The sequence below is a fragment of the Leuresthes tenuis genome, unplaced genomic scaffold, assembly GCF_036924035.1.
Source record: "Leuresthes tenuis unplaced genomic scaffold, fLeuTen1.0.hap1 SCAF_5, whole genome shotgun sequence".
In the NCBI taxonomy this organism is placed as follows: domain Eukaryota; kingdom Metazoa; phylum Chordata; class Actinopteri; order Atheriniformes; family Atherinopsidae; genus Leuresthes; species Leuresthes tenuis.
The window spans coordinates 23447158-23557128 of NW_027325359.1; the positions used below are offsets into that span (position 1 = coordinate 23447158).

Below are 109971 nucleotides of genomic sequence, written 5' to 3' on the forward strand. Positions count from 1 at the left end.
AATCCAACTTCTCTGACATCATCACCAAAAACAGTCATAATGCTCGGGCCTTATTTGCTACAGTTGACAGGCTAACAAACCCTCCTGTGTCAGTGGCAAATGAACTCCATTCCACCATGGCCTGCAATGACTTTGCCAAATTCTTCATAGACAAAGTCCAAAATATTAGACAAGCAGTTGGTACATCAGCAGCAGGTTCAGCATATGTACTGTGTCCACCGAAAACCGGTTTAAACACCATGACACTATTTCAACCCATTAATAGTAAAGACCTGGAGGACATCTTACGTCACCTGAAGTCCTCCTCTTGCTGTTTAGACATCCTACCAACAGGTTTTTTCAAAGGGGTCTCAAAGACTTTGGAGTCAGACCTGTTACTGATTGTGAACCTGTCCTTAACGTCAGGTGTGTTTCCAGAGCCACTAAAAACAGCTGTAATTAAACCTCTGCTGAAAAAGGACAATCTTGATAAGACGCAAATGAACAACTACAGGCCCATCTCAAATCTCCCATTTTTAAGTAAGATCATTGAAAAAGCGGTTTTTCAACAGCTTAATTACTTTTTAACACAAAATAACTGCTATGATACCTTCCAGTCAGGCTTTAGACAGCACCACAGCACTGAGACTGCTCTGACCAAAGTGTTTAATGACATATGTCTGAATACAGACAGTGGAAAAATGTCAGTCTTAGTTTTACTGGATCTCAGTGCTGTCTTTGATACAGTTGACCACAATGTATTACTCAAACAACTGGAGAACTGGGCTGGTCTTTCCGGAACTGTACTAAACTGGTTCAAAACATACTTAGAGAACAGGAAGTACTTTGTGTCAATAGGTAACTTTACATCTGAGCAGACAAGAATCACAAGTTCCCCAAGGTTCCATCCTGGGACCTCTTCTGTTTAACATCTACATGCTCCCACTGGCACAGATTATAAAAAACAACCAAATAAACTACCATAGCTATGCAGATGACACACAGATGTATATAACAATGTCACCAGGAGACAGAGGGCCTGTACAGGCCCTTGGAAAATGCATTGAGGAGATTAATGACTGGATGTGCCACAACTTCCTCCAGCTAAACAAAAACAAAACTGAGGTAATTGTCTTTGGAGCCAAAGATAAACGATTGAAAGTCACCACAGAGCTTCAATCTATAAATCTAAAAACGACCAACCAGGCCAGAAATCTGGGTGTAGTGATGGACTCAGACCTAAATTTGGACAAACACATTAAGGCAATAACAAAGTCAGCCTACTATCACCTTAAGAATATATCAAGGCTAAAAGATCTGATGTCTCAGCAGGACCTGGAAAAACTAGTCCATGCATTCATCTTTAGTAGGCTTGATTATTGTAATAGCATCTTTACAGGTCTGCCTAAAAAGTCAGTTAGACAACTGCAGCTCATCCAGAACTCAGCTGCTCGAGTCCTCACTAAGACCAAAAAAGTGGAGCACATCAGTCCAGCTCTCAAGTCTTTACACTGGCTGCCTGTCCATCAGAAGAAAGACTTTAAAGTTCTGATGCTGGTCTATAAAGCTCTGAATGGTCAAGGACCAAAATACATCAGTGACCTTCTGACCCACTATGAACCTTCCAGACCCCTCAGGTCATCTGGATCCGGTTTTTTATCAGTTCCCAGAGTCAAAACCAGACATGGAGAAGCTGCATTCAGCTTCTATGCTCCACATGTCTGGAACAAACTCCCAGAAAGCCTCAGATCAGCTGAAACACGCAGTGTATTTAAGTCCAGGTTGAAGACACATCTACTTTCAGCTGCATTTGAATAAGCTTGAGTTTCAAAACGGAATCATGTTTTAACTATTGATTTTATCTTTCATATATATAATTTTTTCTGATTTTATCTATTGTTCTTATTTCCTTCTTTTGTTTAAATTTTAAATCATGCTTTTTATTTCTTCTGTTTTAATGTCTCTGTGAAGCACTTTGAATCACCTTGTTGTTGAATTGTGCTATGCAAATAAACTTGCCTTGCCTTGCCTTGCCTTACATTGTCGGGCATTCGCACCTTGTCTTACCCGCTTTTTACAAACTATAGTCAGACATCCACACCTTCTTGCAGCTGAACCACCTCCGCTCCCGCTATTGATTGTGTACAGTCGGGTAGTTTAACCTTTTCTTACCCGCTTTTTACCAACTATGGTCGGACATTCACACCGTCTTACAGCGGAACACCTCCGCTTCCGCTTTTGATGGTGTATAGTCGGGCATTCGAACCTTTTCTTACCCGCTTTTTACAAACTATGGTCGGACATTCAAACCTTCTTGTAGCCGAAAAGCTCCACTCCCTCTTTTGATCATACATTGTCGGGCATTTGCACCTTTTCTTACCCGCTTTTTACAAACCATGGTCAGACTGTCATACCTTCTTGTAGCCGAACACATCTGCTCCCGCTATTGATTGTGTACAGTCGTTTTTTTTAACCTTTTCTTACCCGCTTTTTACCAACTCTGGTCGGACATTCACACCTTCTTACAGCGGAACACCTCCGCTCCCTCTTTTGATGGTGTATGTTCGGGCATTCGAACCTTTTCTTACCCGCTTTTTACAAACTATGCTCGGACATTCAAACCTTCTTATAGCCGAACACATCCACTCCTGCTTTTGATGATGTGTGGTTGGGCATTCGAACCTACTTCTTGCCCGCTTTTCATTAATTATGGGTGGACATTCACACCTTGTCGCAGCCAAACACCTCCGCTCCCTGTTTTGATCACGTATGGTTGGACATTCGCACCTTTTCTCACCCGCTTTTTGCAAACTATGGTCAGCAATTCACAGCTTCCTCTCCACCATACTTGTATGGTGGGATATTCACACCCACTTGCATCCGAAGACCTCCGCCCCCACTTTTGTTGATATTTAGTCGGTCATTCGCACCTTACCCGCTTTTGGCAAACTATGGCCTTCTTGCAGCCAAACACCTCTGATCTCGCTTTTGATGATGTAAGGTTGGGCATTCAGACCTTGCTTCACCTGCTTTTCACCAAATATAGTCGGACATTCACACCTTCTTGCAGCCGAACACTTCCGCTCCACCTTTTAGTGTTCTATCACACCTTTTTTTCACCGCATTTTATAGATTATGGTTGGAAATTCTCAACCACTCTCATCCGAAGACCTCTCCTCCCGCTTTTGTTAATATATTTGAACTTTAGTCAGACATTCACACCTTCTTGCAGCTGAACCACCTCCGCTCCCTGTTTTGATCATGTATGGTCTGGCAATACTACTTTTTCTTACCCGTTTGTGAGTAATTATGGCTGGACATTCACACCTACTTTCAGCAGAACACCACCTCTCTCGCTTTTGATGATGTATGGACCGGCATTCTTACCTTTTCTAACACATTTTTCAGCAATTATGGTCGGAGATTCACACCTACTCACAGACAAACAACTCCGCTCCCGCATTTGATGGTTTATAGTCGGGCATTCTCACCCTTTCTCATCAGCTTTTTGCAAATTATGATCTGACATTAACACCTGCTTTTGATGATGTATGGTTGGGTATTCGCACCTTTTTTTTATCCATTTTTCAGGAATTATGGGTGGACATTCACACCTTCTTGCAGCTGAACACCTCCTCTCCCACTTATGATCATGTGCGGTTTGATTTTCGAAATTTTTACTTTAATTTTTTCTAGCAATTATTGATGGACATTCAGACCTTCTTGCAGCTGAACACCTCCGCTCCCGCTTTTGATCATACATTGTCGGGCATTCGCACCTTGTCTTACCAGCTTTTTACAAACTTTAATCGAACATTCACACTTTCTTGCAGCTGAACACCTCCGCTCCCGCTTTTGATGGTGCATAGTCGGGCTTTCGAGCCTTTTCTTACCTGGTTTTTAGAAATTATGGTTGGACATTCAGACCTTGCAGCCGAACACCTCCGCTCCCTCTTTTGATCATACATTGTCGGGCATTCGCACCTTTTCGCTTTTGATGATGTATGGTCCGGCATTCTTACCTTTTCTAACACATTTTTCAGCAGTTATGGTCGGATAGTCACACCTACGCACAGCCGAACATTTCCGCTCCCGCATTTGATGGTGTATAGTCGGGCATTCTCACCTTTCTTCATCAGCTTTTTGCAAATTATGATCTGACATTCACACCTACTTTCAGCAGAACACCACCTCTCTCGCTTTTGATGATGTATGGACCGGCATTCTTACCTTTTCTAACACATTTTTCAGCAATTATGGTCGGATATTCACACCTAATCACAGCCGAACACTTCCGCTCCCGCATTTGATGGTGTATAGTCGGGCATTCTCACCTTTTCTCATCAGCTTTTTGCAAATTATGATGTGACATTCACACCTACTTGCAGTCGAACAGCTCTGCTCCCGCTTTTGATTATGTTTGGTTGGATATTCGAAACTTTTCTTAACTGCTTTTTACAAACTTTGGTTGGACGTTCACGTCTTCTTGAAGCCGAACACCTCCGCTTCCGCTTTTGATGGTGTATATTTGGGCATACGAACCTTTTCTTACCCGCTTTTTACAAACCATGGTCGGACTTTCACACCTCCTTGTAGCTGAACAACTCCGCTCCCTCTTTTGATTGTGTACAGTTGGGTATTTTAACCTTTTCTTATCCGCTTTTTACCAACCATGGTCGGACATTCAAACCTTCTTGTAGCCGAACACCTCCTCTCCCTCTTTTGATGATGTATAGTTGGGCATTCGCACCTTTTCTTACCCATTTTTCAGTAATTATGGGTGGACATTCACACCTTCTTGCAGCTGAACACCACCTCTCTCGCTTATGATCATGTGCGGTTTGATATTCGAAAATTTTCTTTCATGTTTTCCAGCAATTATTGATGGACATTCAGACCTTCTTGCAGCTGAACACCTCCGCTGCCGCTTTTGATGGTGTATAGTCGGGCTTTCGAGCCTTTTCTTCCCCGGTTTTTACAAATTATGGTTGGACATTCAGACCTTGCAGCCGAAAACCTCCGCTCCCTCTTTTGATCATACATTGTCGGGCATTCGCACCTTTTCTTACCCGCTTTTTACAAACCATGGTCGGACTTTCACACCTTTCAGTAGCCGAACAACTCCGCTCCCGCTATTGATTGTGTACATTCGGGTATTTTAACCTTTTCTTACCCGCTTTTTACCAACTATGGTCGGACATTCATAACTTCTTACAGCGGAACACCTCCGATGATGTATGATTGGGCATTGGAACCTACTTGTTGCCCGCTTTTCATTAATTATGGGTGGACATTCACACCTTGTCGCAGCCAAACACCTCCGCTCCCTGTTTTGATCATGTATGGTTTGACATTCGCACCTTTTCTCACACGCTTTTTACTATGATGGGCCATTCACAGCTTCCTCTCCACCATACTTGTATGGTGGCATATTCATACCCACTTGCATCTGAAGACCTCCGCCCCCACTTTTGTTGATATTTAGTCGGCCATTCGCACCTTACCCGCTTTTAAAAAAATTATGGTCGGACATTCACACCTACTTGCAGCCGAATACTTCCGCTCTACCTTTTAGTGATGTATGGTTGGCATTTGCACCTTTTCTTACCCTCTTTTTATACTGATTGCTGAAGATTAAGTTGTTCTTTCTCAAACTATAAAAATTTTGTAATTGTTGAAACTTGATTTGAAGTGGATAAATAAGGAGGACAAACAGTTTTAAGTCAGGCTGATAGAAGGAATTAATTTTATAGCAAAATCTGTAATTCGTCATATGTCGAGAGATGCTTATTGCCTAAGAAGTTCTTTCTCATTCTACAAAGTACAACGTTGTTTATCGTTGAAACTTGATTAGACATGAATAAATATGAAGGACAAAGCAGTCTTAACTTGGTTTGAGTTAAGGAATTCGTTTTATAGGAGAATCCGAATTCGTGCATAACTCGTAAAATAGAGCTTATTTTCGGATTCCTGAAGAATGAGTCTGGTTCTTTCTCATTATACAAAGTTTGTTGTTTATTGTTGAAACTTCATCAGAAGTGAAGAAATAAATGAATGCCTATCAACAAATGTGGGATCTAAACTCTAGTGCTTCCTCTAAAATAATTTCCTTTCTCAATTCCCGCTTATGATCATAAGCGGGAGAGGAGGTGTTCAGCTGAAGAAGGTATGAATGTCCACCCATAATTACTGAAAAATGGGTAAGAAAAGGTGCGAATGCCCAACCTTACATCATCAAAAGCAGGAGTGGATGTGTTCGGGTACAAGAAGGTTTGAATGTCCGACTATAGTTTGTAAAAAGTGGGTAAGGAAGAGTTCGAATGCCCGAATATACACCATCAAAAGAGGGAGCGGAGGAGCTCCGCTGTAAGACGGTCTGAATGTCCATCAATAATTGCTAGAAAACATGAAAGAAAATTTTTGAATATCAAACTGCACATGAACATGAGAGGTGTTCGACTGCAAGTAGGTGTGAATGTCAGATCATAATTTGTAAAAAGCGGGTAAGAAAAGGTAAGAATGCCCAACCATAAATTATCAAAAGCGGCAGCAGAGATGTTCGGCTGGTATTTATAAATGTCTAGATAGATTTGAACAAAAAACAACGTAGTATTTTGCAGTAAAAGAAAGAAAGGTTCAGAAATCCGAGAAAAAGCTTTTCATGAGTTCTGCATGATTTGGGATTTTGCTTATAAAATGCATTCCTTCAATCAAACTATGGTAAAACGGCTTTTACCTTCATATTTATCAATGTCTAGATCGACTTCAACAAAGAACAACATTAGATTTTGCAGTAGAAGAAAGAGAGACACTGAAGGATCAGGAATCCGAGAATAAGCTTATTTTCATACGTTCTGCATGATTTGGGATTTTGCTATAAAATGAATTCCTTCACTCAAACTATGTTAAAACTGCTTTTACCTTCATATTTATCAATGTCTAGATCGACTTCAACAAAGAACAACATTGTATATTGCAGTAGAAGAAAGAGCAACACTGAAGGAACAGGAATCCGAGAATAAGCTTATTTTTATACGTTCTGCATGATTTGGGATGTTGCTATAAAATGAATTCCTTCACTCAAACCAAGTGAAAACTTCTTTGTCCTTCATATTTATCAATGTCTAGATCGACTTCAACAAAGAACAACATTGTATATTGCAGTAGAAGAAAGAGAGACACAAGGATCAGGAATCCGAGAATAAGCTTCTTTTCATGAGTTCTGCATGATTTGGGATTTTGCTATAAAATGAATTCCTACACTCAAACTATGTTAGAACTGCTTTTAACTTCATATTTATCAATATCTAGATCGACTTCAACAAAGAACAACATTGGATTTTGCAGTAGAAGAAAGAGCAACACTGAAGGATCAAGAATCCGAGAATAAGCTTACTTTCATACGTTCTGCATGATTTGGGATTTTATGTATAAAATGAATTCCTTCACTCAAACCAAGTGAAATCTTCTTTGTCCTTCATATTTATCAATATCTAGATCGACTTAAACAAAGAACAACATTGTATATTGCAGTAGAAGAAAGAGAGACACTGAAGGATCAGGAATCCGAGAATAAGCTTCTTTTCATACGTTCTGCATGATTTGGGATTTTGCTATAAAATGAATTCCTTCACTCAAACTATGTTAAAACTGCTTTTAACTTCATATTTATCAATGTCTAGATCGACTTTAACAAAGAACAACATTGTATATTGCAGTAGAAGAAAGAGCAACACTGAAGGAACAGGAATCCGAGAATAAGCTTTTATCAATGTCAAAGCAGTTTTAACATAGTTTGAGTGAAGGAATTCATTTTAAAACAAAATCTCAAACATGCACAACACATGAAAAGCTTATTCTCGGATTCCTGATCCTTCAGTGTTGCTATTTGTTATATTGCAAAGTACAACGTGTTTTTTTTGTTTTGTTTAAATCTATCTCGACATTGATAAATATGGAAGGACAAAGCAGGTTTAACTTGGTTTGAGCAAAGCAATTCATTTTGTAGCAAAATCCGAAATCGTGAAGAACTCATGAAAGCAAGCTTATACTCGGATTCCTGAAACTTTTAGATCTTAGATTTGCTCTTTCTTTTACTGCAAAGTACGTTGGGGTTTTTTTTGTTTAAATCTTTCTAGACAAGGTAAATATGAAGGACAAATCAGTTTTAACATAGTTTGAGTGAAGGAATGCATTTTATAAGCAAAATCCCAAATCATGCAAAACTAACGAAAAGCTTTTTCTCGCTTTTCACTGCTTTTTACAAACTGGTCGGACGTTCACACCTTCTTGCAGCCGAACAATTCCACTTCCACTTTTGATGGTGTATATTCGGGCATTCAAACCTTTTCTTACACGCTTTTTACAAACCATGGTCGGACTTTCACACCTTCTTGCAGCCGAACACCACCTCTCCCGCTTTTGATGATGTATGGTCCAGCATTCTTACCTTTTCTAACACATTTTTCAGCAATTATGGTCGGACATTCACACCTACTCACAGCCAAACAATTCCGCTCCCGCATTTGATGGTGTTTAGTCAGGCATTCTCACCCTTTCTCATCAACTTTTTGCATATGATCTGATATTCACACCTACTTGCAGTCGAACACCTCCGCTTCCGCTTTTGATGGTATATATTTGGGCATTCGAACCTTTTGTTACCCGCTTTTTACATACCCTGGGTGGACTTTCACACCTTCTTGTAGCCGAACAACTCTGCTCCCGCTATTGATTGTGTACAGTCGGGTATTTTAACCTTTTCTTACCCGCTTTTTACCAACTATGGTCGGAAATTCACACCTTCTTACAGCGGAACACGTCCGCTCCCTCTTTTGATGGTGTATGTTCGGGCATTCGAACCTTTTCTTACCCGCTTTTTACAAACCATGGTCGGACTTTCACACCTTCTTGTAGCCGAACACCTCCGCTCCCTCTTTTGATCATATATTGTTGGGCATTCGCACCTTGTCTTACCCGCTTTTTAAAAAACCATGGTCGGACTGTCACAACTTCTTGTAGCCGAACACATCCGCTCCCGCTATTGATTGTGTACAGTTGGGTTTCTTAACCTTTTCTTACCCGCTTTTTACCAACTCTAGTTGGACATTCACACCTTCTTACAGCGGAACACGTTCGCTCCCTCTTTTGATGGTGTATTTTCGGGCATTCAAACCTTTTCTTACCCGCTTTTTACAAACTATGCTCGGACATTCAGACCTTCTTGCAGCTGAATCACCTCCGCTCCCTGTTTTGATTATGTATATTCTGGCAATACTACCTTTTCTTACCCGTTTGTGAGTAATTTTGGCTGGACATTTACACCTACTCACAGCCGAACAACTCCGCTACCGCATTTGATGGTGTATAGTCGGGCATTCTCACCCTTTCTCATCAGCTTTTTGCAAATTATGATCTGACATTGACACCTACTTGCAGTCGAACAGCTCTGCTCCCGCTTTTGATTATGTTTGGTTGGATATTCGAACCTTTTCTTAACTGCTTTTTACAAACTTTGTTCCGAGGTTCACGTCTTCTTACAGCGGAACACCTCCGCTCCCTCTTTTGATGGTGTATGTTCGGGTATTCGAACCTTTTCTTACCCGCCTTTTAAAAACTATGGTCGGACATTCAAACCTTCTTGTAGCCGAACACATCCACTCCTGCTTTTGATGGTGTATGGTTGGGCATTCGTGCCTTTTCTTAACCATTTTTCAGTAATTATTGGTGGACATTCAGACCTTCTTGCAGCTGAACACCTCCGCTCCCGCTTTTGATGGTGTATAGTCGGGCTTTCGAGCCTTTTCTTCCCCCGTTTTTACTAATTATGGTTGGACATTCAGACCTTGCAGCCGAAAACCTCCGCTCCCTCTTTTTATCATACATTGTCGGGCATTCATACCTTTTCGCTTTTGATGATGTATGGTCCGGCATTCTTACCTTTTCTAACACATTTTCAGCAATTATGGTCGGATATTCACACCTACTCACAGCCGAATACTTCCGCTCCCGCATTTGATGGTGTATAGTCGGGCATTCTCCCCTTTTCTCATCAGCTTTTTGCAAATTATGATCTGACATTCACACCTACTTGCAGTCGAAAAGCTCTGCTCCCGCTTTTTATCATGTTTGGTTGGATATTCGAAACTTTTCTTAACTGCTTTTTACAAACTTTGGTCGGACGTTCACGTCTTCTTGAAGCCGAACACCTCCGCTTCCGCTTTTGATGGTGTATATTCGGGCATACGAACCTTTTCTTACCCGCTTTTTACCAACCATGGTTGGACATTCAAACCTACTTGTAGCCGAACACCTCCGCTCCCTCTTTTGATGATGTATATTTGGGCATTCGCACCTTTTCTTACCCATTTTTCAGTAATTATGGGTGGACATTCACACCTTCTTGCAGCTAAACACCACCTCTCCCGCTTATGATCATGTGCGGTTTGATATTCGAAAATTTTCTTTCATGTTTTCCAGCAATTATTGACGGACATTCAGACCTTCTTGCAGCTGAACACCTCCGCTCCCGCTTTTGATGGTGTATAGTCGGGCTTTCGAGCCTTTTCTTCCCCGGTTTTTACAAATTGTAGTTGAACATTCAGACATTCTTGCAGCCGAAAACCTCCGCTCCCTCTTTTGATCATACATTGTCGGGCATTCGCACCTTGTCTTACCCGCTTTTGACAAACTATAGTCAGACATTCACACGTTGCAGCTGTACCACCTCCGCTCCCTGTTTAGATCATGTATGGTCTTGCAATACTACCTTTTCTTACCCCTTTTTGAGTAATTATGGCTGGACATTCACACCTACTTGCAGTCGAACAGCTCTGCTACCGCATTTGATGGTGTATAGTCGGGCATTCACACCCTTTCTCATCAGCTTTTTGCAAATTATGATCTGACATTCACACCTACTTGCAGTCGAACAGCTCTGCTCCCGCTTTTGATTATGTTTGATTGGATATTCGAACCTTTTCTTAACTGCTTTTTACAAACTTTGTTCGGAGGTTCACGTCATCTTGAAGGCGAACACCTCCGCATCCGCTTTTGATGGTGTACAGTCGGGCATTTTAACCTTTTCTTACCCGCTTTTTACCAACTATGGTCGGACATTCACACCTCCTTGTACCCGAACAACCCTGCTCCCGCTATTGGTGGTGTACAGTCGGGTATTTTAACCTTTTCTTACCCGCTTTTTACAAACTATGGTCGGACATTCACACCTTCTTACAGCGGAACACGTCTGCTCCACCTTTTAGTGTTCTATCACACCTTTTTTTCACCGCATTTTATGGATTATGGTTGGAAATTCTCAACCACTCTCATCCGAAGACCTCTCCTCCCGCTTTTGTGAATATATTTGAACTTTAGTCGGACATTCACACCTTCTTGCAGCTGAACCACCTCCGCTCCCTGTTTTGATCATGTATGGTCTGGCAATACTACATTTTCTTACCCGTTTGTGAGTAATTATGGCTGGACATTCACACCTACTTTCAGCAGAACACCACCTCTCTCGCTTTTGATGATGTATGGACCGGCATTCTTACCTTTTCTAACACATTTTTCAGCAATTATGGTCGGAGACTCACACCTACTAACAGACGAACAACTCCGCTCCCGCATTTGATGGTGTATAGTCGGGCATTCTCACCCTTTCTCATCAGCTTTTTGTAAATTATGATCTGCAATTCACACTTACTTGCAGTCGAACAGTTCTGCTCCCGCTTTTGATTATGTTTGGTTGGATATTCGAAACTTTTCTTAACTGCTTTTTACAAACTTTGGTTGGACGTTCAAACCTTCTTGTAGCCGAACACATCCACAGCTGCTTTTGATGATGTATGGTTGGGTATTCGCACCTTTTTTTTACACATTTTTCAGTAATTATGGGTGGACATTCACACCTTCTTGCAGCTGAACACCTCCTCTCCCACTTATGATCATGTGCGGTTTGATTTTCAAAATTTTTACTTTAATTTTTTCTAGCAATTATTGATGGACATTGCAGCTGAACAACTGTGCTCCCTCTTTTGATCATAAATTGTCGGGCATTCGCACCTTTTCTTACCCGCTTTTTACAAAACTTGGTCGGACTTTCACACCTTTTAGTAGCCGAACAACTCCGCTCCCGCTATTGATTGTGTACAGTCGGGTATTTTAACCTTTTCTTACCCGCTTTTTACCAACTATGGTCGGACATTCATAACTTCTTACAACGGAACACCTCCGCTCCTTATTTTGATGATGTATGGTTGGGCATTCAAACCTACTTGTTGCCCGCTTTTCATTAATTATGGGTGGACATTCACACCTTGTCGCAGCCAAACACCTCCGCTCCCTGTTTTGATGGTGTATAATGGTGGACATTCGCACCTTTTCTCACCCGCTTTTTACTATGGTCGGCCATTCACAGCTTCCTCTCCACCATACTTGTATGGTGGGATATTCACACCCACTTGCATCCGAAGACCTCCGCCCCCACTTTTGTTGATATTTAGTCGGTCATTCGCACCTTTTGGCAAACTATGGCCTTCTTGCAGCCAAACACCTGATCTCGCTTTTGATGATGTAAGGTTGGGCATTCAGACCTTGCTTCACCTACTTTTCACCAAATATAGTCGGACATTCACACCTTCTTGCAGCCGAACACTTCTGCTCCACCTTTTAGTGTTCTATGTAGCATTCACACCTTTTTCTTCACCGCATTTTATAGATTATGGTTGGAAATTCTCACCCACTCTCATCCGAAGACCTCTCCTCCCACTTTTGTTAATGTATAGTCGGGCATGAGAACCTTTTCTTACCCGCTTTTTACAAATTATGGTTGGACATTCACACCTACTTGCAGCCGAATACTGATACTGATCCTCCCGTAATAAAATGGTCGGATCTTATCAAACACACTTTGTTTCTTGTGACAATCAAGTCAGCGAAACAGCGTATACACGTCAAGACACTGAATCAAGTTTGCCACAAGAACTCATAAGTTTGGCAGTATTGCTCTGCCGTCAGCAATCATACACCCATTTTATTTTCGTGAGACATGTGCAGGCACCTGTTCATCTACTTTTCTATCACTATGAATTAGTTTATCTATTATCAATAAGGATACTTCTACAACTACTATCAAAGTATGTCCGGACTTCTTATGTTGTCAGTTGCTATATATGAATAAGTGGGTAGCTACTGACAAGCATTAAGCATGTCACACAGCCCAAACATATAACATTTCAGGACACACCACACAGTTAACAACCACAGTGAAGCGTGTCAAAGCCCAAACATGTAACATTCAACAGGACACTTACACAACACATTCAAATCAAACAGTCAGACAACATACAAGAACATATACCCCAGCCGGCATTGCTCCCTGCCTATTTTCCTACAGCTCACTATGTGTGCGCACACCTTTATTCACAAACTCTTCAACTTATACTCTTTTACCGAAGCTGCTACAGCTCGATTGGCTGAATACCCTTAGATCCTATTTCGGTGAATTTGACATCTGCCTTACATGTAACAGATTAGCGGTTTAGCAGTTTTAATTTAGTTTGAGTGAAGGAATTAATTTTATAGCAAAATCCCAAATCGTGAAGAACTCATGAAAGTAAGCTTATTCTCGGATTCATGAAACTTTAGATTTGCTCTGTCTTTTACTGCAAAGTACAACGTTGTTTTTTTTGTTTAAATCTTTCTAGACATGGTAAATATGAAGGACAAAGCAGTTTTAACATAGTTTGAGTGAAGGAATTCATTTTATAGATAAAATCCCAAGAGTCTGCTGAGAAACAAGAATGAATGCGAAGTAGACTTTAACACGGCTCTAGGAGCGAGCCGAGTGTGGGCTAACCGGGAGAATTGCTTGAAAGAAACGCGACACCGAATGAGCGGTCAGAACAAAGCCTCAATACGGTTTTCCTGTGGTGTTTTTGTTGCTGCCTTGTCTTTTGCACAGAGTAAAAGACAAGGCAGCCATCGAATAGGGCCCGATTGTTCCTACTTGGTCAGCCGAGGAGCAAGGGGGGGAGCAAGCGTCTCAACCAAGCAAAGCTCACCATGGGGAAGGTGGCTATGCCAACTAGCCTGATGCCCTGCTCCCGCAGTGACGGATAATCGTACTCTGGTTTCTCTTCATAACGTACAAGTCTTTCGCCTTTTACTAAAGACTTCCGTGGAAAGCAGCACTAATGAGTTGTTTCTATTTTTGGCAGGCTTTACCTTTGCGGGTGAAGCCCTTTCCGTCTGTGCAAAAGAAATCTTGTTACTGTGCAGAGTGACTTCTCTGAGTAGAGTCGTCTTACTTGTTGCGACTGTGCCGATGTTTGAAGCTGGAGTGCAACGTTGTTGCTTGGATGGTGCTTGCTGGAGCGTGCGGGAGTGCAAAGTTATACCATTTAAAAGGGCTGAAGAGTGCTCAGTGCAGCGGGTGGGCGGAGGTGCAAAGTGACACTCTGGCCACCTATGGCCATAAAAAGAACACCGCTACAAGTGCGCATTGTGCCAGGAAGGGCCCTCGGACGTGAACCAGTGGACAGTTATCGCTTCTCGGCCTTTTGGCTAAGATCAAGTGTAGTACCTGTTCTTATCAGTTTAATATCTGATATGGCCTTTGTACGAGGACTACATATTAAATGGATTTTTTAGCAATAGGAGTTGAAAAAGGACCTTGCTCCGTTCACTCCAAGCATCGACCCGGTACTGCATTGCCGCTGGGAAAGGTGCGCTCTTCTCTGCTCTTGTGAAAAAGCAAACAGTGGTGCAGGATGGAAGTTTCAGGGAGCCCAAGATGAAACTTTCTTTTAGTCTGCTGAGAAAAGAGAGTGAATGCGAAGTAGACTTTAACACAGCTCTGGGGGCGAGCCGAGTGCGGGCTAACCGGGAGAATTGCTTGAAAGAAACGCGACACTGAATGAGCAGTCAGAACAAAGCCTCAATACGGTGTTCCCGTGGTGTTTGTGGCTGCCTTGTCTTTTGCACAGAGTAAAAGACAAGGCAGCCATCGAATAGGGCCCGATTTTTCCTACTTGGTCAGCCGAGGAGCAAGGAGGGGGAGCAAGCGTCTCAACCAAGCAAAGCTCACCATGGGGAAGGTGGCTATGCCAACTAGCCTGATGCCCTGCTCCCGCAGTGACAGATAATCGTACTCTGGTTTCTCTTCATAATGTACAAGTCTTTCGCCTTTTACTAAAGACTTCCGTGGAGAGCAGCACTAATGAGTTGTTGCTATTTTTGGCAGGCTTTACCTTTGCGGGTGAAGCCCTTTCTGTCTGTGCAAAAGAAATCTTGTTACTGTGCAGAGTGACTTCTCTGAGTAGAGTTGCCTTACTTGTTGCGACTGTGCCGATGTTTGAAGCTGGAGTGCAAAGTTGTTGCTTGAATGGTGCTCGCTGGAGCGTGCGGGAGTGCAAAGTTATACCATTTAAAAGGGCTGAAGAGTGCTCAATGCAGCGGGTGGGCGGAGATGCAAAGTGACACTCTGGCCACCTCGAAAACCGAGGTTACATCCAGTACCAGGGGCAGCCCAAGCTCTGCCGCAAGTGTGGTGAGCATGGGCACCTGGTTGAGGCTTGTACCAAGGTGATATGTGGGAAGTGCAGAGAAATTGGGGACACTTTTGGAGAGTGTCCAAATGGCAGGAAATGTAATCTCTGTGGAGAATTAAATCACCTCTTCTGAGATTGCCCTAAATCTTTTGCCAACAAATTAAAGACGGTAAAGCCACAGTCAAGCCAACAAAGAGAAGGACCAGAGGTGGCAGTTGGTGAACAAAGTGAAGAGGTTGACCCAATAAATTCAAACTTCCCGCTAAAAGCTTGGATTGGAAGTGAGGAGCAAAAAGGAGAGGGGCCTGTAGAGGCCTCACCACTCAGTGCTGAAGTCTGTGAGAATTCACAGGCAGAGGGTGGAGCTACGCTAAATGAGGAGGAAGAGCAGACAGGTGAGTCTAGTGAAGGTACTCACCTCCCCGAAGGTCAACAGCCGAGGAGGACGGCATCTGAGTTGTCCTCTGATTCCCTTTAGCTCTGCAATCAACCCCCAGGGACTCAAAGTTAAATGCAACATTGCATCAGAGGCCAACACGAGAGTCCGAAAAGGAGAGCTAGTTTCCCAAGAAATAACCTGAGTGTGTAATTTGTTTTGATAACTTAGAAAAACGAAAATGACATACCTTCTTTCCTTTATCCTTTTAATGGTTCTCACCTTCTCAACACTAAATGTGAGAAGTGTGAAATCAAAGACAAGAGCCCAGAGTATTATATCCTTCTTAGACTCCATAAAATCAGATGTGTTTTTAATACAAGAATGTGGACTACCTTTTTTGAAAAACCATAGACAATGGGAGGAAATGTGGCCCCATTTATCGATATGGAGTGGCTCAAATCAAATTAAAAATGATGGTGTGGCCATTCTAATTAAAAATCCGCATGTTCTGGTGCGAGACGGACGGGCACTTTTAGCACACTTGAATTTTATGGGGCAAGACTTTAACCTCTTAAATATTTATGGTTTCAATGGAAAAAATGACAGGTATGACCTTTTAGAAGATTACTCACAAACGGGTAAGAAATGGTAGTATTGCCAGACAATACATGATCAAAACAGGGAGCGGAGGTGGTTCAGCTGCAAGGTGTGAATTTCTGACTAAAGTTTGTAAAAAGCGCGTAAGACAAGGTGCGAATGCCCAACAATGTATGATCAAAAGAGGGAGCGGAGGTTTTCGGCTGCAAGGTCTGAATGTCCAACCATAATTTGTAAAAACCGGGGAAGAAAAGGCTCGAAAGCACGACTATACACCATCAAAAGCGGGAGCGGAGGTGTTCAGCTGCAAGAAGGTCTGAATGTCCACCAATAATTACTGAAAAATGGTTAAGAAAAGGTGCGAATGCCCAACCATACATCATCAAAAGCAGGAGTGGATGTGTTCGGCTACAAGAAGGTTTGAATGTCCGACCATAGTTTTTAAAAGGCGGGTAAGAAAAGGTTCGAATGCCCGAACATACACCATCAAAAGAGGGAGCGGAGGTGTTCCGCTGTAAGAAGGTGTGAATGTCCGACCATAGTTGGTAAAAAGCGGGTAAGAAAAGGTTAAAATACCCGACTGTACACCATCAAAAGCGGAAGCGGAGGTGTTCGGCTTCAAGAAGACGTGAACCTCCGAACAAAGTTTGTAAAAAGCAGTTAAGAAAAGGTTCGAATATCCAACCAAACATAATCCAAAGCGGGAGCAGAGCTTTTCGACTGCAAGTAGGTGTGAATGTCGGATCATAATTTGCAAAAAGCTGATGAGAAAGGGTGAGAATGCCCGACTATACACCATCAAATGCGGTAGCGGAGTTGTTCGGCTGTGAGTAGGTGTGAATGTCCAGCCAAAATTACTCACAAACGGGTAAGAAAAGGTAGTATTGCCAGACCATACATGATCAAAACAGGGAGCGGAGGTGGTTCAGCTGCAAGAAGGTCTGAATGTCCGACTAAAGTTTGTAAAAAGCGGGTAAGACAAGGTGCGAATGCCCGACTATACACCATCAAAAGCGCGAGCAGAGGGGTTCAGCTGCAAGAAGGTCTGAATGTCCATCAATAATTTCTTTAAAACATGAAAGAAAATTTTCGAATATCAAACCGCACATGATCATAAGAGGAGGTGTTCAGCTGCAAGACGGTGTGAATATCCACCCATAATTCCTGAAAAATGGGTAAAAAAAGGTGCCAATGCCCAACCATACATTATCAAAAGCAGGTCTGAATGTCAGATCATAATTTGCAAAAAGCTGATGAGAAAGGGTGAGAATGCCCTACTATACACCATCAAATGCGGGAGCGGAGGTGTTTGTCTGTGAGTAGGTGTTAATGTCCGACCATAATTGCTGAAAAATGTGTTAGAAAAGGTAAGAATGCCGGACCATACATCATCAAAAGCGGGAGAGGTGGTGTTCGGCTGCAAGAAGGTGTAAATATCCAGCCATAATTACTCACAAACGGGTAAGAAAAGGTAGTATTGCCAGACCATACATGATCAAAACAGGGAGCGGAGGTGGTTCGGCTTTAAGAAGGTCTGAATGTCCACCCATAAATACTGAAAAATGGGTAAGAAAAGGTGCGAATGCCCAACCATACATCATCAAAAGCAGGAGTGGATGTGTTCGGCTACAAGAAGGTTTGAATGTCCGACTATAGTTTGTAAAAAGCGGGTAAGGAAAGGTTCGAATGCCCGGACATACACCATCAAAAGAGGGAGCGGAGGAGCTCCGCTATAAGACGGTCTGAATGTCCATCAATAATTGCTAGAAAACATGAAAGAAATTTTTCGAATATCAAACTGCACATGATCATAAGCGGTTGAGGTGTTCGACTGCAAGTAGGTGTGAATGTCTCCCTGGTGATTAGTGATGTTTTACCAAATGAAGTGAAGTATTTCCAGATGCACAGGCAGATGTACCCTCAACACTGGTGAATTAAATATTACCTAGATTTGGAATTCCTGAAAAAATCTACAGTGAAATGTTTGTAAAATATTATCTTCCTGATGGCGAAGAACTTAAAAACAAAAAAGGATCTCAGAAACCACTGTGCAAGACTGAAGAAACTGGGAAGAATTGGGTTACTGTTTACCACTAGTAGTCCTAAACATGCATATTACTCTACCTAGCACAGAATTAACTCTATTTAAGATGATGTATAATGTAAACCATTTTTACTACCACAGAACTATTCACCAGACATGATGAAGAAAGAGAAGAAACCTTAGCAGGATACATGGTTAAAATGTTAACAAGTAGAGAGATCTATTCTGTCTAGTGTCTGTTCCAGGTGACCCTGTGGAGGAATCTCTAAAACCTGGAGACTGGATCCTCATCAAAGTGATAAAGAAAGATAACTGCTCCAGCCCAAGGTGGGAAGGTCCATATCAGGTACTGCTTTCAGAAACCACAGCAGCTAAACTAATATATCCTGGATCCTCATCACACTGTAAACCAGTAAGGCCACGACCTGCAGAAGTAGGGAAAGATTAGTTACCCACCACCGTTCTCTGAGGCATAAGTCTGACTACAAAGGGGAATTCTCTCAACAGGAGGGGGTTCGTCTCAACCTCAGTGAAGAAAACAACGGCTAAAACGAGAACATAGGGTGTGGCTAAAATAAGACAGGGATAGACAGACAGCAGCCGTGGCATCCATTTAAATTACCAGGATTTGTAGGTTAAAAGGAACCAGTTGTGTATTGTTAATCATTATTCTTATTATCGTATTCCTAATTCTATGGGATTAAGCACAGATTAATAAAAAACTAAAAGATAATGCACTACAATGAATCACACAGACCCAGACTGACCACAGAGATAGGAGGTCCCTCAGGTCCAACAGATAACTTGTCAACCTATTTTTTTGTTGCAGGAATAGATGGGGTGGCTGACATTGACTTATGCTCAATTATTTTATGTAAAGACAACCAAAAAGCCCATGTGTATTCTGAAAAGTACATATGTGAAATGTATGTTAATACAAGATTTCTGAAGAATCGCCAGTGTATCAGTTGGAATTTTGTTAGAATGTATACAGCATGACAAAATATCCAATCTAATTGTATTGAATGTGCTAAAGCCAGAACATAAATTTAGAAATGAAGCATTACAATTGCATTACAATTGCATAATGAATTTTTTGTACCTAACACAGAGCAATGTAAAACTCTCTCTTTGTTGTTCCCAGCAGTTAAGAAAAGAGACAACTGCCCTCAGCGTTGGCTTATACGGGTAATTTATATATGTTTCATCCACAGGGGTACAGGTAAGAATGTGGGTACACTCATGTCAGATAATTGTCAAGAATCCATCTATTGTCACTCGGGACGCAGGTAACTACTCAGCATCTTGGTTTCGGAACCAGACTTCCATGAGAGCAGACCTCTGGTGGCTGTGTGGGGAGATGAAACTGAGGTCCGTCCTTCTGCCTAACTGGCAGCTGCACAATAGCCCAACCACTGATGCCTTTCCGTCTGTTCCCTGTGGGGGACTTTAAGGCCTTGGCTGAGAAGCTGCAACGTCTCAAGCGTTCAACTGTGTCTGGAGGTTCATTTGACAACAGAGTGTACCTGGATAGCATTGGAATTCTGAGTCCCAGATGAATTTAAAGCTAGAAATTAAGTAACTACAGACTTTGAATCTTTTCTTTTCTGGTGGGCAACAATAAATAAAAATGTTTATTGGATAAATTACATCTACAAGGCATTGCTGAACAATTAAAATGTTTGGAACTTTATCCTGTTCCTTTATTCCTAACAATACTTCCGCAGATGGCAGAATCACAAAGAGGGACTCGCATCACTCTCTGCAGAGCTGATAGAAAACTCAGGGAGCAACGACCCCTTCACTGACATGATGGAGAAGTGGTTTGGTCTTTGTCTGTTGTCACAGCCATAGTAGCCACCTGTGCTTGATGTTGTATCACATGCTTGAGAGGACTGTCCCAAAGACTGATTGAAACCATCCGTACCCGCATAATGTATCAACAGGTAGAGGGAGATGATGACAACGAGCGACACATGGATGATGGAGACGATGATACAGATAACATTTAAAGTACTTTGAATGACCCCGAGTGAATTCTCAATGATTTGTTTAATGATTATTTTTGCGTTCATATGAAAGACCAATGAACATGGGAATTGGACCTAGTAAAAGGCAATTCCTGAATGTAGAGCATTGTAAAGATGATATGTTGCTTCTTCCTGCTAACATTTGTCCACAGTTTGATGAACTGCATCAGCAGCAGAACCACTACAGGACTCAAAGTCAGGGTGGACGGCAAAGCTAAGCGCTCCACCCCAACTGAATGAAAAGCTGATTTGAAGAATTCATTCCACCAAGTAACGTCTAACAATCTACAGCCTCCAACCACTGTATGGCTGAATCCTAAAAGAGGATTAGTTAGGGAATAAGAGGTGGTAAAGACCTCTTCCGGGAAGTGAAGTGCTAGTAACCTCTCCTTCCAAGATAGCTTAGCAGTTCCAGACCCAGCCGGACTGATGTTCGGCCAGAAGCAGACGATTGCAGAGTGGACTGAATAAACTGCATTGTATTATTATTATTATTGTTTGACTATTCTTGATTTTCATTTATCAATTTTTTCATTTTATTAATTTTTCCATTTAATATCAATTTCATATGATTTATTAATTGCATATAATCATATTTTCATTTAATTAATTTTTTGTTTATTCCATTGTATTAATTTTGTTCATTAATCATTTAGTCATAGTTTTATTGATTTTTGTCCATTTTCTAATCATTTAGTCATAGTTTTATTGATTTCCATTTTATTGATTTATGTCCTTATTTCCATGTATTTTGGTTGTATCCGTTTTGTGTTTGCTGGTCACACCTAGGTCCATCACCATTCATTGAAATTAACGGTTCGGAGTGCGACCTTTGATACTGAGTAACTGACTAAGCGGTCGGTCGCCAAGGAGAGAATGGGGCCATAGGAAAATTTTCCCGTAAATAAAGCAAATGGGTTTTTCGCTCCTATGCACTGCGAACGATAGAAATACATTCAATGTTAATTGTACAGTTTTAATACTTCATAGCATAAACAGGAGGGAATGTTGGAAAAATTATATAGTTATACTATGACAGAAGAGTCACTCCATCTGTTCACCTTCTATGATTCAAGCAAAAGTGTTTTGACTCTGGTACTAGACTTTCCCATAATATTAACTGGTGAGAAGCACCTCTTATGTTCCTTCCCATAACAAGGAATGGGGAGAGAAGCACCTTTCCCCATAACATTGAATATTCCTACCCATAATAATGAATGGTGAGAAAAGCGCCTTTTCTCATAACATTGTGTGATCAGCAAGCATAAGCAACATAAATAGCTGGAGCACCATTTTGTCAGGAGACAACTCTGAGCGGTCTTCCCGACAGGTTGTGTGGATTTGTGCAGACTTGTCTCTTTCTTGCAAGAAATAAATGTTTTGTGTTAATTAATCGTATCCAGCGACTCTGAGCCTAATTTTGCAGAGAATTTTTCTGACATTTTCTAGCCTTTTATTCTCGGTTTTTACAAATTATGGTTGGACATTCAGACCTTCTTGCAACCTAACACCTCCGCTCCCTCTTTTGATCATACATTGTCGGGCATTCGCAGCTTGTCTTACCCGCTTTTTACAAACTTAAGTCTGACATTCAGACCTTCTTGCAGCTGAACCACCTCCGCTCCCTGTTTTGATCATGTATGGTCTGGCAATACTACCTTTTCTTACCCGTTTGTGAGTAATTTTGGCTGGACATTCACACCTACTCACAGCCAAACAACTCCGCTACCGCATTTGATGGTGTATAGTCGGGCATTCTCACCCTTTCTCATCAGCTTTTTGCAAATTATGATCTGACATTCACACCTACTTGCAGTCGAACAGCTCTGCTCCCGCTTTTGATTATGTTTGGTTGGATATTCGAACCTTTTCTTAACTGCTTTTTACAAACTTTGGTTGGACGTTCACACCTTCTTGTACCCGAACACATCCACTCCTGCTTTTGATGATGTATGGTTGGGCATTCAAACCTTTTTTTTACCCATTTTTCAGGAATTATGGGTGGACATTCACACCTTCTTGCAGCTGAACACCTCCTCTCCCACTTATGATCATGTACGGTTTGATTTTCGAAAGTTTTCTTTCATGTTTTGTAGAAATTATTGATGGATATTTAGACTTTCTTGCAGCTGAACACCTCCGCTCCTGCTTTTGATCATACATTGTCGGGCATTCGCACCTTCTCTTACCCGCTTTTTACAAACTTTAGTCGAACATTCACACCTTGTTGCAGCCGAACACCACCTCTCCCGCTTTTGATGATGTATGGTCCGGCATTCTTACCTTTTCTAACAAATTTTTCAGCAATTATGGTCGTATATTCACACCTACTCAGAGCCGAACACCTCCGCTCCCGCATTAGATGGTGTATAGTCTGGCATTCTCACCCTTTCTCATCAGCTTTTTGCAAATTATGATCTGACATTCACACCTACTTGCAGTCGAACAGCTCTGCTCCCGCTTTTGATTATGTTTGGTTGGATATTCGAACCTTTTCTTAACTGCTTTTTACAAACTTTGGTGGGACATTCACACCTTCTTGCAGCTGAACACCTCCTCTCCCGCTTATGATAATGTGCGGTTTGATATTCGAAAATTTTCTTTCATGTTTTAAAGCAATTATTGATGGACATTCAAACCTTCTTGTAGCCGAACTCATCCACTCCTGCTTTTGATGATGTATGGTTGGGCATTTGCACCCTTTTTTTACCCATTTTTCAGGAATTGTGGGTGGACATTCAGACCTTCTTGCAGCCGAAAACCTCCGCTCCCTCTTTTGATCATACATTGTCGGGCATTCGCACCTTGTCTTACCCGCTTTTTACAAACTTTAGTCGGACATTCACACCTTCTTGCAGCTGAACAACCTCCGCTCCCAGTTTTGATCATGTATGGTCTGGCAATACTACCTTTTCTTACCCAATTGTGAGTAATTATGGCTGGACATTCACACCTACTTGTAGCCGAACACCACCTCTCCCACTTTTGATGATGTATGGATTCTTACCTTTTCTAACACATTTTTCAGCAATTATCGTTGGAGATTCACACCTACTCGAAGCTGAACAACTCCACTCCCGCATTTGATGGTGTATAGTCGGGCATTCTCACCCTTTCTCATAAGCTTTTTGCAAATTATGATCTGACATTCACATCTACTTGCAGTCGAACAGCTCTGCTCCCGCTTTTGATTATCTTTGGTTGGATAATCTAACCTTTTCATAACTGCTTTTTACAAACTTTGGTCGGACGTTCACACCTTCTTGCAGCCGAACACCTCCGCTTCCGCTTTTGATGGTATATATTCGGATATTCAAACATTTTTTTACCCGCTTTTTACAAACCATGGTCGGACTTTCACACCTTCTTGTAGCCGAACAACTCCGTTCCCGCTATTGATTGTGTACAGTCGGGTATTTTAACCTTTTCTTACCCGCTTTTTACCAACTATGGTCGGACATTCATAACTTCTTACAACGGAACACCTCCGCTCCTGCTTTTGATGATGTATGGTTGGGCATCTGAACCTACTTGTTGCCCGCTTTTCATTAATTATGGGTGGACATTCACACCTTGTCGCAGCCAAACACCTCCGCTCCCTGTTTTGATGGTGTATGGTTGGACATTCGCACCTTTTCTCACCCGCTTTTTACTATGGTCGGCCATTCACAGCTTCCTCTCCACCATATTTGTATGGTGGGATATTCACACCCACTTGCATCCGAAGACCTCCGCCCCCACTTTTGTTGATATTTAGTCGGTCATTCGCACCTCAACCGCTTTTGGCAAACTATGGCCTTCTTGCAGCCAAACACCTCTGATCTCGCTTTTGATGATGTAAGGTTGGGCATTCAGACCTTGCTTCACCTGCTTTTCACCAAATATAGTCGGACATTCACACCTTCTTGCAGCCGAACACTTCCGCTCCACCTTTGAGTGTTCTACGTAGCATTCACACCTTTTTCTTCACCGCATTTTATAGATTATGGTTGGAAATTCTCACCCACTCTCATCCGAAGACCTCTCCTCCCGCTTTTGTTAATGTATAGTCGGGCCTTCGAACCTTTTCTTACCCGCTTTTTACAAATTATGGTCGGACATTCACACCTACTTGCAGCCGAATACTTCTGCTCCACCTTTTAGTGATGTATGGTTGGCATTTGCACCTTTTCTTACCCTCTTTTTATACTGATTGCTGAAGATGAAGTGGTTATTTCTCAAACTATAACATTTTTTTAATTATTGAAACTTGATTTGAAGTGGATAAATAAGGAGGACAAACAGTTTTAAGTCAGGCTGATAGAAGGAATTAATTTTATAGCAAAATCTGTACTTCGTCATATGTCGAGAAGTTCTTTCTCATTCTACAAAGTACAACGTTGTTTATTGTTGAAACTTGATTAGACATGAATAAATATGAAGGACAAAGCAGTCTTAACCTGGTTTGAGTTAAGGAATTCGTTTTATAGGAGAATCCGAATTCGTGCATAACTCGTAAAATAGAGCTTATTTTTGGATTCCTGAAGAATGAGTCTGGTTCTTTCTCATAATACAAAGTTTGTTGTTTATTGTTGAAACTTCATCAGAAGTGAAGAAATAAATGAATGCCTATCAACAAATGTGGGATCTAAACTCTAGTGCTTCCTCTAAAATAATTTCCTTTCTCAATTCAGAAATGTGTGTGTGTAAGTCACAACACCCGTGACACCAAAACGGCTTTCTTTTCTCTCTTTTCTCTACACTCTGCACTGTGAGCACACACACCAAATCAGAAAGGCTTTTTTCTCTCTTTTCTACATTATGGACTGTGGGGACACAAAACTGCTCTCTCTTTTTTTTTTTTTGATTCTGTGCCAGGGCGTTGTCTCACGTATTAGATTATGCTTAAGATACGAATGGGTTTATCAGTCACATCAGAATCCATACATATTGATCCTCCCGTAATAAAATGGTCGGATCTTATCAAACACACTTTGTTTCTTGTGACAATCAAGTCAGCGAAACAGCGTATACACGTCAAGACACTGAATCAAGTTTGCCACAAGAACTCATAAGTTTGGCAGTATTGCTCTGCCGTCAGCAATCATCCACCCATTTTATTTTCTTGAGACATGTGCAGGCACCTGTTCATCTACTGTTCTATCACTATGAATTAGTTTATCTATTATCAATAAGGATACTTCTACAACTACTATCAAAGTATGTCCGGACTTCTTATGTTGTCAGTTGCTATATATGAATAAGTGGGTAGCTACTGACAAGCATTAAGCATGTCACACAGCCCAAACATATAACATTTCAGGACACACCACACAGTTAACAACCACAGTGAAGCGTGTCAAAGCCCAAACATGTAACATTCAACAGGACACTTACACAACACATTCAAATCAAACAGTCAGACAACATACACGAACATATACCCCAGCCGGCATTGCTCCCTGCCTATTTTCCTACAGCTCACTAAGTGTGCGCACACCTTTATTCACAAACTCTTCAACTTATACTCTTTTACCGAAGCTGCTAAAGCTCGATTGGCCGAATACCCTTAGATCCTATTTCGGTGAATTTGACATCTGCCTTACATGTAACAGATTAGCGGTTTAGCAGTTTTAATTTAGTTTGAGTGAAGGAATTCATTTTATAGCAAAATCCCAAATCGTGAAGAACTCATGAAAGTAAGCTTATTCTCGGATTCCTGAGACTTTAGATTTGCTCTGTCTTTTACTGCAAAGTACAACGTTGTTTTTTTTGTTTAAATCTTTCAAGACATGGTAAATATGAAGGACAAAGCAGTTTTAACATAGTTTGAGTGAAGGAATTCATTTTATAGATCCCAAGAGTCTGCTGAGAAACAAGAATGAATGCGAAGTAGACTTTAACACGGCTCTGGGAGCGAGCCGAGTGTGGGCTAACTGGGAGAATTGCTTGAAAGAAACGCGACACCGAATGAGCGGTCAGAACAAAGCCTCAATATGGTTTTCCCGTGGTGTTTTTGTTGCTGCCTTGTCTTTTGCACAGAGTAAAAGACAAGGCAGCCATCGAATAGGGCCCGATTGTTCCTACTTGGTCAGCCGAGGAGCAAGGGGGGGAGCAAGCGTCTCAACCAAGCAAAGCTCACCATGGGGAAGGTGGCTATGCCAACTAGCCTGATGCCCTGCTCCCGCAGTGACGGATAATCGTACTCTGGTTTCTCTTCATAACGTACAAGTCTTTCGCCTTTTACTAAAGACTTCCGTGGAAAGCAGCACTAATGAGTTGTTTCTATTTTTGGCAGGCTTTACCTTTGCGGGTGAAGCCCTTTCAGTCTGTGCAAAAGAAATCTTGCTACTGTGCAGAGTGACTTCTCTGAGTAGAGTCGCCTTACTTGTTGCGACTGTGCCGATGTTGCTTGGATGGTGCTAGCTGGAGCGTGCGGGAGTGCAAAGTTATACCATTTAAAAGGGCTGAAGAGTGCTCAGTGCAGCTGGTGGGCGGAGGTGCAAAGTGACACTCTGGCCACCTATGGCCATAAAAAGAACACCGCTACAAGTGCGCATTGTGCCAGGAAGGGCCCTCGGACGTGAACCAGTGGACAGTTATCGCTTCTCGGCCTTTTGGCTAAGATCAAGTGTAGTACCTGTTCTTATCAGTCTAATATCTGATATGGCCTTTGTACGAGGACTACATATTAAATGGATTTTTAGCAATAGGAGTTGAAAAAGGAGCTTGCTCCGTTCACTCCAAGCATCGACCCGGTACTGCAGTGCCGCTGGGAACGGTGCGCTCTTCTCTGCTCTTGTGAAAAAGCAAACAGTGGTGCAGGATGGAAGTTTCAGGGAGCCCAAGATGAAACTTTCTTTTTGTCTGCTGAGAAAAGAGAGTGAATGCGAAGTAGACTTTAACACAGCTCTGGGAGCAAGCCGAGTGCGGGCTAACCGGGAGAATTACTTGAAAGAAACGCAACACTGAATGAGCGGTCAGAACAAAGCCTCAATACGGTGTTCCCGTGGTGTTTGTGGCTGCCTTGTCTTTTGCACAGAGTAAAAGACAAGGCAGCCATCGAATAGGGCCCGATTTTTCCTACTTGGTCAGCCGAGGAGCAAGGAGGGGGAGCAAGCGTCTCAACCAAGCAAAGCTCACCATGGGGAAGGTGGCTATACCAACTAGCCTGATGCCCTGCTCCCGCAGTGGCAGATAATCGTACTCTGGTTTCTCTTCATAATGAACAAGTCTTTCGCCTTTTACTAAAGACTTCCGTGGAGAGCAGCACTAATGAGTTGTTTCTATTTTTGGCAGGCTTTACCTTTGCGGGTGAAGCCCTTTCCGTCTGTGCAAAAGAAATCTTGTTACTGTGCAGAGTGACTTCTCTGAGTAGAGTTGCCTTACTTGTTGCGACTGTGCCGATGTTTGAAGCTGGAGTGCAAAGTTGTTGCTTGAATGGTGCTCGCTGGAGCGTGCGGGAGTGCAAAGTTATACCATTTAAAAGGGCTGAAGAGTGCTCAGTGCAGCGGGTGGGCGGAGATGCAAAGTGACACTCTGGCCACCTCGAAAACCGAGGTTGCATCCAGTACCAGGGGCAGCCCAAGCTCTGCCGCAAGTGCGGTGAGCATGGGCACCTGGTTGAGGCTTGTACCAAGGTGATATGTGAGAAGTGCAGAGAAATTGGGCACACTTTTGGAGAGTGTCCAAATGGCAGGAAATGTAATCTCTGTGGAGAATTAACACCTCTTCTGAGATTGCCCTAAATCTTTTGCCAACAAATTAAAGACGGCAAAGCCACAGTCAAGCCAACAAAGAGAAGGACCAGAGGTGGCAGTTGGTGAACAAAGTGAAGAGGTTGACCCAATAAATTCAAACTTCTCGCCAAAAGCTTGGATTGGAAGTGAGGAGCAAAAAGGAGAGGGGCCTGTAGAGGCCTCACCACTCAGTGCTGAAGTCTGTGAGAATTCACAGGCAGAGGGTGGAGCTACGCTAAATGAGGAGGAAGAGCAGACAGGTGAGTCTAGTGAAGGTACTCACCTCCCCGAAGGTCAACAGCCGAAGAGGACGGCATCTGAGTTGTCCTCTGATTCCCTTTAGCTCTGCAATCAACCCCCAGGGACTCAAAGTTAAATGCAACATTGCATCAGAGGCCAACACCGAGAATCCGAAAAGGAGAGCTAGTTTCCCAAGAAATAACCTGAGTGTGTAATTTGTTTTGATAACTTAGAAAAACGAAAATGACATACCTACTTTCCTTTATCCTTTTAATGGTTCTCACCTTCTCAACACTAAATGTGAGAAGTGTGAAATCAAAGACAAGAGCCAAGAGTATTATATCCTTCTTAGACTCCATAAAATCAGATGTGTTTTTAATACAAGAATGTGGACTACCTTTTTTTAAAAACCATAGACAATGGGAGGAAATGTGGCCCCATTTATCGATATGGAGTGGCTCAAATCAAATTAAAAATGATGGTGTGGCCATTCTAATTAAAAATCTGCATGTTCTGGTGAAAGGTAGCACAGTGGTGAGAGATGGACGGGCACTTTTAGCACACTTGAATTTTATGGGGCAAGACTTTAACCTCTTAAATATTTATGGTTTCAATGGAAAAAATGACAGGTATGACCTTTTAGAAGATTACTCACAAACGGGTAAGAAATGGTAGTATTGCCAGACAATGCATGATCAAAACAGGGAGCGGAGGTGGTTCAGCTGCAAGGTCTGAATGTCCAACCATAATTTCTAAAAACCGGGTAAGAAAAGGTTCGAAATCCCGACTATACACCATCAAAAAGCGGAAGCGGAGGTGTTCGGCTTCACGAAGACGTGTAACTCCGAACAAAGTTTGTAAAAAGCAGTTAAGAAAAGGTTCGAATATCCAACCAAACATAATCAAAAGCGGGAGCAGAGCTGTTCGACTGCAAGTAGGTGTCAATGTCAGATCATAATTTGCAAAAAGCTGATGAGAAAGGGTGAGAATGCCCGACTATACACCATCAAATGCGGTAGCGGAGTTGTTCGGCTGTGAGTACGTGTGAATGTCCAGCCAAAATTACTCACAAACGGGTAAGAAAAGCTAGTATTGCCAGACCATACATGATCAAAACAGGGAGCGGAGGTGGTTCAGCTGCAAGAAGGTCTGAATGTCCGACTAAAGTTTGTAAAAAGCGGGTAAGACAAGGTGCGAATGCCCGACGATGTATGATCAAAAGAGGGAGCGGAGGTGTTCCGCTGTAAGACGGTGTGAATGTCCGAACATAGTTGGTAAAAAGCGGGTAAGAAAAGGTTAAACTACCCAACTGTACACAATCAATAGCGGGAGTGGAGTTGTTCGGCTACAAGACGCTGTGAAAGTCCGACCATGGTTTGTAAAAAGCGGGTAAGAAAAGGTTCGAATTCCCGAATTTATACAACCAAAAGCGGAAGCGGAGGTGTTCGGTTGCAAGAAGGTGTGAACGTCTGACCAAAGTTTGTAAAAAGCAGTTAAGAAAAGGTTCGAATATCCAACCAAAAAAAATCAAAAGCGGGAGCAGAGCTATTCGACTGCAAATAGGTGTGAATGTCCAGCCATAATTACTCACAAACGGGTAAGAAAAGGTAGTAAAAAAAAGGTGCGAATGCCCAACCATACATCATCAAAAGCAGGAGTGGATGTGTTCGGCTACAAGAAGGTGTGAACGTCCAACCAAAGTTTGTAAAAAGCAGTTAAGAAAAGGTTCGAATATCCAACCAAACATAATCAAAAGCGGGAGCAGAGCTGTTCGACTGCAAGTAGGTGTGAATGTCAGATCATAATTTGCAAAAAGCTCATGAGAAAGGGTGAGAATGCCCGACTATACACCATCAAATGCGGGAGCGGAGTTGTTCGTCTGTGAGTAGGTGTGAATTTCCGACCATAATTGCTGAAAAATGTGTTAGAAAAGGTAAGAATGCCGGTCCATACATCATCAAAAGCGAGAGAAGTGGTTTTCGGCTGCAAGTAGGTGTGAATATCCAGCCATAATTACTCACAAACGGGTAAGAAAAGGTAGTATTACCAGACCATACATGATCAAAACAGGGAGCGGAGGTGGTTCAGCTTCAAGAAGGTGTGAATGTCCGACTAAAGTTCAAATATATTAACAAAAGCGGGAGGAGAGGTCTTCGGATGAGAGTGGTTGAGAATTCCCAAACATAATCTATGAAATGCGGTGAAAAAAAGGTGTGATAGAACACTAAAAGGGGGAGCGGAAGTGTTCGGCTGCAAGAAGGTGTGAATGTCCGACTATATTTGGTGAAAAGCAGGTGAAGCAAGGTCTGAATGCCCAACCACACATCATCAAAAGCGAGATCAGAGGTGTTTGGCTGCAAGAAGGCCATAGTTTGCCAAAAGCGGGTAAGGTGCGAATGTGTTCCACTGTAAGAAGGTGTGAATGTCCAACCATAGTTGGTAAAAGGCGGGTAAGAAAAGGTTAAACTACCCGATTGTACAAAATCAATAGCGGGAGTGGAGTTGTTCGGCTACAAGAAGGTGTGAAAGTCCGACCATGGTTTGTAAAAAGCGGGTAAGAAAAGGTTCGAATGCCTGAACATACACCATCAAAAGAGGGAGCGGAGATGTTCCGCTGTAAGAAGGTGTGAATGTCCGACCAGAGTTGGTGAAAAGCGGGTAAGAAAAGGTTAAAATACCCGACTGTACACAATCAATAGTGGTAGCGGAGTTGTTCGCCTACAAGAAGGTGTGAAAGTCCGACCATGGTTTGTAAAAAGCGGGTAAGAAAAGGTTCGAATGCCCGAACATACACCATCAAAAGAGGGAGCGGACGTGTTCCGCTGTAAGAAGGTGTGAATGTCCGACCATAGTTGGTAAAAAGCGGGTAAGAAAAGGTTAAAATACCCGACTGTACACAATCAATAGCGGTAGCGGAGTTGTTCGGCTACAAGAAGGTGTGAAAGTCCGACCATGGTTTGTAAAAAGCGGGTAACAAAAGGTTCGAATGCCCGAATATATATACCATCAAAAGCGGAAGCGGAGGTGTTCGACTGCAAGTAGGTGTGGATGTCAGATCATAATTTGCAAAAAGCTGATGAGAAATGGTGAGAATGCCAGACTATACACCATCAAATGCGGGAGCGGAGTTGTTCGTCTGTGAGTAGGTGTGAATCTCCGACCATAATTGCTGAAAAATGTGTTAGAAAAGGTAAGAATGCCAGTCCATACATCATCAAAAGCGAGAGAGGTGGTGTTCTGCTGAAAGTAGGTGTGAATGTCCAGCCATAATTACTCACAAACGGGTAAGAAAAGGTAGTATTGCCAGACCATACAAGATCAAAACAGGGAGCGGAGGTGGTTCAGCTGCAAGAAGGTGTGAATGTCCGACTAAAGTTCAATTATATTAACAAAAGCGAGAGGAGAAGTCTTCGGATGAGAGTGTTTGAGAATTTCCAACCATAATCTATAAAATGCGGTGAAAAAAAGGTGTTATAGAACACTAAAAGGAGGAGCGGAAGTGTTCGGCTGCAAGAAGCTGTGAATGTCCGACTATATTTGGTGAAAAGCAGGTGAAGCAAGGTCTGAATGCCCAACCTTACATCATCAAAAGCGAGATCAGAGGTGTTTGGCTGCAAGAAGGCCATAGTTTGCCAAAAGCGGGTAAGGTACGAATGACCGACTAAATATCAACAAAAGTGGGGGCGGAGGTATTCGGATGCAAGTGGCAGTGAATATCCCACCATACAAGTATGGTGGAGAGGAAGCTGTGAATTATTGACCATAGTTTGCAAAAAGCGGGTGAGAAAAGGTGCGAATGTCCAACCATACATGATCAAAACAGGGAGCGGAGGTGTTTGGCTGCGACAAGGTGTGAATGTCCACCCATAATTAATGAAAAGCGGGCAAGAAGAAGGTTCGAATCCCCAACTACACATCATCAAAAGCAAGAGTGGATGTGTTCGGCTACAAGAAGGTTTGAATGTCCGAGCATAGTTTGTAAAAAGCGGGTAAGAAAAGGTTAGAATGCCCGACCATACACCATCAAAGGAGGGAGCGGAGGTGTTCCGCTGTAAGAAGGTGTGAATGTCCGACCAGAGTTGGTAAAAAGCGGGTAAGAAAAGGTTAAAAAACCCGACTGTACACAATCAATAGCGGGAGCGGATGTGTTCGGCTACAAGAAGGTGTGACAGTCCGACCATGGTTTGTAAAAAGCGGGTAAGAAAAGCTGCGAATGCCCGACAATGTATGATCAAAAGAGGGAGCGGAGGTGTTCAGCTGCAAGAAGGTCTGAATGTCCATCAATAATTGCTAGAAAACATGAAGGTAAAAATTTCGAAAATCACACCGCACATGATAATAAGTGGGAGAGGAGGTGTTCAGCTGCAAGAAGGTGTGAATGTCCACCCATAATTACTGAAAAATGGGTAAAAAAAAATGTGCGAATGCCCAACCATACATCATCAAAAGCAGATGTGGATGAGCAAACCAAAGTTTGTAAAAAGCAGTTAAAAAAGGTTCGAATATCCAACCAAACATAATCAAAAGCGGGAGCAGAACTGTTTGACTGCAAATAGGTGTGAATGTCAGATCATAATTTGCAAAAAGCTGATGAGAAAGGGTGAGAATGCCCGACTATACACCATCAAATGCGGTAGCGGAGTTGTTCGGCTGTGAGTAGGTGTGAATGTCCAGCCATAATTACTCACAAACGGGTAAGAAAAGGTAGTATTGCCAGACCATACATGATCAAAACAGGGAGCGGAGGTGGTTCAGCTGCAAGAAGGTGTGAATGTCCGACTAAAGTTCAAATATATTAACAAAAGCGGGAGGAGAGGTCTTCGGATGAGAGTGGTTGAAAATTTCCAACCATAATCTATAAAATGCGGTGAAAAAAAGGTGTTATAGAACACTAAAAGGTGGAGCGGAAGTGTGAAGAAGGTGTGAATGTCCGACTATATTTGGTGAAAAGCAGGTGAAGCAAGGTCTGAATGCTCAACCTTACATCATCAAAAGCGAGATCAGAGGTGTTTGGCTGCAAGAAGGCCATAGTTTGCCAAAAGCGGGTAAGGTGCAAATGACCAACTCAATATCAACAAAAGTGGGGGCGGAGGTCGTCGGATGCAAGTGGGTGTGAATATCCCACCATACAAGTATGGTGGAGAGGAAGCTATGAATTGCTGACCATTGTTTGCAAAAAGCGGGTGAGAAAAGGTGCGAATGTCCAACCATACATGATCAAAACAGGGAGCGGACGTGTTTGGCTGCGACAAGGTTTTAATGTCCACCCATAATTAATGAATAGCGGGCAACAAGTAGGTTCCAATGCCCAACCATACATCATCAAAAGCAGGAGTGGATGTGTTCGGCTATAAGAAGGTTTGAATGTCCGAGCATAGTTTGTAAAAAGCGGGTAAGAAAAGCTTCGAATGCCCGAACATACACCATCAAAAGACAGAGCGGACGTGTTCCGCTGTAAGTAGGTGTGAATGCCCGACCATAGTTGGTAAAAAGAAGGTAAGAAAAGGTTCAAATATCCGACTGTACACAATCAATAGCGGGAGCGGATGTGTTCGGCTACAAGAAGGTGTGAAAGTCTCACCATGGTTTGTAAAAAGCGGGTAAGAAAAGGTGCGAATGCCCGACAATGTATGATCAAAAGAGGGAGCGGAGGTTTTCGGCTACAAGAAGGTCTGAATGTCCGACCAAAGTTTGTAAAAAGCGGGTAAGAAAGGTTTGAATGCCCGACTATACACCATCAAAAGCGGGAGCGGAGGTGTTGCACTGTAAGACGGTGTGAATGTCCGACCATAGTTTGTAAAAAGCAGTAGGTGTGAATGTCAGATCATAATTTGCAAAAAGCTGATGAGAAAGGGTGAGAATGCCCTACTATACACCATCAAATGCGAGAGCGGAGGTGTTTGTCTGTGAGTAGGTGTGAATGTCCCACCCTAATTGCTGAAAAATGTGTTAGAAAAGGTAAAGAATGCCGGCCCATACATCATCAAAAGTGGGAGAGGTGGTGTTCGGCTGCAAGAAGGTGTGAATATCCAGCCATAATTACTCACAAACGGGTAAGAAAAGGTAAGAATGCCAAACCATAAATTATCAAAAGCGGCAGCAGAGATGTTCGGCTGGTATTTATAAATGTCTAGATAGATTTGAACAAAAAACAACGTAGTATTTTGCAGTAAAAGAAAGAAAGGTTCAGAAATTCGAGAAAAAGCTTTTCATGAGTTCTGCATGATTTGGGATTTTGCTTATAAAATGCATTCCTTCAATCAAACTATGGTAAAACGGCTTTTACCTTCATATTTATCAATGTCTAGATCGACTTCAACAAAGAACAACATTAGATTTTGCAGTAGAAGAAAGAGAGACACTGAAGGATCAGGAATCCGAGAATAAGCTTCTTTTCATACGTTCTGCATGATTTGGGATTTTGCTATAAAATGAATTCCTTCACTCAAACTATGTTAAAACTGCTTTTAACTTCATATTTATCAATGTCTAGATCGACTTCAACAAAGAACAACATTGTATATTGCAGTAGAAGAAAGAGCAACACTGAAGGAACAGGAATCCGAGAATAAGCTTATTTTCATACGTTCTGCATGATTTCGGATTTTCCTATAAAATGAATTGCTTTGCTCAAACCAAGTTAAAATGGCTTTGTCTTCATATTTATCAATGTCAAAGCAGTTTTAACATAGTTTGAGTGAAGGAATTAATTTTAAAACAAAATCTCAAAACATGCACAACACATGAAAAGCTTATTCTCGGATTCCTGATCCTTCAGTGTTGCTATTTGTTATATTGCAAAGTACAACGTGTTTTTTTTGTTTTGTTTAAATCTATCTCGACATTGATAAATATGGAAGGACAAAGCAGGTTTAACTTGGTTTGAGCAAAGCAATTCATTTTGTAGCAAAATCCGAAATCGTGAAGAACTCATGAAAGCAAGCTTATACTCGGATTCCTGAAACTTTTAGATCTTAGATTTGCTCTTTCTTTTACTGCAAAGTACGTTGGTTTTTTTTTGTTTAAATCTTTCTAGACAAGGTAAATATGAAGGACAAATCAGTTTTAACATAGTTTGAGTGAAGGAATGCATTTTATAAGCAAAATCCCAAATCATGCAAAACTAACGAAAAGCTTTTTCTCGCTTTTCACTGCTTTTTACAAACTGGTCGGACGTTCACACCTTCTTGCAGCCGAACAATTCCGCGTCCACTTTTGATGGTGTATATTCGGGCATTCAAACCTTTTCTTACCCGCTTTTTACAAACCATGGTCGGACTTTCACACCTTCTTGCAGCCGAACAACTCCACTCACGCTATTGATTGTGTACAGTCGGGTAGTTTAACCTTTTCTTACCCGCTTTTTACCAACTATGGTTGGACATTCACACCGTCTTACAGCGGAACACCTCCGCTTCCGCTTTTGATGGTGTATAGTCGGGCATTCGAACCTTTTCTTACCCGCTTTTTACAAACTATGGTCGGACATTCAAACCTTCTTGTAGCCGAAAAGCTCCGCTCCCTCTTTTGATCATACATTGTCGGGCATTTGCACCTTTTCTTACCCGCTTTTTAAAAAACCATGGTCGGACTGTCACAACTTCTTGTAGCCGAACACATCCACTCCCGCTATTGATTGTGTACAGTTGGGTTTTTTAACCTTTTCTTACCCGCTTTTTACCAACTCTGGTCGGACATTCACACCTTCTTACAGCGGAACACGTCCGCTCCCTCTTTTGATGGTGTATTTTTAGGCATTCAAACCTTTTCTTACCCGCTTTTTACAAACCATGGTCGGACTTTCACACCTTCTTGCAGCTAAACACCACCTCTCCCGCTTATGATCATGTGCGGTTTGATATTCGAAAATTTTCTTTCATGTTTTCCAGCAATTATTGACGGACATTCAGACCTTCTTGCAGCTGAACACCTCCGCTCCCGCTTTTGATGGTGTATAGTCAGGCTTTCGAGCCTTTTCTTCCCCGGTTTTTACAAATTGTAGTTGAACATTCAGACATTCTTGCAGCCGAAAACCTCCGCTCCCTCTTTTGATCATACATTGTCGGGCATTCGCACCTTGTCTTACCCGCTTTTTACAAACTATAGTCAGACATTCACACGTTGCAGCTGAACCACCTCCGCTCCCTGTTTAGATCATGTATGGTCTTGCAATACTACCTTTTCTTACCCCTTTTTGAGTAATTATGGCTGGACATTCACACCTACGTGCAGTCGAACAGCTCTGCTACCGCATTTGATGGTGTATAGTCGGGCATTCTCACCCTTTCTCATCAGCTTTTTGCAAATTATGATCTGACATTCACACCTACTTGCAGTCGAACAGCTCTGCTCCCGCTTTTGATTATGTTTGATTGGATATTCGAAACTTTTCTTAACTGCTTTTTACAAACTTTGTTCGGAGGTTCACGTCATCTTGAAGCCGAACACGTCCGCATCCGCTTTTGATGGTGTACAGTCGGGCATTTTAACCTTTTCTTACCCGCTTTTTACCAACTATGGTCGGACATTCACATCTTCTTACAGCGGAACACCTCCGCTCCCTCTTTTGATGTTGTATGATCGGGCATTCGAACCTTTTCTTACCCGCCTTTTAAAAACTATGGTCGGACATTCAAACCTTCTTGTAGCCGAACACATCCACTCCTGCTTTTGATGATGTATGGTTGGGCATTCGCGCCTTTTCTTAACCATTATTCAGTAATTATTGGTGGACATTCAGACCTTCTTGCAGCTGAACACCTCCGCTCCCGCTTTTGATGGTGTATAGTCGGGCTTTCGAGCCTTTTCTTCCCGGTTTTTACAAATTATGGTTGGACATTCAGACCTTCTTGCAACCTAACACCTCCGCTCCCTCTTTTGATCATACATTGTCGGGCATTCGCACCTTGTCTCACCCGCTTTTTACAAACTTTAGTCGGACATTCAGACCTTCTTGCAGCTGAACCACCTCCGCTCCCTGTTTTGATCATGTATGGTCTGGTAATACTACCTTTTCTTACCCGTTTGTGAGTAATTTTGGCTGGACATTCACACCTACTCACAGCCGAACAACTCCGCTACCGCATTTGATGGTGTATAGTCGGGCATTCTCACCCTTCCTCATCAGCTTTTTGCAAATTATGATCTGACATTCACACCTACTTGCAGTCGAACAGCTCTGCTCCCGCTTTTGATTATGTTTGGTTGGATATTCGAACCTTTTCTTAACTGCTTTTTACATACTTTGTTCGGAGGTTCACGTCTTCTTGAAGCCGAACACCTCCGCTTTTGATGGTGTACAGTCGGGCATTTTAACCTTTTCTTACCCGCTTTTTACCAACTATCGTCGGACATTCACACCTTCTTACAGCGGAACACCTCTGCTCCCTCTTTTGATGGTGTATGTTCGGGCATTCGAACCTTTTCTTACCCGCCTTTTAAAAACTATGGTCGGACATTCAAACCTTCTTGTAGCCGAACACATCCACTCCTGCTTTTGATGATGTATGGTTGGGCATTCGCACCTTTTCTTAACCATTTTTCAGTAATTATTGGTAGACATTCAGACCTTCTTGCAGCTGAACACCTCCGCTCCCGCTTTTGATGGTGTATAGTCGGGCTTTCGAGCCTTTTCTTCCCCGGTTTTTACAAATTATGGTTGGACATTCAGACCTTGCAGCCGAAAACCTCCGCTCCCTCTTTTGATCATACATTGTTGGGCATTCGCACCTTGTCTTACGCGCTTTTTACAAACTTTAGTCAGAAATTCACACCTTGCAGCTGAACCACCTCCGCTCCCTGTTTTGATCATGTATTGTCTGGCAATACTACCATTTCTTACCCGTTTGTGAGTAATCTTCTAAAAGGTCATACCTGTCATTTTTTCCATTGAAACCATAAATATTTAAGAGGTTAAAGTCTTGCCCCATAAAATTCAAGTGTGCTAAAAGTGCCCGTCCGTCTCTCACCACTGTGCTACCTTTCACCAGAACATGCAGATTTTTAATTAGAATGGCCACACCATCATTTTTATTTTTATTTGAGCCACTCCATATCGATAAATGGGGCCACATTTCTTCCCATTGTCTATGGTTTTTCAAAAAAGGTAGTCCACATTCTTGTATTAAAAACACATCTGATTTTATGGAGTTCTAAGAAGGATATAATACTCTGGGCTATTGTCTTTGATTTCACACTTCTCACATTTAGTGTTGAGAAGGTGAGAACCATTAAAAGGATAAAGTCGGGTGGTTTGGAATTGGTTTGAGCAAAGCAAGTCATTTTATAGCAAAATCCGAAATCGTGCAGAACTCATGAAAGCAAGCTTATACTCGGATTCCTAAAACTTTAGATTTGCTCTTTCTTTTACTGCAAAGTAAACATTGTTTTTTTTGTTTAAATCTTTCTAGACATGGTAAATATGAAGGACAAATCGGTTTTAACATAGTTTGAGTGAAGGAATGCATTTTATAAGCAAAATCCCAAATCATGCAAAACTCACGAAAAGCTTTTTCTACCTTTTCACTACTTTTTACAAACTTTGGTTTCTTTTGGTTTCTTACCCGCTTTTTACAAACCATGGTCGGACTTTCACACCTTCTTGCAGCCGAACACCACCTCTCCCGCTTTTGATGATGTATGGTCCAGCATTCTTACCTTTTCTAACACATGTTTCAGCAATTATGGTCGGACATTCACACCTACTCACAGCCAAACACTTCCGCTCCCGCATTTGATGGTGTATAGTCTGGTATTCTCACCCTTTCTCATCAGCTTTTCGCATATTATGATCTGACATTCACACCTACTTGCAGTCGAACAGCTCTGCTCCCGCTTTTGATTATGTTTGGTTGGATATTCGAACCTTTTCTTAACTGCTTTTTACGAACTTTGGTCGGACGTTCACACCTTCTTGCAGCCGAACACCTCCGCTTCCGCTTTTGATAGTATATATTCGGGCATTCGAACCTTTTTTTACCCGCTTTTTACAAACCATGGGTGGACTTTCACACCTTCTTGTACCCGAACAACCCTGCTCCCGCTATTGGTGGTGTACAGTCGGGTATTTTAACCTTTTCTTACCCGCTTTTTACAAACTATGGTCGGACATTCACACCTTCTTACAGCGGAACACGTCTGCTCCACCTTTTAGTGTTCTATCACACCTTTTTTTCACCGCATTTTATGGATTATGGTTGGAAATTCTCAACCACTCTCATCCGAAGACCTCTCCTCCCGCTTTTGTGAATATATTTGAACTTTAGTCGGACATTCACACCTTCTTGCAGCTGAACCACCTCCGCTCCCTGTTTTGATCATGTATGGTCTGGCAATACTACCTTTTCTTACCCGTTTGTGAGTAATTATGGCTGGACATTCACACCTACTTTCAGCAGAACACCACCTCTCTCGCTTTTGATGATGTATGGACCGGCATTCTTACCTTTTCTAACACATTTTTCAGCAATTATGGTCGGAGATTCACACCTACTAACAGACGAACAACTCCGCTCCCGCATTTGATGGTGTATAGTCGGGCATTCTCACCCTTTCTCATCAGCTTTTTGCAAATTATGATCTGACATTCACACTTACTTGCAGTCGAACAGTTCTGCTCCCGCTTTTGATTATGTTTGGTTGGATATTCTAAACTTTTCTTAACTGCTTTTTACAAACTTTGGTTGGACGTTCAAACCTTCTTGTAGCCGAACACATCCACAGCTGCTTTTGATGATGTATGGTTGGGTATTCGCACCTTTTTTTTACCCATTTTTCAGTAATTATGGGTGGACATTCACACCTTCTTGCAGCTGAACACCTCCTCTCCCACTTATGATCATGTGCGGTTTGATTTTCAAAATTTTTACTTTAATTTTTTCTATTAATTATTGATGGACATTCAGACCTTCTTGCAGCTGAACAACTCCGCTCCCTCTTTTGATCATAAATTGTCGGGCATTCGCACCTTTTCTTACCCGCTTTTTACAAAACTTGGTCGGACTTTCACACCTTTTAGTAGCCGAACAACTCCGCTCCCGCTATTGATTGTGTACAGTCGGGTATTTTAACCTTTTCTTACCCGCTTTTTACCAACTATGGTCGGACATTCATAACTTCTTACAACGGAACACCTCCGCTCCTTATTTTGATGATGTATGGTTGGGCATTCAAACCTACTTGTTGCCTGCTTTTCATTAATTATGGGTGGACATTCACACCTTGTCGCAGCCAAACACCTCCGCTCCCTGTTTTGATGGTGTATAATGGTGGACATTCGCACCTTTTCTCACCCGCTTTTTACTATGGTCGGCCATTCACAGCTTCCTCTCCACCATACTTGTATGGTGGGATATTCACACCCACTTGCATCCGAAGACCTCCACCCCCACTTTTGTTGATATTTAGTCGGTCATTCGCACCTTTTGGCAAACTATGGCCTTCTTGCAGCCAAACACCTGATCTCGCTTTTGATGATGTAAGGTTGGGCATTCAGACCTTGCTTCACCTACTTTTCACCAAATATAGTCGGACATTCACACCTTCTTGCAGCCGAACACTTCCGCTCCACCTTTTAGTGTTCTATGTAGCATTCACACCTTTTTCTTCACCGCATTTTATAGATTATGGTTGGAAATTCTCACCCACTCTCATCCGAAGACCTCTCCTCCCGCTTTTGTTAATGTATAGTCGGGCATGAGAACCTTTTCTTACCCGCTTTTTACAAATTATGGTTGGACATTCACACCTACTTGCAGCCGAATACTGATACTGATCCTCCCGTAATAAAATGGTCGGATCTTATCAAACACACTTTGTTTCTTGTGACAATCAAGTCAGCGAAACAGCGTATACACGTCAAGACACTGAATCAAGTTTGCCACAAGAACTCATAAGTTTGGCAGTATTGCTCTGCCGTCAGCAATCATACACCCATTTTATTTTCGTGAGACATGTGCAGGCACCTGTTCATCTACTGTTCTATCACTATGAATTAGTTTATCTATTATCAATAAGGATACTTCTACAACTACTATCAAAGTATGTCCGGACTTCTTATGTTGTCAGTTGCTATATATGAATAAGTGGGTAGCTACTGACAAGCATTAAGCATGTCACACAGCCCAAACATATAACATTTCAGGACACACCACACAGTTAACAACCACAGTGAAGCGTGTCAAAGCCCAAACATGTAACATTCAACAGGACACTTACACAACACATTCAAATCAAACAGTCAGACAACATACAAGAACATATACCCCAGCCGGCATTGCTCCCTGCCTATTTTCCTACAGCTCACTATGTGTGCGCACACCTTTATTCACAAACTCTTCAACTTATACTCTTTTACCGAAGCTGCTACAGCTCGATTGGCCGAATACCCTTAGATCCTATTTCGGTGAATTTGACATCTGCCTTACATGTAACAGATTAGCGGTTTAGCAGTTTTAATTTAGTTTGAGTGAAGGAATTCATTTTATAGCAAAATCCCAAATCGTGAAGAACTCATGAAAGTAAGCTTATTCTCGGATTCATGAAACTTTAGATTTGCTCTGTCTTTTACTGCAAAGTACAACGTTGTTTTTTTTGTTTAAATCTTTCTAGACATGGTAAATATGAAGGACAAAGCAGTTTTAACATAGTTTGAGTGAAGGAATTCATTTTATAGATAAAATCCCAAGAGTCTGCTGAGAAACAAGAATGAATGCGAAGTAGACTTTAACACGGCTCTAGGAGCGAGCCGAGTGTGGGCTAACCGGGAGAATTGCTTGAAAGAAACGCGACACCGAATGAGCGGTCAGAACAAAGCCTCAATACGGTTTTCCCGTGGTGTTTTTGTTGCTGCCTTGTCTTTTGCACAGAGTAAAAGACAAGGCAGCCATCGAATAGGGCCCGATTGTTCCTACTTGGTCAGCTGAGGAGCAAGGGGGGGAGCAAGCGTCTCAACCAAGCAAAGCTCACCATGGGGAAGGTGGCTATGCCAACTAGCCTGATGCCCTGCTCCCGCAGTGACGGATAATCGTACTCTGGTTTCTCTTCATAACGTACAAGTCTTTCGCCTTTTACTAAAGATTTCCGTGGAAAGCAGCACTAATGAGTTGTTTCTATTTTTGGCAGGCATTACCTTTGCGGGTGAAGCCCTTTCCGTCTGTGCAAAAGAAATCTTGTTACTGTGCAGAGTGACTTCTCTGAGTAGAGTCGCCTTACTTGTTGCAACTGGTGCTGATGTTTGAAGCTGGAGTGCAACGTTGTTGCTTGGATGGTGCTTGCTGGAGCGTGCGGGAGTGCAAAGTTATACCATTTAAAAGGGCTGAAGAGTGCTCAGTGCAGCGGGTGGGCGGAGGTGCAAAGTGAGACTCTGGCCACCTATGGCCATAAAAAGAACACCGCTACAAGTGCGCATTGTGCCAGGAAGGGCCCTCGGACGTGAACCAGTGGACAGTTATCGCTTCTCGGCCTTTTGGCTAAGATCAAGTGTAGTACCTGTTCTTATCAGTTTAATATCTGATATGGCCTTTGTACGAGGACTACATATTAAATGGATTTTTAGCAATAGGAGTTGAAAAAGGAGCTTGCTCCGTTCACTCCAAGCATCGACCCGGTACTGCAGTGCCGCTGGGAACGGTGCGCTCTTCTCTGCTCTTGTGAAAAAGCAAACAGTGGTGCAGGATGGAAGTTTCAGGGAGCCCAAGATGAAACTTTCTTTTAGTCTGCTGAGAAAAGAGAGTGAATGCGAAGTAGACTTTAACACAGCTCTGGGGGCGAGCCAAGTGCAGGCTAACCGGGAGAATTACTTGAAAGAAACGCGACACTGAATGAGCGGTCAGAACAAAGCCTCAATACGGTGTTCCCGTGGTGTTTGTGGCTGCCTTGTCTTTTGCACAGAGTAAAAGACAAGGCAGCCATCGAATAGGGCCCGATTTTTCCTACTTGGTCAGCCGAGGAGCAAGGAGGGGGAGCAAGCGTCTCAACCAAGCAAAGCTCACCATGGGGAAGGTGGCTATGCCAACTAGCCTGATGCCCTGCTCCCGCAGTGACGGATAATCGTACTCTGGTTTCTCTTCATAACGTACAAGTCTTTCGCCTTTTACTAATGACTTCCGTGGAAAGCAGCACTAATGAGTTGTTTCTATTTTTGGCAGGCTTTACCTTTGCTGGTGAAGCCCTTTGCGTCTGTGCAAAAGAAATCTTGTTACTGTGCAGAGTAACTTCTCTGAGTAGAGTCGCCTTACTTGTTGCGACTGTGCCGATGTTTGAAGCTGGAGTGCAACGTTGTTGCTTGGATGGTGCTTGCTGGAGCGTGCGGGAGTGCAAAGTTATACCATTTAAAAGGGCTGAAGAGTGCTCAGTGCAGCGGGTGGGCGGAGGTGCAAAGTGACACTCTGGCCACCTATGGCCATAAAAAGAACACCGCTACAAGTGCGCATTGTGCCAGGAAGGGCCCTCGGACGTGAACCAGTGGACAGTTATCACTTCTCGGCCTTTTGGCTAAGATCAAGTGTAGTACCTGTTCTTATTAGTTTAATATCTGATATGGCCTTTGTACGAGGACTACATATTAAATGGATTTTTAGCAATAGGAGTTGAAAAAGGAGCTTGCTCCGTTCACTCCAAGCATCGACCCGGTACTGCAGTGCCGCTGGGAACGGTGCGCTCTTCTCTGCTCTTGTGAAAAAGCAAACAGTGGTGCAGGATGGAAGTTTCAGGGAGCCCAAGATGAAACTTTCTTTTAGTCTGCTGAGAAAAGAGAGTGAATGCGAAGTAGACTTTAACACAGCTCTGGGGGCGAGCCGAGTGTGGGCTAACCGGGAGAATTGCTTGAAAGAAACGCGACACTGAATGAGCGGTCAGAACAAAGCCTCAATACGGTGTTCCCGTGGTGTTTGTGGCTGCCTTGTCTTTTGCACAGAGTAAAAGACAAGGCAGCCATCGAATAGGGCCCGATTTTTCCTACTTGGTCAGCCGAGGAGCAAGGAGGGGGAGCAAGCGTCTCAACCAAGCAAAGCTCACCATGGGGAAGGTGGCTATGCCAACTAGCCTGATGCCCTGCTCCCGCAGTGACAGATAATCGTACTCTGGTTTCTCTTCATAATGTACAAGTCTTTCGCCTTTTACTAAAGACTTCCGTGGAGAGCAGCACTAATGAGTTGTTGCTATTTTTGGCAGGCTTTACCTTTGCGGGTGAAGCCCTTTCCGTCTGTGCAAAAGAAATCTTGTTACTGTGCAGAGTGACTTCTCTGAGTAGAGTTGCCTTACTTGTTGCGACTGTGCCGATGTTTGAAGCTGGAGTGCAAAGTTGTTGCTTGAATGGTGCTCGCTGGAGCGTGCGGGAGTGCAAAGTTATACCATTTAAAAGGGCTGAAGAGTGCTCAGTGCAGCGGGTGGGCGGAGATGCAAAGTGACACTCTGGCCACCTCGAAAACCGAGGTTACATCCAGTACCAGGGGCAGCCCAAGCTCTGCCGCAAGTGTGGTGAGCATGGGCACCTGGTTGAGGCTTGTACCAAGGTGATATGTGGGAAGTGCAGAGAAATTGGGGACACTTTTGGAGAGTGTCCAAATGGCAGGAAATGTAATCTCTGTGGAGAATTAAATCACCTCTTCTGAGATTGCCCTAAATCTTTTGCCAACAAATTAAAGACGGTAAAGCCACAGTCAAGCCAACAAAGAGAAGGACCAGAGGTGGCAGTTGGTGAACAAAGTGAAGAGGTTGACCCAATAAATTCAAACTTCCCGCTAAAAGCTTGGATTGGAAGTGAGGAGCAAAAAGGAGAGGGGCCTGTAGAGGCCTCACCACTCAGTGCTGAAGTCTGTGAGAATTCACAGGCAGAGGGTGGAGCTACGCTAAATGAGGAGGAAGAGCAGACAGGTGAGTCTAGTGAAGGTACTCACCTCCCCGAAGGTCAACAGCCGAGGAGGACGGCATCTGAGTTGTCCTCTGATTCCCTTTAGCTCTGCAATCAACCCCCAGGGACTCAAAGTTAAATGCAACATTGCATCAGAGGCCAACACGAGAGTCCGAAAAGGAGAGCTAGTTTCCCAAGAAATAACCTGAGTGTGTAATTTGTTTTGATAACTTAGAAAAACGAAAATGACATACCTTCTTTCCTTTATCCTTTTAATGGTTCTCACCTTCTCAACACTAAATGTGAGAAGTGTGAAATCAAAGACAAGAGCCCAGAGTATTATATCCTTCTTAGACTCCATAAAATCAGATGTGTTTTTAATACAAGAATGTGGACTACCTTTTTTGAAAAACCATAGACAATGGGAGGAAATGTGGCCCCATTTATCGATATGGAGTGGCTCAAATCAAATTAAAAATGATGGTGTGGCCATTCTAATTAAAAATCCGCATGTTCTGGTGCGAGACGGACGGGCACTTTTAGCACACTTGAATTTTATGGGGCAAGACTTTAACCTCTTAAATATTTATGGTTTCAATGGAAAAAATGACAGGTATGACCTTTTAGAAGATTACTCACAAACGGGTAAGAAATGGTAGTATTGCCAGACAATACATGATCAAAACAGGGAGCGGAGGTGGTTCAGCTGCAAGGTGTGAATTTCTGACTAAAGTTTGTAAAAAGCGCGTAAGACAAGGTGCGAATGCCCAACAATGTATGATCAAAAGAGGGAGCGGAGGTTTTCGGCTGCAAGGTCTGAATGTCCAACCATAATTTGTAAAAACCGGGGAAGAAAAGGCTCGAAAGCACGACTATACACCATCAAAAGCGGGAGCGGAGGTGTTCAGCTGCAAGAAGGTCTGAATGTCCACCAATAATTACTGAAAAATGGTTAAGAAAAGGTGCGAATGCCCAACCATACATCATCAAAAGCAGGAGTGGATGTGTTCGGCTACAAGAAGGTGTGAATGTCCGACCATAGTTGGTAAAAAGCGGGTAAGAAAAGGTTAAAATGCCCGACTGTACACCATCAAAAGCGGAAGCGGAGGTGTTCGGCTTCAAGAAGACGTGAACCTCCGAACAAAGTTTGTAAAAAGCAGTTAAGAAAAGGTTCGAATATCCAACCAAACATAATCAAAAGCGGGAGCAGAGCTTTTCGACTGCAAGTAGGTGTGAATGTCAGATCATAATTTGCAAAAAGCTGATGAGAAAGGGTGAGAATGCCCGACTATACACCATCAAATGCGGTAGCGGAGTTGTTCGGCTGTGAGTAGGTGTGAATGTCCAGCCAAAATTACTCACAAACGGGTAAGAAAAGGTAGTATTGCCAGACCATACATGATCAAAACAGGGAGCGGAGGTGGTTCAGCTGCAAGAAGGTCTGAATGTCCGACTAAAGTTTGTAAAAAGCGGGTAAGACAAGGTGCGAATGCCCGACTATACACCATCAAAAGCGCGAGCAGAGGGGTTCAGCTGCAAGAAGGTCTGAATGTCCATCAATAATTTCTTTAAAACATGAAAGAAAATTTTCGAATATCAAACCGCACATGATCATAAGCGGGAGAGGAGGTGTTCAGCTGCAAGACGGTGTGAATGTCCACCCATAATTCCTGAAAAATGGGTAAAAAAAGGTGCCAATGCCCAACCATACATTATCAAAAGCAGGTCTGAATGTCAGATCATAATTTGCAAAAAGCTGATGAGAAAGGGTGAAAATGCCCGACTATACACCATCAAATGCGGGAGCGGAGGTGTTCGGCTCTGAGTAGGTGTGAATGTCCGACCATAAGTGCTGAAAAATGTATTAGAAAAGGTAAGAATGCCGGACCATACATCATCAAAAGCGAAAAGGTAAGAATGGCCGACAATGTATGATCAAAAGAGGGAGCGGAGGTGTTCGGCTGCAAGGTCTGAATGTCCAACCATAATTTCTAAAAACCAGGTAAGAAAAGGCTCGACAGCCCGACTATACACCATCAAAAGCGGGAGCGGAGGTGTTCAGCTGCAAGAAGGTGTGAATGTTCGACTAAAGTTTGTAAAAAGCTGGTAAGACAAGGTGCGAATGCCCGACAATGTATGATCAAAAGCGGGAGCGGAGGTGTTCAGCTGCAAGAAGGTCTGAATGTCCATCAATAATTGCTAGAAAAAATTAAAGTAAAAATTTCGAAAATCATTCCGCACATGATCATAAGTGGGAGAGGAGGTGTTCAGCTGCAAGAAGGTGTGAATGTCCACCCATAATTCCTGAAAAATGGATAAAAAAAAGATGCGAATGCCCAACCATACATCATCAAAAGCAGCTCTGGATGTGTTCGGCTACAAGAAGGTGTGAACGTCCAACCAAAGTTTGTAAAAAGCAGTTAAGAAAAGGTTCGAATATCCAACCAAACATAATCAAAAGCGGGAGCAGAACTTTTCGACTGCAAGTAGGTGTGGATGTCAGATCATAATTTGCAAAAAGCTGATGAGAAAGGGTGAGAATGCCCGACTATACACCATCAAATGCGGGAGCGGAGTTGTTTGTCTGTGAGTAGGTGTGAATCTCCGACCATAATTGCTGAAAAATGTGTTAGAAAAGGTAAGAATGCCGGTCCATACATCATCAAAAGCGAGACAGGTGGTGTTCTGCTGAAAGTAGGTGTGAATGTCCAGCCATAATTACTCACAAACGGGTAAGAAAAGGTAGTATTGCCAGACCATACATGATCAAAACAGGGAGCGGAGGTGGTTCAGCTGCAACGTGTGAATGTCTGACTATAGTTTGTAAAAAGCGGGTAAGACAAGGTGCGAATGCCCGACAATGTATAATCAAAAGAGGGAGCGGAGGTGTTCAGCTGCAAGGTCTGAATGTCCAACCATAATTTCTAAAAACCGGGTAAGAAAAGGCTCGAAAGCCCGACTTTACACCATCAAAAGCGGGAGCGGAGGTGTTCAGCTGCAAGAAGGTGTGAATGTTCGACTAAAGTTTGTAAAAATCTGGTAAGACAAGGTGCGAATGCCCGACAATGTATGATCAAAAGCGGGAGCGGAGATGTTCAGCTGCAAGAAGGTGTGAATGTCCACCCATAATTGCTGAAAAATGGGTAAAAAAAAGGTGCGAATACCCAACCATACATCATCAAAAGCAGGTGTTAATGTCAGATCATAATTTGCAAAAAGCTGATGAGAAAGGGTGAGAATGCCCGACTATACACCATCAAATGCGGGAGCGGAGTTGTTTGTCTGTGAGTAGGTGTGAATCTCCGACCATAATTTCTGAAAAATGTGTTAGAAAAGGTAAGAATGCCGGTCCATACATCATCAAAAGCGAGAGAGGTGGTGTTCTGCTGAAAGTAGGTGTGAATGTCCAGCCATAATTACTCACAAACGGGTAAGAAAAAGTAGTATTGCCAGATCATACATGATCAAAACAGGGAGCGGAGGTGGTTCAGCTGCAAGAAGGTGTGAATGTCTGACTAAAGTTCAAATATATTAACAAAAGCGGGAGGAGAGGTCTTCGGATGAGAGTGGTTGAGAATTTCCAACCATAATCTATAAAATGCGGTGAAAAAAAGGTGTGATAGAACACTAAAAGGTGGAGCGGAAGTGTTCGGCTGCAAGAAGGTGTGAATGTCCGACTATATTTGGTGAAAAGCAGGTGAAGCAAGGTCTGAATGCCCAACCTTACATCATCAAAAGCGAGATCAGTGGTGTTTGGCTGCAAGAAGGCCATAGTTTGCCAAAAGCGGGTAAGGTGCAAATGACCGACTAAATATCAACAAAAGTGGGGGCGGAGGTCTTCGGATGCAAGTGGGTGTGAATATCCCACCATACAAGTATGGTGGAGAGGAAGCTGTGAATTGCTGACCATAGTTTGCAAAAAGCGGGTGAGAAAAGGTGCGAATGTCCAACCATACACCATCAAAACAGGGAGCGGAGGTGTTTGGCTGCGACAAGGTGTGAATGTCCACCCATAATGAATGAAAAGCGGGCAAGAAGTACGTTCGAATGCCCAACCACACATCATCAAAAGCAGGAGTGGATGTGTTCGGCTATAAGAAGGTTTGAATGTCCGAGCATAATTTGTAAAAAGCGGGTAAGAAAAGGTTCGAATGCCCGAACATACACCATCAAAAGAGGGAGCGGAGGTGTTCCGCTGTAAGAAGGTGTGAATGTCCGACCAGAGTTGGTAAAAAGCGGGTAAGAAAAGGTTAAAAAACCCGACTGTACACAATCAATAGCGGGAGCAGATGTGTTCGGCTACAAGAAGGTGTGACAGTCCGACCATGGTTTGTAAAAAGCGGGTAAGAAAAGGTGCAAATGCCCGACAATGTATGATCAAAAGAGGGAGCTGAGCTTTTCGGCTACAAGAAGGTTTGAATGTCCGACCATAGTTTGTAAAAAGCGGGTAAGAAAAGGTTCGAATGCCCGACTATACACCATCAAAAGCGGAAGCGGAGGTGTTCCGCTGTAGACGGTGTGAATGTCCGACCATAGTTGGTAAAAAGCGGGTAAGAAAAGGTTAAACTACCCTACTGTACACAATGAATAGCGGGAGTGGAGTTGTTCGGCTACAAGAAGGTGTGAAAGTCCGACCATGGTTTGTAAAAAACGGGTAAGAAAAGGTTCGAATTCCCGAATATATACCATCAAAAGCGGAAGCGGAGGTGTTCGGTTGCAAGAAGGTGTGAACGTCCGACCAAAGTTTGTAAAAAGCAGTTAAGAAAAGGTTCGAATATCCAACCAAACAAAATCAAAAGCAGGAGCAGAGCTGTTCGGCTGCAAGAAGGTGTGAATATCCAGCCATAATTACTCACAAACGGGTAAGAAAAGGTAAGAATGCCAAACCATAAATTATCAAAAGCGGCAGCAGAGATGTTCGGCTGGTATTTATAAATGTCTAGATAGATTTGAACAAAAAACAACGTAGTATTTTGCAGTAAAAGAAAGAAAGGTTCAGAAATCCGAGAAAAAGCTTTTCATGAGTTCTGCATGATTTGGGATTTTGCTTATAAAATGCATTCCTTCAATCAAACTATGGTAAAACGGCTTTTACCTTCATATTTATCAATGTCTAGATCGACTTCAACAAAGAACAACATTAGATTTTGCAGTAGAAGAAAGAGAGACACTGAAGGATCAGGAATCCGAGAATAAGCTTATTTTCATACGTTCTGCATGATTTGGGATTTTGCTATAAAATGAATTCCTTCACTCAAACTATGTTAAAACTGCTTTTACCTTCATATTTATCAATGTCTAGATCGACTTCAACAAAGAACAACATTGTATATTGCAGTAGAAGAAAGAGCAACACTGAAGGAACAGGAATCCGAGAATAAGCTTACTTTCATACGTTCTGCATGATTTGGGATTTTATATATAAAATGAATTCCTTCACTCAAACCAAGTGAAAAATTCTTTGTCCTTCATATTTATCAATGTCTAGATCGACTTCAACAAAGAACAACATTGTATATTGCAGTAGAAGAAAGAGAGACACTGAAGGATCAGGAATCCGAGAATAAGCTTCTTTTCATACGTTCTGCATGATTTGGGATTTTGCTATAAAATGAATTCCTTCACTCAAACTATGTTAAAACTGCTTTTAACTTCATATTTATCAATGTCTAGATCGACTTTAACAAAGAACAACATTGTATATTGCAGTAGAAGAAAGAGCAACACTGAAGGAACAGGAATCCGAGAATAAGCTTATTTTCATACGTTCTGCATGATTTCGGATTTTCCTATAAAATGAATTGCTTTGCTCAAACCAAGTTAAAATTGCTTTGTCTTCATATTTATCAATGTCAAAGCAGTTTTAACATAGTTTGAGTGAAGGAATTCATTTTAAAACAAAATCTCAAAACATGCACAACACATGAAAAGCTTATTCTCGGATTCCTGATCCTTCAGTGTTGCTATTTGTTATATTGCAAAGTACAACGTGTTTTTTTTGTTTTGTTTAAATCTATCTCGACATTGATAAATATGGAAGGACAAAGCAGGTTTAACTTGGTTTGAGCAAAGCAATTCATTTTGTAGCATAATCCGAAATCGTGAAGAACTCATGAAAGCAAGCTTATACTCGGATTCCTGAAACTTTTAGATCTTAGATTTGCTCTTTCTTTTACTGCAAAGTACATTGGGTTTTTTTTTTGTTTAAATCTTTCTAGACAAGGTAAATATGAAGGACAAATCAGTTTTAACATAGTTTGAGTGAAGGAATGCATTTTATAAGCAAAATCCCAAATCATGCAAAACTAACGAAAAGCTTTTTCTCGCTTTTCACTGCTTTTTACAAACTGGTCGGACGTTCACACCTTCTTGCAGCCGAACAATTCCGCTTCCACTTTTGATGGTGTATATTCGGGCATTCAAACCTTTTCTTACCCGCTTTTTACAAACCATGGTCGGACTTTCACACCTTCTTGCAGCCGAACACCACCTCTCCCGCTTTTGATGATGTATGGTCCAGCATTCTTACCTTTTCTAACACATTTTTCAGCAATTATGGTCGGACATTCACACCTACTCACAGCCAAACACTTCCGCTCCCGCATTTGATGGTGTTTAGTCAGGCATTCTCACCCTTTCTCATCAACTTTTTGCATATGATCTGATATTCACACCTACTTGCAGTCGAACACCTCCGCTTCCACTTTTGATGGTACATATTTGGGCATTCGAACCTTTTGTTACCCGCTTTTTACATACCATGGGTGGACTTTCACACCTTCTTGTAGCCGAACAACTCTGCTCCCGCTATTGATTGTGTACAGTCGGGTATTTTAACCTTTTCTTACCCGCTTTTTACCAACTATGGTCGGACATTCACACCTTCTTACAGCGGAACACGTCCAATCCCTCTTTTGATGGTGTATGTTCGGGCATTCGAACCTTTTCTTACCTGCTTTTTACAAACCATGGTCGGACTTTCACACCTTCTTGTAGCCGAACACCTCCGCTCCCTCTTTTGATCATACATTGTTGGGCATTCGCACCTTGTCTTACCCGCTTTTTACAAACTATAGTCAGACATTCACACGTTGCAGCTGAACCACCTCCGCTCCCTGTTTTGATCATGTATGGTCTGGCAATACTAGCTTTTCTTACCCGTTTGTGAGTAATTATGGCTGGACATTCACACCTACTTGCAGTCGAACAGCTCTGCTCCCGCTTTTGATGATGTATGGACCGGCATTCTTACCTTTTCTAACACATTTTTCAGCAATTATGGTCGGACATTCCCACCTACTCAGAGCCGAACACCTCCGCTCCCGCATTTGATGGTGTATAGTCGGGCATTCTCACTCTTTCTCATCAGCTTTTTGCAAATTATGATCTGATATTCACAGCTGCTTTTGATAATGTATGGTTGGGCATTCGCACCTTTTTTTACCCATTTTTCAGGAATTATGGGTGGACATTCACACCGTCTTACAATGAAAACATCCTCTCCCGCTTATGATCATGTGCGGTTTGATATTCGAAAATTTTCTTTCATGTTTTAAAGAAATTATTGATGGACATTCAGACCTTCTTGCAGCTGAACCACCTCCGCTCCCTGTTTTGATCATGTATGGTCTGGCAATACTACCTTTTCTTACCCGTTTGTGAGTAATTTTGGCTGGACATTCACACCTACTCAAAGCCGAACAACTCCGCTACCGCATTTGATGGTGTATAGTCGGGCATTCTCACCCTTTCTCATCAGCTTTTTGCAAATTATGATCTGACATTCACACCTACTTGCAGTCGAACAGCTCTGCTCCCGCTTTTGATTATGTTTGGTTGGATATTCGAACCTTTTCTTAACTGCTTTTTACAAACTTTGGTTGGACGTTCACACCTTCTTGTAGCCGAACACATCTACAGCTGCTTTTGATGATGTATGGTTGGGCATTCGCACCATTTTTTTCCCCTTTTTTCAGGAATTATGGGTGGATATTCACACCTTCTTGCAAGCTGAACACCTCCTCTCCCACTTATGATCATGTGCGGTTTGATTTTCGAAATTTTTACTTTCATGTTTTCTAGCAATTATTGATGGACATTCAGACCTTCTTGCAGCTGAACACCTCCGCTCCCGCTTTTGATCATACATTGTCGGGCATTCGCACCTTGTCTTACCAGATTTTTACAAACTTTAGTCGAACATTCACACCTTCTTGCAGCTGAACACCTCCGCTCCCGCTTTTGATGGTGTAAAGTCGGGCTTTCGAGCCTTTTCTTACCCGGTTTTTAGAAATTATGGTTGGACATTCAGACCTTGCAGCCGAACACCTCCGCTCCCTCTTTTGATCATACATGGCAAATGGATTTAATTTTAACAAGTCAGGGGTGAAACTGTTCACCTCCAACATATTTTATTTCCTACGTCATCCATCTGTGCTCGGGGCCAAGGCTGAGATAAACAAGGAGTTATCTCATAGAGAGGAACAAACAAATCCCAGCAGAAACCTTGAGGAGGAACTCCATCTGCCCCCACCCAAGAGGAACTTTGGAAAGGAGAGACATCAGAGGCAAGAAGAGAGGTCTTTATTTGCCCCAAACCCTCTCAACAGCACTAATGACCAGGACCAGGGACCAGGACCAGGACCTTCCCCAGCCCCCCAAACCCCTGACAGGTCATTGTGCTCCTCACCCTCCCTTTCTCCCTCCTCCTCCCCTCACCTGAAATTCACTGAGGAGATGATGGAACGGGTCAATGCTGGGCTTTGATCTACCCCCCAGCCCAATCCCTTTTTATCCCCCATAAACCCCTCACCAAAGCGGCCAAAGGTTCCCCGCCGAGCCCCGCCCCTACTAGAGCAGCCGAAGCGACGGAGCCCAGCCCCACCCCCTTCTGTCCCTTCACGCTGCCACCATGTACTGTCTCCGCAGTCTGATGTGTGATGTGTGAGGGGTCCAGGCTGTGTGAATTCTGACAGTCGTGACTTTTCCCAGGACAAGCTGGGACCCTGTTTATTAGAAGATCTTAAAATTTCTGTACTTTTAGGTGACAGAAGGAGAAATGTGACCCAGTCAAAACACAGAGAGTTGCACTCAAAAAGATCTTTAAATAAAGTAAACATACCTTGTGTGCCACAGACTGCACCCAAACACGAGGGGGCAAATAATACCTCTAAAACACTTAAGTTGGCTTTATTAAATGTTAGGTCTTTAGCTGGGAAAACATTCTTAATTGATGATTTTATCACTGAGCACCCCCTGGATTTTATGTTTTTAACTGAAACTTGGTTGGAACAAAATAACAGTGCTGCTGTTCTTATTGAGTCAACCCCTCCTGGTTATAGTTTTATCAACGAGGCCAGAGTGAGCAGGACAGGAGGAGGGGTCGCAGTCTTATTCAATGAATCCTTTCAATGTAAGCAGTTATCTCTTGGAAGTTTTCAGTACTTTGAATATATGGCTATACAGGTGAAGGCCTCACCCAGTGTCCTGTTTCTGAATATTTACAGGCCCCCTAAATACTGTTCAGATTTTTCTGAAGACCTCAGTGAACTGCTGTCTATGATCTGTGTTGATTTTGACTGTATAATTATTGTTGGTGATTTTAACATCCATATGGACAATCCTCAGGACAGAGGGACTAAAGACCTGAGTAACACTCTGGACAACTTTGGGCTGACTCAGCATATAACAGAGCCCACGCACAATAGGGGGCACACTCTAGACTTAGTGATCTCCAAGGGTCTAAGCATTTCAAAGATTACTGTGTCTGATGTGGGCCTGTCTGACCATTCCTGTGTTTTCTTTGAGAGTACGATTTCAGTGCACACAAATGTCTCAACAGCAGTGATCTCAAAACTGAAAACAGTAGTAAGATCTTTAACCAGGTTTTCTCCTTAACACCTGCCCTGTCCGGGGGTTCAGTCAGTGAGCTCGTCAGTAGCTTTAATACTAAAATGTTAAATGTTATGGATACTATTGCTCCCATTAAGGTGAAGGTTATCTCTGGAAGGAAGAAGTCTCCATGGCGAAATTCCACACTGGTGAAAAATGGGAAAAGAGAGTGTCGGAAAGCTGAGCGCAGATGGAGAAAAACAAATCTCCAGGTTCATTATGACATCTATAAAGAGAAACTTCACTCTTATAATTTACAACTGAGGAATGCAAGGAGATCCTACTTCCCTGACATCATCACCAAAAACAGTCATAATGCTCGGGCCTTATTTGCTACAGTTGACAGGCTAACAAACCCTCCTGTGTCAGTGGCAAATGAACTCCATTCCACCATGGCCTGCAATGACTTTGCCAAATTCTTCATAGACAAAGTCCAAAATATTAGACAAGCAGTTGGTACATCAGCAGCAGGTTCAGCATATGTACTGTGTCCACCGAAAACCGGTTTAAACACCATGACACTATTTCAACCCATTAACAGTAAAGACCTGGAGGACATCTTACGTCACCTGAAGTCCTCCTCTTGCTGTTTAGACATCCTACCAACAGGTTTTTTCAAAGGGGTCTCAAAGACTTTGGAGTCAGACCTGTTACTGATTGTGAACCTGTCCTTAACGCCAGGTGTGTTTCCAGAGCCACTAAAAACAGCTGTAATTAAACCTCTGCTGAAAAAGGACAATCTTGATAAGACGCAAATGAACAACTACAGGCCCATCTCAAATCTCCCATTTTTAAGTAAGATCATTGAAAAAGCGGTTTTTCAACAGCTTAATTACTTTTTAACACAAAATAACTGCTATGATACCTTCCAGTCAGGCTTTAGACAGCACCACAGCACTGAGACTGCTCTGACCAAAGTGTTTAATGACATATGTCTGAATACAGACAGTGGAAAAATGTCAGTCTTAGTTTTACTGGATCTCAGTGCTGCCTTTGATACAGTTGACCACAATATATTACTCAAACAACTGGAGAACTGGGCTGGTCTTTCCGGAACTGTACTAAACTGGTTCAAAACATACTTAGAGAACAGGAAGTACTTTGTGTCAATAGGTAACTTTACATCTGAGCAGACAAGAATCCCAAGTTCCCCAAGGTTCCATCCTGGGACCTCTTCTGTTTAACATCTACATGCTCCCACTGGCACAGATTATAAAAAACAACCAAATAAACTACCATAGCTATGCAGATGACACACAGATGTATATAACAATGTCACCAGGAGACAGAGGGCCTGTACAGGCCCTTGGAAAATGCATTGAGGAGATTAATGACTGGATGTGCCACAACTTCCTCCAGCTAAACAAAAACAAAACTGAGGTAATTGTCTTTGGAGCCAAAGATAAACGATTGAAAGTCACCACAGAGCTTCAATCTATAAATCTAAAAACGACCAATCAGGCCAGAAATCTGGGTGTAGTGATGGACTCAGACCTAAATTTGGACAAACACATTAAGGCATTAACAAAGTCAGCCTACTATCACCTTAAGAATATATCAAGGCTAAAAGATCTGATGTCTCAGCAGGACCTGGAAAAACTAGTCCATGCATTCATCTTTAGTAGGCTTGATTATTGTAATAGCATCTTTACAGGTCTGCCTAAAAAGTCAGTTAGACAACTGCAGCTCATCCAGAACTCAGCTGCTCGAGTCCTCACTAAGACCAAACAAGTGGAGCACATCACAGTCCAGCTCTCAAGTCTTTACACTGGCTGCCTGTCCATCAGAGGATAGACTTTAAAGTTCTGATGCTGGTCTATAAAGCTCTGAATGGTCAAGGACCAAAATACATCAGTGACCTCCTGACCCACTATGAACCTTCCAGACCCCTCAGGTCATCTGGATCCGGTATTTTATCAGTTCCCAGAGTCAAAACCAGACATGGAGAAGCTGCATTCAGCTTCTATGCTCCACATGTCTGGAACAAAGTCCCAGAAAGCCTCAGATCAGCTGAAACACTCAGTGTATTTAAGTCCAGGTTGAAGACACATCTATTTTCAGCTGCATTTGAATAAGCTTGAGTTTCAAAACGGAATCATGTTTTAACTATTGATTTTATCTTTCATATATATAATTTTTTCTGATTTTATCTATTGTTCTTATTTCCTTCTTTTGTTTAAATTTTAAATCATGCTTTTTATTTCTTCTGTTTTAATGTCTCTGTGAAGCACTTTGAATCACCTTGTTGTTGAATTGTGCTATACAAATATACTTGCCTTGTCTTGCCTTGCCTTACATTGTCGGGCATTCGCACCTTGTCTTACCCGCTTTTTACAAACTATAGTCAGACATCCACACCTTCTTGCAGCTGAACCACCTCCGCTTACTGTTTTGATCATGTATGGTCTGGCAATACTACCTTTTCTTACCCGTTTGTGAGTAATTATGGCTGGACATTCACACCTACTTTCAGCAGAACACCACCTCTCTCGCTTTTGATGATGTATGGACCGGCATTCTTACCTTTTCTAACACATTTTTCAGCAATTATGTTCGGAGATTCACACCTACTCACAGACGAACAACTCCGCTCCCGCATTTGATGGTGTATAGTTGGGCATTCTCACCCTTTCTCATCAGCTTTTTGCAAATTATGATCTGACATCCACACCTACTTGCAGTCGAACAGTTCTGCTCCCGCTTTTGATTATGTTTGGTTGGATATTCGAACCTTTTCTTAACTGCTTTTTACAAACTTTGGTTGGACGTTCACACCTTCTTGTAGCCGAACACATCCACAGCTGCTTTTGATGATGTATGGTTGGGCATTCGCACCTTTTTTTTACCCATTTTTCAGGAATTATGGGTGGATATTCACACCTTCTTGCAGCTGAACACCTCCTCTCCCACTTATGATCATGTGCGGTTTGATTTTAGAAATTTTTACTTTCATGTTTTCTAGCAATTATTGATGGACATTCACACCTTCTTGCAGCTGAACACCTCCTCTCCCACTTATGATCATGCGCGGTTTGATTTTAGAAATTTTTACTTTCATGTTTTCTAGCAATTATTGATGGACATTCAGACCTGCTTGCAGATGAACACCTCCGCTCCCGCTTTTGATCATACATTGTCGGACATTCATACCTTGTCTTATCAGATTTTTACAAACTTTAGTCGAACATTCACACCTTCTTGCAGCTGAACACCTCCGCTCCCGCTTTTGATGGTGTAAAGTCGGGCTTTCGAGCCTTTTCTTACCCGGTTTTTAGAAATTATGGTTGGATATTCAGACCTTGCAGCCGAACACCTCCGCTCCCACTTTTGATCATACATTGTCGGGCATTCGCACCTTGTCTTACCCGCTTTTTACAAACTATAGTCAGACATTCACACGTTGCAGCTGAACCACCTCCGCTCCCTGTTTTGATCATGTATGGAGTGGCAATACTACCTTTTCTTACCCGTTTGTGAGTAATTATGGCTGGACATTCACACCTACTTGCAGTCGAACAGCTCTGCTCCTGCTTTTGATTTTGTTTGGTTGGATATTCGAAACTTTTCTTAACTGCTTTTTACAAACTTTGGTCGGACGTTCACACCTTCTTGCAACCGAACACCTCCGCTTCCGCTTTTGATGGTATATATTCGGGAATTCGAACCTTTTCTTACCCGTTTTTTACAAACCATGGTCGGACTTTCACACCTTCTTGTAGCCGAACAACTCCACTCCCGCTATTGATTGTGTACAGTCGTGTAGTTTAACCTTTTCTTACCCGCTTTTTAACAACTATGGTCGGACATTCACACCGTCTACAGCGGAACACCTCCGCTTCCGCTTTTGATGGTGTATAGTCGGGCATTCGAACCTTTTCTTACCCGCTTTTTACAAACTATGGTCGGACATTCAAACCTTCTTGTAGCCGAAAAGCTCCGCTCCCTCTTTTGATCATACATTGTCGGGCATTTGCACCTTTTCTTACCCGCTTTTTACAAACCATGGTCGGACTGTCACACCTTCTTGTAGCCGAACACATCTGCTCCCGCTATTGATTGTGTACAGTCGGGTTTTTTAACCTTTTCTTACCCGCTTTTTACCAACTCTGGTCGGACATTCACACCTTCTTACAGCGGAACACCTCCGCTCCCTCTTTTGATGGTGTATGTTCGGGCATTCGAACCTTTTCTTACCCGCTTTTTACAAATTATGCTCGGACATTCAAACCTTTTTATAGCCGAACACATCCACTCCTGCTTTTGATGATGAGTGGTTGGGCATTCGAACCTACTTCTTGCCCGCTTTTCATTAATTATGGGTGGACATTCACACCTTGTCGCAGCCAAACACCTCCGCTCCCTGTTTTGATGGTGTATGGTTGGACATTCGCACCTTTTCTCACCCGCTTTTTGCAAACTATGGTCAGCAATTCACAGCTTCCTCTCCACCATACTTGTATGGTGGGATATTCACACCCACTTGCATCCGAAGACCTCCGCCCCCACTTTTGTTGATATTTAGTCGGTCATTCGCACCTTACCCGCTTTTGGCAAACTATGGCCTTCTTGCAGCCAAACACCTCTGATCTCACTTTTGATGATGTAAGGTTGGGCATTCAGACCTTGCTTCACCTGCTTTTCACCAAATATAGTCGGACATTCACACCTTCTTGCAGCCGAACACTTCCGCTCCACCTTTTAGTGTTCTATCACACCTTTTTTTCACCGCATTTTATAGATTATGGTTGGAAATTCTCAACCAATCTATCCGAAGACCTCTCCTCCCGCTTTTGTTAATATATTTGAACTTTAGTCAGACATTCACACCTTCTTGCAGCTGAACCACCTCCGCTCCCTGTTTTGATCATGTATGGTCTGGCAATACTACTTTTTTTTACCCGTTTGTGAGTAATTATGGCTGGACATTCACACCTACTTTCAGCAGAACACCACCTCTCTCGCTTTTGATGATGTATGGACCGGCATTCTTACCTTTTCTAACACATTTTTCAGCAATTATGGTCGGAGATTCACACCTACTCACAGACAAACAACTCCGCTCCCGCATTTGATGGTGTATAGTCGGGCATTCTCACCCTTTCTCATCAGCTTTTTGCAAATTATGATCTGACATTAACACCTGCTTTTGATGATGTATGGTTGGGTATTCGCACCTTTTTTTTACCCATTTTTAAGGAATTATGGGTGGACATTCACACCTTCTTGCAGCTGAACACCTCCTCTCCCACTTATGATCATGTGCGGTTTGATTTTCGAAATTTTTACTTTAATTTTTTCTAGCAATTATTGATGGACATTCAGACCTTCTTGCAGCTGAACATCTCCGCTCCCGCTTTTGATCATACATTGTCGGACATTCATACCTTGTCTTACCAGATTTTTACAAACTTTAGTCGAACATTCACACCTTCTTGCAGCTGAACACCTCCGCTCCCGCTTTTGATGGTGTAAAGTCGGGCTTTTGAGCCTTTTCTTACCCGGTTTTTAGAAATTATGGTTGGACATTCAGACCTTGCAGCCGAACACCTCCGCTCCCTCTTTTGATTATACATTGTCGGGCATTCGCACCTTGTCTTACCCGCTTTTTACAAACTATAGTCAGACATTCACACGTTGCAGCTGAACACCTCCGCTCCCGCTTTTGATGGTGTAAAGTCGGGCTTTTGAGCCTTTTCTTACCCGGTTTTTAGAAATTATGGTTGGACATTCAGACCTTGCAGCCGAACACCTCCGCTCCCTCTTTTGATTATACATTGTCGGGCATTCGCACCTTGTCTTACCCGCTTTTTACAAACTATAGTCAGACATTCACACGTTGCAGCTGAACCACCTCCGCTCCCTGTTTTGATCATGTATGGTCTGGCAATACTACCTTTTCTTACCCGTTTGTGAGTAATTATGGCTGGACATTCACACCTACTTTCAGCAGAACACCACCTCTCTCGCTTTTGATGATGTATGGACCGGCATTCTTACCTTTTCTAACACATTTTTCAGCAATTATGGTCGCAGATTCACACCTACTCACAGACAAACAACTCCGCTACCGCATTTGATGGTGTATAGTCGGGCATTCTCACCCTTTCTCATCAGCTTTTTGCAAATCATGATCTGACATTCACACCTACTAGCAGTCGAAAAGCTCTGCTCCCGCTTTTGATTATGTTTGGTTGGATATTCGAACCTTTTCTTAACTGCTTTTTACAAACTTTGTTCGGAGGTTCACGTCTTCTTGAAGCCGAACACCTCCGCTTCCGCTTTTGATGGTGTACAGTCGGGCATTTTAACCTTTTCTTACCCGCTTTTTACCAACTATGGTCGGACATTCACACCTTCTTGCAGCTGAACACCTCCGCTCCCGCTTTTGATGGTGTATAGTCGGGCTTTCGAGCCTTTTCTTCCCCGGTTTTTACAAATTATGGTTGGACATTCAGACCTTGCAGCCGAAAACCTCCGCTCCCTCTTTTGATCATACATTGTTGGGCATTCGCACCTTGTCTTACGCGCTTTTTACAAACTTTAGTCAGAAATTCACACCTTGCAGCTGAACCACCTCCGCTCCCTGTTTTGATCATGTATTGTCTGGCAATACTACCATTTCTTACCCGTTTGTGAGTAATCTTCTAAAAGGTCATACCTGTCATTTTTTCCATTGAAACCATAAATATTTAAGAGGTTAAAGTCTTGCCCCATAAAATTCAAGTGTGCTAAAAGTGCCCGTCCGTCTCGCACCAGAACATGCGGATTTTTAATTAGAATGGCCACACCATCATTTTTAATTTGATTTGAGCCACTCCATATCGATAAATTGGGCCACATTTCCTCCCATTGTCTATGGTTTTTCAAAAAAGGTAGTCCACATTCTTGTATTAAAAACACATCTGATTTTATGGAGTCTAAGAAGGATATAATACTCTGGGCTCTTGTCTTTGATTTCACACTTCTCACATTTAGTGTTGAGAAGGTGAGAACCATTAAAAGGATAAAGGAAAGTAGGTATGTCATTTTCGTTTTTCTAAGTTATCAAAACAAATTACACACTCAGGTTATTTCTTGGGAAACTAGCTCTCCTTTTCGGACTCTCGTGTTGGCCTCTGATGCAATGTTGCATTTAACTTTGAGTCCCTGGGGGTTGATTGCAGAGCTAAAGGGAATCAGAGGACAACTCAGATGCCGTCCTCCTCGGCTGTTGACCTTCGGGGAGGTGAGTACCTTCACTAGACTCACCTGTCTGCTCTTCCTCCTCATTTAGCTTAGCTCCACCCTCTGCCTGTGAATTCTCACAGACTTCAGCACTGAGTGGTGAGGCCTCTACAGGCCCCTCTCCTTTTTGCTCCTCACTTCCAATCCAAGCTTTTAGCGGGAAGTTTGAATTCATTGGGTCAACCTCTTCACCTTGTTCACCAACTGCCACCTCTGGTCCTTCTCTTTGTTGGCTTGACTGTGGCTTTACCGTCTTTAATTTGTTGGCAAAAGATTTAGGGCAATCTCAGAAGAGGTGATTTAATTCTCCACAGAGATTACATTTCCTGCCATTTGGACACTCTCCAAAAGTGTCCCCAATTTCTCTGCACTTCCCACATATCACCTTGGTACAAGCCTCAACCAGGTGCCCATGCTCACCACACTTGCGGCAGAGCTTGGGCTGCCCCTGGTACTGGATGTAACCTCGGTTTTCGAGGTGGCCAGAGTGTCACTTTGCATCTCCGCCCACCCGCTGCACTGAGCACTCTTCAGCCCTTTTAAATGGTATAACTTTGCACTCCCGCACGCTCCAGCGAGCACCATTCAAGCAACAACTTTGCACTCCAGCTTCAAACATCGGCACAGTCGCAACAAGTAAGGCAACTCTACTCAGAGAAGTCACTCTGCACAGTAACAAGATTTCTTTTGCACAGACAGAAAGGGCTTCACCCGCAAAGGTAAAGCCTGCCAAAAATAGCAACAACTCATTAGTGCTGCTCTCCACGGAAGTCTTTAGTAAAAGGCGAAAGACTTGTACATTATGAAGAGAAACCAGAGTACGATTATCTGTCACTGCGGGAGCAGGGCATCAGGCTAGTTGGCATAGCCACCTTCCCCATGGTGAGCTTTGCTTGGTTGAGACGCTTGCTCCCCCTCCTTGCTCCTCGGCTGACCAAGTAGGAAAAATCGGGCCCTATTCGATGGCTGCCTTGTCTTTTACTCTGTGCAAAAGACAAGGCAGCCACAAATACCACGGGAACACCGTATTGAGGCTTTGTTCTGACCGCTCATTCAGTGTCGCGTTTCTTTCAAGCAATTCTCCCGGTTAGCCCGCACTCGGCTCGCCCCCAGAGCTGTGTTAAAGTCTACTTCGCATTCACTCTCTTTTCTCAGCAGACTAAAAGAAAGTTTCATCTTGGGCTCCCTGAAACTTCCATCCTGCACCACTGTTTGCTTTTTCACAAGAGCAGAGAAGAGCGCACCGTTCCCAGCGGCACTGCAGTACCGGGTCGATGCTTGGAGTGAACGGAGCAAGCTCCTTTTTCAACTCCTATTGCTAAAAATCCATTTAATATGTAGTCCTCGTACAAAGGCCATATCAGATATTAAACTGATAAGAACAGGTACTACACTTGATCTTAGCCAAAAGGCCGAGAAGCGATAACTGTCCACTGGTTCACGTCCGAGGGCCCTTCCTGGCACAATGCACACTTGTAGCGGTGTTCTTTTTATGGCCATAGGTGGCCAGAGTGTCACTTTGCACCTCCGCCCACCCGCTGCACTGAGCACTCTTCAGCCCTTTTAAATGGTATAACTTTGCACTCCCGCACGCTCCAGCAAGCACCATCCAAGCAACAACGTTGCACTCCAGCTTCAAACATCGGCACAGTCGCAACAAGTAAGGCGACTCTACTCAGAGAAGTCACTCTGCACAGTAACAAGATTTCTTTTGCACAGACGGAAAGGGCTTCACCCGCAAAGGCAAAGCCTGCCAAAAATAGAAACAACTCATTAGTGCTGCTTTCCACGGAAGTCTTTAGTAAAAGGCGAAAGACTTGTACGTTATGAAGAGAAACCAGAGTACGATTATCCGTCACTGCGGGAGCAGGGCATCAGGCTAGTTGGCATAGCCACCTTCCCCATGGTGAGCTTTGCTTGGTTGAGACGCTTGCTCCCCCTCCATGATCCTCGACTGACCAAGTAGGAAAAATCGGGCCCTATTCGATGGCTGCCTTGTCTTTTACTCTGTGCAAAAGACAAGGCAGCCACAAACACCACGGGAACACTGTATTGAGGCTTTGTTCTGACCGCTCATTCAGTGTCGCGTTTCTTTCAAGTAATTCTCCCGGTTAGCCCGCACTCGGCTTGCCCCCAGAGCTGTGTTAAAGTATACTTCGCATTCACTCTCTTTTCTCAGCAGACTAAAAGAAAGTTTCATCTTGGGCTCCCTGAAACTTCCATCCTGCACCACTGTTTGCTTTTTCACAAGAGCAGAGAAGAGCGCACCGTTCCCAGCGGCACTGCAGTACCGGGTCGATGCTTGGAGTGAACGGAGCAAGCTCCTTTTTCAACTCCTATTGCTAAAAATCAATTTAATATGTAGTCCTCGTACAAAGGCCATATCAGATATTAAACTGATAAGAACAGGTACTACACTTGATCTTAGCCAAAAGGCCGAGAAGTGATATCTGTCCACTGGTTCACGTCCAAGGGCCCTTCCTGGCACAATGCGCACTTGTAGCGGTGTTCTTTTTATGGCCATAGGTGGCCAGAGTGTCACTTTGCACCTCCGCCCACCCGCTGCACTGAGCACTCTTCAGCCCTTTTAAATGGTATAACTTTGCACTCCCGCACGCTCCAGCAAGCACCATCCAAGCAACATCGGCACAGTTGCAACAAGTAAGGCGACTCTACTCAGAGAAATCACTCTGCACAGTAACAAGATTTCTTTTGCACAGACGGAAAGGGCTTCACCCGCAAAGGTAAAGCCTGCCAAAAATAGAAACAACTCATTAGTGCTGCTTTCCACGGAAGTCTTTAGTAAAAGGCGAAAGACTTGTACGTTATGAAGAGAAACCAGAGTACGATTATCCATCACTGCGGGAGCAGGGCATCAGGCTAGTTGGCATAGCCACCTTCCCCATGGTGAGCTTTGCTTGGTTGAGACGCTTGCTCCCCCCCTTGCTCCTCGGCTGACCAAGTAGGAACAATTGGGCCCTATTCGATGGCTGCCTTGTCTTTTACTCTGTGCAAAAGACAAGGCAGCAACAAAAACACCACGGGAAAACCGTATTGAGGCTTTGTTCTGACCGCTCATTCGGTGTCGCGTTTCTTTCAAGCAATTCTCCCGGTTAGCCCACACTCGGCTCGCTCCTAGAGCCGTGTTAAAGTCTACTTCTCATTCATTCTTGTTTCTCAGCAGACTCTTGGGATTTTATCTATAAAATGAATTCCTTCACTCAAACTATGTTAAAACTGCTTTGTCCTTCATATTTACCATGTCTAGAAAGATTTAAACAAAAAAAACAACGTTGTACTTTGCAGTAAAAGACAGAGCAAATCTAAAGTTTCATGAATCCGAGAATAAGCTTACTTTCATGAGTTCTTCACGATTTGGGATTTTGCTATAAAATGAATTCCTTCACTCAAACTAAATCGCTAATCTGTTACATGTAAGGCAGATGTCAAATTCACCGAAATAGGATCTAAGGGTATTCGGCCAATCGAGCTGTAGCAGCTTCGGTAAAAGAGTATAAGTTGAAGAGTTTGTGAATAAAGGTGTGCGCACACATAGTGAGCTGTAGGAAAATAGGCAGGGAGCAATGCCGGCTGGGGTATATGTTCTTGTATGTTGTCTGACTGTTTGATTTGAATGTGTTGTGTAAGTGTCCCGTTGAATGTTACATGTTTGGGCTTTGACACGCTTCACTGTGGTTGTTAACTGTGTGGTGTGTCCTGAAATGTTATATGTTTGGGCTGTGTGACATGCTTAATGCTTGTCAGTAGCTACCCACTTATTCATATATAGCAACTGACAACATAAGAAGTCCGGACATACTTTGATAGTAGTTGTAGAAGTATCCTTATTGATAATAGATAAACTAATTCATAGTGATAGAACAGTAGATGAACAGGTGCCTGCACATGTCTCACGAAAATAAAATGGGTGTATGATTGCTGACGGCAGAGCAATACTGCCAAACTTATGAGTTCTTGTGGCAAACTTGATTCAGTGTCTTGACGTGTATACGCTGTTTCGCTGACTTGATTGTCACAAGAAACAAAGTGTGTTTGATAAGATCCGACCATTTTATTACGGGAGGATCAGTATCAGTATTCGGCTGCAAGTAGGTGTGAATGTCCAACCATAATTTGTAAAAAGCGGGTAAGAAAAGGTTCTCATGCCCGACTATACATTAACAAAAGCGGGAGGAGAGGTCTTCGGATGAGAGTGGGTGAGAATTTCCAACCATAATCTATAAAGTGCGGTGAAGAAAAAGGTGTGAATTTTACATAGAACACTCAAAAGTGGAGCGGAAGTGTTCGGCTGCAAGAAGGTGTGAATGTCCGACTATATTTGGTGAAAAGTAGGTGAAGCAAGGTCTGAATGCCCAACCTTACATCATCAAAAGCGAGATCAGGTGTTTGGCTGCAAGAAGGCCATAGTTTGCCAAAAGCGGGTAAGGTGCGAATGACCGACTAAATATCAACAAAAGTGGGGGCGGAGGTCTTCGGATGCAAGTGGGTGTGAATATCCCACCATACAAGTATGGTGGAGAGGAAGCTGTGAATGGCCGACCATAGTAAAAAGCGGGTGAGAAAAGGTGCGAATGTCCACCATTATACACCATCAAAACAGGGAGCGGAGGTGTTTGGCTGCGACAAGGTGTGAATGTCCACCCATAATTAATGAAAAGCGGGCAACAAGTAGGTTTGAATGCCCAACCATACATCATCAAAATAAGGAGCGGAGGTGTTCCGTTGTAAGAAGTTATGAATGTCCGACCATAGTTGGTAAAAAGCGGGTAAGAAAAGGTTAAAATACCCGACTGTACACAATCAATAGCGGGAGCGGAGTTGTTCGGCTACTAAAAGGTGTGAAAGTCCGACCAAGTTTTGTAAAAAGCGGGTAAGAAAAGGTTCGAATGCCCGACAATTTATGATCAAAAGAGGGAGCGGAGTTGTTCAGCTGCAAGAAGGTCTGAATGTCCATCAATAATTGCTAGAAAAAATTAAAGTAAAAATTTTGAAAATCAAACCGCACATGATCATAAGTGGGAGAGGAGGTGTTCAGCTGCAAGAAGGTGTGAATGTCCACCCATAATTACTGAAAAATGGGTAAAAAAAAGGTGCGAATACCCAACCATACATCATCAAAAGCAGCTGTGGATGTGTTCGGCTACAAGAGGGTTTGAACGTCCAACCAAAGTTTGTAAAAAGCAGTTAAGAAAAGTTTCGAATATCCAACCAAACATAATCAAAAGCGGGAGCAGAACTGTTCGACTGCAAGTAAGTGTGAATGTCAGATCATAATTTGCAAAACAACAACTATACACCATCAAATGCGGGAGCGGAGTTGTTTGTCTGTTAGTAGGTGTGAATCTCCGACCATAATTGCTGAAAAATGTGTTAGAAAAGGTAAGAATGCCGGTCCATACATCATCAAAAGCGAGAGAGGTGGTGTTCTGCTGAAAGTAGGTGTGAATGTCCAGCCATAATTACTCACAAACAGGTAAGAAAATGTAGTATTGCCAGATCATACATGATCAAAACAGGGAGCGGAGGTGGTTCAGCTGCAAGAAGGTGTGAATGTCCGACTAAAGTTCAAATATATTAACAAAAGCGGGAGGAGAGGTCTTCGGATGAGAGTGGTTGAGAATTTCCAACCATAATCCATAAAATGCGGTGAAAAAAAGGTGTGATAGAACACTAAAAGGTGGAGCAGACGTGTTCCGCTGTAAGAAGGTGTGAATGTCCGACCATAGTTTGTAAAAAGCGGGTAAGAAAAGGTTAAAATACCCGACTGTACACCACCAATAGCGGGAGCAGGGTTGTTCGGGTACAAGAAGGTGTGAAAGTCCACCCATGGTTTGTAAAAAGCGGGTAACAAAAGGTTCGAATGCCCGAATATATACTATCAAAAGCGGAAGCGGAGGTGTTCGGCTGCAAGAAGGTGTGAACGTCCGACCAAAGTTTGTAAAAAGCAGTTAAGAAAAGGTTCGAATATCCAACCAAACAAAATCAAAAGCGGGAGCAGAGCTGTTCGACTGCAAGTAGGTGTGAATGTCCAGCCATAATTACTCACAACCGGGTAAGAAAAGGTAGTATTGCCAGACCATACATAATCAAAACAGGGAGCAGAGGTGGTTCAGCTGCAACGTGTGAATGTCTGACTATAGTTTGCAAAAAGCGGGTAAGACAAGGTGCGAATAACCGACAATGTATGATCAAAAGAGGGAGCGGAGGTGTTCGGCTGCAAGGTCTGAATGTCCAACCATAATTTCTAAAAACCAGGTAAGAAAAGGCTCGAAAGCCCGACTATACACCATCAAAAGCGGAAGCGGAGGTGTTCGGCTTCAAGAAGACGTGTACCTCCGAACAAAGTTTGTAAAAAGCAGTTAAGAAAAGGTTCGAATATCCAACCAAACATAATCAAAAGCGGGAGCAGAGCTGTTCGACTGCAAATAGGTGTGAATGTCAGATCATAATTTGCAAAAAGCTGATGAGAAAGGGTGAGAATGCCCGACTATACACCATCAAATGCGGTAGCGGAGTTGTTCGGCTTTGAGTAGGTGTGAATGTCCAGCCAAAATTACTCACAAACGGGTAAGAAAAGGTAGTATTGCCAGACCATACATGATCAAAACAGGGAGCGGAGGTGGTTCAGCTGCAAGAAGGTCTGAATGTCCGACTAAAGTTTGTAAAAAGCGCGTAAGACAAGGTGCGAATGCCAGACAATGTATGATCAAAAGAGGGAGCGGAGGTGTTAGGTTGCAAGAAGGTCTGAATGTCCAACCATAATTTGTAAAAACCGGGAAGAAAAGGCTCGAAAGCCCTACTATACACCATCAAAAGCGCGAGCAGAGGGGTTCAGCTGCAAGAAGGTCTGAATGTCCATCAATAATTTCTTTAAAACATGAAAGAAAATTTTCGAATATCAAACCGCACATGATCATAAGCGGGAGAGGATGTTTTCAGCTGCAAGACGGTGTGAATGTCCACCCATAATTCCTGAAAAATGGGTAAAAAAAGGTGCGAATGCCCAACCATACATTATCAAAAGCAGCTGTGAATATCAGATCATAATTTGCAAAAAGCTGATGAGAATGAGTGAGAATGCCCGACTATACACCATCAAATGCGGGAACGGAGGTGTTCGGCTCTGAGTAGGTGGGAATGTCCGACCATAATTGCTGAAAAATGTGTTAGAAAAGGTAAGAATGCCGGTCCATACATCATCAAAAGCGAGAGAGGTGGTGTTCTGCTGAAAGTAGGTGTGAATGTCCAGCCATAATTACTCACAAACGGGTAAGAAAAGGTAGTATTGCCAGACCATACATAATCAAAACAGGGAGCGGAGGTGATTCAGCTGCAAGAAGGTCTGAATGTCCGAGCATAGTTTGTAAAAAGCGGGTAAGAAAAGGTTTGAATGCCCGAAAATAAACCATCAAAAGAGGGAGCGGACGTGTTCCGCTGTAAGAAGGTGTGAATGTCCGACCAGAGCTGGTAAAAAGCGGGTAAGAAAAGGTTAAAAAACCCAACTGTACACAATCGATAGCGGGAGCAGATGTGTTCGGCTACAAGAAGTTGTGACAGTCCGACCATGGTTTTATAAAAAGCGGGTAAGAAAGGGTGCGAATGCCCGACAATGTATGATCAAAAGAGGCAGCGGAGGCTTTCGGCTACAAGAAGGTTTGAATGTCCGACCATAGTTTGTAAAAAGCGGGTAAGAAAAGGTTCGCATGCCCGACTATACACCATCAAAAGCGGAAGCGGAGGTGTTCCGCTGTAAGACGGTGTGAATGTCCGACCATAGTTGGTAAAAAGCGGGTAAGAAAAGGTTAAACTACCCGACTGTACACAATAAATAGCGGGAGTGGAGTTGTTCGGCTGCAAGAAGGTGTGAACGTCCGACCAAAGTTTGTAAAAAGCAGTTAAGAAAAGGTTCGAATATCCAACCAAACAAAATCAAAAGCGGGAGCAGAGCTGTTCGACTGCAAGTAGGTGTGAATGTCCAGCCATAATTACTCACAACCGGGTAAGAAAAGGTAGTATTGCCAGACCATACATAATCAAAACAGGGAGCAGAGGTGGTTCAGCTGCAACGTGTGAATGTCTGACTATAGTTTGTAAAAAGCGGGTAAGACAAGGTGCGAATAACCGACAATGTATGATCAAAAGAGGGAGCGGAGGTGTTCGGCTGCGAGGTCTGAATGTCCAACCATAATTTCTAAAAACCAGGTAAGAAAAGGCTCGAAAGCCCGACTATACACCATCAAAAGCGGAAGCGGAGGTGTTCGGCTTCAAGAAGACGTGTACCTCCGAACAAAGTTTGTAAAAAGCAGTGAAGAAAAGGTTCGAATATCCAACCAAACATAATCAAAAGCGGGAGCAGAGCTGTTCGACTGCAAGTAGGTGTGAATGTCAGATCATAATTTGCAAAAAGCTGATGAGAAAGGGTGAGAATGCCCGACTATACACCATCAAATGCGGTAGCGGAGTTGTTCGGCTTTGAGTAGGTGTGAATGTCCAGCCAAAATTACTCACAAACGGGTAAGAAAAGGTAGTATTGCCAGACCATACATGATCAAAACAGGGAGCGGAGGTGGTTCAGCTGCAAGAAGGTCTGAATGTCCGACTAAAGTTTGTAAAAAGCGCGTAAGACAAGGTGCGAATGCCAGACAATGTATGATCAAAAGAGGGAGCGGAGGTGTTAGGTTGCAAGAAGGTCTGAATGTCCAACCATAATTTGTAAAAACCGGGAAGAAAAGGCTCGAAAGCCCTACTATACACCATCAAAAGCGCGAGCAGAGGGGTTCAGCTGCAAGAAGGTCTGAATGTCCATCAATAATTTCTTTAAAACATGAAAGAAAATTTTCGAATATCAAACCGCACATGATCATAAGCGGGAGAGGATGTTTTCAGCTGCAAGACGGTGTGAATGTCCACCCATAATTCCTGAAAAATGGGTAAAAAAAGGTGCGAATGCCCAACCATACATTATCAAAAGCAGCTGTGAATATCAGATCATAATTTGCAAAAAGCTGATGAGAAAGAGTGAGAATGCCCGACTATACACCATCAAATGCGGGAGCGGAGGTGTTCGGCTCTGAGTAGGTGGGAATGTCCGACCATAATTGCTGAAAAATGTGTTAGAAAAGGTAAGAATGCCGGTCCATACATCATCAAAAGCGAGAGAGGTGGTGTTCTGCTGAAAGTAGGTGTGAATGTCCAGCCATAATTACTCACAAACGGGTAAGAAAAGGTAGTATTGCCAGACCATACATGATCAAAACAGGGAGCGGAGGTGGTTCAGCTGCAAGAAGGTGTGAATGTCCGACTAAAGTTCAAATATATTAACAAAAGCGGGAGGAGAGGTCTTCGGATGACAATGGTTGAGAATTTCCAACCATAATCTATAAAATGCGGTGAAAAAAAGGTGTGATAGAACACTAAAAGGTGGAGCGGAAGTGTTCGGCTGCAAGAAGGTGTGAATGTCCGACTATATTTGGTGAAAAGCAGGTGAAGCAAGGTCTGATTGTCCAACCTTACATCATCAAAAACGAGATCAGTGGTGTTTGGCTGCAAGAAGGCCATAGTTTGCCAAAAGCGGGTAAGGTGCGAATGACCGACTAAATATCAACAAAAGTGGGGGCGGAGGTCTTCGGATGCAAGTGGGTGTGAATCTTCCACCATACAAGTATGGTGGAGAGGAAGCTGTGAATCGCTGACCATAGTTTGCAAAAAGCGGTTGAGAAAAGGTGCGAATGTCCAACCATACATGATCAAAACAGGGAGCGGAGGTGTTTGGCTGCGACAAGGTGTGAATGTCCACCCATAATTAATGAAAAGCGGGCAAGAAGTAGGTTCGAATGCCCAACCACACATCATCAAAAGCAGGAGTGGATGTGTTCGGCTACAAGAAGGTTTGAATGTCCCAGCATAGTTTGTAAAAAGCGGGTAAGAAAAGGTTCGAATGCCCAAACATACACCATCAAAAGAGGGAGCGGACGTGTTCCGCTTTAAGAAGGTGTGAATGTCCGACCAGAGTTGGTAAGAAGCGGGTAAGAAAACGTTAAAAAACCTGACTGTACACAATCAATAGTGGGAGCGGATGTGTTCAGCTACAAGAAGGTGTGACAGTCCGACCATGGTTTGTAAAAAGCGGGTAAGAAAAGTTGCAAATGCCCGACAATGTATGATCAAAAGAGGGAGCGGAGCTTTTCGGCTACAAGAAGGATTGAATGTCCGACCATAGTTTGTAAAAAGCGGGTAAGAAAATGTTCGAATGCCCGACTATACACCATCAAAAGCGGAAGCGGAGGTGTTCCGCTGTAAGACGGTGTGAATGTCCAACCATAGTTGGTAAAAAGCGGGTAAGAAAAGGTTAAACTACCCGACTGTACACAATCAATAGCGTGAGTGGAGTTGTTCGGCTACAAGAAGGTGTGAAAGTTCGACCATGGTTTGTAAAAAGCGGGTAAGAAAAGGTTCGAATTCCCGAATATATACCATCAAAAGCGGAAGCGGAGGTGTTCGGTTGCAAGAAGGTTTGAACGTCCGACCAAAGTTTGTAAAAAGCAGTTAAGAAAAGCGTCGAATATCCAACCAAACAAAATCAAAAGCGGGAGCAGAGCTGTTCGACTGCAAGTAGGTGTGAATGTCCAGCCATAATTACTCACAAACGGGTAAGAAAAGCTAGTATTGCCAGACCATACATGATCAAAACAGGGAGCGGAGGTGGTTCAGCTGCAACGTGTGAATGTCTGACTATAGTTTGTAACAAGCGGGTAAGACAAGGTGCGAATGCCCAACAATGTATGATCAAAAGAGGGAGCGGAGGTGTTCGGCTACAAGAAGGTGTGAAAGTCCGACCATGGTTTGTAAAAAGCAGGTAAGAAAAGGTTCGAATGCCCGAACATACACCATCAAAAGAGGGAGCGGACGTGTTCCGCTGTAAGAAGGTGTGAATGTCCGACCATAGTTGGTAAAAAGCGGGTAAGAAAAGGTTAAAATACCCGACTGTACACAATCAATAGCGGGAGCAGAGTTGTTCGGCTACAAGAAGGTGTGAATATCCACCCATGGTATGTAAAAAGCGGGTAAGAAAAGGTTCGAATGCCCAAATATGTACCATCAAAAGCGGAAGCAGAGGTGTTCGACTGCAAGTAGGTGTGAATATCAGATCATATGCAAAAAGTTGATGAGAAAGGGTGAGAATGCCTGACTAAACACCATCAAATGCGGGAGCGGAAGTGTTTGGCTGTGAGTAGGTGTGAATGTCCGACCATAATTGCTGAAAAATGTGTTAGAAAAGGTAAGAATGCTGGACCATACATCATCAAAAGCGGGAGAGGTGGTGTTCGGCTGCAAGAAGGTGTGAAAGTCCGACCATGGTTTGTAAAAAGCGGGTAAGAAAATGTTTGAATGCCCGAATATACACCATCAAAAGTGGAAGCGGAATTGTTCGGCTGCAAGAAGGTGTGAACGTCCGACCAGTTTGTAAAAAGCAGTGAAAAGCGAGAAAAAGCTTTTCGTTAGTTTTGCATGATTTGGGATTTTGCTTATAAAATGCATTCCTTCACTCAAACTATGTTAAAACTGATTTGTCCTTCATATTTACCTTGTCTAGAAAGATTTAAACAAAAAAAAAACCCCAACGTACTTTGCAGTAAAAGAAAGAGCAAATCTAAGATCTAAAAGTTTCAGGAATCCGAGTATAAGCTTGCTTTCATGAGTTCTTCACGATTTCGGATTTTGCTACAAAATGAATTGCTTTGCTCAAACCAAGTTAAACCTGCTTTGTCCTTCCATATTTATCAATGTCGAGATAGATTTAAACAAAACAAAGAAAACACGTTGTACTTTGCAATATAACAAATAGCAACACTGAAGGATCAGGAATCCGAGAATAAGCTTTTCATGTGTTGTGCATGTTTTGAGATTTTGTTTTAAAATGAATTCCTTCACTCAAACTATGTTAAAACTGCTTTGACATTGATAAATATGAAGACAAAGCAATTTTAACTTGGTTTGAGCAAAGCAATTCATTTTATAGGAAAATCCGAAATCATGCAGAACGTATGAAAATAAGCTTATTCTCGGATTCCTGTTCCTTCAGTGTTGCTCTTTCTTCTACTGCAATATACAATGTTGTTCTTTGTTGAAGTCGATCTAGACATTGATAAATATGAAGTTAAAAGCAGTTTTAACATAGTTTGAGTGAAGGAATTCATTTTATAGCAAAATCCCAAATCATGCAGAACGTATGAAAAGAAGCTTATTCTCGGATTCCTGTTCCTTCAGTGTCTCTCTTTCTTCTACTGCAATATACAATGTTGTTCTTTGTTGAAGTCGATCTAGACATTGATAAATATGAAGGTAAAAGCAGTTTTAACATAGTTTGAGTGAAGGAATTCATTTTATAGCAAAATCCCAAATCATGCAGAACGTATGAAAATAAGCTTATTCTCGGATTCCTGATCCTTCAGTGTCTCTCTTTCTTCTACTGCAAAATCTAATGTTGTTCTTTGTTGAAGTCGATCTAGACATTGATAAATATGAAGGTAAAAGCCGTTTTACCATAGTTTGATTGAAGGAATGCATTTTATAAGCAAAATCCCAAATCATGCAGAACTCATGAAAAGCTTTTTCTCGGATTTCTGAACCTGTCTTTCTTTTACTGCAAAATACTACGTTGTTTTTTGTTCAAATCTATCTAGACATTTATAAATACCAGCCGAACATTTCTGCTGCCGCTTTTGATAATTTATGGTTTGGTATTCTTACCTCTTCTTACCCGTTTGTGAGTAATTATGGCTGGATATTCACACCTTCTTGCAGCCGAACACCACCTCTCCCGCTTTTGATGATGTATGGGCTGGCATTCTTACCTTTTCTAACACATTTTTCAGCAACTAGGGTGGGACATTCACACCTACTCACAGACAAACACCTCCGCTCTCGCATTTGATGGTGTATAATAGGGCATTCTCACCCTTTCTCATCAGCTTTTTGCAAATTATGATCTGACATTCACACCTACTGCTTTTTACAAACTATGGTCAGACATTCACACCGTCTTACAGTGCAACACCTCCGCTCCCGCTTTTGATGGTGTATAGTCGGGCATTCAAACCTTTCTTACCCGCTTTTTACAAACTTTGGTCGGACATTCAGACCTTCTTGTAGCCGAAAACCTCCGCTCCCTCTTTTGATCATACATTGTCGGGCATTCGCACCTTTTCTTACCCGCTTTTTACAAACCATGGTGAGACTTTCACAGCTTCTTGTAGCCGAACACATCCGCTCCCGCTATTGATTGTGTACAGTCGGATATTTGAACCTTTTCTTACCTTCTTTTTACCAACTATGGTTGGGCATTCACACCTACTTACAGCGGAACACGTCCGGTCTGTCTTTTGATGGTGTATGTTCGGGCATTCGAAGCTTTTCTTACCCGCTTTTTACAAACTATGCTCGGACATTCAAACCTTCTTGTAGCCGAACACATCCACTCCTGCTTTTGATGATGTATGGTCTGGCAATACTACCTTTTCTTACCCGTTTGTGAGTAATTATGGCTGGACATTCACACCTACTTTCAGCAGAACACCACTTCTCTCGCTTTTGATGATGTATGGACCGGCATTCTTACCTTTTCTAACACATTTTTCAGCAATTATGGTCGGAGATTCACACCTACTCACAGACGAACAACTCCGCTCCCGCATTTGATGGTGTATAGTTGGGCATTCTCACCCTTTCTCATCAGCTTTTTGCAAATTATGATCTGACATCCCTCCCTCCTGAGCTGTCACCTTATCGTGGTGGGGGAGTTTGCGTGCCCCAATGAGTCCGGGAGCTATGTTGCTCGGGGCTTTAAGCCCCTGGTAGGGTCACCCAAGGCAAGCAGATCCTAGATGAGGGACCAGACAAAGAACAGCTCAAAAGACGATGAACAAAAAATTTGGACCTCGTGATCCCTTGCCCGGATATGGGACACCGGGGCCTCCCCCGGAGGCAGGCCCGGGGGTGGGGCCCGGCAGCGGGCGCCTGGTGGCCGGGTCTGTGCCCATGGGGCTCGGTCGGGCATAGCCCGAAATGATGACGTGGGTCCCCCTTCCGACGGGCTCACCACCCGTGGGAGGGGCCAAGGGGGTCGGGTGCGATGTGAGCTGGGTAGCGGCCGAAGGCAGAGGCCTTGGCGGTCTGATCCTCGGCTACTGAAGCTAGCTCTTGGGACGTGGAATGTCACCTCTCTGTTGGGGAAGGAGCCGGAGCTGGTGCGCGAGGCTGAGCGGTTCCGGCTAGATATAGTCGGACTCACCTCGACGCACGGCTTGGGCTCTGGAACCAGTCCTCTTGAGAGGGGTTGGACTCTCTTCCACTCTGGAGTTGCCCGTGGTGAGAGGCGCAGAGCAGGTGTGGGCATACTTATTGCCCCCCGGCTGTGTGCCAGTACATTGGGGTTTACCCCAGTGAACGAGAGGGTAGCCTCCCTCCGCCTTCGGGTGGGGGGACGAGTCCTGACTGTTGTTTGTGCCTATGCGCCAAACAGCAGTTCAGAGTACCCACCCTTTTTGGAGTCTCTGGGGGAGGCACTGGAGAATGCTCCTACCGGAGACTCCCTCGTTCTGCTGGGGGACTTCAATGCTCACGTGGGCAATGACAGTGAGACCTGGAGGGGTGTGATTGGGAGGAACGGCCCCCCCGATCTGAACCAGAGTGGTGTTATGTTGTTGGACTTCTTTGCTGGTCATGGACTGTCCATAACGAACACCATGTTCAGACATAAGGGTGTCCATATGTGCACTTGGCACCAGGACACCCTTGGCCGCAGTTCGATGATCGACTTTGTGGTTGTATCATCGGACTTGCGGCCGTATGTCCTGGACACTCGGGTGAAGAGAGGGGCGGAGCTGTCAACTGATCACCACCTGGTGGTGAGTTGGCTCCGCTGGTGGGGGAGGATGCCGATCAGACCTGGCAGGCCCAAACGTATTGTGAGGGTCTGCTGGGAGCGTTTGTCAGAATCCCCCGTCAGAAGGAGCTTTAACTCCCACCTCCGGCAGAGCTTCAACCATATCCCGGGGGAGGTGGGGGACATTGAGTCCGAATGGGCCATGTTCCGTGACTCCATTGCCGAGGCAGCTGATCGGAGTTGTGGCCGTAAGGTGGTCGGTGCCTGTCGTGGCGGCAACCCTCGAACCTGCTGGTGGACACCAGTGGTGAGGGAAGCCGTCAAGCTGAAGAAGGAGTCCTATCGGGCCTTTTTGGCCAGTGGGACCCTGGAAGCAGCTGATAGGTACCGACAGGCCAGACGGGCTGCGGCTTCGGCGGTTGCTGAGAAAAAAACTCGGGCCTGGGAGGAGTTCGGTGAGACCATGGAGAACGATTTCCGGACGGCCTCGAAGAGATTCTGGTCCACCATCCGGCGTCTCAGGGGGGGGAAGCGGCTCACAGTCAACACTGTTTACAGTGGGGACGGGGCTTTGCTGACCTCAACTAGGGATGTTGTGAGTCGGTGGGGGGAGTACTTCGAGGAACTCCTCAATCCTACCAACACGTGCTCGGAAGAGGCAGAGTCGGAGAGCTCGGAGACGGGGCCTCCCATTTCTGGGGCTGAGGTTGCCGAGGTGGTCAAAAAGCTCCTCGGTGGCAAGGCCCCGGGGGTGGATGAGGTCCGTCCTGAGTTTCCTGCTTTTGATTATGTTTGGTTGGATATTCGAACCTTTTCTTAACTGCTTTTTACAAACTTTGGTTGGACGTTCACACCTTCTTGTAGCCGAACACATCTACAGCTGCTTTTTATGATGTATGGTTGGGCATTCGCACCATTTTTTCCCCCTTTTTTCAGGAATTATGGGTGGATATTCACATCTTCTTGCAGCGGAACACCTCCTCTCCCACTTATGATCATGTGCGGTTTGATTTTCGAAATTTTTACTTTCATGTTTTCTAGCAATTATTGATGGACATTCAGACCTTCTTGCAGCTGAACACCTCCGCTCCCGCTTTTGATCATACATTGTTGGGCATTCGCACCTTGTCTTACCAGATTTTTACAAACTTTAGTCGAACATTCACACCTTCTTGCAGCTGAACACCTCCGCTCCCGCTTTTGATGGTGTAAAGTCGGGCTTTCGAGCCTTTTCTTACCCGGTTTTTAGAAATTATGGCTGGACATTCAGACCTTGCAGCCAAACACCTCCGCTCCCTCTTTTGATCATACATGGCAAATGGATTTAATTTTAACAAGTCAGGGGTGAAACTGTTCACCTCCAACATATTTTATTTCCTACGTCATCCATCTGTGCTCGGGGCCAAGGCTGAGATAAACAAGGAGTTATCTCATAGAGAGGAACAAACAAATCCCAGCAGAAACCTTGAGGAGGAACTCCATCTGCCCCCACCCAAGAGGAACTTTGGAAAGGAGAGACATCAGAGGCAAGAAGAGAGGTCTTTATTTGCCCCAAACCCTCTCAACAGCACTAATGACCAGGACCAGGGACCAGGACCAGGACCTTCCCCAGCCCCCCAAACCCCTGACAGGTCATTGTGCTCCTCACCCTCCCTTTCTCCCTCCTCCTCCCCTCACCTGAAATTCACTGAGGAGATGATGGAACGGGTCAATGCTGGGCTTAGATCTACCCCCCAGCCCAATCCCTTTTTATCCCCCATAAACCCCCCACCAAAGCGGCCAAAGGTTCCCCGCCGAGCCCCGCCCCTACTAGAGCAGCCGAAGCGACGGAGCCCAGCCCCACCCCCTTCTGTCCCTTCACGCTGCCACCATGTACTGTCTCCGCAGTCTGATGTGTGATGTGTGAGGGGTCCAGGCTGTGTGAATTCTGACAGTCGTGACTTTTCCCAGGACAAGCTGGGACCCTGTTTATTAGAAGATCTTAAAATTTCTGTACTTTTAGGTGACAGAAGGAGAAATGTGACCCAGTCAAAACACAGAGAGTTGCACTCAAAAAGATCTTTAAATAAAGTAAACATACCTTGTGTGCCACAGACTGCACCCAAACACGAGGGGGCAAATAATACCTCTAAAACACTTAAGTTGGCTTTATTAAATGTTAGGTCTTTAGCTGGGAAAACATTCTTAATTGATGATTTTATCACTGAGCACACCCTGGATTTTATGTTTTTAACTGAAACTTGGTTGGAACAAAATAACAGTGCTGCTGTTCTTATTGAGTCAACCCCTCCTGGTTACAGTTTTATCAGCGAGGCCAGAGTGAGCAGGAGAGGAGGAGGGGTCGCAGTCTTATTCAATGAATCCTTTCAATGTAAGCAGTTATCTCCTGGAAGTTTTCAGTCCTTTGAATATATGGCTATACAGGTGAAGGCCTCACCCAGTGTCCTGTTTCTGAATATTTACAGGCCCCCTAAATACTGTTCAGATTTTTCTGAAGACCTCAGTGAACTGCTGTCTATGATCTGTGTTGATTTTGACTGTATAATTATTGTTGGTGATTTTAACATCCATATGGACAATCCTCAGGACAGAGGGACTAAAGACCTGAGTAACACTCTGGACAACTTTGGGCTGACTCAGCATATAACAGAGCCTACGCACAATAGGGGGCACACTCTAGACTTAGTGATCTCCAAGGGTCTAAGCATTTCAAAGATTACTGTGTCTGATGTGGGCCTGTCTGACCATTCCTGTGTTTTCTTTGAGAGTACGATTTCAGTGCACACAAATGTCTCAACAGCAGTGATCTCAAAACTGAAAACAGTAGTAAGATCTTTAACCAGGTTTTCTCCTTAGCACCTGCCCTGTCCGGGGGTTCAGTCAGTGAGCTCGTCAGTAGCTTTAATACTAAAATGTTAAATGTTATGGATACTATTGCTCCCATTAAGGTGAAGGTTATCTCTGGAAGGAAGAAGTCTCCATGGCGAAATTCCACACTGGTGAAAAATGGGAAAAGAGTGTGTCGGAAAGCTGAGCGCAGATGGAGAAAAACAAATCTCCAGGTTCATTATGACATCTATAAAGAGAAACTTCACTCTTATAATTTACAACTGAGGAATGCAAGGAAATCCTACTTCCCTGACATCATCACCAAAAACAGTCATAATGCTCGGGCCTTATTTGCTACAGTTGACAGGCTAACAAACCCTCCTGTGTCAGTGGCAAATGAACTCCATTCCACCATGGCCTGCAATGACTTTGCCAAATTCTTCATAGACAAAGTCCAAAATATTAGACAAGCAGTTGGTACATCAGCAGCAGGTTCAGCATATGTACTGTGTCCACCGAAAACCGGTTTAAACACCATGACACTATTTCAACCCATTAACAGTAAAGACCTGGAGGACATCTTACGTCACCTGAAGTCCTCCTCTTGCTGTTTAGACATCCTACCAACAGGTTTTTTCAAAGGGGTCTCAAAGACTTTGGAGTCAGACCTGTTACTGATTGTGAACCTGTCCTTAACGTCAGGTGTGTTTCCAGAGCCACTAAAAACAGCTGTAATTAAACCTCTGCTGAAAAAGGACAATCTTGATAAGACGCAAATGAACAACTACAGGCCCATCTCAAATCTCCCATTTTTAAGTAAGATCATTGAAAAAGCGGTTTTTCAACAGCTTAATTACTTTTTAACACAAAATAACTGCTATGATACCTTCCAGTCAGGCTTTAGACAGCACCACAGCACTGAGACTGCTCTGACCAAAGTGTTTAATGACATATGTCTGAACACAGACAGTGGAAAAATGTCAGTCTTAGTTTTACTGGATCTCAGTGCTGCCTTTGATACAGTTGACCACAATATATTACTCAAACAACTGGAGAACTGGGCTGGTCTTTCCGGAACTGTACTAAACTGGTTCAAAACATACTTAGAGAACAGGAAGTACTTTGTGTCAATAGGTAACTTTACATCTGAGCAGACAAGAATCACAAGTTCCCCAAGGTTCCATCCTGGGACCTCTTCTGTTTAACATCTACATGCTCCCACTGGCACAGATTATAAAAAACAACCAAATAAACTACCATAGCTATGCAGATGACACACAGATGTATATAACAATGTCACCAGGAGACAGAGGGCCTGTACAGGCCCTTGGAAAATGCATTGAGGAGATTAATGACTGGATGTGCCACAACTTCCTCCAGCTAAACAAAAACAAAACTGAGGTAATTGTCTTTGGAGCCAAAGATAAACGATTGAAAGTCACCACAGAGCTTCAATCTATAAATCTAAAAACGACCAACCAGGCCAGAAATCTGGGTGTAGTGATGGACTCAGACCTAAATTTGGACAAACACATTAAGGCATTAACAAAGTCAGCCTACTATCACCTTAAGAATATATCAAGGCTAAAAGATCTGATGTCTCAGCAGGACCTGGAAAAACTAGTCCATGCATTCATCTTTAGTAGGCTTGATTATTGTAATAGCATCTTTACAGGTCTGCCTAAAAAGTCAGTTAGACAACTGCAGCTCATCCAGAACTCAGCTGCTCGAGTCCTCACTAAGACCAAAAAAGTGGAGCACATCACAGTCCAGCTCTCAAGTCTTTACACTGGCTGCCTGTCCATCAGAGGATAGACTTTAAAGTTCTGATGCTGGTCTATAAAGCTCTGAATGGTCAAGGACCAAAATACATCAGTGACCTCCTGACCCACTATGAACCTTCCAGACCCCTCAGGTCATCTGGATCCGGTATTTTATCAGTTCCCAGAGTCAAAACCAGACATGGAGAAGCTGCATTCAGCTTCTATGCTCCACATGTCTGGAACAAAGTCCCAGAAAGCCTCAGATCAGCTGAAACACTCAGTGTATTTAAGTCCAGGTTGAAGACACATCTATTTTCAGCTGCATTTGAATAAGCTTGAGTTTCAAAACGGAATCATGTTTTAACTATTGATTTTATCTTTCATATATATAATTTTTTCTGATTTTATCTATTGTTCTTATTTCCTTCTTTTGTTTAAATTTTAAATCATGCTTTTTATTTCTTCTGTTTTAATGTCTCTGTGAAGCACTTTGAATCACCTTGTTGTTGAATTGTGCTATACAAATATACTTGCCTTGTCTTGCCTTGCCTTACATTGTCGGGCATTCGCACCTTGTCTTACCCGCTTTTTACAAACTATAGTCAGACATCCACACCTTCTTGCAGCTGAACCACCTCCGCTTACTGTTTTGATCATGTATGGTCTGGCAATACTACCTTTTCTTACCCGTTTGTGAGTAATTATGGCTGGACATTCACACCTACTTTCAGCAGAACACCACCTCTCTCGCTTTTGATGATGTATGGACCGGCATTCTTACCTTTTCTAACACATTTTTCAGCAATTATGTTCGGAGATTCACACCTACTCACAGACGAACAACTCCGCTCCCGCATTTGATGGTGTATAGTCGGGCATTCTCACCCTTTCTCATCAGCTTTTTGCAAATTATGATCTGACATCCACACCTACTTGCAGTCGAACAGTTCTGCTCCCGCTTTTGATTATGTTTGGTTGGATATTCGAACCTTTTCTTAACTGCTTTTTACAAACTTTGGTTGGACGTTCACACCTTCTTGTAGCCGAACACATCCACAGCTGCTTTTGATGATGTATGGTTGGGCATTCGCACCTTTTTTTTACCCATTTTTCAGGAATTATGGGTGGATATTCATACCTTCTTGCAGCTGAACACCTCCTCTCCCACTTATGATCATGTGCGGTTTGATTTTAGAAATTTTTACTTTCATGTTTTCTAGCAATTATTGATGGACATTCAGACCTTCTTTGCAGCTGAACACCTCCGCTCCCGCTTTTGATCATACATTGTCGGGCATTCATACCTTGTCTTACCAGATTTTTACAAACTTTAGTCGAACATTCACACCTTCTTGCAGCTGAACACCTCCGCTCCCGCTTTTGATGGTGTAAAGTTGGGCTTTCGAGCCTTTTCTTACCCGGTTTTTAGAAATTATGGTTGGATATTCAGACCTTGCAGCCGAACACCTCCGCTCCCTCTTTTGATCATACATTGTCGGGCATTCGCACCTTGTCTTACCCGCTTTTTACAAACTATAGTCAGACATTCACACGTTGCAGCTGAACCACCTCCGCTCCCTGTTTTGATCATGTATGGAGTGGCAATACTACCTTTTCTTACCCATTTGTGAGTAATTATGGCTGGACATTCACACCTACTTGCAGTCGAACAGCTCTGCTCCTGCTTTTGATTTTGTTTGGTTGGATATTCGAACCTTTTCTTAACTGCTTTTTACAAACTTTGGTCGGACGTTCACACCTTCTTGCAACCAAACACCTCCGCTTCCGCTTTTGATGGTATATATTCGGGAATTCGAACATTATCTTACCCGTTTTTTACAAACCATGGTCGGACTTTCACACCTTCTTGTAGCCGAACAACTCCACTCCCGCTATTGATTGTGTACAGTCGTGTAGTTTAACCTTTTCTTACCCGCTTTTTACCAACTATGGTCGGACATTCACACCGTCTACAGCGGAACACCTCCGCTTCCGCTTTTGATGGTGTATAGTCGGGCATTCGAACCTTTTCTTACCCGCTTTTTACAAACTATGGTCGGACATTCAAACCTTCTTGTAGCCGAAAAGCTCCGCTCCCTCTTTTGATCATACATTGTCGGGCATTTGCACCTTTTCTTACCCGCTTTTTACAAACCATGGTCGGACTGTCACACCTTCTTGTAGCCGAACACATCTGCTCCCGCTATTGATTGTGTACAGTCGGGTTTTTTAACCTTTTCTTACCCGCTTTTTACCAACTCTGGTCGGACATTCACACCTTCTTACAGCGGAACACCTCCGCTCCCTCTTTTGATGGTGTATGTTCGGGCATTCGAACCTTTTCTTACCCGCTTTTTACAAACTATGCTCGGACATTCAAACCTTCTTATAGCCGAACACATCCACTCCTGCTTTTGATGATGTGTGGTTGGGCATTCGAACCCACTTCTTGCCCGCTTTTCATTAATTATGGGTGGACATTCACACCTTGTCGCAGCCAAACACCTCCGCTCCCTGTTTTGATGGTGTATGGTTGGACATTCGCACCTTTTCTCACCCGCTTTTTGCAAACTATGGTCAGCAATTCACAGCTTCCTCTCCACCATACTTGTATGGTGGGATATTCACACCCACTTGCATCCGAAGACCTCCGCCCCCACTTTTGTTGATATTTAGTCGGTCATTCGCACCTTACCCGCTTTTGGCAAACTATGGCCTTCTTGCAGCCAAACACCTCTGATCTCGCTTTTGATGATGTAAGGTTGGGCATTCAGACCTTGCTTCACCTGCTTTTCACCAAATATAGTCGGACATTCACACCTTCTTGCAGCCGAACACTTCCGCTCCACCTTTTAGTGTTCTATCACACCTTTTTTTCACCGCATTTTATAGATTATGGTTGGAAATTCTCAACCACTCTCATCGGAAGACCTCTCCTCCCGCTTTTGTTAATATATTTGAACTTTAGTCAGACATTCACACCTTCTTGCAGCTGAACCACCTCCGCTCCCTGTTTTGATCATGTATGGTCTGGCAATACTACTTTTTCTTACCCGTTTGTGAGTAATTATGGCTGGACATTCACACCTACTTTCAGCAGAACACCACCTCTCTCGCTTTTGATGATGTATGGACCGGCATTCTTACCTTTTCTAACACATTTTTCAGCAATTATGGTCGGAGATTCACACCTACTCACAGACAAATAACTCCGCTCCCGCATTTGATGGTGTATAGTCGGGCATTCTCACCCTTTCTCATCAGCTTTTTGCAAATTATGATCTGACATTAACACCTGCTTTTGATGATGTATGGTTGGGTATTCGCACCTTTTTTTTACCCATTTTTCAGCAATTATGGGTGGACATTCACACCTTCTTACAGCTGAACACCTCCTCTCCCACTTATGATCATGTGCGGTTTGATTTTCGAAATTTTTACTTTATTTTTTTCTAGCAATTATTGATGGACATTCAGACCTTCTTGCAGCTGAACACCTCCGCTCCCGCTTTTGATCATACATTGTCGGGCATTCGCACCTTGTCTTACCAGATTTTTACAAACTTTAGTCGAACATTCACACCTTCTTGCAGCTGAACACCTCCGCTCCCGCTTTTGATGGTGTAAAGTCGGGCTTTCGAGCCTTTTCTTACCCGGTTTTTAGAAATTATGGTTGGACATTCAGACCTTGCAGCTGAACACCTCCGCTCCCTCTTTTGATTATACATTGTCTGGCATTCGCACCTTGTCTTACCCGCTTTTTACAAACTATAGTCAGACATTCACACGTTGCAGCTGAACCACCTCCGCTCCCTGTTTTGATCATGTATGGTCTGGCAATACTACCTTTACTTACCCGTTTGTGAGTAATTATGGCTGGACATTCACACCTACTTTCAGCAGAACACCACCTCTCTCGCTTTTGATGATGTATGGACCGGCATTCTTACCTTTTCTAACACATTTTTCAGCAATTATGGTCGCAGATTCACACCTACTCACAGACAAACAACTCCGCTCCCGCATTTGATGGTGTATAGTCGGGCATTCTCACCCTTTCCCATCAGCTTTTTGCAAATTATGATCTGACATCCACACCTACTTGCAGTCGAAGAGTTCTGCTCCCGCTTTTGATTATGTTTGGTTGGATATTCGAACCTTTTCTTAACTGCTTTTTACAAACTTTGGTTGGACGTTCACACCTTCTTGTAGCCGAACACATCCACAGCTGCTTTTGATGATGTATAGTTGGGCATTCGCACCTTTTTTTTACCCATTTTTCAGGAATTATGGGTGGACATTCACACCTTCTTGCAGCTGAACACCTCCTCTCCCACTTATGATCATGTGTGGTTTGATTTTAGAAATTTTTACTTTCATGTTTTCTAGCAATTATTGATGGACATTCAGACCTGCTTGCAGCTGAACACCTCCGCTCCCGCTTTTGATCATACATTGTCGGACATTCATACCTTGTCTTACCAGATTTTTACAAACTTTAGTCGAACATTCACACCTTCTTGCAGCTGAACACCTCCGCTCCCGCTTTTGATGGTGTAAAGTCGGGCTTTCGAGCCTTTTCTTACCCGGTTTTTAGAAATTATGGTTGGATATTCAGACCTTGCAGCCGAACACCTCCGCTCCCTCTTTTGATCATACATTGTCGGGCATTCGCACCTTGTCTTACCCGCTTTTTACAAACTATAGTCAGACATTCACACGTTGCAGCAGAACCACCTCCGCTCCCTGTTTTGATTATGTATGGAGTGGCAATACTACCTTTTCTTACCCGTTTGTGAGTAATTATGGCTGGACATTCACACCTACTTGCAGTCGAACAGCTCTGCTCCTGCTTTTGATTTTGTTTGGTTGGATATTCGAACCTTTTCTTAACTGCTTTTTACAAACTTTGGTCGGACGTTCACACCTTCTTGCAACCGAACACCTCCGCTTCCGCTTTTGATGGTATATATTCGGGAATTCGAACCTTTTCTTACCCGTTTTTTACAAACCATGGTCGGACTTTCACACCTTCTTGTAGCCAAACAACTCCACTTCCGCTATTGATTGTGTACAGTAGGGTAGTTTAACCTTTTCTTACCTGCTTTTTAACAACTATGGTCGGACATTCACACCGTCTACAGCGGAACACCTCCGCTTCCGCTTTTGATGGTGTATAGTCGGGCATTCGAACCTTTTCTTACCCGCTTTTTACAAACTATGGTCGGACATTCAAACCTTCTTGTAGCCGAAAAGCTCCGCTCCCTCTTTTGATCATACATTGTCGGGCATTTGCACCTTTTCTTACCCGCTTTTTACAAACCATGGTCGGACTGTCACACCTTCTTGTAGCCAAACACATCTGCTCCCGCTATTGATTGTGTACAGTCGGGTTTTTTAACCTTTTCTTACCCGCTTTTTACCAACTCTGGTCGGACATTCACACCTTCTTACAGCGGAACACCTCCGCTCCCTCTTTTGATGGTGTATGTTCAGGCATTCGAACCTTTTCTTACCCGCTTTTTACAAATTATGCTCGGACATTCAAAGCTTCTTATAGCCGAACACATCCACTCCTGCTTTTGATGATGAGTGGTTGGGCATTCGAACCTACTTCTTGCCCGCTTTTCATTAATTATGGGTGGACATTCACACCTTGTCGCAGCCAAACACCTCCGCTCCCTGTTTTGATGGTGTATGGTTGGACATTCGCACCTTTTCTCACCCGCTTTTTGCAAACTATGGTCAGCAATTCACAGCTTCCTCTCCACCATACTTGTATGGTGGGATATTCACACCCACTTGCATCCGAAGACCTCCGCCCCCACTTTTGTTGATATTTAGTCGGTCATTCGCACCTTACCCGCTTTTGGCAAACTATGGCCTTCTTGCAGCCAAACACCTCTGATCTCGCTTTTGATGATGTAAGGTTGGGCATTCAGACCTTGCTTCACCTGCTTTTCACCAAATATAGTCGGACATTCACACCTTCTTGCAGCCGAACACTTCCGCTCCACCTTTTAGTGTTCTATCACACCTTTTTTTCACCGCATTTTATAGATTATGGTTGGAAATTCTCAACCACTCTATCCGAAGACCTCTCCTCCCGCTTTTGTTAATATATTTGAACTTTAGTCAGACATTCACACCTTCTTGCAGCTGAACCACCTCCGCTCCCTGTTTTGATCATGTATGGTCTGGCAATACTACTTTTTCTTACCCGTTTGTGAGTAATTATGGCTGGACATTCACACCTACTTTCAGCAGAACACCACCTCTCTCGCTTTTGATGATGTATGGACCGGCATTCTTACCTTTTCTAACACATTTTTCAGCAATTATGGTCGGAGATTCACACCTACTCACAGACAAACAACTCCGCTCCCGCATTTGATGGTGTATAGTCGGGCATTCTCACCCTTTCTCATCAGCTTTTTGCAAATTATGATCTGACATTAACACCTGCTTTTGATGATGTATGGTTGGGTATTCGCACCTTTTTTTTACCCATTTTTCAGGAATTATGGGTGGACATTCACACCTTCTTGCAGCTGAACACCTCCTCTCCCACTTATGATCATGTGCGGTTTGATTTTCGAAATTTTTACTTTAATTTTTTCTAGCAATTATTGATGGACATTCAGACCTTCTTGCAGCTGAACACCTCCGCTCCCGCTTTTGATCATACATTGTCGGGCATTCGCACCTTGTCTTACCAGATTTTTACAAACTTTAGTCGAACATTCACACCTTCTTGCAGCTGAACACCTCCGCTCCCGCTTTTGATGGTGTAAAGTCGGGCTTTCGAGCCTTTTCTTACCCGTTTTTTAGAAATTATGGTTGGACATTCAGACCTTGCAGCCGAGCACCTCCGCTCCCTCTTTTGATTATACATTGTCGGGCATTCGCACCTTGTCTTACCCGCTTTTTACAAACTATAGTCAGACATTCACACGTTGCAGCTGAACCACCTCCGCTCCCTGTTTTGATCATGTATGGTCTGGCAATACTACCTTTTCTTACCCGTTTGTGAGTAATTATGGCTGGACATTCACACCTACTTTCAGCAGAACACCACCTCTCTCGCTTTTGATGATGTATGGACCGGCATTCTTACCTTTTCTAACACATTTTTCAGCAATTATGGTCGCAGATTCACACCTACTCACAGACAAACAACTCCGCTCCCGCATTTGATGGTGTATAGTCGGGCATTCTCACCCTTTCTCATCAGCTTTTTGCAAATTATGATCTGACATCCACACCTACTTGCAGTCGAAGAGTTCTGCTCCCGCTTTTGATTATGTTTGGTTGGATATTCGAACCTTTTCTTAACTGCTTTTTACAAACTTTGGTTGGACGTTCACACCTTCTTGTAGCCGAACACATCCACAGCTGCTTTTGATGATGTATGGTTGGGCATTCGCATCTTTTTTTTATCCATTTTTCAGGAATTATGGGTGGACATTCACACCTTCTTGCAGCTGAACACCTCCTCTCCCACTTATGATCATGTGCGGAATGATTTTCGAAATTTTTACTTTAATTTTTTCTAGCAATTATTGATGGACATTCAGACCTTCTTGCAGCTGAACACCTCCGCTCCCGCTTTTGATCATACATTGTCGGGCATTCGCACCTTGTCTTACCAGCTTTTTACAAACTTTAGTCGAACATTCACACCTTCTTGCAGCTGAACACCTCCGCTCCCGCTTTTGATGGTGTATAGTCGGGCTTTCGAGCCTTTTCTTACCCGGTTTTTAGAAATTATGGTTGGACATTCAGACCTTGCAGCCGAACACCTCCGCTCCCTCTTTTGATCATACATTGTCGGGCATTCTTACCTTTTCGCTTTTGATGATGTATGGTCCGGCATTCTTACCTTTTCTAATACATTTTTCAGCACTTATGGTCGGACATTCACACCTACTCAGAGCCGAACACCTCCGCTCCCGCATTTGATGGTGTAGAGTCGGGCATTGTCACCCTTTCTCATCAGCTTTTTGCAAATTATGATCTGACATTCAGACCTGCTTTTGATAATGTATGGTTGGGCATTGGCACCTTTTTTTACCCATTTTTCAGGAATTATGGGTGGACATTCACACCGTCTTGCAGCTGAACACCTCCTCTCCCGCTTATGATCATGTGCGGTTTGATATTCGAAAATTTTCTTTCATGTTTTAAAGAAATTATTGATGGACATTCAGACCTTCTTGCAGCTGAACCCCTCTGCTCGCGCTTTTGATGGTGTATAGTCGGGCATTCGCACCTTGTCTTACCCGCTTTTTACAAACTTTAGTCGGACATTCAGACCTTCTTGCAGCTGAACCACCTCCGCTCCCTGTTTTGATCATGTATGGTCTGGCAATACTACCTTTTCTTACCCGTTTGTGAGTAATTTTGGTTGGACATTCACACCTACTCACAACCGAACAACTCCGCTACCGCATTTGATGGTGTATAGTCGGGCATTCTCACCCTTTCTCATCAGCTTTTTGCAAATTATGATCTGACATTCACACCTACTTGCAGTCGAAAAGCTCTGCTCCCGCTTTTGATTATGTTTGGTTGGATATTCGAACCTTTTCTTAACTGCTTTTTACAAACTTTGTTCGGAGGTTCACGTCTTCTTGAAGCCGAACACCTCCGCTTCCGCTTTTGATGGTGTACAGTCGGGCATTTTAACCTTTTCTTACCCGCTTTTTACCAACTATGGTCGGACATTCACACCTTCTTACAGCGGAACACCTCCGCTCCCTCTTTTGATGGTGTATGTTCGGGCATTCGAACCTTTTCTTACCCGCCTTTTAAAAACTATGGTCGGACATTCAAACCTTCTTGTAGCCGAACACATCCACTCCTGCTTTTGATGATGTATGGTTGGGCATTCGCACCTTTTCTTAACCATTTTTCAGTAATTATTGGTGGACATTCAGACCTTCTTGCAGCTGAACACCTCCGCTCCCGCTTTTGATGGTGTATAGTCGGGCTTTCGAGCCTTTTCTTCCCCGGTTTTTAGAAATTATGGTTGGACATTCAGACCTTGCAGCCGAAAACCTCCGCTCCCTCTTTTGATCATACATTGTTGGGCATTCGCACCTAGTCTTACGCGCTTTTTACAAACTTTAGTCAGAAATTCACACCTTGCAGCTGAACCACCTCCGCTCCCTGTTTTGATCATGTATTGTCTGGCAATACTACCATTTCTTACCCGTTTGTGAGTAATCTTCTAAAAGGTCCTCCTCGGCTGTTGACCTTCGGGGAGGTGAGTACCTTCACTAGACTCACCTGTCTGCTCTTCCTCCTCATTTAGCGTAGCTCCACCCTCTGCCTGTGAATTCTCACAGACTTCAGCACTGAGTGGTGAGGCCTCTACAGGCCCCTCTCCTTTTTGCTCCTCACTTCCAATCCAAGCTTTTAGCGGGAAGTTTGAATTTATTGGGTCAACCTCTTCACTTTGTTCACCAACTGCCACCTCTGGTCCTTCTCTTTGTTGGCTTGACTGTGGCTTTACCGTCTTTAATTTGTTGGCAAAAGATTTAGGGCAATCTCAGAAGAGGTGATTTAATTCTCCACAGAGATTACATTTCCTGCCATTTGGACACTCTCCAAAAGTGTCCCCAATTTCTCTGCACTTCCCACATATCACCTTGGTACAAGCCTCAACCAGGTGCCCATGCTCACCACACTTGCGGCAGAGCTTGGGCTGCCCCTGGTACTGGATGTAACCTCGGTTTTCGAGGTGGCCAGAGTGTCACTTTGCATCTCCGCCCACCCGCTGCACTGAGCACTCTTCAGCCCTTTTAAATGGTATAACATTGCACTCCCGCACGCTCCAGCGAGCACCATTCAAGCAACAACTTTGCACTCCAGCTTCAAACATCGGCACAGTCGCAACAAGTAAGGCAACTCTACTCAGAGAAGTCACTCTGCACAGTAACAAGATTTCTTTTGCACAGACAGAAAGGGCTTCACCCGCAAAGGTAAAGCCTGCCAAAAATAGCAACAACTCATTAGTGCTGCTCTCCACGGAAGTCTTTAGTAAAAGGCGAAAGACTTGTACATTATGAAGAGAAACCAGAGTACGATTATCTGTCACTGCGGGAGCAGGGCATCAGGCTAGTTGGCATAGCCACCTTCCCCATGGTGAGCTTTGCTTGGTTGAGACGCTTGCTCCCCCTCCTTGCTCCTCGGCTGACCAAGTAGGAAAAATCGGGTCCTATTCGATGGCTGCCTTGTCTTTTACTCTGTGCAAAAGACAAGGCAGCCACAAACACCACGGGAACACCGTATTGAGGCTTTGTTCTGACCGCTCATTCAGTGTCGCGTTTCTTTCAAGCAATTCTCCCGGTTAGCCCGCACTCGGCTCGCCCCCAGAGCTGTGTTAAAGTCTACTTCGCATTCACTCTCTTTTCTCAGCAGACTAAAAGAAAGTTTCATCTTGGGCTCCCTGAAACTTCCATCCTGCACCACTGTTTGCTTTTTCACAAGAGCAGAGAAGAGCGCACCGTTCCCAGCGGCACTGCAGTACTGGGTCGATGCTTGGAGTGAACGGAGCAAGCTCCTTTTTCAACTCCTATTGCTAAAAATCCATTTAATATGTAGTCCTCGTACAAAGGCCATATCAGATATTAAACTGATAAGAACAGGTACTTACACTTGATCTTAGCCAAAAGGCCGAGAAGCGATAACTGTCCACTGGTTCACGTCCGAGGGCCCTTCCTGGCACAATGCGCACTTGTAGCGGTGTTCTTTTTATGGCCAGAGGTGGCCAGAGTGTCACTTTGCACCTCCGCCCACCCGCTGCACTGAGCACTCTTCAGCCCTTTTAAATGGTATAACTTTGCACTCCCGCACGCTCCAGCAAGCACCATTCAAGCAACATCGGCACAGTCGCAACAAGTAAGGCGACTCTACTCAGAGAAGTCACTCTGCACAGTAACAAGATTTCTTTTGCACAGACGGAAAGGGCTTCACCCGCAAAGGTAAAGCCTGCCAAAAATAGAAACAACTCATTAGTGCTGCTTTCCACGGAAGTCTTTAGTAAAAGGCGAAAGACTTGTACGTTATGAAGAGAAACCAGAGTACGATTATCCGTCACTGCGGGAGCAGGGCATCAGGCTAGTTGGCATAGCCACCTTCCCCATGGTGAGCTTTGCTTGGTTGAGACGCTTGCTCCCCCTCCTTGCTCCTCGGCTGACCAAGTAGGAAAAATCGGGCCCTATTCGATGGCTGCCTTGTCTTTTACTCTGTGCAAAAGACAAGGCAGCCACAAACACCACGGGAACACCGTATTGAGGCTTTGTTCTGACCGCTCATTCAGTGTCGCGTTTCTTTCAAGTAATTCTCCCGGTTAGCCCGCACTCGGCTCGCCCCCAGAGCTGTGTTAAAGTCTACTTCGCATTCACTCTCTTTTCTCAGCAGACTAAAAGAAAGTTTCATCTTGGGCTCCCTGAAACTTCCATCCTGCACCACTGTTTGCTTTTTCACAAGAGCAGAGAAGAGCGCACCGTTCCCAGCGGCACTGCAGTACCGGGTCGATGCTTGGAGTGAACGGAGCAAGCTCCTTTTTCAACTCCTATTGCTAAAAATCCATTTAATATGTAGTCCTCGTACAAAGGCCATATCAGATATTAAACTGATAAGAACAGGTACTACACTTGATCTTAGCCAAAAGGCCGAGAAGCGATAACTGTCCACTGGTTCACGTCCGAGGGCCCTTCCTGGCACAATGCGCACTTGTAGCGGTGTTCTTTTTATGGCCATAGGTGGCCAGAGTGTCACTTTGCACCTCCGCCCACCCGCTGCACTGAGCACTCTTCAGCCCTTTTAAATGGTATAACTTTGCACTCCCGCACGCTCCAGCAAGCACCATCCAAGCAACAACGTTGCACTCCAGGTTCAAACATCGGCACAGTTGCAACAAGTAAGGCGACTCTACTCAGAGAAGTCACTCTGCACAGTAACAAGATTTCTTTTGCACAGACGGAAAGGGCTTCACCCGCAAAGGTAATGCCTGCCAAAAATAGAAACAACTCATTAGTGCTGCTTTCCACGGAAGTCTTTAGTAAAAGGCGAAAGACTTGTACGTTATGAAGAGAAACCAGAGTACGATTATCCGTCACTGCGGGAGCAGGGCATCAGGCTAGTTGGCATAGCCACCTTCCCCATGGTGAGCTTTGCTTGGTTGAGACGCTTGCTCCCCCCCTTGCTCCTCGGCTGACCAAGTAGGAACAATCGGGCCCTATTCGATGGCTGCCTTGTCTTTTACTCTGTGCAAAAGACAAGGCAGCAACAAAAACACCACGGGAAAACCGTATTGAGGCTTTGTTCTGACCGCTCATTCAGTGTCGCGTTTCTTTCAAGCAATTCTCCCGGTTAGCCCGCACTCGGCTCACCCCCAGAGCTGTGTTAAAGTCTACTTCGCATTCACTCTCTTTTCTCAGCAGACTAAAAGAAAGTTTCATCTTGGGCTCCCTGAAACTTCCATCCTGCACCACTGTTTGCTTTTTCACAAGAGCAGAGAAGAGCGCACCGTTCCCAGCGGCACTGCAGTACCGGGTCGATGCTTGGAGTGAACGGAGCAAGCTCCTTTTTCAACTCCTATTGCTAAAAATCCATTTAATATGTAGTCCTCGTACAAAGGCCATATCAGATATTAAACTGATAAGAACAGGTACTACACTTGATCTTAGCCAAAAGGCCGAGAAGCGATAACTGTCCACTGGTTCGCGTCCGAGGGCCCTTCCTGGCACAATGCGCACTTGTAGCGGTGTTCTTTTTATGGCCAGAGGTGGCCAGAGTGTCACTTTGCACCTCCGCCCACCCGCTGCACTGAGCACTCTTCAGCCCTTTTAAATGGTATAACTTTGCACTCCCGCACGCTCCAGCAAGCACCATTCAAGCAACAACGTTGCACTCCAGCTTCAAACATCGGCACAGTCGCAACAAGTAAGGCGACTCTACTCAGAGAAGTCACTCTGCACAGTAACAAGATTTCTTTTGCACAGACGGAAAGGGCTTCACCCGCAAAGGTAAAGCCTGCCAAAAATAGAAACAACTCATTAGTGCTGCTTTCCACGGAAGTCTTTAGTAAAAGGCGAAAGACTTGTACGTTATGAAGAGAAACCAGAGTACGATTATCCGTCACTGCGGGAGCAGGGCATCAGGCTAGTTGGCATAGCCACCTTCCCCATGGTGAGCTTTGCTTGGTTGAGACGCTTGCTCCCCCCCTTGCTCCTCGGCTGACCAAGTAGGAACAATCGGGCCCTATTCGATGGCTGCCTTGTCTTTTACTCTGTGCAAAAGACAAGGCAGCAACAAAAACACCACGGGAAAACCGTATTGAGGCTTTGTTCTGACCGCTCATTCGGTGTCGCGTTTCTTTCAAGCAATTCTCCCGGTTAGCCCACACTCGGCTCGCTCCTAGAGCCGTGTTAAAGTCTACTTCGCATTCATTCTTGTTTCTCAGCAGACTCTTGGGATTTTATCTATAAAATGAATTCCTTCACTCAAACTATGTTAAAACTGCTTTGTCCTTCATATTTACCATGTCTAGAAAGATTTAAACAAAAAAAACAACGTTGTACTTTGCAGTAAAAGACAGAGCAAATCTAAAGTTTCATGAATCCGAGAATAAGCTTACTTTCATGAGTTCTTCACGATTTGGGATTTTGCTATAAAATGAATTCCTTCACTCAAACTAAATTAAAACTGCTAAACCGCTAATCTGTTACATGTAAGGCAGATGTCAAATTCACCGAAATAGGATCTAAGGGTATTCGGCCAATCGAGCTGTAGCAGCTTCGGTAAAAGAGTATAAGTTGAAGAGTTTGTGAATAAAGGTGTGCGCACACATAGTGAGCTGTAGGAAAATAGGCAGGGAGCAATGCCGGCTGGGGTATATGTTCTTGTATGTTGTCTGACTGTTTGATTTGAATGTGTTGTGTAAGTGTCCTGTTGAATGTTACATGTTTGGGCTTTGACACGCTTCACTGTGGTTGTTAACTGTGTGGTGTGTCCTGAAATGTTATATGTTTGGGCTGTGTGACATGCTTAATGCTTGTCAGTAGCTACCCACTTATTCATATATAGCAACTGACAACATAAGAAGTCCGGACATACTTTGATAGTAGTTGTAGAAGTATCCTTATTGATAATAGATAAACTAATTCATAGTGATAGAACAGTAGATGAACAGGTGCCTGCACATGTCTCACGAAAATAAAATGGGTGTATGATTGCTGACGGCAGAGCAATACTGCCAAACTTATGAGTTCTTGTGGCAAACTTGATTCAGTGTCTTGACGTGTATACGCTGTTTCGCTGACTTGATTGTCACAAGAAACAAAGTGTGTTTGATAAGATCCGACCATTTTATTACGGGAGGATCAGTATCAGTATTCGGCTGCAAGTAGGTGTGAATGTCCAACCTTAATTTGTAAAAAGCGGGTAAGAAAAGGTTCTCATGCCCGACTATACATTAACAAAAGCGGGAGGAGAGGTCTTCGGATGAGAGTGGGTAAGAATTTCCAACCATAATCTATAAAATGCGGTGAAGAAAAAGGTGTGAATGCTACATAGAACACTCAAAAGTGGAGCGGAAGTGTTCGGCTGCAAGAAGGTGTGAATGTCCGACTATATTTGGTGAAAAGTAGGTGAAGCAAGGTCTGAATGCCCAACCTTACATCATCAAAAGCGAGATCAGGTGTTTGGCTGCAAGAAGGCCATAGTTTGCCAAAAGGTGCGAATGACCGACTAAATATCAACAAAAGTGGGGGTGGAGGTCTTCGGATGCAAGTGGGTGTGAATATCCCACCATACAAGTATGGTGGAGAGGAAGCTGTGAATGGCCGACCATAGTAAAAAGCGGGTGAGAAAAGGTGCGAATGTCCACCATTATACACCATCAAAACAGGGAGCGGAGGTGTTTGGCTGCGACAAGGTGTGAATGTCCACCCATAATTAATGAAAAGCGGGCAACAAGTAGGTTTGAATGCCCAACCATACATCATCAAAATAAGGAGCGGAGGTGTTCCGTTGTAAGAAGTTATGAATGTCCGACCATAGTTGGTAAAAAGCGGGTAAGAAAAGGTTAAAATACCCGACTGTACACAATCAATAGCGGGAGCGGAGTTGTTCGGCTACTAAAAGGTGTGAAAGTCCGACCAAGTTTTGTAAAAAGCGGGTAAGAAAAGGTGCGAATGCCCGACAATTTATGATCAAAAGAGGGAGCGGAGTTGTTCAGCTGCAAGAAGGTCTGAATGTCCATCAATAATTGCTAGAAAAAATTAAAGTAAAAATTTTGAAAATCAAACCGCACATGAGAGGAGGTGTTCGGCTGCAACAAGGTGTGAATGTCCACCCATAATTACTGAAAAATGGGTAAAAAAAAGGTGCGAATACCCAACCATACATCATCAAAAGCAGCTGTGGATGTGTTCGGCTACAAGAAGGTTTGAACGTCCAACCAAAGTTTGTAAAAAGCAGTTAAGAAAAGTTTCGAATATCCAACCAAACATAATCAAAAGCGGGAGCAGAACTGTTCGACTGCAAGTAAGTGTGAATGTCAGATCATAATTTGCAAAAAGCTGATGAGAAAGGGTGAGAATGCCCGACTATACACCATCAAATGCGGGAGCGGAGTTGTTCGTCTGTTAGTAGGTGTGAATCTCCGACCATAATTGCTGAAAAATGTGTTAGAAAAGGTAAGAATGCCGGTCCATACATCATCAAAAGCGAGAGAGGTGGTGTTCTGCTTAAAGTAGGTGTGAATGTCCAGCCATAATTACTCACAAATGGGTAAGAAAAGGTAGTATTGCCAGACCATACATGATCAAAACAGGGAGCGGAGGTGGTTCAGCTGCAAGAAGGTGTGAATGTCCGACTAAAGTTCAAATATATTCACAAAAGCGGGAGGAGAGGTCTTCGGATGAGAGTGGTTGAGAATTTCCAACCATAATCCATAAAATGCGGTGAAAAAAAGGTGTGATAGAACACTAAAAGGTGGAGCAGACGTGTTCCGCTGTAAGAAGGTGTGAATGTCCGACCATAGTTTGTAAAAAGCGGGTAAGAAAAGGTTCTAATACCCGACTGTACACCACCAATAGCGGGAGCAGGGTTGTTCGGGTACAAGAAGGTGTGAAAGTCCACCCATGGTTTGTAAAAAGCGGGTAAGAAAAGGTTCGAATGCCCGAATATATACTATCAAAAGCGGAAGCGGAGGTGTTCGGCTGCAAGAAGGTGTGAACGTCCGACCAAAGTAAGTAAAAAGCAGTTAAGAAAAGGTTCGAATATCCAACCAAACATAATCAAAAGCGGGAGCAGAGCTGTTCGACTGCAAGTAGGTGTGAATGTCAGATCATAATTTGCAAAAAGCTGATGAGGAAGGGTGAGAATGCCCGACTATACACCATCAAATGCGGTAGCGGAGTTGTTCGGCTGTGAGTAGGTGTGAATGTCCAGCCAAAATTACTCACAAACGGGTAAGAAAAGGTAGTATTGCCAGACCATACATGATCAAAACAGGGAGCGGAGGTGGTTCAGCTGCAAGAAGGTCTGAATGTCCGACTAAAGTTTGTAAAAAGCGGGTGAGACAAGGTGCGAATGCCCGACAATGTATGATCAAAAGAGGGAGCGGAGCTGTTAGGTTGCAAGAAGGTCTGAATGTCCAACCATAATTTGTAAAAACCGGGAAGAAAAGGCTCGAAAGCCCGACTATACACCATCAAAAGCGGGAGCGGAGGTGTTCAGCTGCAAGAAGGTCTGAATGTCCACCAATAATTACTGAATAATGGTTAAGAAAAGGCGCGAATGCCCAACCATACATCATCAAAAGCAGGAGTGGATGTGTTCGGCTACAAGAAGGTTTGAATGTCCGACCATAGTTTTTAAAAGGCGGGTAAGAAAAGGTTCGAATGCCCGATCATACAACATCAAAAGAGGGAGCGGAGGTGTTCCGCTGTAAGAAGGTGTGAATGTCCGACCATAGTTGGTAAAAAGCGGGTAAGAAAAGGTTAAAATGCCCGACTGTACACCATCAAAAGCGGATGCGGAGGTGTTCGGCTTCAAGATGACGTGAACCTCCGAACAAAGTTTGTAAAAAGCAGTTAAGAAAAGGTTCGAATATCCAATCAAACATAATCAAAAGCGGGAGCAGAGCTGTTCGACTGCAAGTAGGTTTGAATGTCCGACCATAGTTTTTAAAAGGCGGGTAAGAAAATGTGCGAATGCCCAAATATACATCATCAAAAGAGGGAGCGGAGGTGTTCGGCTACAAGAAGGTTTGAATGTCCAACCATGGTTGGTAAAAAGCGGGTAAGAAAAGGTTCGTATGCCCGAATATACACCATCAAAAGCGGAAGCGGAGGTGTTCGGCTTCAAGAAGACGTGAACGTCAAATGCGGGAGCGGAAGTATTCGGCTGTGAGTAGGTGTGAATATCCGACCATAATTGCTGAAAATGTGTTAGAAAAGGTAAGAATGCCGGACCATACATCATCAAAAGCGAAAAGGTGCGAATGCCCGACATTGTATGATAAAAAGAGGGAGCGGAGGTTTTCGGCTGCAAGGTCTGAATGTCCAACCATAATTAGTAAAAACGGGGGAAGAAAAGGCTCGAAAGCCCGACTATACACCATCAAAAGCGGGAGCGGAGGTGTTCAGCTGCAAGAAGGTCTGAATGTCCACCAATAATTACTGAAAAATGGTTAAGAAAAGGCACGAATAGCCAACCATACACCATCAAAAGCAGGAGTGGATGTGTTCGGCTACAAGAAGGTTTGAATGTCCGACCATGGTTTTTAAAAGGCGGGTAAGAAAAGGTTCGAATACCCGAACATACACCATCAAAAGAGGGAGCGGAGGTGTTCCGCTGTAAGAAGACGTGAACCTCCGAACAAAGTTTGTAAAAAGCAGTTAAGAAAAGGTTCGAATATCCAACCAAACAAAATCAAAAGCGGGAGCAGAGCTGTTCGACTGCAAGTAGGTGTGAATGTCCAGCCATAATTACTCACAACCGGGTAAGAAAAGGTAGTATTGCCAGACCATACATAATCAAAACAGGGAGCAGAGGTGGTTCAGCTGCAACGTGTGAATGTCTGACTATAGTTTGTAAAATGCGGGTAAGACAAGGTGCGAATGCCCGACAATGTATGATCAAAAGAGGGAGCGGAGGTGTTCGGCTGCAAGGTCTGAATGTCCAACCATAATTTCTAAAAACCAGGTAAGAAAAGGCTCGAAAGCCCGACTATACACCATCAAAAGCGGAAGCGGAGGTGTTCGGCTTCAAGAAGACGTGTACTTCCGAACAAAATTTGTAAAAAGCAGTTAAGAAAAGGTTCGAATATCCAACCAAACATAATCAAAAGCGGGAGCAGAGCTGTTCGACTGCAAGTAGGTGTGAATGTCAGATCATAATTTGCAAAAAGCTGATGAGAAAGGGTGAGAATGCCCGACTATACACCATCAAATGCGGTAGCGGAGTTGTTCGGCTTTGAGTAGGTGTGAATGTCCAGCCAAAATTACTCACAAACGGGTAAGAAAAGGTAGTATTGCCAGACCATACATGATCAAAACAGGGAGCGAAGGTGGTTCAGCTGCAAGAAGGTCTGAATGTCCGACTAAAGTTTGTAAAAAGCGCGTAAGACAAGGTGCGAATGCCAGACAATGTATGATCAAAAGAGGGAGCGGAGGTGTTAGGTTGCAAGAAGGTCTGAATGTCCAACCATAATTTGTAAAAACCGTGAAGAAAAGGCTCGAAAGCCCTACTATACACCATCAAAAGCGCGAGCAGAGGGGTTCAGCTGCAAGAAGGTCTGAATGTCCATCAATAATTTCTTTAAAACATGAAAGAAAATTTTCGAATATCAAACCGCACATGATCATAAGCGGGAGAGGATGTTTTCAGCTGCAAGACGGTGTGAATGTCCACCCATAATTCCTGAAAAATGGGTAAAAAAAGGTGCGAATGCCCAACCATACATTATCAAAAGCAGCTGTGAATATCAGATCATAATTTGCAAAAAGCTGATGAGAAAGGGTGAGAATGCCCGACTATACACCATCAAATGCGGGAGCGGAGGTGTTCGGCTCTGAGTAGGTGTGAATGTCCGACCATAATTGCTGAAAAATGTGTTAGAAAAGGTAAGAATGCCGGTCCATACATCATCAAAAGCGAGAGAGGTGGTGTTCTGCTGAAAGTAGGTGTGAATGTCCAGCCATAATTACTCACAAACGGGTAAGAAAAGGTAGTATTGCCAGACCATACATGATCAAAACAGGGAGCGGAGGTGGTTCAGCTGCAAGAAGGTGTGAATGTCCGACTAAAGTTCAAATATATTAACAAAAGCAGGAGGAGAGGTCTTCGGATGACAATGGTTGAGAATTTCCAACCATAATCTATAAAATGCGGTGAAAAAAAGGTGTGATAGAAAACTAAAAGGTGGAGCGGAAGTATTCGGCTGCAAGAAGGTGTGAATGTCCGACTATATTTGGTGAAAAGCAGGTGAAGCAAGGTCTGATTGTCCAACCTTACATCATCAAAAACGAGATCAGTGGTGTTTGGCTGCAAGAAGGCCATAGTTTGCCAAAAGCGGGTAAGGTGCGAATGACCGACTAAATATCAACAAAAGTGGGGGCGGAGGTCTTCGGATGCAAGTGGGTGTGAATCTTCCACCATACAAGTATGGTGGAGAGGAAGCTGTGAATTGCTGACCATAGTTTGCAAAAAGCGGTTGAGAAAAGGTGCGAATGTCCAACCATACATGATCAAAACAGGGAGCGGACGTGTTTGGCTGCGACAAGGTGTGAATGTCCACCCATAATTAATGAAAAGCGGGCAAGAAGTAGGTTCGAATGCCCAACCACACATCATCAAAAGCAGGAGCGGATGTGTTCAGCTACAAGAAGGTGTGACAGTCCGACCATGGTTTGTAAAAAGCGGGTAAGAGAAGGTGCAAATGCCCGACAATGTATGATCAAAAGAGGGAGCGGAGCTTTTCGGCTACAAGAAGGATTGAATGTCCGACCATAGTTTGTAAAAAGCGGGTAAGAAAAGGTTCGAATGCCCGACTATACACCATCAAAAGCGGAAGCGGAGGTGTTCCGCTGTAAGACGGTGTGAATGTCCAACCATAGTTGGTAAAAAGCGGGTAAGAAAAGGTTAAACTACCCGACTGTACACAATCAATAGCGTGAGTGGAGTTGTTCGGCTACAAGAAGGTGTGAAAGTCCGACCATGTTTTGTAAAAAGCGGGTAAGAAAAGGTTCGAATTCCCGAATATATACCATCAAAAGCGGAAGCGGAGGTGTTCGGTTGCAAGAAGGTGTGAACGTCCGACCAAAGTTTGTAAAAAGCAGTTAAGAAAAGCGTCAAATATCCAACCAAACAAAATCAAAAGCGGGAGCAGAGCTGTTAGACTGCAAGTAGGTGTGAATGTCCAGACATAATTACTCACAAATGGGTAAGAAAAGGTAGTATTGCCACTCCATACATGATCAAAACAGGGAGCGGAGGTGGTTCAGCTGCAACGTGTGAATGTCTGACTATAGTTTGTAAAAAGCGGGTAAGACAAGGTGCGAATGCCCGACAATGTATGATCAAAAGAGGGAGCGGAGGTGTTCGGCTACAAGAAAGTGTGAAAGTCCGACCATGGTTTGTAAAAAGCGGGTAAGAAAAGGTTCGAATGCCCGAACATACACCATCAAAAGAGGGAGCGGACGTGTTCCGCTGTAAGAAGGTGTGAATGTCCGACCATAGTTTGTAAAAAGCGGGTAAGAAAAGGTTAAAATACCCGACTGTACACAATCAATAGCGGGAGCAGAGTTGTTCGGCTACAAGAAGGTGTGAAAGTCCACCCATGGTATGTAAAAAGCGGGTAACAAAAGGTTCGAATGCCCAAATATATACCATCAAAAGCGGAAGTGGTGGTGTTCGACTGCAAGTAGGTGTGAATATCAGATCATATGCAAAAAGTTGATGAGAAAGGGTGAGAATGCCTGACTAAACACCATCAAATGCGGGAGCGGAAGTGTTTGGCTGTGAGTAGGTGTGAATGTCCGACCATAATTGCTGAAAAATGTGTTAGAAAAGGTAAGAATGCTGGACCATACATCATCAAAAGCGGGAGAGGTGGTGTTCGGCTGCAAGAAGGTGTGAAAGTCCGACCATGGTTTGTAAAAAGCGGGTAAGAAAAGGTTTGAATGCCCGAATATACACCATCAAAAGTGGAAGCGGAATTGTTCGGCTGCAAGAAGGTGTGAACGTCCGACCAGTTTGTAAAAAGCAGTGAAAAGCGAGAAAAAGCTTTTCGTTAGTTTTGCATGATTTGGGATTTTGCTTATAAAATGCATTCCTTCACTCAAACTATGTTAAAACTGATTTGTCCTTCATATTTACCTTGTCTAGAAAGATTTAAACAAAAAAAAAACCCAACGTACTTTGCAGTAAAAGAAAGAGCAAATCTAAGATCTAAAAGTTTCAGGAATCCGAGTATAAGCTTGCTTTCATGAGTTCTTCACGATTTCGGATTTTGCTACAAAATGAATTGCTTTGCTCAAACCAAGTTAAACCTGCTTTGTCCTTCCATATTTATCAATGTCGAGATAGATTTAAACAAAACAAAGAAAACACGTTGTACTTTGCAATATAACAAATAGCAACACTGAAGGATCAGGAATCCGAGAATAAGCTTTTCATGTGTTGTGCATGTTTTGAGATTTTGTTTTAAAATGAATTCCTTCACTCAAACTATGTTAAAACTGCTTTGACATTGATAAATATGAAGACAAAGCAATTTTAACTTGGTTTGAGCATTTTATAGGAAAATCCGAAATCATGCAGAACGTATGAAAATAAGCTTATTCTCGGATTCCTGTGCCTTCAGTGTTGCTCTTTCTTCTACTGCAATATACAATGTTGTTCTTTGTTGAAGTCGATCTAGACATTGATAAATATGAAGTTAAAAGCAGTTTTAACATAGTTTGAGTGAAGGAATTCATTTTATAGCAAAATCCCAAATCATGCAGAACGTATGAAAAGAAGCTTATTCTCGGATTCCTGATCCTTCAGTGTCTCTCTTTCTTCTACTGCAATATACAATGTTGTTCTTTGTTGAAGTCGATCTAGACATTGATAAATATGAAGGACAAAGAAGTTTTCACTTGGTTTGAGTGAAGGAATTCATTTTATACATAAAATCCCAAATCATGCAGAACGTATGAAAGTAAGCTTATTCTCGGATTCTTGATCCTTCAGTGTTGCTCTTTCTTCTACTGCAAAATCCAATGTTGTTCTTTGTTGAAGTCGATCTAGATATAGATAAATATGAAGTTAAAAGCAGTTCTAACATAGTTTGAGTGAAGGAATTCATTTTATAGCAAAATCCCAAATCATGCAGAACTCATGAAAAGAAGCTTATTCTCGGATTCCTGATCCTTCAGTGTCTCTCTTTCTTCTACTGCAAAATCTAATGTTGTTCTTTGTTGAAGTCGATCTAGACATTGATAAATATGAAGGTAAAAGCCGTTTTACCATAGTTTGATTGAAGGAATGCATTTTATAAGCAAAATCCCAAATCATGCAGAACTCATGAAAAGAAGCTTATTCTCGGATTCCTGATCCTTCAGTGTCTCTTCTTTCTTCTACTGCAATATACAATGTTGTTCTTTGTTGAAGTCGATCTAGACATTGATAAATATGAAGGACAAAGAAGTTTTCACTTGGTTTGAGTGAAGGAATTCATTTTATAGCAACATCCCAAATCATGCAGAACGTATAAAAATAAGCTTATTCTCGGATTCCTGTTCCTTCAGTGTTGCTCTTTCTTCTACTGCAATATACAATGTTGTTCTTTGTTGAAGTCGATCTAGACATTGATAAATATGAAGGTAAAAGCAGTTTTAACATAGTTTGAGTGAAGGAATTCATTTTATAGCAAAATCCCAAATCATGCAGAACGTATGAAAATAAGCTTATTCTCGGATTCCTGATCCTTCAGTGTCTCTCTTTCTTCTACTGCAAAATCTAATGTTATTCTTTGTTGAAGTCGATCTAGACATTGATAAATATGAAGGTAAAAGCCGTTTTACCATAGTTTGATTGAAGGAATGCATTTTATAAGCAAAATCCCAAATCATGCAGAACTCATGAAAAGCTTTTTCTCGGATTTCTGAACCTTTCTTTCTTTTACTGCAAAATACTACGTTGTTTTTTGTTCAAATCTATCTAGACATTTATAAATACCAGCCGAACATCTCTGCTGCCGCTTTTGATAATTTATGGTTTGGCATTCTTACCTTTTCTTACCCGTTTGTGAGTAATTATGGCTGGATATTCACACCTTCTTGCAGCCGAACACCACCTCTCCCGCTTTTGATGATGTATGGGCCGGCATTCTTACCTTTTCTAACACATTTTTCAGCAACTAGGGTGGGATATTCACGCCTACTCACAGACAAACACCTCCGCTCTCGCATTTGATGGTGTATAGTAGGGCATTCTCACCCTTTCTCATCAGCTTTTTGCAAATTATGATCTGACATTCACACCTACTGCTTTTTACAAACTATGGTCGGACATTCACACCGTCTTACAGTGCAACACCTCCGCTCCCGCTTTTGATGGTGTATAGTCGGGCATTCAAACCTTTCTTACCCGCTTTTTACAAACTTTGGTCGGACATTCAGACCAAAGCCGAAAACCTCCGCATGTAGCCGAAAACCTCCGCTCCCTCTTTTGATCATACATTGTCGGGCATTCGCACCTTTTCTTACCCGCTTTTTACAAACCATGGTGATACTTTCACACCTTCTTGTAGCCGAACACATCCGTTCCCGCTATTGATTGTGTACAGTCGGATATTTGAACCTTTTCTACCTTATTTTTACCAACTATGGTCGGGCATTCACACCTACTTACAGCGGAACACGTCCGCTCTGTCTTTTGATGGTGTATGTTCGGGCATTCGAAGCTTTTCTTACCCGCTTTTTACAAACTATGCTCGGACATTCAAACCTTCTTGTAGCCGAACACATCCACTCCTGCTTTTGATGATGTATGGTTGGGCATTGGAACCTACTTGTTGCCCGCTATTCATTAATTATGGGTGGACATTAAAACCTTGTCGCAGCCAAACACGTCCGCTCCCTGTTTTGATCATGTATGGTTGGACATTCGCACCTTTTCTCACCCGCTTTTTGCAAACAATGTTCAGCAATTCATAGCTTCCTCTCCACCATACTTGTATGGTGGGATATTCACACCCACTTGCATCCGAAGACCTCCGCCCCCACTTTTGTTGATATTGAGTTGGTCATTTGCACCTTACCCGCTTTTGGCAAACTATGGCCTTCTTGCAGCCAAACACCTCTGATCTCGCTTTTGATGATGTAAGGTTGAGCATTCAGACCTTGCTTCACCTGCTTTTCACCAAATATAGTCGGACATTCACACCTTCTTCACACTTCCGCTCCACCTTTTAGTGTTCTATAACAACTTTTTTTCACCGCATTTTATAGATTATGGTTGGAAATTTTCAACCACTCTCATCCGAAGACCTCTCCTCCCGCTTTTGTTAATATATTTGAACTTTAGTCGGACATTCACACCTTCTTGCAGCTGAACCACCTCCGCTCCCTGTTTTGATCATGTATGGTCTTGCAATACTACCTTTTCTTACCCGTTTGTGAGTAATTATGGCTGGACATTCACACCTACTTTCAGCAGAACACCACCTCTCTCGCTTTTGATGATGTATGGACCGGCATTCTTACCTTTTCTAACACATTTTTCAGCAATTATGGTCGGAGATTCACACCTACTCACAGCCGAACAACTCCGCTCCCGCATTTGATGGTGTATAGTCGGGCATTCTCACCCTTTCTCATCAGCTTTTTGCAAATTATGATCTGACATTCACACCTATTTGCAGTCGAACAGTTCTGCTCCCGCTTTTGATTATGTTTGGTTGGATATTCGAACCTTTTCTTAACTGCTTTTTACAAACTTTGGTTGGACGTTCACACCTTCTTGTAGCCGAACACATCCACAGCTGCTTTTGATGATGTATGGTTGGGCATTCGCACCTTTTTTTTACCCATTTTTCAGGAATTATGGGTGGATATTCACACCTTCTTGCAGCTGAACACCTCCTCTCCCACTTATGATCATGTGCGGTTTGATTTTAGAAATTTTTACTTTCATGTTTTCTAGCAATTATTGATGGACATTCACACCTTCTTGCAGCTGAACACCTCCTCTCCCACTTATGATCATGCGCGGTTTGATATTAGAAATTTTTACTTTCATGTTTTCTAGCAATTATTGATGGACATTCAGACCTTCTTTGCAGCTGAACACCTCCGCTCCCGCTTTTGATCATACATTGTCGGGCATTCATAACTTGTCTTACCAGATTTTTACAAACTTTAGTCGAACATTCACACCTTCTTGCAGCTGAACACCTCCGCTCCCGCTTTTGATGGTGTAAAGTCGGGCTTTCGAGCCTTTTCTTACCCGGTTTTTAGAAATTATGGTTGGATATTCAGACCTTGCAGCCGAACACCTCCGCTCCCTCTTTTGATCATACATTGTCGGGCATTCGCACCTTGTCTTACCCGCTTTTTACAAACTATAGTCAGACATTCACACGTTGCAGCTGAACCACCTCCGCTCCCTGTTTTGATCATGTATGGAGTGGCAATACTACCTTTTCTTACCCATTTGTGAGTAATTATGGCTGGACATTCACACCTACTTGCAGTCGAACAGCTCTGCTCCTGCTTTTGATTTTGTTTGGTTGGATATTCGAACCTTTTCTTAACTGCTTTTTACAAACTTTGGTCGGACGTTCACACCTTCTTGCAACCGAACACCTCCGCTTCCGCTTTTGATGGTATATATTCGGGAATTCGAACATTATCTTACCCGTTTTTTACAAACCATGGTCGGACTTTCACACCTTCTTGTAGCCGAACAACTCCACTCCCGCTATTGATTGTGTACAGTCGTGTAGTTTAACCTTTTCTTACCCGCTTTTTACCAACTATGGTCGGACATTCACACCGTCTACAGCGGAACACCTCCGCTTCCGCTTTTGATGGTCTATAGTCGGGCATTCGAACCTTTTCTTACCCGCTTTTTACAAACTATGGTCGGACATTCAAACCTTCTTGTAGCCGAAAAGCTCCGCTCCCTCTTTTGATCATACATTGTCGGGCATTTGCACCTTTTCTTACCCGCTTTTTACAAACCATGGTCGGACTGTCACACCTTCTTGTAGCCGAACACATCTGCTCCCGCTATTGATTGTGTACAGTCGGGTTTTTTTAACCTTTTCTTACCCGCTTTTTACCAACTCTGGTCGGACATTCACACCTTCTTACAGCGGAACACCTCCGCTCCCTCTTTTGATGGTGTATGTTCGGGCATTCGAACCTTTTCTTACCCGCTTTTTACAAACTATGCTCGGACATTCAAACCTTCTTATAGCCGAACACATCCACTCCTGCTTTTGATGATGTGTGGTTGGGCATTCGAACCCACTTCTTGCCCGCTTTTCATTAATTATGGGTGGACATTCACACCTTGTCGCAGCCAAACACCTCCGCTCCCTGTTTTGATCACGTATGGTTGGACATTCGCACCTTTTCTCACCCGCTTTTTGCAAACTATGGTCAGCAATTCACAGCTTCCTCTCCACCATACTTGTATGGTGGGATATTCACACCCACTTGCATCCGAAGACCTCCGCCCCCACTTTTGTTGATATTTAGTCGGTCATTCGCACCTTACCCGCTTTTGGCAAACTATGGCCTTCTTGCAGCCAAACACCTCTGATCTCGCTTTTGATGATGTAAGGTTGGGCATTCAGACCTTGCTTCCCCTGCTTTTCACCAAATATAGTCGGACATTCACACCTTCTTGCAGCCGAACACTTCCGCTCCACCTTTTAGTGTTCTATCACACCTTTTTTTCACCGCATTTTATAGATTATGGTTGGAAATTCTCAACCACTCTCATCCGAAGACCTCTCCTTCCGCTTTTGTTAATATATTTGAACTTTAGTCGGACATTCACACCTTCTTGCAGCTGAACCACCTCCGCTCCCTGTTTTGATCATGTATGGTCTGGCAATACTACTTTTTCTTACCCGTTTCTGAGTAATTATGGCTGGACATTCACACCTACTTTCAGCAGAACACCACCTCTCTCGCTTTTGATGATGTATGGACCGGCATTCTTACCTTTTCTAACACATTTTTCAGCAATTATGGTCGGAGATTCACACCTACTCACAGACAAACAACTCCGCTCCCGCATTTGATGGTGTATAGTCGGGCATTCTCACCCTTTCTCATCAGCTTTTTGCAAATTATGATCTGACATTAACACCTGCTTTTGATGATGTATGGTTGGGTATTCGCACCTTTTTTTTACCCATTTTTCAGCAATTATGGGTGGACATTCACACCTTCTTGCAGCTGAACACCTCCTCTCCCCCTTATGATCATGTGCGGTTTGATTTTCGAAATTTTTACTTTATTTTTTTCTAGCAATTATTGATGGACATTCAGACCTTCTTGCAGCTGAACACCTCCGCTCCCGCTTTTGATCATACATTGTCGGGCATTCGCACCTTGTCTTACCAGATTTTTACAAACTTTAGTCGAACATTCACACCTTCTTGCAGCTGAACACCTCCGCTCCCTCTTTTGATTATACATTGTCGGGCATTCGCACCTTCTCTTACCCGCTTTTTACAAACTATAGTCAGACATTCACACGTTGCAGCTGAACCACCTCCGCTCCCTGTTTTGATAATGTATGGTCTGGCAATACTACCTTTTCTTACCCGTTTGTGAGTAATTATGGCTGGACATTCACACCTACTTTCAGCAGAACACCACTTCTCTCGCTTTTGATGATGTATGGACCGGCATTCTTACCTTTTCTAACACATTTTTCAGC

At 43.3% G+C, this 109971-nt stretch overlaps 23 non-coding genes across 23 annotated transcripts; 11 read left to right on the plus strand and 12 right to left on the minus strand.

Annotated features, from left to right (window-relative positions):
- Positions 1-14105: 14105 nt before the first annotated feature.
- Positions 14106-14219, plus strand: LOC140308095 (U5 spliceosomal RNA). The gene has a single exon (XR_011916072.1). It is a non-coding gene; the product is annotated as a U5 spliceosomal RNA (small nuclear RNA).
- Positions 14220-14527: 308 nt separating this feature from the next.
- Positions 14528-14719, plus strand: LOC140308035 (U2 spliceosomal RNA). The gene has a single exon (XR_011916045.1). It is a non-coding gene; the product is annotated as a U2 spliceosomal RNA (small nuclear RNA).
- Positions 14720-15130: 411 nt separating this feature from the next.
- LOC140308251 (U5 spliceosomal RNA) lies at positions 15131-15244 on the plus strand. Its single transcript, XR_011916215.1, has one exon. It is a non-coding gene; the product is annotated as a U5 spliceosomal RNA (small nuclear RNA).
- Positions 15245-26764: 11520 nt separating this feature from the next.
- On the plus strand, positions 26765-26878 carry LOC140308096 (U5 spliceosomal RNA). The gene has a single exon (XR_011916073.1). It is a non-coding gene; the product is annotated as a U5 spliceosomal RNA (small nuclear RNA).
- A 285-nt stretch (positions 26879-27163) lies between these two features.
- On the plus strand, positions 27164-27354 carry LOC140307976 (U2 spliceosomal RNA). The gene has a single exon (XR_011915993.1). It is a non-coding gene; the product is annotated as a U2 spliceosomal RNA (small nuclear RNA).
- A 411-nt stretch (positions 27355-27765) lies between these two features.
- On the plus strand, positions 27766-27879 carry LOC140308083 (U5 spliceosomal RNA). The gene has a single exon (XR_011916061.1). It is a non-coding gene; the product is annotated as a U5 spliceosomal RNA (small nuclear RNA).
- Positions 27880-42566: 14687 nt separating this feature from the next.
- On the plus strand, positions 42567-42682 carry LOC140307808 (U5 spliceosomal RNA). The gene has a single exon (XR_011915839.1). It is a non-coding gene; the product is annotated as a U5 spliceosomal RNA (small nuclear RNA).
- Positions 42683-42989: 307 nt separating this feature from the next.
- LOC140307875 (U2 spliceosomal RNA) lies at positions 42990-43180 on the plus strand. The gene has a single exon (XR_011915900.1). It is a non-coding gene; the product is annotated as a U2 spliceosomal RNA (small nuclear RNA).
- A 411-nt stretch (positions 43181-43591) lies between these two features.
- On the plus strand, positions 43592-43708 carry LOC140307816 (U5 spliceosomal RNA). Its single transcript, XR_011915846.1, has one exon. It is a non-coding gene; the product is annotated as a U5 spliceosomal RNA (small nuclear RNA).
- A 305-nt stretch (positions 43709-44013) lies between these two features.
- Positions 44014-44204, plus strand: LOC140307996 (U2 spliceosomal RNA). The gene has a single exon (XR_011916011.1). It is a non-coding gene; the product is annotated as a U2 spliceosomal RNA (small nuclear RNA).
- A 411-nt stretch (positions 44205-44615) lies between these two features.
- On the plus strand, positions 44616-44729 carry LOC140308253 (U5 spliceosomal RNA). The gene has a single exon (XR_011916217.1). It is a non-coding gene; the product is annotated as a U5 spliceosomal RNA (small nuclear RNA).
- Positions 44730-63213: 18484 nt separating this feature from the next.
- Positions 63214-63327, minus strand: LOC140308254 (U5 spliceosomal RNA). Its single transcript, XR_011916218.1, has one exon. It is a non-coding gene; the product is annotated as a U5 spliceosomal RNA (small nuclear RNA).
- Positions 63328-63738: 411 nt separating this feature from the next.
- LOC140307876 (U2 spliceosomal RNA) lies at positions 63739-63929 on the minus strand. The gene has a single exon (XR_011915901.1). It is a non-coding gene; the product is annotated as a U2 spliceosomal RNA (small nuclear RNA).
- Positions 63930-64237: 308 nt separating this feature from the next.
- LOC140308347 (U5 spliceosomal RNA) lies at positions 64238-64351 on the minus strand. The gene has a single exon (XR_011916303.1). It is a non-coding gene; the product is annotated as a U5 spliceosomal RNA (small nuclear RNA).
- A 411-nt stretch (positions 64352-64762) lies between these two features.
- Positions 64763-64953, minus strand: LOC140308178 (U2 spliceosomal RNA). Its single transcript, XR_011916148.1, has one exon. It is a non-coding gene; the product is annotated as a U2 spliceosomal RNA (small nuclear RNA).
- A 285-nt stretch (positions 64954-65238) lies between these two features.
- LOC140308097 (U5 spliceosomal RNA) lies at positions 65239-65352 on the minus strand. The gene has a single exon (XR_011916074.1). It is a non-coding gene; the product is annotated as a U5 spliceosomal RNA (small nuclear RNA).
- Positions 65353-91977: 26625 nt separating this feature from the next.
- On the minus strand, positions 91978-92091 carry LOC140308256 (U5 spliceosomal RNA). Its single transcript, XR_011916219.1, has one exon. It is a non-coding gene; the product is annotated as a U5 spliceosomal RNA (small nuclear RNA).
- Positions 92092-92502: 411 nt separating this feature from the next.
- LOC140308020 (U2 spliceosomal RNA) lies at positions 92503-92694 on the minus strand. Its single transcript, XR_011916033.1, has one exon. It is a non-coding gene; the product is annotated as a U2 spliceosomal RNA (small nuclear RNA).
- A 285-nt stretch (positions 92695-92979) lies between these two features.
- Positions 92980-93093, minus strand: LOC140308098 (U5 spliceosomal RNA). Its single transcript, XR_011916075.1, has one exon. It is a non-coding gene; the product is annotated as a U5 spliceosomal RNA (small nuclear RNA).
- A 411-nt stretch (positions 93094-93504) lies between these two features.
- LOC140307877 (U2 spliceosomal RNA) lies at positions 93505-93695 on the minus strand. Its single transcript, XR_011915902.1, has one exon. It is a non-coding gene; the product is annotated as a U2 spliceosomal RNA (small nuclear RNA).
- Positions 93696-94001: 306 nt separating this feature from the next.
- LOC140308361 (U5 spliceosomal RNA) lies at positions 94002-94117 on the minus strand. The gene has a single exon (XR_011916315.1). It is a non-coding gene; the product is annotated as a U5 spliceosomal RNA (small nuclear RNA).
- Positions 94118-94529: 412 nt separating this feature from the next.
- Positions 94530-94720, minus strand: LOC140307878 (U2 spliceosomal RNA). The gene has a single exon (XR_011915903.1). It is a non-coding gene; the product is annotated as a U2 spliceosomal RNA (small nuclear RNA).
- Positions 94721-95028: 308 nt separating this feature from the next.
- LOC140308099 (U5 spliceosomal RNA) lies at positions 95029-95142 on the minus strand. Its single transcript, XR_011916076.1, has one exon. It is a non-coding gene; the product is annotated as a U5 spliceosomal RNA (small nuclear RNA).
- Positions 95143-109971: the final 14829 nt, after the last annotated feature.